The 144179-nt window shown below is 48.5% G+C and overlaps 1 long non-coding RNA gene across 1 annotated transcript; it reads left to right on the forward strand.

Moving 5' to 3' along the window:
• Positions 1–7774: 7774 nt before the first annotated feature.
• Positions 7775–106296, forward strand: LOC146835363 (uncharacterized). Its single transcript, XR_014960426.1, has 3 exons — positions 7775–7872; positions 7972–8057; positions 106170–106296. It is a non-coding gene; the product is annotated as an uncharacterized LOC146835363 (long non-coding RNA).
• Positions 106297–144179: the final 37883 nt, after the last annotated feature.

Genomic DNA, 144179 nt, shown 5'->3' on the forward strand with positions numbered 1-144179 from the left:
TGGTGCTTCCAGGAGGTTGGTCATACCCTTGAGTTTCAGAGGCTTCCTTCTTACCTTGGCCCATGATATTCCTCTTGCAGGACACTTAGGCCAGAACAAGACTTGGGACAGACTTGTCCCTCACTTTCACTGACCTCACATGTCAGAAGATACCAAGGAGTTTTGTCGCTCCTGTGTCACCTGCCAAGCAAGTGGCAAATCAGGTGGCACCACAAAGGCCCCCCTCATACCACTACCTGTGGTGGGGGTCCCCTTTGAGAGAGTGGGGATAGACATTGTTGGACCAATGGACCCCCAGACAGCATCTGGGCACAGATTCATACTGGTGATAGTGGACCATGCCACCAGGTACCCAGAAGCTATACCCCTGAGGACCACAACAGCCCCTGTTGTGGCAAGAGCCCTACTTGGAGTATTCTCCAGAGTAGGATTTCCAAAGGAGGTTATTTCTGACAGAGGTGCCAACTTCATGTCAGGATATTTGACTGCAATGTGGAAGGAGTGTGGTGTAAACTACAAATTCACTACCCCCTATCACCCACAATGCAATGGGCTTGTGGAAAGATTCAACAAGACCCTAAAGGGAATGATAAAAGGTTTACCAGACAAGCTTAGGCGAAGATGGGACATCCTTTTACCCTGCCTTCTGTTTGCTTACAGAGAGGTCCCACAAAAGGGGGTTGGCTACAGCCCTTTTGAGCTTTTGTTTGGGCAGCCTGTAAGGGGACCCCTATGTCTAGTAAGGAAAGGATGGGAGAGACCTCTCAGACAACCCAAGCTTGATATAGTGGACTATGTACTTGGCCTCCGCTCCAGGATGGCAGAGTATATGAAGAAGGCTTCTAAAAACCTTGAGGCAAGCCAAGAACTCCAAAAAGCTTGGCATAACCAAAAGGCTGTGCTGACTGTGTACCAGCCAGGACAGAAAGTGTGGGTGTTGGAGCCAGTGGCCCCAGCAGCACTCCAGGACAAATGGTCCGGACCCCACACTATTGTTGAACAAAAGGGAGAAGTCACCTACTTGGTGGACCTTGGGACTCCCAGAAGCCCCCACAGGGTGCTTCATGTCAACAGGTTAAAGGCATATGTTGACAGGGCAGACATGGGCTTACTCATGGCTACAGATGAGGGGCAGGATGAAGAGAGTGACCCTCTCCCAGACCTGCTGACTCAGAACCCTGATGATGGTTCAGTTGATGGTGTGGTCTTTTCTGACAGCCTCACTAACCATCAGCAACAGGACTGCAGTCAAGTTCTACAGGCCTATAGACATATGTTCTCTCTGACCCCAAGTCAGACTAACTGGTGCACCCATGAGGTGGACACTGGAAACAGTCTGCCTGTGAAGAGTAAAATCTACAGGCAACCTGACCATGTCAGGGACTGCATAAAGATTGAGGTACAAAAGATGTTGGAGCCATTGAACCTTCAGAGAGCCCTTGGGCTAGTCCTGTAGTTCTTGTGCCAAAACCTCACACCCAAGATGGTAAGAGAGAGATGAGGTTTTGCGTGGACTACAGAGGTCTCAATGCTGTCACTAGGACAGATGCCCACCCAATACCTAGGGCAGATGAGCTCATTGACAGATTGGCAGCTGCCAAGTTTTTGAGTACATTTGACCTGACAGCAGGCTACTGGCAAATCAGACTAGCTGAGAGTGCAAAGGCCAAAACTGCTTTCTCAACCCCAGGAGGACATTATCAATTTGTGGTAATGCCCTTTGGCTTGAAGAATGCACTTGCCACTTTCCAAAGGTTGGTGAATCAAGTCCTTACAGGCCTGGATGACTACTGTGCAGCTTATCTTGATGATATTGCTGTCTTTAGCTCCACCTGGGAGGATCACAAGGTCCACCTGAGGAATGTTTTAGAGGCCCTGCAAAAGGCAGGCCTCACTATCAAGGCCACTAAGTGCCAGATAGGGCAGAGCAAGGTTGTGTACCTGGGCCACCTAGTAGGTGGGGGTCAGGTTCAACCACTGGAGAGCAAGATCCAGACCATAAAGGACTGGACTCCTTAATTACCCAGACACAGGTCAGAGCTTTCTTGGGCCTGACTGGGTACTACAGAAAGTTTGTTAAGAACTATGGGTCCATTGTGACTAGGCCTGGGCAAAAATATCGTTCCGGTCGCGGAAATTGCGATAATTTGACATTTTTGCGTTCCGCGGAGAGCGCGAAGATGTCAAAAATTCCGGTTTCCGCAGCTTGGCGATAATTTGTTTCTTGCTCGCGCTGTAAAATGATACATTCTCGCGCGCGCGCGATCGCCTTACCTGAATCCCTGCGTTCGCCGACAAGTTTTCTTGATCCGGTCGCGTTCTCCATGAGATGTTGTATTGTTTTTAGCCATTTGCGCTGTCTCGCGACAGTTCGCGCCCGCAGTGACGTCATGCGTCGCGCGATCACGTCTTTCTTCTCGCGATCATGCACCGCGAGAACAACTCAAAACAAGATGGCCGCGCCCGCAAGCAGCCACATGGGTAAGTTGGCGACCCGCAACCATGCAGAAAATCGCGCGAACATGCCGGAAAAAAACTTCCGCATCTTCGCGATATTTCTGCTTGTTTGCGATAATTTTAAACATTCTCGCGATAATTTGCGAAGGTTAATTCCGCAAATTCCGCCCACCCCTAATTGTGACACCACTTAATGACTTGACCTCTAAGAAAATGCCAAAGAAAGTTCAGTGGACAGTAAGCTGTCAGAAGGCATTTGATGACCTGAAGCCGGCCATGTGCACTGCACCTATTCTGAAAAGTCCAGATTACTCCAAAGAGTTCATTGTCCAGACAGATGCTTCTGAGTTGGGTGCGGGAGCTGTTCTTTCACATCTGAATATAGATGGTCAAGACCAGCCCATTGCTTTTATTAGTAGAAGGCTGGCCCCTAGAGAGAAACGTTGGTCAGCTATTGAGAGGGAGGCCTTTGCTGTGGTTTGGGCCTTGAAGAAGCTGAGGCCATACTTGTTTGGCACTCACTTCAAGATTCAGACAGACCATAAGCCCCTCTTGTGGCTAAATCAGATGAAGGGTGAAAATCCCAAACTTCTTAGGTGGTCCATTTCCCTACAGGGGATGGACTTCACAGTGGAACATAAACCTGGGACTGACCATGCCAATGCAGATGGACTCTCCAGATATTACCACTTAGAACATGAAGACTCAACTGGTCAAGGTTAGTTTAATGTCCCTAAGTTTGGGGGGGGGGGGGTTGTGTAGGAGAGTAGGGTCTGCTTTCTATGTTCACCCCCACTTTTTGCTTTTGCTTTACTGGTTTTCGACTTAGATGTGGCTGTGGGCCTGCTAATCAGACCCACAGCCCAGCTGTTCTCTCTCTAAATTAATACTATGTACTTTAGGTGCATAACCCAATTGCTAAGGATCACCCTCTAGGGCCCTGTACAGTGTACCTTAGGTACCCAGGGCATGGGTGTACCCTAGGCCTACCAGGGGCTGCAGCATGTATTATGCCACCCCTGGCTGGCCTTCCATTATGACACAACTGGCTGATCACTCAGCTGGGGCTCGTGTAATCACCCCTTGCTTAGGTGTAGTATTCCTACACCTACCTTATATATAGACACATGGGTAACCTATCAGTCACTCCTATGGCAGGCCTTAACAATCCTGAAGGCACAGTGCTTGGTAACATGTGAGATGGTGCTCTAGCATGAGCTGAGCCTGTCTGCAGCTTTCGGAACCATGTCCTTTTAGCTGTTCTATGATATCGCCTACCATATACTCTTAAAGTGCCTTATAATCCTCGCGGTTATGGTAACTATGGTTTGGCTTTATCAAAACATGTCGTGTAAGGTGTCTAACACTTTGGAATACTACCCCCACACCATTTCTGGCGATGAGGATAGTATTCCTCCCTTCTAGAGGGAGAAGACATGTTGAGTACCTACTTACCCGGTTAAAGTTAACCAGAGCCCCAGCATCACAAAATGGATGCTGCTGCCGCGACACAAGTCTGACCTCCTGCTGCTGGGAGTGATCCCGGCAAGGGAGGCTTGGACAATTGGTTTGCTGCCTTGGGAGGTGCTAGCACCACCCCAGACAGGCCTTAGTGTATTGGGGCAGGGAGGGATGAATGAAACGAGACATTGCCTGGGGCACACAAGGTGTTCCATGCATAGTCCAGTTCAAACCGGTGCTGGGGCACTCCGGCCACAGTCCTGCCGCGAAACTGGACAAAGGGAAGGGGGTGTAACCACCCCCCTCCCAGGTCCCACCCATAAGGCGTGACCTAGCAGGTAACCCAGCCCCCCAGATTAGTATAAGAGTGGGAGCTGAGTCCCTAGGACTTTGGATTATCCTGATAACTGAAACTTGAACAGAAACTCTGGACCTTCGACATTCGACTACGGAAGAAGACTGAAGAATCTCCCTTGTGGCCAAGGAGTGGCCACCCTGTGCAAACAGGCACCATCAAGCGAACTGCCTTTTGCTTTGCCTAAGTTCTACGAGGAACCAACTGCAGACCCTGACCAGCGCCTGACCAGACTTCTCCGACCCTGATCCACATCCACAGCAACGCTGAGATCCGTGGAGGCGACGAGAGACGTGGGACCGGCTACCTGGGAAAATTGGCTACTTGCTTCCAGCGCAGCTTCTGAGGCATCCTCGAAGTTGTACTCTGGGGATTGAGAAGCCCCAACCCCGAGCACCACCTGCACCGAAGATCAGCCCTCCACACTCCACGAGTTCTGCGTGGGACCCTTCTGAATTTTCCTGGCCCTTGCTTCCCTGTGAAAGAGAAGCACCTCAGGCCTTCCTGGTCTGCAACAGAAGTGAATCCTCCATCCTGCGTGGGTTGCGCTTGCCAAGGCTTGTTGGGTCCCAACTCGACATCGACGCCGCCGACAGCAAGAGCCCTCGTGGGACAGCTTGTCTCCTGGTTCTGGTTGTCCTCGACACCTCCTGGTACCCGTGGCTGCTGCGACAAGCTTCACCTCTTCACCTGCATCTTCACAACCTCGCCTGGTTCCTTCCTGGTTCCTTTCCGGCTCCTGGCTGGTGACCTAGACTCTGTCCCCTTTTGCTTGCAGGTATCCTCCTTCTTGATTCCAATCTTGGGATCCACCGGACACTCTTCACTGACTGCCTGTCAGCATCTTTTCTTCGGGCATCCATAGGAGTCAACGACGAAACCCGACGCAAGTTCACACCTATGACCCGCAGCCCGTGGGCTAGGTAACTTGAGTACTCCGGTGTTCACAAGGGTATTGACTATCCAAGGGTCTAGTTTCCAAGTCTCTAACTCCTAGCTCCTTCTGAAGTGTCCTAAAACTCTTTAATTCTAAACTGTACTATTTCTATCGACTTTCTGCATTACGCGTGACTGTTTACACTCCGCACCTGAATCCCGTGGGCCTTCCACTGCCTAGTAACTGGTAGTATAGTGTAGCCCCAGCGATTCCCTAAGCCTAGGCCTAACCTGTGTTCGTGACCGTGGTTCTTATACCACCTACTTAGTATATGGTTTGCGTGGCCCCTAGGGCCTAACTGTATTAATTACCTGTGTGACTTAATGTATGCTTGAATAAGACTGTGTTGTACTTACCTCGAATCTCATAAAGAGTGCTGAGGGTATTGTGACTAGAATAAATACATTCTATTTTTTATATATCTGTTGTGGTGTCCTTTCATTTGGTATTCAAGGGGTTGCAAATGGTATAACAGCTGGCTTCACATGCCATACAGAGTTTAGCCTAAGACTGCTCTTGTCCATGCTACCACTAGGATAGCTGGTCTATAAGGTTGACTTTACAACCAATCACCATAAGGGTTGTTTGGACTGATATAAGGTGTACACTAGAACTAGTGACATCATACATCAGGCCAACTTCTCACACTGTGTCATGGCACTTCCTGTCAAGATACACATGTTTGCTGAACAGCTGTCAATATTGACAGAAGCAGTTACCAAAACTTTAACAAACTTTAACAAAAACTAATGACACCCACACCCAGGGATTTTGTTTCCTGAGTGCAGGAGGGATTTTTTTTTCCTGAGTGCAGGAGTCATTATTTGCTTTTTTCTGTCTCCCTAGCAGTAATAGACAGAAAAAAGGGCATCACACCATTCACCCTAAATAGGATGGGAGGCAAATGCCCCTTCGCTGACAGCCCCTACTGTGTTGGCCCAACAGAGGAAGCTTTCCATCAACTGAGCCATGGGTGGCTCTGTCAATGAATGGTGGTGGTCCTGCTACCCCTAAATAGGGCGGGTGGGCCATCAGTTTGGTGGACAGAGTAGTTCTGTCAGTCTTTAAATCTATCTGTACGAAATTGGAATTGTACAATATTACATCTTTCTGGAGCAAATAAGAATCATTGGGCAGATTTACTGATATTTCATGCAAGTCAAGACAGCAAGGCAACTTGCTGTGTTGCTTTGTGTGAAAGGGGAAGAGCAGAAATGTGCCATGTCTCCTAAGATATGGTGCACTTTTGCTCTCTCCTTGCGCTGGTGCACTGCCAACGAAGGCACACTTGTGCCATGCTGCAAGGGTGCGTGTGTTACAGGCAGGTTTGCTTAACACAGGCAAGAAAGGATACCTTCCTGCACAAAAGCCATCCTAAAAGGTGATTTCTTCCTTCTATGTGTGATGCAGAATACATCATGCTCTGTCAGTTAGGACATTATTCAGGTTTAAAAGTCTTTGTAAATTTGGGTTTGCATCAAAATACATTTGTGCATGCACAAGAACGCTCATACTCCACCCATGTACCACCTACCCAGCGCAACGTAACATAAGGCAGGGCACAGTAACGCAGCACACTGCCTTGCATTACTTTGGTTTTAGTAAACAATGCAAAGCCATGCAAATCGGCTGTGCACGGCTGAGTAAATGCCAATAAGGATTTTAAAGCAGGGCACGCTGCAAAGCGATGCAAAATCCTAGTAAATCGGACCTGACTGTCATGAATTTGTGCTGCCCAGTAATATTTTTATATGCAAGGACGGGTCTGCCCTGCTTTTTCATTTTTTGACTTAGTATTTTTTTATTGAAATCTTCAATATTTTGTTACAGAAAGTGAAACTGTCCCCTGTTCATTTGAACTGCTTTGGAAATGGGGCTGGAATATAGTTTTGCAGTCGATTAAATAAAACAAAAGATTTGTCAGGATTACAATTTTTCACATGGTTTACTAATACTTAAAAGGAAGAGGCAGCTGCGGACAGCGACCTAGAAGTTGTTCAACCTCTCCCCATCTGGGTGTTAAATGTAACTGAAACCAGTCCCGTAGCTTACTATGACATATACACCAAGCTAATAGTGCCCTAATATTAAGATACTTATTAATCCGTGCAGTTTTACAAAGCATTTCCTATTCTCTCCTATGTGTCACAGCTCTTTCCACAAGATATTTACTTACAAACGTTTATGCATACACAAAACTCAGTAACCCTGGAAGCTAAAACGGGGATGGGCACAGGGACAGGGGAGCATTAAATGCCAGATATTTCTTCATTATGGGTTATACTTGGACATATCACTGGGATATTAGATTTGTCAAATTTATTAAGGCTACGAATGATGGATTTGTGTGTTTTGAGGAAGGAATTATGGGGTCATTAGGATGGCTGTCCGCAATCCGATCGTATTTGGGGCAGACCGCGTATGAGGGGTCCATCCCACAGTGCAAATTAGGATGCGACCGCCATTTCCTGGTGCTACGCTCTGCAGCACCCTCTGCAAGCCAAAACAGACACCTCCTAATCACCCTCCCTCACCGTTAGTATTTTTTTACTATCCATGAACACCTGACCTTCACATCAGTGACCATAACGGTCCCTTGGATACCCGCGGTTTTACACTCGGCTTTTACTTTCGCCACACGCAGAATGCAAGCAAACTTAAGGTAAGCGACGCAAGCCTTTAAGAGCTAGTCACGAATCTAAGTTTAGTCACGATCTGTTATTGCAAACTCAAAGTAATTTATATCACGGTATGTTTATAGGAAAACAATTCCCAACACGATTGTGAGCACTTTTCTGGCGAAATACGAATGCTTTTTGAGAAATGAGGAAGACGATCATTAATCAGGTACATATACCTTTCCCTAAGTACGAGTGCACTTTAAAATCACTTTAAAATCACTGAATAAGGTTTTGTCGAGCACATGTTTGATCACTACCTTAAACGCTAGACAGCACGCAAGTATCGCTTTACACGCCAGAGAAATAGCACGTGAACATTCTTTTACGGCTGGATATTACCTCATAAGCCACACTGGCAAAAGACAGCACACATGAAGCGCTTTTTGAGTACACACATTTTTTCAAATATAACACATCGTAAACACAGCAGTCTACATTCGAGCTCTTTTTTCATAATCAATATGCCTAAGAATTCTCTTTACAAATAAATGGTAATGCACATCGCTGAATACACATAAAACAGATACCATTCTATAACCGACAGCACAGGCAGTTTTCTGTTCTCGCTTTTTTTAAAACATGTTTGACATGCTGATAATAGTTTAAAGTGTTTAGACAATTTTCCCCTGAAGAAGGGCAATGCTCGAAATGCATTGGGCTTATATTGATACTATGACATCAATAGTATGAAATCAATTTAAAACAATGGAAATATTGAATATGAGATTATCATTTTGAAAATTGTCAAATAAAGAAAAGAACGCATTGAAAAACATTTCGCAGAACTTTACTGAAACTCATTCACGAGTGCAAGGTTGGGGACGTTACTCCCAAGGGAAATACCGCATCGCCAATCATTGAACACCCTTGAGTTCAGAAGGGTTACCAACCCTGCACCACTCACCCAGGTGAACTACGATTAAAACAAGTCACATGATATACTCTAGGAGTGCATCATTCCACATTCCAACTGGAGAAACCTGAGGGCCGCCAGACCGAACTCCCCTTCGATGCCAAGAAAACTATCATGTGCTCCTGCGCTGGGGATGCGGACCCGTTGACCAACGTGCCCTCCCCTGCCCCTCAGCCAGCCCCGGAGGACGAGGTCAAATCCCTATTGTTAGATATGCGGTGCAGCCTGATCGACCTCGCGATTAAAATGGACTTAATGAACACGCGCATGAACTACATAGTCCTAAAGGTGGAAAAGTAGGTTGAACGACTCAAGGAGGCGGAGAGACGTATCTCGGTTACGGAAGACACCACCTCGCAGATGAACGGCCAAATGGCCCAGATGGATAAGCTATTAAAAATAATCGCGGCCAAGAACGAGGACTTAGAAGCTAGAAGCCGACGCAACAACATCCGCGTTACTGGAATTCCTGAGAGCACAAATATGGGCAGAATGGAAGACTTCCTTGAACGACTCCTACGCACCACTTTCGGAACAGACGCCTTCTCCGCTCAGTTCATAGTAGAACGGGCACACAGATCTCTCAGCCCACGCCAAGCTCCGGGAGCCACTCCGCGGCCAATAATTGCACACCTCCTAAATTACAGGGACCGGGATGCAGCATTGAGGCTGGCCAGAGATCACCAGAACTTACAATTTGAAGGCATTAGTTTCTCAATTTACCCCGATTTCACGATGGCGGTACAGGAGACCCGCCGTAAGTTTCTCCCGGCCAAGCAAAAACTCCGCAAGCTCCAGATTGAATATGCTCTGCTATATCCAGCCTGCCTGAGAATCACATATCGGGATAAACATCACTTCTTCACAACTGACCGCCAGGTGGACGACTTCCTTCGCCACGTCAAAAAAGATACCCAGACGAGGGTCTCCGGTGCGCCTCTCCCAGTCTCCATCGTTGAGTGCTGCCTAAACTTCATTTATCTGTACTTTTTGGTAGCCAATGGTCCTCCCCCCTTTTTTTTCCCTTAATGAGCTTCTTGGCCCAGCTGCAGTTTGTCCTCATGCTTCTGAGACATACCTGACTTGCCATCGCCCTGTCACTACTGCTGGGAGTTCTGGGGAGTGATATGAAGCAGTATGCGCTCTCACCAAGGCCTGCTCGTCTTGGACTACAGTGCCACTGCGTTCTCCTCTCAAACCACAGATAAGTGCTGATGCCCTACGCATAATGACTGTATCATCTCACTGTTGCATACTCTTGCCTTAATATTGCTTATGTTGGTGTGAACTGTATCTCCAATTGACGGTACCACTTTTCTCTCGTCCTGTATGACATTTGACAGTGGCTGGCGGTTGCTTGATCAATGTATCACGTTTGGCTAAATACCCTCCCCCCCTTGACCAACAGCATTGGGGGAGGCACTCGTTGCACACTGGCGTACCCCCACGTGGGAGCTCCCCTTAGATCACTCTTCTTTTGCATAATGACTACTTTCTTATTGCACTGTTGCAATGTGTTCGTTGTGTTGGGTGATGGTAGTGCTGCCGGCACGTTTGGGGTGCCGCTGTGGGTGGGGAGAGGGTAGGGGGATTTTGCTCTCTGTTTGTATTGTTCTTTACACCAATTGACAGGCACAGACTTTGTACTGCGGCACACATGGTATGGTACCCTACACAGGCCACTTCTTAACCTTGATAACATAGCCTTCCACGCCACAACACACTGAGCCCCTACGTCTCAATCTAATCTCCTGGAACATTAGAGCCATCCGGGATCCTCGGAAATGCAGAAAAGTCCTTTCCTACCTTGACTGGCATCATGTGCACATAGCGGTTCTGCAAGAAACCCACCTCGACCCTTCCCGCCCTCCCACGTTCACTTGTAAGTGGGCCATGACACGCGTCTTCTCCTCATACTCCACATAATCCCGGGGGTGGCGATCCTGGTTAAACACAACTCACCCTTCGTTCTGGGGGGCACACAGCAAGATCATATGGGCCTTAGTTGTTTACTCTGGGGTACACTTGGGACTCAATCAGTCACTATAGTGTATTACTACGGCTCTAACGTAGACGATCCGGATTTTTACACCATGCTGTGGGGACGTATTCTGCAAATTGGCTCCACTCACATTATTTCGGGGGGAGATTTTAACTCTGCTTTCAATCCGGCAATGGACAGATCTAACCCCCTCCCCATTCACTACACCAAAACACAAGCAGCTATACAGGGAATACTCACAGCCATGAACTCACTGATGCCTGGTGCCACCTTCACCCCGGGGACAGGGAGGGTACCCATTACACTGCTCTCCATGCCCCATGGGCCAGACTGGACTACTGGGTGGTTTCTCGCGGTGCTGTTTCATGGATTGAACGTGCCACCCACCTCGCCAGAATCTACTCAGACCATGCGCCAGTGCTCATGACTATTGCCCCTCCCGATCTGTGATCTGACCCTCGACTGTGGCGTCTTGCTCCAGAGACCTTGCTTGACACAGTCTTCAGGGCGGAGATTGGAGAGGAAATTACCTCCTTCTTCTGGACCAATATTGATTCAGTCTCTTCGGTGGGGACGGTGTGAGAGGCTTTCAAGGTCACAATACACAGGATTTGTATTGCCAAAAGCTTTGGGGTCCTACGCGATCTGTGCCGTACCCTTCATAAACTAGAGAGCGAACTAAAACAGTTAGAGGCTGAACTCTGGGGACCTAACTCGAACCAGCGCCTTTCCATATTTCGAGATAAACTAACGGAATATAAAGAAACGGTGGAATCTGAGGGGCGCTTCCGCGGAAAATACTTTACAGCGCTTAAATATGGCGAAGGCGATCGCCCAGTCAGGCAGCTAGCGCAATCAATTCGACGCCTTAAATTCGCCAATTATGTTCTTGAGATTAAAGATTCGGAGGGTGTACAGCACAGGGACAACCAGGACATTTCTGCGCACCTTTACTGATTTCTACACCACGTTATATAGTACATGTAGGGCTGAGCCCCCTGATTTTACCCCCTTCCTGCAAGATATCACTCTGGGTTGGCTAGGCAACTCACAGCGGGAGTTCCTTGCGGCTCCCTTTGAAAATTATTAAATTCACGAGGCAATAATGCAAATAAAATGTGGAAAGGCCCCAGGCTCTGATGGCCTCCCTGCAGATTTTTATAAAGCTTATATCGCCCAGCTACTTCCCATTCTAAAAATCGTCTTTAATGAAGCACTGGAACTGGGTTGCCTTCCCCCCTCCATGAGGCTGGCATTGATATCGTCCACCCTTAAACCTGGCAAGGCGGCAGATTGCTGCGACTCATATAGACCTTTATCCATAATTAACACTGACACCAAAATCCTTGCAAAACTTCTTGCTAATCGTCTCAGCCTATTAATGGACAAGCTGGTACTCCCCGACCAAGCTGGTTTTGTCCCAGGCCGGTCGACCTCACATAAACTCCGCACACTTTGCTCCACTCTCCATACAATAGACCCGGAGGTACCCCTAGTCGCTGTATTCCTCGACGCAACAAAAGCGTTCGACTCGGTGGAATGGGACTATCTCTTTGTAATTTTACAGAACATGGGCTTTCCGCAGGGGTTTATTTCCTGGGTTCGCCTTCTCTATACCGAGTCTGTAGCCAAGGTCCTTATCAATGGTCATTCCTCACCTCCCATCCCAATCTCTCGCGGGACGCGGCAGGAATGCCCACTGTCCCCACTTCTGTTCGCTCTGGCGATCGAACCACTTGCAGCTAAAGTCAGACAATACCATCAGGATAAGGCCCTTCGTTGCCCACTCCAACATATCCTGATTTCTCTGTATGCGGATGATATCACGCTGTACGTCAGGGAACCCCAGATGAACCTTAATCCGCTGCTCCGAGAGATTGTGAGATTTGGAGGTTTATCTGGGATCCATATCAATTGGTCCAAGTCTTAACTATTCCCCCTCACCTCCTCTGTTACAGAGTTTGCTCCAAACTTTCCAATTGATTGGTGCCCTGACGAGGTTAAATACCTTGGCATCTGGATATCCGCAAATCATGACGAATTGATGCGCCTCAACTACGGCCATGCCCTCGATGGATACGGGACAGTGTTACACGTTGGATTGCTCTCCCGCTGTCCATTGCAGGCCGCATATTCTTAATTAAAATGGTCATCCTTCCTAAACTCCTTTATTTATTCACAAACATACCTTATAACCTGGGTAGAGTTTTTTTTTAGATGCTCCAGACAGAACTCATTCGCCTCACTTGGGGTGGTAAACAGCCCAGAGTACAGTGGGCCACCCTCACCCATCCCTACGCACAAGAGGGGGTTCGACGTACCAATTTTGAGCTTTACTATGTCTGCGCACAAGCCCATTACTCGCATTTCTGGTTTCATTCCCCAGATACATGCCTCAAGTAGCGGCAGAACAATGGCTATCAGATCCCATTCCATTAAACAGAGCTATTTTCACTGCCGGCGCAAGCCGTGCGGATGTTCAGCCCGCGATTACCACCACGTTAAGGCATAGCAACATATTGTTACACAAACTCGAGCCCATATGATGTACTCACTACTACTTCCCTTATCATACCACCCACAAATGCCAGTATTGCAGGAGGGAATATTTAAGAAAACGCTTGCCAAACATGGGATTAAGACTTGGGGGGACCTCTATCTCCAGGGAAAATTCAGAACCTCGCAACAACTCTTCTCCACAATACCCCCCTCCCCCATGGACCTTTTTTTATATACCCGTTTGAGGCAGGGTTTCAAAGCACATACTCCTTCGTTCCCCCAGAGCCACCTGAAGGCGCTACGCTTCGCCTTATCTTGACTGGCGATACGGCGCATCACCTAGTTTCCTCCGTCTACCACTCTCTGTACACCACTCAGTGCACTTCACAAAATTCCTCCAAGGATAAATGGTCTGTAGAATTGGCGCTCGTTATAACAGAGGAGCAGTGGACTTATTGCTGCAGGCAAACGGAGCACAGCACGTCCAGTAGCCGCCTCCGGATCCTTCACTATAAATACTTACACTGCACATATTATACACCAGCGAAACTTTATCGCTTCCAGCTGCGTGATGATGACAAATGCGATCGTTGCGGGGCTACGGGGGCTGACTTCCTGCACTTGGCATGGGACTGTGCTGTTGTACAGGATATTATCTCTAGGTCTTGGAGGCCCTGGAACAGATGACACTGCTACACCTCCCACACACTCTCCTTTTTGCTCTCATTGGTTACACTGCAACTATAGTGGTAAAACACAGAAAATGTGTTTCATTCAGACTCCTCCTCGCCAAACAGCGTATTGCATGTCGTTGGGGCCGGGGTCGGGCACCCAAGTTTAAGGACTGGATCTGGGATATGGTCTTCTGGCAGGATCAAATGTACGTGTTCGCCGAACTGCTCGAGACAACTGGGGTCCCCTCACAACATATCTGCTCACACACCCTGTTGCTGACCTTGATGACACGCAGCCAGTCCCGGCGGCACCCACCTGAACCCCTCAGACCTTTTTCAGGTTGCTGTGTGACCCTCCCCCCCTCCTTTGAATTTGACTTATGATTGAATGCTGCTGCTGTGTGTACTATTTGGATGTCTCTTCTAATGTTGCCGCTAATGCCTCAATGTACGGATCATTCAATTACCGTGTTTCACTGGCCCTCAGATTAGCTTTGCTAGTTTACTGTACCTGTTTCATCTGTACACTTGCAATGATACCCAGTCTGTACTTCTGTCTGCCTGCTTCGTATCTCTGAAAAAGTATAAATAAAGTTTTTTTTTTTAAAAGCTGCAAGGTGTGGTTTAGGTTTTACCATATTCAGGGCATTTCCCTAGTCCTGCTTGGACCACTGTTTTGAAGTCTACAGCGGGTAGCAGGATGTTCAGCTGGTATTATGCGGTCTTTGTAATTATATTTATGAAAGGTAAAAAGTTTCATGTTTTGTCACAGGTGAACTCAAGAGATCTGATCCATCTGATGATTTTAAGTTTGCAATTGAATCTGATAAGTGAATCAAGCCTACATTGGACATGGATTGAGGTCTGTGGTGGCAAAATGTGGGTAAAAATTCACCTGACTCCCACTATATGTACATTGAATAGAATTCAGTGGCGACTCCTCCGTTAAGGTGGAAGTGCATCGTCCCACTGCTTTTAAGCAGTGTAAATAAAGGGAACATACACTGATGATAACAAAGTTATTATCATTTTGTTTCTGTGCTGCTTTGTGGGCGGGCAGTCGGCGGGGCTGCTCTGCTCTCAGGGCAGGGGAGGAGGGGTTTGCCCACTCCAAGTGGCAGATTTACAAGCCCCTTGCGACACTTTTGTGACGCAGTGGTGGCGTAAAACATGCGGCCACTTACAATGTTACGCATCTAGGGAGATGCGTCACGTTGTAAAGCCCTGCGTCACATTATACCTGCGTCAGGCATAATGCATGCAGGGTGGGCGTTCCCACGCAGGAAAGCCTTGTAAAAGGAACGCAGTGAAATCTACAAGATTTCACTGCATCACTTCTAGGACGCCACTGCATTGAAACCTTACACCTGCATGATGCAGGCGTAAGGAGTGATGCAGTGTAGTGAGAATAGGCCTCAAAATGCAATTCTGGAGTTGTGCCGTGCTTGCAACACAACTCCAGCAATGCGTGATGTTTGTGCCAACAGATGTGTCAGAATTTCTGACGCACCTGTCAATCCTTGCGCCACGGTGTGCCGTATTGTAAATATGGCGCATCCATGGTGGCGCAAGGGTATCGCAGGCTGGCACAGGGAAACTAACGCATCTCTACAGATGCGTCAGTTTCTTGTAAATCTGCCCCCAAGTGCGCAGTGACTGTTTGTCTGGCCCTCTGGTGCCGGCCAAAATAGTCATGCGCACTTCACATGTTCTCAATGCAGGCTGCATTACGGCCTGCATGGAGAACATGCCCAGGCCCCCATTCCCTGGCTAAGCGCAGGTCCATGGCGCTCAGGCCAATAACAACGCTGCATTGCAGCGTTGTGATTGGTCAGGGGAGCCTGGGTGCTTCCTGGTTCCTGTTAGGTACCAGTGGAGTCGGGACACAGAGGAGAGACACAGCGGCGACGCCAATGCTCCACCTCGCTACCCCAGATTGGTGCCGGCGGCCACTGATAGAATTTAGAACTATTTTTGAAGTATGTTTTTGCACAATTTGAGATGTGCAACTTAGGGTTGGTTTGGTCTTGTCGTCTTGAGCTGAGTTTGAACTTGTACGACATGGATAGCTTTAGGTTTCGGACAGGTCTCAAAATCTGGCAAAACTGACTACAGGTTCAGTAAGAATAGGTGGCTCTCACAATGCACAAAGGCGCAGTACAACAAGTGGTCACTAGGGGGCCATAATAATCTCCGTCAGGAACCACGCTTTATATACACAGTGAGTTCAGTACCAGAGGCTGACACTAGGAGCCAGTGAAGTCCAGCACGGAGTATTCTGGTCACTATGAACCAGAAATATCTGTTTCTAATGATTTAAAATTGCCGGTGACGCTGCTTGTTTGCTGTGTAAGTGCCTGCTCTCTAGCGTCAAGAAGCCTTGCATCTCCCGCTGATTTAACAAGGCTCTTGTTAGTCCTTACCCATAGCGCCTTGAACTGCGTTTGAGAAAAGTCACGTATTAAACAATTTTACTTCCCGACGTTTTTGCTAACTGTTTAGGTCTCGCCTGCGTTGCAGCGCATGCGCTGCTCTCTGGCGAGACATTTTGTGAGAGCAGGATTTCAGAAAAGGGCTTTAAGACCCGCCCTTCATTTACATTGGCTGGCATCACTGTTTATGCTAAACGGTGGCCTGCCATTGGAAATGAGGGTTTTTTGTGGATGCTCTTTCGCCTCTGATCCGACTGGGTTGCCTGTTTGCTGCTGTCGCAAAGCACTTTCTTATCTTTATGGGGCCATTAGAAACACATAGCCTCATACAGACAAGAGAATGATGCTTGTTTTAACTGTAACTTGTGTTTGCATCACGCTTTCACTTTCACTTAAAGTGAAAGCGCAATGCTATAATAAACACACTGCTGTGTGCGTAATGGCAACAGCTTGTTTTTAATCTTCCTCTCGAGAATGGGTGCTGGTGACGACCTGGGGCTCAGGCCATCTCAACAAGGGCAGGGCTAGAGGAGGTGGCATGAAGACCCTGTCACTGGGGTGTGCTCAAATCCTGTTGCTCTCGGGACCAGCATGGCGCGGGAGGGGCCTTATGGGACGAGAACAGGCACTCCTGGTCCAGGGTCTCTTCGTCAGATTGGGCTGCAGTGGCAGTGGGTGGGTCCCGGTGTCACTGCTCCTGCTGCACTAGCTTTAGCATCACCCGTGTCTGTTTCGTGCATTGAGTCTGCGTATCACTGTGTGGCTTGGGTCAGTTTGTCTTTAGCAGACCCAGAAAATGTCTGAATTCCGACCTCACGTTACATCGCATGAACGAGTGTAATTTGCAGGTCAGTGTTTGGGGAGTTGAGGGCAGGAAGTGGGTTTCGCCCTCCAGAGCCCACCACCAATAACGTTGTTTGCTAAATGAGTCCGAAGGATTAATTTACTTTACACTTTTCCTCTGTATGTTTGCAAGCGATCCGTGGGTTGTTTCTCACATCAAACTCTCAATCCTACTGCAGTACTTCTGGGGTTGTTGAAGTACATAGGAGCTGTGCTTCTCCACATCAGCCAATCATGTACAAGAAAGGTGCCTTTCAATTGGCCAGATGGGCTGCTAATGAAGAGCAGGGCGGCCTAACAGACGTTGGTGGCTGAGTGGACAAGTGCATCCACTTCAGGGATGTGTGGTTAACCGTATTGTGACTTGTCCGAACCCTAGCAGGCCCAGTCAGACTTTCATCCTTCTGAGGTCGATAACACTAGTACTGACAGCTGAGAGCCCCCTCCTGACCACTGACTGGCCTGGGGTCTGTCATCTGTGTCTCCATTGCCCAGCCTCCTTCGTAGGCCCAGACGCTGCTCATGTAGCGAGGAAAGCTGGCCTTACCAGCGTGCAAACCAATCCATAGTATGTGGCTTGTAAATCCAATTCCAGCCTTTTCTCCATGTGTTTTGCACCTCTGGCCAGTCTCTTGCAACGTCTGGGACTCCCTCTGGGGTCTGCGCCCAAGCAGGCACAATATTACTTGGCTAATCGTAAAGCTTTGTGAGAAAACTCACTTAAATATTAAAAAGGGGGGGTTAAAATACACCTGTATAACATCCTAAATTGTGAACGATCTTGTCCCTCTCCCACCCCCTTCTTCCCAGAGCCGCAGCGACCGGTAGTGTATTCCGGTGCGTTCCTGGGAGGCTGCGAGCTAGCTGGCTGGGTTGGGATGACATGGCTGCCACTTTCCAGGCTTGAAAGCGACTCATCAACAGGTCTGAAAATTGTTCTATAACGTGCACTGTTTAGGCTCTTTTTTTTCCAAAAGTGTTTGATATCTCATTCCCCAAAGCCCTTAGAGGCCCAGGCTTGCGTCCATCACTCCTTTGCATAGGCCCGTGCGGGGCTGATGTGAACTTGTTTCTCGGGTCTGCTTTTAGTTCCCAGTCCGGCTCCGACACTACCCAGGTCTCCTCAACCTGAAAAGGGCCGTTTTAAGGAAGGGAATTTGTCGCGCCTGACGGCTAGGGCTCCTGCATCCGCTAAAGCACGGCTGAATTCTGGGATGGTAACAGAAGAGGTCGGCATCTACTGTTCCCACTCCGAGTCCCGAATGCAGTCGAGCTTTAGTTGGTGCAGTACTCGTAGTGCCCAGGTGTGACATCCACCCATCCTTATACAGCCATGCACGTATTCTCAACACAAATAGGGCATGGGATTATAGCATGCGTGCTGCTCACCAGTGGTGAGAAAAAAGTTCTTAACCAGCATCTCCAACAGTAGTCAATAGTTGTTCTAGAATGCGGCTCTATTTCAAGAAGGCTGCTTGGGGTTTGAGTTATGACGTAGTTCACTGGATGGCCCCTTTAAGTCATCCACAACAGGATGGCTAACTTCATGTCAAGAACCAACCACATATGTAATGCCTGCGCACCCCTTCTTCTGACAGCACAAACTTCACAAAGGCACCTTTGTATCTTCTGGTGTTTGCTCGGTTCTATTGTAGTTGAGTACTTCAATTCCAGAATCCCGCGTAAGAGGGCCGCATTTAATAGCTCAGGGTATGTGCTACCTACACTTCTGTTCTGCCTGCACACCTCACGTGTTTACATCAGACTGCAGCAGCAACACGCCACGGACAGATGCCGCTTCTAGATCACACATTGCAATCTCTTTACTGTGACCACGCATCGAGCTCCACTGCGTTCTCATTAGGTGTGCGCTGTATAAATTCCACACTCGTACAACCACTGTACAGAATGAAGGCAAATACTCCCCCCGACCACCCTCCAAAAAAAATAATAATAATCATGCCCCTGTGTTCGTTCAACCATGGATCAACAAAAGCGTGGGGGCTAGCTGTCCGAGCCACTGCCGATGGGGACGGTCTGATCTGCAGTGAGTTTCCAGCGCCATCGAGGGAGCCCAGGGCTTGAATGCTTCAGCTGCAGAGCACAGTGCGTCACGTGCAGGTTATCACATGCGGCAGTTAAAGTAAGGGTGATCGAAGGGTTAATGCACCTGCTTATGTGTTGTGCTGGCTGCAGGTCGCAGGCTCTCAAACAACGGTCGGTGGCAGGGGATTGTGTGCAACCCCCAGATGACGTATTTAATGAGAGATTGTATTTTCAAATTCGGAAGTAACGTTGGGTATTTTACTATTTATTACGCGCGCTCCCTGCCTGCCAACCCATTGTCTACAGAAGAAAAGCGCTGTAAAAGCCATCAGTTTGACCTTGTGCATAGTGATTTCTTAGATTCACGAAGACACAGCACAAGTGCTACATGTCAACAGAAGCAACAAGCATTTACAATGTAATAGGTCTCGCAATTACATGATTTTGAGCTATTGACATTGTAAATGGGGCATATTTACAAGGCGGCGATGGAAAATTATCACTGCTTTGGCGTCCGTTTTCGGCCGAAAAGCGGCGACAATTTTATCGCCTAATTAGCAAGCTCACGCTAATGTGTGAAACCTTGCATTCGCGCACGAATTCTTAACGCCCAGCTTTGCATCACTAATGAGATGCAAAGTGGGCGTTCCTGACCTGACATGAAAGGAGAAATGTCGCTAAGCGACATTTCTCTTATTATCAAGCCCCACGCTATGAAGCATAGCGGCAAGATAAGTAGTGATAACCCCTGTTATCGCTACTTTCCTTACGCCTGCTTCAGGACTGACTTAGCCATGATATCCTATGGAAGGTGGATATCATGGCTAAGTTTGTGAGGCCCTATCAGCAAGCTAACGCCTAACTTAGTGAGATTATCGCTGGGTTTCCAGCGATAATCTCACTTTAGGCAGTTAGCGCTAGGATTTGTATCGCTTTTGAGATAAGCGTTGCTAATAGCACGCTCTCTCAGCGATAAAAATCCACTTCAGCTGGCGATAATTATCCTAGCGCTAGGTGCGCTTAGCGATAATTATCGCCGGATGTTGCTGATATGCCCCAATGTCTTTTAAAAAATGTAAATGCATTGTTATTTACAATGACAAAATCAACACCTATTGCATTGCATAGCGGGTGTCCTGTGAAGAGGGCGCCGCACTTATTAAAATTTTAAAAAATGACAATGCTTTTTATTTATGTTTTAAAAACAAAAACATAAAAAAGGCATTGCCTTTTACAATAGCAGTAGCTCAAACTCGCATAAATGCGAGCTCTATTGCATTGCAAATGCATGTTCAAATATACTAGAGATAGCAACGCCACATGAACGCAGAGCTTGCTAGCTCTTCTGTCTTACTTTACTATCAAGTGGATCTCAACCAGATCCTCCAAAAATTACAATAACATGAGTTGATTATTATTTATTTTTCTGGATCTACCCATCAAGCCCTCAGTCAGCCGGTCGAGCCAGCCTGCCACACCGGCCAGCCTAGCTTCCCGTCCCGGCCAACTCACTCGGCCTACTAGCCCAGGGCATACTAGGCACGGCTTATCTTTTCAGCCGCCCCGGGCTGTCCAGCTCCGCCCTCCCTCCAGCAGCCAACCAGCCCAGCCGAACTGCGGGGACCAGCCCGCAGTCAGCCATTAGCCGGTCAGCCATGAGCCGGTCGGACCTAGGAGGGGTTTGCCAGACAGGGGGTCGACTTAGCCTTCCAGCCAAGCCGTTCGGGCTCGCCGTTCCACCGAGGTCGTCATCCTGACCGTGAGTCCTGGCTGACCTGCACAATAGTCCAGCCAAGCCCGCCGACCAACGTAAAACAAGCATTTGCAATGCAATAGGTCTCGCATTTATACGAGTTTGAGCTATTGGCATTGTAAATGACAATGCCTTTTATTTATGTTTTAAAAACCCACACATAAATAAAAGGCATTGCCATTTACAGTGCCAATAGCTCAAACTCTTAACAGCTGCGAGACCTATTGCATTGCAAATGCTTATTGTTTCAGTGTACAGCTTCACTATGTCTCCCCTAATCCACCATTCATTAAAAAAAAAAATAATGTCCGGGCATAGTTACCGCTGTCATCTGCAGCAGCCTTGTGATTGCTGCTTTATCAGAAGACATTTTCGACATCTGTATTGAATAAATGTTGGCTTTTTGCGATTGGACTTCCAAGAAGCCCTCCAGCGCTGTTTAATTCCTTCAGCATTGAGCTGCCAACACGTTCCAGGCTCCCCCCAGGCCCTGGCAGCACACAGCTCAGATCACATGCTCCTGGACGGGGATGGGTGACTTTCCCCCAGCCTGGCGAGGAGGCAGCGTTGCATCTTCCCTTCATTTGCTCAAATAATCAATATCAGCTGGGGCATGGCTCCAGCTCAGCATAGATTTTATTTTCTATGGGAACGAACCCGAATTGATTAGGATTTTCCATAGTTTCAAAAATGTAAATTCGCATCTGTGTTTTTGCACTTAATTCAAAATTAGAACCAGGCACGTTATGTCAGTCCGTTGCTAGGTAACGAGAGAGAATCAGGCCGTGGATTAGCGCGAGGGTAACAAGCCTTTCCTCGTTTTATTTTTAAGAATCAACGTTTATTCATTTTCAATATAGAGAATAACTCCAAGCAATTGGGGGTGCTACCAATCTGTGAAAGCAACAGCAGCTCGTGCCTCTAACCAAGAAATTGCTGAACTTCTTCCGCTTCACCATCAAGGCTACTCCAGTGCTTGAGATGGAAACATGAAACCGAGATGGAAGCGACGGAACACCGGTACTCTCCCTCTCAAAATAACAAGTTTAAAGTAAACAAGCGCGCACTGAAGCTGACGGAGTGGGAGGGGGAGTGGGGGCGGGCACGCAGGCTGCCAAATGGTGCGATGAATCACGGCTAAAGTGAAAGCAAACAAGTGGTTGCAGGACTCCAAATGGTGCGCGCGCCCGGACGGGTCACATGCACTGTAGTTGGAGGCCTGCAAAGCCACTGTTTGCACTTCCAAAACGCGCTTACTATAAGTCTCGCCAGAGCCAGCGCTAAAGCGCTGGTCAGGCGAGACCTAAAAATCACCATCCAGCCAATCTGCTAATCAGCCCACTTCACAGCGAGCCGCCCAGCAGTCCAGCTACTGAAAAAGGAACGCGACCGATCTCCCTCTAGGGACCACTAAATGAACTACACTTGATCAGAACCAAAAGAACAAACAGTTGTTAGACCGCAAATGAGTGCAAAACTTCCAAACTTTTCTGTTTTCTTTACTATCATGTGGATCTCTACAAGATCTTCCAAAAATTGGGTTTTAGCCAATCGATTATTATTGCCACTCGGAGTGCAATAACTACCGAAGCATCAACCTATCCTACTTATACACCATAATACGTTACAATATTTTTTCTGGTTCCTCATATTACATGAAAATAACGCCGACTAAACAAATTACTGACATGAATAAATGTAATAATAAATTACCAAAACATGTTTACACATAAACATATTTCTGATTCTTAATGCTTAAAAAGGCTGTTTTTACTCATTACAACGAAAGTGATTGTGGCTCTGCGGTGGCTTCTGGGAATGCAAATTACCCCCAAAAAACAGCTGGTTGTTGTCAGGCAGCCTGCCCTCTAGTAACAATAGATGGTACTGCGCTGTGTTAGTGGTGAAATGCCCACAAAGGCAGTCTGCAGCATCGTAGGATTACCAAGAGTGAGATGTCACTGATGTGCGCGCGAAGCTGGGATTCGCAGCCCGAGGCGCTAGGGAAAGGATCGACGCGCTCCTGGTCCAAGGAGCGGGAGGTGCAAGGCTCCTTCTAGCCGCTAGAGGTCAGGATCGAGGTGCAAGGCTCCTTCTAGCCGCTAGAGGTCAGGCTCGACGCGCTCCTCGTCCAAGGAGCGGGAGGTGCAAGGCTCCTTCTAGCCGCAAGAGGTCAGGCTCGTCCAGAGCGAGCAAGCAGTGATTGCCGCACCTGGCGGCAGGCAGACTCGGGGTACATCCTGCAGACTCCGAACCCCGTCGAGACCTGGAGGTCGCGTTCGCATTTGAAATGCGGGAGAAGCGTGTGTTCCCAGAATGCCTTGTGGTGCCGGTCTCTTAGAGGCTGCTGCAAGAAGGGCTGTTTGGGGGCTAAATGTGGCCCCCTGGTGTAGATGATGCGCTGCTCCCTGGTGTAGTGAAGCGCTGGTTTATTAGATACGACGGGGCAGATTTACAAGCCCCTTGCCACACTTTAGCGCCGCCATTGCGTCACTTTTGTTACACAGCGGCGGTATAAACAATGCACCACGTTACGACACATTTACAACGTGACACATCTAGGGAGATGCGTCACGTTGTAAAGCCCCGCGCCACATTATACCTGCATCAGGTATAATGTATGCAGGGTGGGCGTTTCGATGCAAGAAAGCCTCGTAAAAGTGAGGCAGTGAAATCCGCAAGATTTAAATGCACCACTTCTAGGACTCAACTGTGTCAAAACCTACGCCTGCTTGAAGCAGGCGTAAGGAATGACGCAACTCAATAGGTACAGGCCTTCCTGAGCATTGCTGGTGTTGCATCGTGCTTGCGACACAACTCCAGGAATGCGCGACCATTGCGCCAACAGATGCTTGATGCATCGGTCAATCCTTGCGCCGCATTGTATATGTGGCGCATCCATTGAGGCGCAAGGTTTTTTTTGCGTGACACAAGTAAACTGACGCATCTCTGCTATGATGCAGGGACGCATCAGTTTCTTGTAAATCTGTCCCTCTATGAGTATAAATCAGTGCCGGGACCACACTGCATAATAATAAGAAACTCTTGTGCACGCTCAAATGCCCAATGCAGCTTTTATACAAAAGAGCCCAGCTGTGTGTTTGTCAAAGAGATTGTGGGGCAGATTTACAGGCCCCTTGCAACACTTTTGCGCCGCTGTTGCGTCACTTTTGTGACTCAGCGGCGCGTAAAAAATGTGGCCAATTTACAACTAGGTAGATGCGTCACGTTGTAAAGCCCTGCGTGTCATTATACCTGAGTCAGGTATAATTTATGCAAGGTGGGCGTTCCCACGCAAGAAAGCCTTGTAAAAGGGACTCAGTGAAATCTACAAGATTTCACGATGTCACTTCTAGGACGCCGCTGCCTCAAAACCTTAAGCCTGTTTGAAGCAGGCTTAATAGGCCTAAAAATTCATTGCTGGAGTTGTGTCGTGCTTGTGACACGACTCCAGCAATGCGTGACTTTTGCCCCAACAGATGCGTCAGAATTTCTGACGCATCTGTCAATCCTTGCGCCACGGTGCGCCATATTGTAAATACGGCGCATCCATAGTGGCGCAAGGGTTTCTCAGGGTGGCGCAGGGAAAATGACGCATCTCTACAGATGCGTCACTTTCTTGTAAATCTGCCCCTGTGTTTCCGGAACTTAGCAGCCAGAGCGTTTGTAACCCTCTGTGGCGCCTCGGATCAACTTACTTTCTTAGGGAGGTGGCTTATCTGTGCGGGGGAAGCGGCTGCCTGTAGTGTGTGCCTACACAGATGGTGAGACCACTATTGAATGTGACTTCACTCCTCGGGGATGGAGACCTCTGCAGTTGGTGACTCCACTGCACAGAGGGAATCATCAGAGGGCACTGCACAGAGAGGAAGCTCTTGGGCTGCTATGTGCGACACAAGCAATGAGAAGTTAACTTGTGTCTGCAGTGACTTGCCAGCAGAAGAGAGTAGCCCCGTACAATGTGACCCCCATTTCTCTCTTCCTCTCAGTCCCCTCCCATCCTCCCTTCCCCTTGCTTTCTCTCCTTTTCTTCCGCTGCGCTTTATATTTATTTTCCTCTCTACTCTCTCCACTCTCTGTCAGCCCTCTTTATGTATTCTTCCTGTCCCGAACTACTTCGAGTATTTCTTGTAATGTTGTTTGGAATTTCCCATCCTTCTTCTATAAGACCCCTTTCCCCCCATCAGTGGACTACCTGCATAGGGCACAGCACCCGGCCTTCCTTTCCTGGTTGGGCTTCCTTGCAGGTGGCTGTTTCCTCTTATGCCAGGGTCATCTTTGTTCCTCCAAAACGGGCTTGTGTGCATGCAGTTCAGAATTGTATTAATTCATATATGTTCTTTTTAAGGGCATTAACCTGAAACGACAATTGCTGTGTATAACTGCTTTTCAAAGCTTCGATGTTGTGGTTTTAATTGGAATTGTCGTTGTGCTCATGTTCTTTTGCTTCTTCCTTGACCCACACCCTGCGGCAATCTAGGCAAGCACCAGACACCCCCCTTCTCTCTTCTCTCTCCTACTTTTTCTCTCTCCTTCTCTTCCTCTCCTCCATTTCCCCTACTTTGTTTTTGTCTGAGCCCTCACCTCTTTCTCACTTATGTTTCTTTTACTTCTTTTTCTTTGTTTTCTCGCCATTTCTTCCTTTCCTTCCTTTTACTTCATTTCTGTCTCCTCTTTTTCCTTTTTCTCTCCATGTACAACGTCTCTCCATTCTCACTCTCTCTCTTCACTGCTTCCTGACCGCCTCTGCCCCAAACTCCTTTTTCCACCCAAAAAGAAGTTGACTTACTGTTGACTGAATTATTGAGCCCAAGGCGGGGCGCGAGGGAGGCGTGGCTTAAATTGCTGAGGACCTCCGCTTTAGAGAACGGTCACTGTCTTTTTCAGCCTTAAGCATGACCGTACTTCTCCACTGGGGCCTCCTGCTTTGCTTTAAAAAAAATAATGCAGTTTTTGTAGGCCAGAGAGCCCACTAGATCCCATGTCTCGTGGCCCTTAAGGTTCTCGAAGGCAGACTGACGCCTGTAGTTGTGGGGTTGCCTGTCAGGGTATCTCCATGGGAAGGAGGCATACAGCTGTCTCTTGGCCTGAGGTATATGAATGGAGTAGCTGCTTCAGAGGATTATTCCCTACGGTTGAGTTTTCTGAAATGGGATGAGTCTGTAAGTCTTTCAACAAACCTGTGTGAATTAGAATTATTTTGTCGGGTTTCCTGGCAGGATGGCCTGCAGGGAGCTGACGGAGCTTATTTTGGCAGTTCTGCCTTCTACTGGAATGAATCTTGTGTTCTTCCAAAGTCGGTGATTCTCTGAGTCTCAACATTGCAGTGTTTTTGCAACTCTTTTGCCTCTTCTGTTTTTAGGTCGGGCCTGGGCAGTGCATGCGCTGCTCTGTAAAGCATGATGTATTCTGGTATGGACTTGAAGCTCCGCCCATATTTCACATTGGCTTGTGTCATTGTCCTTTGTAAACTCTGGCTCTTCTTGTTCAATAGCCTTAGTAGTCCCGCCTTAGTACCACTTTGTCTCATCTTGTAACCCCCCATAAGGACTGGCCCTCTTCCATGTGTTGTTACTCAGGAGGCTTTAATTACAGCCTCCGAGCACTAGGGGGCATATTATCAAGGCCAGGCGATAATTATCGCTCAGCGCTCTTAGCGCGAGAATAATTATCGCTGGCCAACTCTGAATTTTATCGCGGAGCTAGCGTGCTATCAGCAACGCTTATCTCCAAAGCAATAAAATTCCGAGCGTAAGCTGCCAACTGTGCGATTATTGCTGGAAATACAGTGATAATCGCACAGGGTTTGGCGATAGCTTGCTGATAGGGCAAGACATACTTAGCCATGATATCCACCTTCCATAGGAAGTCAGTTTCAAAGCAGACGTAAGGAAAGTAGCGATTACTTGCTGCTATGCTTCTTAGCGTGAGGCTTGATAATAGGAGAAATGTCACTTAGCGACATTTCTCCCGTTATTCTGGGGAGGTACGCCCACTTTGCATCTCATTAGAGATGCAAAGCTGGGCGTTAGGGGAAAGGGCGAAGAAGCATGGATTCACGCGTTAGCGTGTCCTTGCTAATAGGGCGTTCAAAGTATCACCGCTTTTCATCCCTTGTCTCCCTTGTCTTCAATGAAGCTCTCAACATTCCAATATTCTAAAGTGCATTAGTCAGGCATTATAGCGTCCCCTGGGACAACACTGTGACGAGGCGCGCCGCTCATGAGGCAGCACCAATCTGCACTAAAATTGTCTTCCTGATATGAATGTGCCACTGCTCCGCTGCCTCTCAAATCTTTGCCCTGTGTCAGAGCAGAAATAATCATTGACAGAGCTGAGCATTTACAATAATCGAAACATAGGCAGGACAGGGCTGTACAGATCAATTATCAGTTCGCTGCCCAGCCTGCCTCCGAATCTTCTGTGGGCATAGCAGCCAGCATGTGGGTGATCCCTCGGCTGGCGCCCTGCCTGCAATTTTCCTGCAAAGGCACCACCCCGTTGGTGGCCAGCAGCGACACATACTTTACAGACTGGCCCCAGGTAGATACACTGTTGGGTGGCAGCCTTCTTTTTCCTTGCAGTACCCACCATCAGCAGAGAAGTGGTGCTTCTTGTACCGTCTGACCCCGTTACAGTGTTGTGAGGAGGGCTGTGGTGCAGGATGTTGTTTTTCAGCCTGCTGAGCCAATGGCCTCCTAAGACCCCAAGCCAGCCTGGTCACATATTGCCAGAGATTATTGTCTAAAAGTAAGCTGACCATATTTGGAGAAGCAAAAACTGGGACAGGCCAGATATGAAAGTAGGACTAATGCCTTTAGTCTTACGACTATATCTGGCCCGTCCCGGCTTTGCGTGGCCTTGTAAATATGGGCCTATATCTATATTTATATGCTGAATCTCCTGCTAACACAGCCGTGCAGCAAGAATTGCCCGCACTCCAGATAAGTCCAACTTTTCATTTATTGCTGACCTGTTTCAACCAAAACGGTCTTTCTCAAAGCATTATATATATATATATATATATATATATTCAGTGAAAAAACCATAGGTTTCAGACATGGTATAGTTAGGAATTAGCATTTAAAAAACCTTAGAAATTCACTGAAAAAAACCATAGGTTTCAGGGCTGTTATAGTTAGCTGGACATTTCACTCGTACAAAACCATTGAAACTCCTCAGTTATAGTTAATTGTACTCACTATAACTTGCGCACCCGCAAACCACTGCTGATGATGTCACATATTACATCATTCATGACATGGTCAGTGACATCAGAATTACTTTTCAGGATCAGTACTGGGCTTAAAGATAGAGCACTGAGGTCTCTCCATGTTCACGGGAGTACTATTAAGCAGGAACAGGGGTGGGAGCACACCGCTTCACCTCCCAGCAAGGTTCGCCCCTGGCATTGTGGTAAATGCAGTTTCAGTTACTTGCCTGCTTCAAAAGTGTTCGAGTGTTTCGCCACAGTTGGCGCAGATAGTGCTGATCTCTAGACAGGTGTTTCTGTTCTTTAACCATCATCAGTAGAGATTACAGTCTTTCAAATGTGGAATTTTCAGAGTAGGCTGCCAACATCTTTCTCAGGTCAGGTACCTCTCACAGGCATGCGGGTGCTTCATCCACGAGCTCGTCAGCTCAATGACTCACGGGAGTAGTATTAAGCAGGAACAGGGGTGGGAGCACACCGCTTCACCTCCCAGCAAGGATCTTTCCTGCCATGTGGTAAATGCCGTTTCAGTTACTTGCTTGCTTCAAGAGTGTTCGAGTGTTTCACCACAGTTGGCGCAGATAGTGCTGATCTCTAGACACGTGTTTCTGGTTCTATAACCGCCATCAGTAGAGATTACAGTCTTTGAAATTTGGGGTTTGCTGAGTAGGTTGCCAACATCTTTCTCAGGTCAGGTACCTCTCACAGGCATGCAAGTGCTTCATCCATGAGCTCGTCAGCTCAATGATTCACAGGAGTACTATTAAACAGGAACAGGGGTGGGAGCACACCGCTTCACCTGCCAGCAAGGTTTGCCCCTGGCATTGTGGTAAATGCAGTTTCAGTTACTTGCGTGCTTCAAGTGTGTTCGACTGTTTCGCCACAATTGGCGCAGATAGTGCTGATCTCTAGACACGTGTTTCTGGTTCTTTAACCATCATCAGCAGAGATTACAGTCTTTGAAATTTGGGGTTTGATGTGTAGGCTGCCAACATCTTTCTCAGGTCAGCTACCTCTCAAAGGCGTGCGGTGCTTCATCTACGAGCTCGTCAGTTCAATGACTCACGGGAGTACTATTAAGTAGGAACAGGGGTGGGAGCACACCGCTTCACCTCCCAGCAATGTTCGCCCCATGCCATGTGGTAAATGCAGTTTCAGTTACTTGCTTGCTTCAAGAGTGTTCGAGTGTTTCGCAACAGTTGGCGCAGATAGTGCTGATCTCTAGACAAGTGTTTCTGGTTCTTTAACCATCAACAGTTGAGATTATAGTCTTTCAAATGTGGGGTTTGCTGAGTAGGCTGCCAACATCTTTCTCAGGTCAGGTACCCCTCACAGGCCTGCGGGTGCTTCATCCACGAGCTTGTCAGTTCATTGACTCACACGAGTACTATTAAACAGGAACAGGGGTGGGAGCACACCGCTTCACCTCCCAGCCACGTTCGCCCCTGGTATTGTGGTAAATGCAGTTTCAGTTATTTGCTTGCTTCAAGAGTGTTCGAGTGTTTCGGCACAGTTGGCGCAGATAGTGCTGATCTCTAGACACGTGTTTCTGGTTCTTTAACCGTCATCAGTAGAGATTACAGTCTTTCAAATGTGGGGTTTGTGGAGTATGCTGCCAACATCTTTCTCAGGTCATGTTCCTCTCAGAGGCATGCGGGTGCTTCATCCACGAGCTCGTCAGCTCAATGACTCACAGGAGTACTATTTAAGAGGAAGAGGGGTGGGAGCACACCACTTCAACGCCCAGCAAGGTTCGCCCCTGGCATTGTGGTAAATGGAGTTTCAGTTACTTGCTTGCTTTAAGATTGTTTGAGTGTTTTGCCACAGTTGGCACAGATAGTACTGCTCTAGACACGTGTTTCTGGTTCTTTAACCGTCATCAGTAGAGATTACAGTCTTTCAAATGTGGGGTTTGCTGAGTAGGCTGCCAACATCTTTCTCAGGTCAGGTACCTCTCACAGGCCAGGCATGTGGGTGCTTGATCCACAAACTCTTCAGCTCAATGACTCACGGGAGTACAATTAAACAGGGACAGGGGTGGGAGCACACCGCTTCACCTCCCAGCAAGGTTCGCCCCTGGTATTGTGGTAAATGCAGTTTCAGTTACTTGCTTGCTTCAAGAGTGTTCGAGTGTTTCACCACAGTTGGCGCAGATAGTGCTGATCTCTAGACACGTGTTTCTGGTTCCCTAACCGTCATCAGTAGAGATTACACTCTTTCAAATGTGGGGTTTGCTGAGTAGGCTGCCAACATCTTTTTCAGGTGAGGTACCTCTCACAGGCATGGGGGTGCTTCATCCACGAGCTCGGCAGCTCAATGACTCACGGGAGTACTATTAAACAGGCACAGGTGTGGGAGCACACCGCTTCACCTCCCAGTAAGGTTCACCCCTGGTATTGTGGTAAATGCCGTTTCAGTTACTTGCTTGCTTCAAGAGTGTTCGAGTGTTTCACCACAGTTGGCGCAGATAGTGCTGATCTCTAGACACGTGTTTCTGGTTCCCTAACCGTCATCAGTAGAGATTACACTCTTTCAAATGTGGGGTTTGCTGAGTAGGCTGCCAACATCTTTCTCAGGTCAGGTACCTCTCACAGGCATGCGGGTGCTTCATCCACAAGCTCGTCAGCTCAATGACTCACATGAGTGCTATTAAAGAGGAACAGGGGTGGGAGCACACCGCTTCACCTCCCTGCAAGGTTCGCCCCTGACATTGTGGTAAATGTAGTTTCAGTTACATGCTTGCTTTAAGAGTGTTCGAGTGTTTTGTCACAGTTGGCGCAGATAGTGCTGATCTCTAGACACGTGGTTCTGGTTCTTTAACCGTCATCAGTAGAGAATACAATCTTTCAAATGGGGGTTTGATGAGTAGGCTGCCAACCACTTTCTCAGGTCAGGTTCCTCTCACAGGCATGCGGGTGCTTCATCCACGAGCTCATCAGCTCAATGACTCACGGGAGTACTATTAAACAGGAGCAGGGGTGGGAGCACACCGCTTCACCTTCCAGCTAGGTTCGCCCCTGGCATTGTGATAAATGCAGTTTCAGTTACTTGCTTGCTTCAAGAGTGTTCGAGTGTTTCGCCATAGTTGGCGCAGATAGTGCTGATATCTAGACACGTGTTTCTGGTTCTTTAACCGTCATCAGTAGAGATTACAGTCTTTCAAATTTGGGGTTTGCTGAGTAGGCTGCCAACATTACTCTCAGGTCAGGTACCTCTCAGAGGCATGTGGGTGCTTCATCCATGAGCTCTTCAGCTCAATGACTCACGGGAGAACTATGAAAGAGGAACAGGGGTGGGAGCAAACGGCTTCACCTCCCAGCAAGGTCCGCCCCTGACATTGTGGTAAATGCAGTTTCAGTTACTTGCTTGCTTCAAGAGTGTTCGAGTGTTTCACCACAATTGGCGCAGATAGTGCTGATCTCTAGACACGTGTTTCTGGTTTTTTAACCGTCATCAGTAGAGATTACAGTCTTTGAAATTTAGGGTTTGCTGAGTAGGCTGCCAACATCTTTGCCAGGTCAGGTACCTCTCACAGGCATGCGGGTGCTTCATGCATGAGCCTGTCAGCTCAATGACTCACGGGAATACTATTAAACAGGAACAGGGGTGGGAGCACACCGCTTCACCTCCCAGCAAGGTTCACCCCTGGCATTGTGGTAAATGCAGTTTCAGTTACTTGCTTGCTTCAAGAGTGTTCGAGTGTTTCGCCACAGTTGGCGCAGATAGTGCTGATCTCTAGACACGTGTCTCTGGTTCTTTAACCGTCATCAGTAGAGATTACAGTCTTTCAAATGTGGGGTTTGCTGAGTAGGCTGCCAACATCTTTCTCAGGTCAGGTACCTCTCACAGGCATGCGGGTGCTTCATCCACGAGCTCGTTGGCTCAATGACTTACGGGAGTACTATTAAACAGGAACAGGAGTGGGAGCACATGGCGTCACCTCCCAGCAAGGTTCGCCCCTAGCATTGTGGTAAATGCAGTTTCAGTTACTTGCTTGCTTCAAGAGTGTTCGAGTGTTTCGCCACAGTTGGCGCAGATAGTGCTGATCTCTAGACATGTGTTTCTGGTTCTTTAACCGTCATCAGTAGAGATTACAGTCTTTCAAAAGTGGGGTTTGCTGAGTATGCTGCCAACATCTTTCTCAGGTCAGGTTCCTCTCACAGGCATGCGGGTGCTTCATCCACGAGCTCGTCAGCTCAATGACTCACAGGAGTACTATTAAACAGGAGCAGGGGTGGGAGCACACCGCTTCACCTTCCAGCTAGGTTTGCCCCTGGCATTGTGATAAATGCAGTTTCAGTTACTTGCTTGCTTCAAGAGTGTTTGAGTGTTTCGTCACAGTTAGCGCAGATAATGCTGATATCTAGACACGTGTTTCTGGTTCTTTAACCGTCATCAGTAGAGATTACAGTCTTTCAAATTTGGGGTTTGCTGAGTAGGCTGCCAACATTACTCTCAGGTCAGGTACCTCTCACAGGCATGCGGTGCTTCATCTACGAGCTCGTCAGCTCAATGACTCACGGGAGAACTATTAAAGAGGAACAGGGGTGGGAGCAAACCGCTTCACCTCCCAGCAAGGTCCGCCCCTTGCATTGTGGTAAATGCAGTTTCAGTTACTTGCTTGCTTCAAGAGTGTTCGAGTGTTTCGCCACAGTTGGCGCAGATAGTGCTGATCTCTAGACATGTGTTTCTGGTTCTTTAACTGTCATCAGTAGAGATTACAGTCTTTCAAAAGTGGGGTTTGCTGAGTATGCTGCCAACATTACTCTCAGGTCAGGTACCTCTCACAGGCATGCGGTGCTTCATCTACGAGCTCGTCAGCTCAATGATTCACAGGAGTACTATTAAACAGGAACAGGGGTGGGAGCACACCGCTTCACCTGCCAGCAAGGTTCGCCCCTGGCATTGTGGTAAATGCAGTTTCAGTTACTTGCGTGCTTCAAGTGTGTTCGACTGTTTCGCCACAATTGGCGCAGATAGTGCTGATCTCTAGACACGTGTTTCTGGTTCTTTAACCGTCATCAGCAGAGATTACAGTCTTTGAAATTTGGGGTTTGATGTGTAGGCTGCCAACATCTTTCTCAGGTCAGCTACCTCTCAAAGGCGTGCGGTGCTTCATCTACGAGCTCGTCAGTTCAATGACTCACGGGAGTACTATTAAGTAGGAACAGGGGTGGGAGCACACCGCTTCACCTCCCAGCAATGTTCGCCCCATGCCATGTGGTAAATGCAGTTTCAGTTACTTGCTTGCTTCAAGAGTGTTCGAGTGTTTCGCAACAGTTGGCGCAGATAGTGCTGATCTCTAGACAAGTGTTTCTGGTTCTTTAACCATCAACAGTTGAGATTATAGTCTTTCAAATGTGGGGTTTGCTGAGTAGGCTGCCAACATCTTACTCATGTCAGGTACCTTTCACAGGCATGCGGGTGCTTCATCCACGAGCTCGTCACCTCAATGACTCACAGGAGTACTATTAAACAGGAACAGGGGTGGGAGCACACCGCTTCTCGTCCCAGCAAGGGTCGCCCCTGGCATTGTGGTAAATGCAGTTTGTTACTTGCTTGCTTCAAGAGTGTTCAAGTGTTTCGCCACTGTTAGCGCAGATAGTGCTGATCTCTAGACACGTGTTTCCGGTTATTTAACTGTCATCAGTAGAGATTACAGTCTTTCAAATGTGGGGTTTGCTGAGTAGGCTGCCAACATCTTTCTCAGGTCACGTACCTCTCACAGGCATGTGGGTACTTCAGCCACAAGCTCGTCAGCTCAATGACTCACAGGGGTACTTTTAAACAGGAACACGGGTGGGAGCACACAGCTTCACCTCCCAGCAAGGTTCGGCCCTGGTTCTTTAACCGTCATCAGTAGAGATTACAGTCTTTCAAATTTGGGGTTTGCTGAGTAGGCTGCCAACATCTTTCTCAGGTCAGGTACCCCTCACAGGCCTGCGGGTGCTTCATCCACGAGCTCGTCAGTTCATTGACTCACACGAGTACTATTAAACAGGAACAGGGGTGGGAGCACACCGCTTCACCTCCCAGCAAGGTTCGCCCCTGGTATTGTGGTAAATGCAGTTTCAGTTATTTGCTTGCTTCAAGAGTGTTCGAGTGTTTCGGCACAGTTGGCGCAGATAGTGCTGATCTCTAGACACGTGTTTCTGGTTCTTTAACCGTCATCAGTAGAGATTACAGTCTTTCAAATGTCGGGTTTGTGGAGTATGCTGCCAACATCTTTCTCAGGTCATGTTCCTCTCAGAGGCATGCGGGTGCTTCATCCACGAGCTCGTCAGCTCAATGACTCACAGGAGTACTATTTAAGAGGAAGAGGGGTGGGAGCACACGGCTTCACCTCCCAGCAAGGTTCGCCTCTGCAATGGTGGTAAATGCAGTTTGTTATTTGCTTGCTTCAAGAGTGTTCGAGTGTTTCGTCACAGTTGGCGCAGATAGTGCTGATCTCTAGACACGTGTCTCTGGTTCTTTAACCGTCATCAGTAGAGATTACAGTTTTTCAAATGTGGGGTTTGCTGAGTAGGCTGCCAACATCTTTCTCAGGTCAGGTACCTCTCACAGGCATGCGGGTGCTTCATCCACGAGCTCGTCAGCTCAATGACTCACAGGAGTACTATTAAACAGGAAAAGGGGTGGGAGCACACCACTTCACCTCCCAGCAAGGTTCGCACCTGGCATTGTGGGAAATGCAGTTTCAGTTACTTGCTTGTTTCAAGAGTATTAGAGTGTTTCGCCACAGTTGGCGCAGATAGTGCTGATCTCTAGACATGTCGTTCTGGTTCCTTAACCGTCATCAATAGAGATTACAGTCTTTCAAATGTGGAGTTTGCACAGTAGGCTGCCAACATCTTTCTCAGGTCGGTTACCTCTCACAGGCATGTGGGTGCTTCATCCACGAGCACGTCAGCTCAATGACTCACGGGAGTACTATTAAGCAGGAACAGGGGTTGGAGCATACCGCTTCACCTCCCAGCAAGGATCGCCCCTGCCATGTGGTAAATGCCGTTTCAGTTACTTGCTTGCTTCAAGAGTGTTCGAGTGATTCGCCACAGTTGGCGCAGATAGTGCTGATCTCTAGACACGTGTTTCTGGTTCTTTTACCGCCAACAGTTGAGATTACAGTCTTTCAAATGTGGGGTGTTAGAGTCGGGGATCTCTGGTTGGCGCAAGGTTGCCCTTGTGTCAAGCAGGAACCCTCTCCTCCACGTCAGGGCGCAGGATAACCCCTCGCGAATGACCCTTGCTCACCCTCTAGGTGCGTGGCGTGAGCAGCCAAGGCGATTCCTCAGGCGTTGTTGGTTAAGCACTTACAATCATACACACAGTAAATACATCAATCCCCCCAGAAACGGACACCAGACTTGGATATATAGAAAAATACGCTTCTTTATGTAAAAATAAGGATATATATCTCAGCAGACTTATTACAAGACCAATAACGTTTTCGCTATGCCACCAGGTTGTAAAGCAGGCAAATGTTCGTTGTTCGTAGCTTCAAATGGATACTTGGTAGTCTCTTGCAAATGTTACTTGTGGTTCCAGTACTCACAGGGATCGACTCCTGCGAACAGGGAAATAAGGCGTTGCGGGCCCCGAGCCCGATGCTGGAACTTCCTTAGTGATGTGGAGAGTCGGCACAGGTCGGTGCGACTCTCAGCTTAAGAAGTGTTCTTGGGTCCTCAATCAGCAGGTGTGGGCACGTAGGCAGGCGCGGCCAGCGACCCTTTAGCACGGCGGTGCAGGAGGGTCTCCACAGCGGGGGCGGCGCGGCCTGAGATGTCCGGGGATAGCGAAGCGGGGTCGCAGGGCACGGTCAGTGCAGCTGGATGACCCGGCGTAGATCACAGTCGTCGGACGGCTTCCGGCGGGAGGGGTGATAGCGCGGTCAGCGCGCTCCAGTAGCAGGCGGTGACAGGGATGCAGGCGGCCTGGCCCGGGGACAGAGAGTGGCTCGGGACGGAGCGGGGCTCTCACGGGTTTGAGGCAGGCGAGCTTCTGAGTGTCACGGCCCTAGGAGGGGCGATGAGGGGCGCAGTCTCTTTCCAGCGGGATGCACACACGGCTCGAATTGGAGGACGAGCAAAAGCACAGAGAACCCACTGTTCCAGGGGTTCAGTTCAGGGGGCAAGCTCAGATCAAGCCCTTGGAGAATGTTCAAGCACAAAGTAGCAAAGTCTTTTCAGTAAGTCTCTTCCTCTCCTTTCTCAGCAAGGCAAGCAGCAGGCCAGCTCCTCCAGCGTCTTCTTCTCCTTCTAGTCGGGCAGAGGTTCTTTGTGGTAAACAGGATTCTGATTTCTTAGGAGCCAGGCTCCTACTTTTATACCATGATTCTTTTGTTCTTTAGCACCAGGGGGCCTGGGCCTGGCTCAGTCCAGTTCTGGAGCACTTTGTTATGGTGACTCTGCTCTTTCCTTTCAGCAGCAGGGCAGAGACATCAGCCGCTCCACAGGGGGCGGCGCCGGCTTTGTGGTGGCAGAGCACAGGTCTATTCAAGAGTCAAGGTGTACTCCTCCCACCCATCCAGGTGTCACCTCTCTACCCACCACCTGGCAGCCAACCTGTCTCTGGGGATTCCCCAACCCTGCTCCTTACTGTTGCCAGGCAGAACACATACACACAGCAGAGGCGGACTGAGATGGTCAGGTCAGTAAATACTAACTTTCTAAAAGTAGTATTTACAAACCCAGGATATTAAAATAAACTTGACTACAAGAAGTATTTTATTATTCTGAGTTCAGGCATACTAAACTTGACATTCTACCATGCTCTCTGAGTCCACTGGGGTCACAGCGTTGGCGTGATCCCGGCAGCCCATTCTGGCCTATGGAGAGCAGGTAGCCTTCAATAGTGAAGAACGAAAAGGGCTGTAATTCACTACTAAGACATGCCACACACATCAGGGCATGTCCTACCTTATGCCTACAATGCACCCTGCCCGTCGGCCTACCAGAGGGGTGGCTAATATGTAGGTAAGGGAAGGTTTAGGGACTGGCAAGTGGGGGCACCTGCGCAGTCAGCGCGACGGTCCCGGACCGCGCACAGGGTCTGCGGTGGCAGACCCTAGACACACTTTACAAGGCCGCTTCCGTGGGTGGCGCAACCAGCGCTGCAAGCCCACCAGCAGCATTGGCATTCACAAGCCCTGGCACCCCTGGTGCACTTTACTGGGGACTGACAGTGAATCCAATAAACCAATCATGGACATCAATTACAGGTACACTTTACCTAGGGAGCACTTGCACTGCGGCACGGATTAGCCGTGGCACAGTGCCCTGAGCGGACAACACCAGCAAAACAATCGAGTCACACCATCAAAAAGTGGAAGGGAAACTCACGCCAAGGTGCCAGGTCTAACACGTGTCCCCTCCAGCTGAAATGTGGGGAGAACTACCCTTGCCCAGGGGGTTCCTCGTCACTAAGGCGGAAATACCTGGACAGACCGTCAGCGTTGGCGTGATCTGTACCAGGACGGTGTTCCACCGTAAAGTCCATACCCTGTAGGGAGATGGACCACCTCAACAGCTTCGGGTTCTCACCCCTCATTTGCATCAACCATCTGAGGGGCCTGTGGTCCGTCTGAACCCGGAAGTGAGACCCAAACAAGTAGGGTCTTAGCTTCTTCAGCGCCCAGACCACAGCAAATGCTTCTCGCTCAATTGCACTCCACCTACTTTCCCGTGGAAGTAACCTCCTACTGATGAAGGCTACGGGTTGGTCCCAGCCCTCCTCAGTCATCTGTGAGAGGACAGCCCCTACACCATGCTCTGAAGCGTCTGTCTGCACTAGGAATTCCTTGGAGAAGTCAGGGGCCAAGAGCACGGGCGCCGTGCACATGGCAGTCTTCAGGGTGTCGAAAGCTTTCTGACAGGTGTCAGTCCAAATCACGTTCCTGGGCTGCTTCTTGGAAGTCAGCTCTGTCAAGGGGGCAACAATCGTTCCATAGCCCTTGACAAACCTCCTGTAGTACCCAGTGAGCCCCAGGAAGGCCCTCACTGCGGTCTGCGTCTTGGGGGGTTCCCAAGCCAGGATGGTCTCAATTTTGGGTTGCAAGGGTGCCACCTTGCCACTCCCCACTTGGTGTCCCAAGTACACCACGGAACCCTGCCCGATCTGGCACTTGCTTGCCTTGATCGTGAGGCCTGCTCGGCGCAGAGCCATCAACACTTCCCAGAGGTGGCGCAGGTGTTCGGGCCAGGTGGCACTGAACACTGCGATGTCATCCAGGTAGGCGGCACTGAACGCATCCAGCCCAACCAGTACCTGGTTGACCAACCTCTGAAAGGTGGCAGGGGCATTCTTCATCCCAAATGGCATGACTCGGAACTGGAAGTGCCCATCTGGTGTAGAGAATGCGGACCTCTCTTTGGCCCCATCGGTCAAGGCGATCTGCCAGTACCCAGACGTTAAATCAAACGTGCTGAGGAACCGGGCAGCCCCCAGCCGATCAATGAGCTCATCAGCTCTGGGGATGGGGTGCGCGTCAGTCTTCGTTACTGAATTGAGTCCTCTGTAGTCCACACAGAACCGGAGTTCAGGTGTGGCTCCCGGCGCAGCAGCTTTGGGGACCAAGACCACGGGGCTGGACCAAGGACTGCTGGAGGACTCAACCACCCCTAGCGCAAGCATTTTGGAGACCTCCTCCTTAATGCAAGCTCTGACCCTGTCAGTTACCCTGTAAGCCTTGTGCTTTACAGGTAAGCTGTCTCCTGTGTCCACATCATGGACGCACCAATCTGTGACACCAGGAACCAGGGAGAATCGGTCGGAAAACTGTCCCAGCAAGTGGCGGCAATCTTCCTGTTGTTCGGGCGTCAGGGTGGGTGAGAGGTTAACTCCATCCACTGACCCATCTTTCTCAGAGGCCACTAAGAGGTCAGGAAGAGGCTCGGTCTCCTCTTCCATTCCATCATCAGTGGCCAGCAGCATGCCCACTTCGGTCCTCTCTAAGTGGGGCTTAAGGCGGTTAACATGTAGGACCCTCAAAGGGTTCCTGGGAGTCTGCATGTCCACCAAGTAGGTGATAGGACTTTTGCGCTCCACAACCTCAAATGGACCTGTCCACTTATCCTGAAGTGCACAAGGCTCCACTGGGGCCAAGACCCACACCTTTTGTCCAGGTTGAAGCTCTACCAGAGTGGCATTCCGGTCGTACCACCGCTTCATCTCCTCCTGGCTGGCTTCCAGATTTGCCTCAGCAAGTTGCCTGAAACGCTGAGTCTGGTTTCGGAAGGCCAGCATGTAACTATATACATTCTGGGGAGGTTTCCTGGGAGATTGCTCCCAGCCTTCCTTTACCAAACTCAGAGGTCCTCTTACCGGGTGACCATACAGAAGCTCAAAGGGGCTGAACCCTAGAGACTTCTGCGGCACCTCTCGGTAAGCGAAGAGCAGGCATGGCAAGAGGACGTCCCACTTACGCCTCATTGGACCGTCCAGGCCCATGATCATGCCTTTGAGGGTTCGGTTGAATCTCTCAACCAACCCATTTCCTTGGGGGTGGTAAGGAGTGGTGAACTTGTAAGTTACCCCACACTCCTTCCACAGGGATTTCATATATGTGGATATGAAATTGGTCCCCCTGTCGCTCACCACCTCTAGAGGGAATCCCACTCGGGAGAAAATCCCCATCAGTGCCCGTCCCACCACGGGGGCCGTCACTGTCCTCAGAGGGATGGCTTCAGGGTACCGGGTGGCATGGTCCACCAAGACCAGGATGAACCTGTTGCCCAGGGCTGTCTTGGGGTCCAGAGGCCCCACAATATCAATACCCACTCGTTGGAATGGCGTACCGACCACAGGGAAAGGTTGCAGAGGAGCCTTATGCTTCCCTCCGCTCTTACCACTTGCCTGGCAAGTCTGACAGGTTCTGCAGTAGGAATCGGAATTCTTATGCATTTGGGGCCAGTAAAAGTGGGTGACAAGCCTGTCATAGGTCTTGTCCATCCCCAAATGTCCTGCTAACGGCACATCGTGAGCCAGCCCCAGTAGGAAGGTTCTGAACTTCTGGGGTACCACCAGCACACGGGCTGACCCAGGTTCAGCAGCCTTAGGCTCGGAATACAGGAGGTCACTCTCCCAGTACACGTAGTGTGTTTTGGCCTGAACACCGTTGGCCTGGTCTGCAGCCTGTTGCCGCATACCCACGAGAGAAGGGCATTCTTTCTGCTCCCTGCAGAATTCCTCCCTGGAGGGACCTCCTTCTTGCTGCCAATGGGTCAGCTCAGGCAGATCTCCCAGTTCGGCAATCTGTTCCCCGGTAGGCTCCAGAGCATCCCCCTCAGGGTCTACTTCCTCCTGGGCCGTGGGAACTTCGGGGGCCGGTTTCCCGCGCCTCCTGCGCCTTCTCCCTAAGGCCGGTTCCTGGACCTCTCCCTCAGGTTCCAGGACCCTCTCAACACCCCTACTGGCTGCCATGGACCGGGTGGTCACGCACGCCCAGTCGGGTAGACCCACCATCCTCAGATGCGTGGTCTTCTCCACCTTTTCCCAAGGGGAACTCTCCAGGTCGTTCCCTAGCAGACAGTCTACAGGCATGTCAGTTCTCACAGCGACTTGTAGAGTACCAGAGACCTCCCCCCACTCAAAGGGAACTTGAGCCATTGGACAACGACTCTCTACGTTGTCAGCATTGACAACCCTACAGTAGGCATTGGGTACAATTTGCTCTTGAGACACCAGGTGTTGCCTCACCGAGGTCACGCTGGCTCCTGTATCTCTAAGAGCCTCAACCTTCTTTCCATTGATGGTCACCACTTGCCCATATTTCTTAGTGTTAGAGGGCAGGTAGGTTACAGGGACCATCTCACTGTCTCCTAGCGAGACTAGGGTCATCTGCCCGGGACCCCCACCCTCCTGGACTGCTACCTCCTCCCCAAAGTTAACACTAGCTACTTGCCGGGGTGGAGCACCAGTGGGTGCGGTCTTACCAAACAGGCGACACTTAGGATCAGAGGCAATGTGACCCGGGTCACCACACCTATAACAATTGAAGGGCCCCTTTGGAACAGGTCTACCTGTCGGGGCCCCGTTCTGCTGCGGGGGTGGGGGAGGCTGAGAACCCTTCTGCTGGTTCCCTTGGGAATTACTTTGGGGGCCTTTTTGGAACCCCTTCTGTTTACCCTTGTCCCCCCCACTCTTCTGCTGGGGACCCTGCCCCCCTTTGGCGGAGTCTCCCACTTGACCCTTGTGGACCCTGGTGCTGAGCCAGCGGTCCGCCTCCTCAGCAAGCTTCCTCGGGTTGGACAGCTTGCTATCTATCAGGTGCTGGCGTAGCTCAGGAAAACATTGACTGGACAAGTGCTCCCATGCAATTAAATCAAGCAGCCCTTGATAATCATTCACTTTGCTACCCTTCACCCAACCATCCAGCGCTCTGCAGAAAAAGGTCACATATTCCACATACGTACTCTCAGGGATCTTCTTGGTCTCCCTGAACCTCTGTCTATATAGCTCAGGAGTTAACCCATACCTGGTCATTAAAGCTTCCTTCATATGGGGGTATGAGTTCTGGACTTCTAAGGGCAAATCTAACAGTGTGTCCCGCCCTTCCGCAAGGAACCTTCCCCACAACCCCGCTCCCCAGTCTTTCTCAGGGACCCGGTGTGAGGACATGGCCACCTCGTAGGCTCTAAACCACTGCCCTATGTCATCCTTTCTAAAATACTCCTTTACTACATCTTTGGGGATGTACACCTTGGACTCTACCTGCGCTGGTGGAGTGCTGCCACCAGAAGGAGCGGTGTCCAAACTTTTCGCCTTCAGCTCCAACTCCTTCAATCTTATATCATGATCCATTTGGCGTTGTTGTGCCTCCAGGGCCAACTTCTGCTTTTCCATTTCCATTTGTCCGGCCAACTTTGCCATCTCCATTGCATGCGCCCTGTCGGCTGCTCTGTCTGCCAGCTCCTCTGGCGACCGGACTCTGCTGGGCTCCTCAAGGTTGTCGGGTGGAACGATGTCCCCCGCATTCCGTGGGTCTCTTGACTCCTTCCAGGCTCTCAACGCCTTGGTGTACTGGGTCTTCCTCTTGAATCCAGCATGGGGGACTCGGAATTTTACACTGTAGCCTTTCAATTGCTCCATCGAGTAGCCTTCCAGTCTCTCCCAATCCACCTCATCTATTCCAGAAATCACAGAGAGTGCTCTTCCAGCGGAGTGCGAGCCAGGCATGGTTGCAGCAATGGCAGATGTCTCAACAAAGTACAATAATTAAAAACCTGTGGCTGCGTTATTTGGTCTGCTCTCACTATCTGGTGATTAATAATTCACTGTATGCAAATTACAAGTGCAGATCCGAAATCCCCACCGCTGCCAACAATGTTAGAGTCGGGGATCTCTGGTTGGCGCAAGGTTGCCCTTGTGTCAAGCAGGAACCCTCTCCTCCACGTCAGGGCGCAGGATAACCCCTCGCGAATGACCCTTGCTCACCCTCTAGGTGCGTGGCGTGAGCAGCCAAGGCGATTCCTCAGGCGTTGTTGGTTAAGCACTTACAATCATACACACAGTAAATACATCAATCCCCCCAGAAACGGACACCAGACTTGGATATATAGAAAAATACGCTTCTTTATGTAAAAATAAGGATATATATCTCAGCAGACTTATTACAAGACCAATAACGTTTTCGCTATGCCACCAGGTTGTAAAGCAGACAAATGTTCGTTGTTCGTAGCTTCAAATGGATACTTGGTAGTCTCTTGCAAATGTTACTTGTGGTTCCAGTACTCACAGGGATCGACTCCTGCGAACGGGGAAATAAGGCGTTGCGGGCCCCGAGCCCGATGCTGGAACTTCCTTAGTGATGTGGAGAGTCGGCACAGGTCGGTGCGACTCTCAGCTTAAGAAGTGTTCTTGGGTCCTCAATCAGCAGGTGTGGGCACGTAGGCAGGCGCGGCCAGCGACCCTTTAGCACGGCGGTGCAGGAGGGTCTCCACAGCGGGGGCGGCGCGGCCTGAGATGTCCGGGGATAGCGAAGCGGGGTCGCAGGGCACGGTCAGTGCAGCTGGATGACCCGGTGTAGATCACAGTCGTCGGACGGCTTCCGGCGGGAGGGGTGATAGCGCGGTCAGCGCGCTCCAGTAGCAGGCGGTGACAGGGATGCAGGCGGCCTGGCCCGGGGACAGAGAGCGGCTCGGGACGGAGCGGGGCTCTCACGGGTTTGAGGCAGGCGAGCTTCTGAGTGTCACGGCCCTAGGAGGGGCGATGAGGGGCGCAGTCTCTTTCCAGCGGGATGCACACACGGCTCGAATTGGAGGACGAGCAAAAGCACAGAGAACCCACTGTTCCTGGGGTTCAGTTCAGGGGGCAAGCTCAGATCAAGCCCTTGGAGAATGTTCAAGCACAAAGTAGCAAAGTCTTTTCAGTAAGTCTCTTCCTCTCCTTTCTCAGCAAGGCAAGCAGCAGGCCAGCTCCTCCAGCGTGTTCTTCTCCTTCTAGTCGGGCAGAGGTTCTTTGTGGTAAACAGGATTCTGATTTCTTAGGAGCCAGGCTCCTACTTTTATACCATGATTCTTTTGTTCTTTAGCGCCAGGGGGCCTGGGCCTGGCTCAGTCCAGTTCTGGAGCACTTTGTTATGGTGACTCTGCTCTTTCCTTTCAGCAGCAGGGCAGAGACATCAGCCGCTCCACAGGGGGCGGCGCCGGCTTTGTGGTGGCAGAGCACAGGTCTATTCAAGAGTCAAGGTGTACTCCTCCCACCCATCCAGGTGTCACCTCTCTACCCACCACCTGGCAGCCAACCTGTCTCTGGGGATTCCCCAACCCTGCTCCTTACTGTTGCCAGGCAGAACACATACACACAGCAGAGGCGGACTGAGATGGTCAGGTCAGTAAATACTAACTTTCTAAAAGTAGTATTTACAAACCCAGGATATTAAAATAAACTTGACTACAAGAAGTATTTTATTATTCTGAGTTCAGGCATACTAAACTTGACACTTCTACCATGCTCTCTGAGTCCACTGGGGTCACAGCGTTGGCGTGATCCCGGCAGCCCATTCTGGCCTATGGAGAGCAGGTAGCCTTCAATAGTGAAGAACGAAAAGGGCTGTAATTCACTACTAAGACATGCCACACACATCAGGGCATATCCTACCTTATGCCTACAATGCACCCTGCCCGTCGGCCTACCAGAGGGGTGGCTAATATGTAGGTAAGGGAAGGTTTAGGGACTGGCAAGTGGGGGCACCTGCGCAGTCAGCGCGACGGTCCCGGACCGCGCACAGGGTCTGCGGTGGCAGACCCTAGACACACTTTACAAGGCCGCTTCCGTGGGTGGCGCAACCAGCGCTGCAAGCCCACCAGCAGCATTGGCATTCACAAGCCCTGGCGCCCCTGGTGCACTTTACTGGGGACTGACAGTGAATCCAATAAACCAATCATGGACATCAATTACAGGTACACTTTACCTAGGGAGCACTTGCACTGCGGCACGGATTAGCCGTGGCGCAGTGCCCTGAGCGGACAACACCAGCAAAACAATCGAGGCACACCATCAAAAAGTGGAAGGGAAACTCACGCCAAGGTGCCAGGTCTAACATGGGGTTTGCTGAGTAGGCTGCCAACATCTTTCTCAGGTCAGGTACCTTTCACAGGCATGCGGGTGCTGCATCCACGAGCTCGTCAGCTCAATGACTCATGGGAGTACAATTAAACAGGAACAGGGGCAGGAGCACACCGCTTCACCTCCCAGCAAGGTTCGCCCCTGGTATTGTGGCAAATGCAGTTTCAGTTACTTGCTTGCTTCAAGAGTGTTCGAGTGTTTCACCACAGTTGGCGCAGATAGTGCTGATCTCTAGACACGTGTCTCTGGTTCTTTAACTGTCATCAGTAGAGATTACAGTTTTTCAAATGTGGGGTTTGTGGAGTAGGCTGCCAACATCTTTCTCAGGTCAGGTACCTCTCACAGGCATGCGGGTGCTTCATCCACGAGCTCGTCGGCTCAATGACTCACAGGAGTACTATTAACAGGGACAGGAGTGGGAGCACATGGCGTCACCTCCCAGCAAGGTTCGCCCATGGCATTGTGGTAAATGCAGTTTCAGTTATTTGCTTGCTTCAAGAGTGTTCGATTGTTTCATCACAGTTGGCGCAGATAGTGCTGATCTGTAGACATGTGTTTCTGGTTCTTTAACCATCATCAGTAGATATAACAGTCTTTCAAATGTGGGGTTTGCTGAGTATGCTGCCAACATCTCTCTCAGGTCAGGTACATCTCACAGGCATGTGGTTGCTTCATTCACAAGCTCGTCAGCTCAATGAATCACGGGAGTACTATTTAACAGGAACAGGGGTGGGAGCACACGGCTTCACCTCCCAGCAAGGTTCGCCCCTAGCATTGTGGTAAAAGCAGTTTCAGTTACTTGCTTGCTTCAAGAGTGTTCGAGTTTTTCGCCACAGTTGGCGCAGATAGTGCTGATCTCTAGACACGTGTTTCTGGTTCTTTAACCGTCATCAGTAGAGATTACAGTCTTTCAAAAATGGGGTTTGCCGAGTATGCTGCCAACATCTTTCTCAGGTCAGGTACCTCTCACAGGCATGCGGGTGCTTCATCCACGAGCTCGTCAGCTCAATGACTCACAGGAGTGCTATTAAAGAGGAACAGGGGTGGGAGCACACCGCTTCACCTCCCTGCAAGGTTCGCCCCTGGCATTGTGGTAAATGTAGTTTCAGTTACATGCTTGCTTTAAGAGTGTTCGAGTGTTTCGTCACAGTTGGCGCAGATAGTGCTGATCTCTAGACACGTGGTTCTGGTTCTTTAACCGTCATCAGTAGAGATTACAATCTTTCAAATGTGGGGTTTTCTGAGTAGGCTGCCAACATCTTTCTCAGGTCAGGTTCCTCTCACAGGCATGCGGGTGCTTCATCAACTAGCTCGTCAGCTCAATGACTCACAGGAGTACTATTAAACAGGAGCAGGGGTGGGAGCACACCGCTTCACCTTCCAGCTAGGTTCACCCCTGGCATTGTGGTAAATGCAGTTTCAGTTACTTGCTTGCTTCAAGAGTGTTCGAGTGTTTCACCACAGTTGGCGCAGATAGTGCTGATCTCTAGACACGTGTTTCTGGTTCCCTAACCATCATCAGTAGAGATTACAGTCTTTCAAATGTGGGGTTTGCTGAGTATGCTGCCAACATCTTTCTCAGGTTTGGTTCCTCTCAGAGGCATACGGGTGCTTCATCCACGAGCTCGTCAGCTCAATGACTCACGGGAGTACAATTAAACAGGAACAGGGGCAGGAGCACACCGCTTCACCTCCCAGCAAGGTTCGCCCCTGGTATTGTGGTAAATGCAATTTCAGTTACTTGCTTGCTTCAAGAGTGTTCGAGTGTTTCACCACAGTTGGCGCAGATAGTGCTGATCTCTAGACACGTGTTTCTGGTTCCCTAACCATCATCAGTAGAGATTACAGTCTTTCAAATGTGGGGTTTGCTGAGTATGCTGCCAACATCTTTCTCAGGTTTGGTTCCTCTCAGAGGCACGCGGGTGCTTCATCCACGAGCTCGTCAGCTCAATGACTCACGGGCGTACTATTAAACAGGAGCAGGGGTGGGAGCACACCGCTTCACCTCCCAGCAAGGTTCACCCCTGGCATTGTGGTAAATGCAGTTTCAGTTACTTGCTTGCTTCAAGAGTGTTCGAGTGTTTCGCCACAGTTGGCGGAGATAGACACGTGTCTCTGGTTCTTTAACCGTCATCAGTAGAGATTACAGTCTTTCAAATGTGGGGTTTGCTGAGTAGGCTGCCAACATCTCTCTCAGGTCAAGTACCTCTCACAGGCATGTGGTTGCTTCATCCACAAGCTTGTCAGCTCAATGACTTACGGGAGTACTATTAAACAGGAACAGGGGTGGGAGCACACGGCTTCACCTCCCAGCAAGGTTCGCCCCTAGCATTGTGGTAAATGCAGTTTCAGTTACTTGCTTGCTTCAAGAGTGTTCGAGTGTTTCGCCATAGTTGGCGCAGATAGTGCTGATCTCTAGACATGTGTTTCTGGTTCTTTAACCGTAATCAGTAGAGATTACAGTCTTTCAAAAGTGGGGTTTGCTGAGTATGCTGCCAACATCTTTCTCAGGTCAGGTACCTCTCACAGGCATGCGGGTGCTTCATCCACAAGCTCGTCAGCTCAATGACTCACAGGAGTGCTATTAAAGAGGAACAGGGGTGGGAGCACACCGCTTCACCTCCCTGCAAGGTTCGCCCCTGACATTGTGGTAAATGTAGTTTCAGTTACATGCTTGCTTTAAGAGTGTTCGAGTGTTTTGTCACAGTTGGCGCAGATAGTGCTGATCTCTAGACACGTGGTTCTGGTTCTTTAACCGTCATCAGTAGAGAATACAATCTTTCAAATGGGGGTTTGATGAGTAGGCTGCCAACATCTTTCTCAGGTCAGGTTCCTCTCACAGGCATGCGGGTGCTTCATCCACGAGCTCGTCAGCTCGATGACTCACAGGAGTACTATTAAACAGGAGCAGGGGTGGGAGCACACCGCTTCACCTTCCAGCTAGGTTCGCCCCTGGCATTGTGATAAATGCAGTTTCAGTTACTTGCTTGCTTCAAGAGTGTTTGAGTGTTTCGTCACAGATAGTGCAGATAGTGCTGATCTCTAGACACGTGTTTCTGGTTCTTTAACCGTCATCAGTAGAGATTACAGTCTTTCAAATGTGGGGTTTGCTGAGTATGCTGCCAACATCTTTCTCAGGTCAGGTTCCTCTCAGAGGCATACAGGTGCTTCATCCACGAGCTCGTCAGCTCAATGACTCACGGGAGTACAATTAAACAGGAACAGGGGCAGGAGCACACCGCTTCACCTCCCAGCAAGGTTCGCCCCTGGTATTGTGGTAAATGCAATTTCAGTTACTTGTTTGCTTCAAGAGTGTTCGAGTGTTTCAGCACAGTTGGCGCACATAGTGCTGATCTCTAGACACGTGTTTCTGGTTCCCTAACCATCATCAGTAGAGATTACAGTCTTTCAAATGTGGGGTTTGCTGAGTATGCTGCCAACATCTTTCTCAGGTTAGGTTCCTCTCAGAGGCACGCGGGTGCTTCATCCACGAGCTCGTCAGGTCAATGACTCACGGGCGTACTATTAAACAGGAGCAGGGGTGGGAGCACACCGCTTCACCTCCCAGCAAGGTTCACCCTGGCATTGTGGTAAATGCAGTTTCAGTTACTTGCTTGCTTCAAGAGTGTTCGAGTGTTTCGCCACAGTTGGCGCAGATAGTGCTGATCTCTAGACACATGTCTCTGGTTCTTTAACCGTCATCAGTAGAGATTACAGTCTTTCAAATGTGGGGTTTGCTGAGTAGGCTGCCAACATCTCTCTCAGGTCAGGTACCTCTCACAGGCATGTGGATGCTTCATCCACAAGCTCTTTGGCTCAATGACTTACGGGAGTATTATTAAACAGGAACAGGAGTGGGAGCACATGGCGTCACCTCCCAGCAAGGTTCGCCCCTGGCATTGTGGTAAATGCAGTTTCAGTTATTTGCTTACTTCAAGAATGTTCGATTGTTTCATCACAGTTGGCACAGATATTGCTGATCTCTAGACATGTGTTTCTGGTTCTTTAACCATCATCAGTAGATATAACAGTCTTTCAAATGTGGGGTTTGCTGAGTATGCTGCCAACATCTCTCTCAGGTCAGGTACCTCTCACAGGCATGTGGATGCTTCATCCACAAGCTTGTCAACTCAATGACTCACGGGAGTACTATTAAACAGGATCAGGGGTGGGAGCACACGGCTTCACCTCCCAGCAAGGTTCGCCCCTAGCATTGTGGTAAATGCAGTTTCAGTTACTTGCTTGCTTCAAGTGTGTTCGAGTGTTTCGCCACAGTTGGCGCATATAGTGCTGATTTCTAGACATGTGTTTCTGGTTCTTTAACCGTCATCAGTAGAGATTACAGTCTTTCAAAAGTGGGGTTTGCTGAGTATGCTGCCAACATCTTTCTCAGGTCAGGTACCTCTCACAGGCATGCGGGTGCTTCATCCACAAGCTCGTCAGCTCAATGACTCACATGAGTGCTATTAAAGAGGAACAGGGGTGGGAGCACACCGCTTCACCTCCCTGCAAGGTTCACCCCTGACATTGTGGTAAATGTAGTTTCAGTTACATGCTTGCTTTAAGAGTGTTCAAGTGTTTTGTCACAGTTGGCGCAGATAGTGCTGATCTCTAGACACGTGGTTCTGGTTCTTTAACCGTCATCAGTAGAGAATACAATCTTTCAAATGGGGGTTTGATGAGTAGGCTGCCAACCACTTTCTCAGGTCAGGTTCCTCTCACAGGCATGCGGGTGCTTCATCCACCAGCTCATCAGCTCAATGACTCACAGGAGTACTATTAAACAGGAGCAGGGGTGGGAGCACACCGCTTCACCTTCCAGCTAGGTTCGCCCCTGGCATTGTGATAAATGCAGTTTCAGTTACTTGCTTGCTTCAAGAGTGTTTGAGTGTTTCGTCACAGATAGTGCAGATAGTGCTGATCTCTAGACACGTGTTTCTGGTTCTTTAACCGTCATCAGTAGAGATTACAGTCTTTCAAATGTGGGGTTTGCTGAGTATGCTGCCAACATCTTTCTCAGGTCAGGTTCCTCTCAGAGGCATACAGGTGCTTCATCCACGAGCTCGTCAGCTCAATGACTCACGGGAGTACAATTAAACAGGAACAGGGGCAGGAGCACACCGCTTCACCTCCCAGCAAGGTTCGCCCCTGGTATTGTGGTAAATGCAATTTCAGTTACTTGTTTGCTTCAAGAGTGTTCGAGTGTTTCAGCACAGTTGGCGCACATAGTGCTGATCTCTAGACACGTGTTTCTGGTTCCCTAACCATCATCAGTAGAGATTACAGTCTTTCAAATGTGGGGTTTGCTGAGTATGCTGCCAACATCTTTCTCAGGTTAGGTTCCTCTCAGAGGCACGCGGGTGCTTCATCCACGAGCTCGTCAGGTCAATGACTCACGGGCGTACTATTAAACAGGAGCAGGGGTGGGAGCACACTGCTTCACCTCCCAGCAAGGTTCACCCCTGGCATTGTGGTAAATGCAGTTTCAGTTACTTGCTTGCTTCAAGAGTGTTCGAGTGTTTCGCCACAGTTGGCGCAGATAGTGCTGATCTCTAGACACGTGTCTCTGGTTCTTTAACCGTCATCAGTAGAGATTACAGTCTTTCAAATGTGGGGTTTGCTGAGTAGGCTGCCAACATCTCTCTCAGGTCAGGTACCTCTCACAGGCATGTGGATGCTTCATCCACAAGCTCTTTGGCTCAATGACTTACGGGAGTACTATTAAACAGGAACAGGAGTGGGAGCACATGGCGTCACCTCCCAGCAAGGTTCGCCCCTGGCATTGTGGTAAATGCAGTTTCAGTTATTTGCTTACTTCAAGAATGTTCGATTGTTTCATCACAGTTGGCACAGATATTGCTGATCTCTAGACATGTGTTTCTGGTTCTTTAACCATCATCAGTAGATATAACAGTCTTTCAAATGTGGGGTTTGCTGAGTATGCTGCCAACATCTCTCTCAGGTCAGGTACCTCTCACAGGCATGTGGATGCTTCATCCACAAGCTTGTCAACTCAATGACTCACGGGAGTACTATTAAACAGGATCAGGGGTGGGAGCACACGGCTTCACCTCCCAGCAAGGTTCGCCCCTAGCATTGTGGTAAATGCAGTTTCAGTTACTTGCTTGCTTCAAGTGTGTTCGAGTATTTCGCCACAGTTGGCGCATATAGTGCTGATTTCTAGACATGTGTTTCTGGTTCTTTAACCGTCATCAGTAGAGATTACAGTCTTTCAAAAGTGGGGTTTGCTGAGTATGCTGCCAACATCTTTCTCAGGTCAGGTACCTCTCACAGGCATGCGGGTGCTTCATCCACAAGCTCGTCAGCTCAATGACTCACATGAGTGCTATTAAAGAGGAACAGGGGTGGGAGCACACCGCTTCACCTCCCTGCAAGGTTCGCCCCTGACATTGTGGTAAATGTAGTTTCAGTTACATGCTTGCTTTAAGAGTGTTCAAGTGTTTTGTCACAGTTGGCGCAGATAGTGCTGATCTCTAGACACGTGGTTCTGGTTCTTTAACCGTCATCAGTAGAGAATACAATCTTTCAAATGGGGGTTTGATGAGTAGGCTGCCAACCACTTTCTCAGGTCAGGTTCCTCTCACAGGCATGCGGGTGCTTCATCCACCAGCTCATCAGCTCAATGACTCACAGGAGTACTATTAAACAGGAGCAGGGGTGGGAGCACACCGCTTCACCTTCCAGCTAGGTTCGCCCCTGGCATTGTGATAAATGCAGTTTCAGTTACTTGCTTGCTTCAAGAGTGTTTGAGTGTTTCGTCACAGTTAGTGCAGATAGTGCTGATCTCTAGACACGTGTTTCTGGTTCTTTAACCGTCATCAGTAGAGATTACAGTCTTTCAAATGTGGGGTTTGCTGAGTATGCTGCCAACATCTTTCTCAGGTCAGGTTCCTCTCAGAGGCATACAGGTGCTTCATCCACGAGCTCGTCAGCTCAATGACTCACGGGAGTACAATTAAACAGGAACAGGGGCAGGAGCACACCGCTTCACCTCCCAGCAAGGTTCGCCCCTGGTATTGTGGTAAATGCAATTTCAGTTACTTGTTTGCTTCAAGAGTGTTCGAGTGTTTCAGCACAGTTGGCGCACATAGTGCTGATCTCTAGACACGTGTTTCTGGTTCCCTAACCATCATCAGTAGAGATTACAGTCTTTCAAATGTGGGGTTTGCTGAGTATGCTGCCAACATCTTTCTCAGGTTAGGTTCCTCTCAGAGGCACGCGGGTGCTTCATCCACGAGCTCGTCAGGTCAATGACTCACGGGCGTACTATTAAACAGGAGCAGGGGTGGGAGCACACCGCTTCACCTCCCAGCAAGGTTCACCCCTGGCATTGTGGTAAATGCAGTTTCAGTTACTTGCTTGCTTCAAGAGTGTTCGAGTGTTTCGCCACAGTTGGCGCAGATAGTGCTGATCTCTAGACACGTGTCTCTGGTTCTTTAACCGTCATCAGTAGAGATTACAGTCTTTCAAATGTGGGGTTTGCTGAGTAGGCTGCCAACATCTCTCTCAGGTCAGGTACCTCTCACAGGCATGTGGATGCTTCATCCACAAGCTCTTTGGCTCAATGACTTACGGGAGTACTATTAAACAGGAACAGGAGTGGGAGCACATGGCGTCACCTCCCAGCAAGGTTCGCCCCTGGCATTGTGGTAAATGCAGTTTCAGTTATTTGCTTGCTTCAAGAATGTTCGATTGTTTCATCACAGTTGGCACAGATAGTGCTGATCTCTCGACATGTGTTTCTGGTTCTTTAACCATCATCAGTAGATATAACAGTCTTTCAAATGTGGGGTTTGCAGAGTATGCTGCCAACATCTCTCTCAGGTCAGGTACCTCTCACAGGCATGTGGATGCTTCATCCACAAGCTTGTCAGCTCAATGACTCACGGGAGTACTATTAAACAGGATCAGGGGTGGGAGCACACGGCTTCACCTCCCAGCAAGGTTCGCCCCTAGCATTGTGGTAAATGCAGTTTCAGTTACTTGCTTGCTTCAAGTGTGTTCGAGTGTTTCGCCACAGTTGGCGCATATAGTGCTGATCTCTAGACATGTGTTTCTGGTTCTTTAACCGTCATCAGTAGAGATTACAGTCTTTCAAATGTGGGGTTTGCTGAGTATGCTGCCAACATCTTTCTCAGGTCAGGTACCTCTCACAGGCATGCGGGTGCTTCATCCACAAGCTCGTCAGCTCAATGACTCACATGAGTGCTATTAAAGAGGAACAGGGGTGGGAGCACACCGCTTCACCTCCCTGCAAGGTTCGCCCCTGGCATTGTGATAAATGCAGTTTCAGTTACTTGCTTGCTTTAAGAGTGTTTGAGTGTTTCGTCACAGTTAGCGCAGATATTGCTGATATCTAGACACGTGTTTCTGGTTCTTTAACCGTCATCAGTAGAGATTACAGTCTTTCAAATTTGGGGTTTGCTGAGTAGGCTGCCAACATTACTCTCAGGTCAGGTACCTCTCAGAGGCATGTGGGTGCTTCATCCATGAGCTCGTCAGCTCAATGACTCACGGGAGAACTATTAAAGAGGAACAGGGGTGGGAGCAAACGGCTTCACCTCCCAGCAAGGTCCGCCCCTGACATTGTGGTAAATGCAGTTTCAGTTACTTGCTTGCTTCAAGAGTGTTCGAGTGTTTCGTCACAATTGGCGCAGATAGTGCTGATCTCTAGACACGTGTTTCTGGTTTTTTAACCGTCATCAGTAGAGATTACAGTCTTTGAAATTTAGGGTTTGCTGAATAGGCTGCCAACATCTTTGCCAGGTCAGGTACCTCTCACAGGCATGCGGGTGCTTCATGCATGAGCCTGTCAGCTCAATGACTCACGGGAGTACTATTAAACAGGAACAGGGGTGGGAGCACACCGCTTCACCTCCCAGCAAGGTTCACCCCTGGCATTGTGGTAAATGCAGTTTCAGTTACTTGCTTGCTTCAAGAGTGTTCGAGTGTTTCGCCACAGTTGGCGCAGATAGTGCTGATCTCTAGACACGTGTCTCTGGTTCTTTAACCGTCATCAGTAGAGATTACAGTCTTTCAAATGTGGGGTTTGCTGAGTAGGCTGCCAACATCTTTCTCAGGTCAGGTACCTCTCACAGGCATGCGGGTGCTTCATCCACGAGCTCGTTGGCTCAATGACTTACGGGAGTACTATTAAACAGGAACAGGAGTGGGAGCACATGGCGTCACCTCCCAGCAAGGTTCGCCCCTAGCATTGTGGTAAATGCAGTTTCAGTTACTTGCTTGCTTCAAGAGTGTTCGAGTGTTTCGCCACAGTTGGCGCAGATAGTGCTGATCTCTAGACATGTGTTTCTGGTTCTTTAACCGTCATCAGTAGAGATTACAGTCTTTCAAAAGTGGGGTTTGCTGAGTATGCTGCCAACATCTTTCTCAGGTCAGGTTCCTCTCACAGGCATGCGGGTGCTTCATCCACGAGCTCGTCAGCTCAATGACTCACAGGAGTACTATTAAACAGGAGCAGGGGTGGGAGCACACCGCTTCACCTTCCAGCTAGGTTCGCCCCTGGCATTGTGATAAATGCAGTTTCAGTTACTTGCTTGCTTCAAGAGTGTTTGAGTGTTTCGTCACAGTTAGCGCAGATAATGCTGATATCTAGACACGTGTTTCTGGTTCTTTAACCGTCATCAGTAGAGATTACAGTCTTTCAAATTTGGGGTTTGCTGAGTAGGCTGCCAACATTACTCTCAGGTCAGGTACCTCTCAGAGGCATGCGGTGCTTCATCTACGAGCTCGTCAGCTCAATGACTCACGGGAGAACTATTAAAGAGGAACAGGGGTGGGAGCAAACCGCTTCACCTCCCAGCAAGGTCCGCCCCTTGCATTGTGGTAAATGCAGTTTCAGTTACTTGCTTGCTTCAAGAGTGTTCGAGTGTTTCGCCACAGTTGACGCAGATAGTGCTGATCTCTAGACATGTGTTTCTGGTTCTTTAACTGTCATCAGTAGAGATTACAGTCTTTCAAGAGTGGGGTTTGCTGAGTATGCTGCCAACATCTTTCTCAGATCAGGTACCTCTCACAGGCATGCGGGTGCTTCATCCACGAGCTCGTCAGCTCAATGACTCACAGGAGAACTATTAAAGAGGAACAGGGGTGGGAGCACACCGCTTCACCTCCCTGCAAGGTTCGCCCCTGACATTGTGATAAATACAGTTTCAGTTACTTGCTTGCTTCAAGAGTGTTCGAGTGTTTCGCCACAATTGGCGCAGATAGTGCTGATCTCTAGACACGTGGTTCTGGTTTTTTAACCGTCATCAGTAGAGATTACAGTCTTTGAAATTTGGGGTTTGCTGAGTAGGCTGCCAACATCTTTGCCAGGTCAGGTACCTCTCACAGGCATGCGGGTGCTTCATGCATGAGCTTGTCAGCTCAATGACTCACGGGAGTACTATTAAACAGGAACAGGGGTGGGAGCACACCGCTTCACCTCCCAGGAAGGTTCGCCCCTGGCATTGTGGTAAATGCAGTTTCAGTTCTTTGCTTGCTTCAAGAGTGTTCGAGTGTTTCGCCACAGTTGGCGCAGATAGTGCTGATCTCTAGACACGTGTCTCTGGTTCGTTAACCGTCATCAGTAGGGATTACAGTCTTTGAAATTTAGGGTTTGCTGAGTAGGCTGCCAACATCTTTGCCAGGTCCGGTACCTCTCAGAGGCATGCGGGTGCTTCATGCATGAGCTTGTCAGCTCAATGACTCACGGGAGTACTATTAAACAGGAACAGGGGTGGGAGCACACCGCTTCACCTCCCAGGAAGGTTCGCCCCTGGCATTGTGGTAAATGCAGTTTCAGTTCTTTGCTTGCTTCAAGAGTGTTCGAGTGTTTCGCCACAGTTGGCGCAGATAGTGCTGATCTCTAGACACGTGTCTCTGGTACGTTAACCGTCATCAGTAGAGATTACAGTCTTTCAAATGTGGGGTTTGCTGAGTAGGCTGCCGACATCTTTCTCAGGTCAGGTACCTCTCACAGGCATGCGTGTGCTTCATCCACAAGCTCGTCAGCTCAATGACTCACTGGAGTACTATTAAACAGGGACAGGGGTGTTAGCACACCCCTTCAACGCCCAGCAAGGTTCGCCCCTGGCATTGTGGTAAATGCACTTTCAGTTACTTGCTTGCTTTAAGAGTGTTTGAGTGTTTTGCCACAGTTGGCGCAGATAGTACTGATCTCTAGACATGTGTTTCTGGTTCTTTAACCGTCATCAGTAGAGATTACAGTCTTTCAAATGTGGGGTTTGCTGAGTAGGCTGCCCACATCTTTCTCAGGTCAGGTTCCTCTCACAGGCATGCGGGTGCTTCATCCACGAGCTCGTCAGCTCAATGACTCACAGGAGTACTATTAAACAGGAGCAGGGGTGGGAGCACACCGCTTCACCTTCCAACTAGGTTCGCCCCCGGCATTGTGATAAATGCAGTTTCAGTTACTTGCTTGCTTCAAGAGTGTTTGAGTGTTTCGTCACAGTTAGCGCAGATAGTGCTGATATCTGGACACGTGTTTCTGGTTCTTTAACCGTCATCAGTAGAGATTACAGTCTTTCAAATGTGGGGTTTGCTGAGTATGCTGCCAACATCTTTCTCAGGTCAGGTTCCTCTCAGAGGCATACGGGTGCTTCATCCACGAGCTCGTCAGCTCAATGACTCACGGGAGTACAATTAAACAGGAACAAGGGCAGGAGCACACCGCTTCACCTCCCAGCAAGGTTCGCCCCTGGTATTGTGGTAAATGCAATTTCAGTTACTTGCTTGCTTGAAGAGTGTTTGAGTGTTTCACCACAGTTGGCGCAGATAGTGCTGATCTCTAGACACGTGTTTCTGGTTCCCTAACCATCATCAGTAGAGATTACAGTCTTTCAAATGTGGGGTTTGCTGAGTATGCTGCCAACATCTTTCTCAGGTCAGGTTCCTCTCAGAGGCACGCGGGTGCTTCATCCACGAGCTCGTCAGCTCAATGACTCACGGGCGTACTATTAAACAGGAGCAGGGGTGGGAGCACACCGCTTCACCTCCCAGCAAGGTTCACCCATGGCATTGTGGTAAATGCAGTTTCAGTTACTTGCTTGCTTCAAGAGTGTTCGAGTGTTTCACCACAGTTGGCGCAGATAGTGCTGATCTCTAGACACGTGTCTCTGGTTCTTTAACCGTCATCAGTAGAGATTACAGTCTTTCAAATGTGGGGTTTGCTGAGTAGGCTGCCAACATCTTTCTCAGGTCAGGTACCTCTCACAGGCATGCGGGTGCTTCATCCACGAGCTCGTTGGCTCATGACTTACGGGAGTACTATTAAACAGGAACAGGAGTGGGAGCACATGGCGTCACCTCCCAGCAACGTTCGCCCCTGGCATTGTGGTAAATGCAGTTTCAGTAATTTGCTTGCTTCAAGAGTGTTGGCTTGTTTCATCACAGTTGGCACAGATAGTGCTGATCTCTAGACATGTGTTTCTAGTTCTTTAACCATCATCAGTAGATATAACAGTCTTTCAAATGTGGGGTTTGCTGAGTATGCTGCCAACATCTCTCTCAGGTCAGGTACCTCTCACAGGCATGTGGTTGCTTCATCCACAAGCTTGTCAGCTCAATGACTCACGGGAGTACTATTAAACAGGAACAGGGGTGGGAGCACACGGCTTCACCTCCCTCAAGGTTCGCCCCTAGCATTGTGATAAATGCAGTTTCAGTTACTTGCTTGCTTCAAGAGTGTTCGAGTGTTTCGCCACAGTTGGCGCAGATAGTGCTGATCTCTAGACATGTGTTTCTGGTTCTTTAACTGTCATCAGTAGAGATTACAGTCTTTCAAAAGTGGGGTTTGCTGAGTATGCTGCCAACATCTTTATCAGGTCAGGTACCTCTCACAGGCATGCGGGTGCTTCATCCACGAGCTCATCAGCTCAATGACTCACAGGAGTGCTATTAAAGAGGAACAGGGGTGGGAGCACACCGCTTCACCTCCCTGCAAGTTCGCCCCTGACATTGTGGTAAATGTAGTTTCAGTTACATGCTTGCTTTAAGAGTGTTTGAGTGTTTCGTCACAGTTGGCGCAGATAGTGCTTATCTCTAGACACGTGGTTCTGGTTCTTTAACCGTCATCAGTAGAGATTACAATCTTTTAAATGGGGGTTTGATGAGTAGGCTGCCAACATCTTTCTCAGGTCAGGTTCCTCTCAAAGGCATGCGGGTGCTTCATCCACGAGCTCGTCAGCTCAATGACTCACAGGAGCACTATTAAACAGGAGCAGGGGTGGGAGCACACCCCTTCACCTTCCAGCTAGGTTCGCCCCTGGCATTGTGATAAATGCAGTTTCAGTTACTTGCTTGCTTCAAGAGTGTTTGAGTGTTTCGTCACAGTTAGCGCAGATAGTGCTGATATCTAGGCACGTGTTTCTGGTTCTTTAACCGTCATCAGTAGAGATTACAGTCTTTCAAATTTGGGGTTTGCTGAGTAGGCTGCCAACATTACTCTCAGGTCAGGTACCTCTCACAGGCATGTGGCTGCTTCATCCATGAGCTCGTCAGCTCAATGACTCACGGTAGAACTATTAAAGAGGAACAGGGGTGGGAGCAAACCGCTTCACCTCCCAGCAAGGTCCGCCCCTGGCATTGTGGTAAATGCAGTTTCAGTTACTTGCTTGCTTCAAGAGTGTTCGAGTGTTTCGCCACAATTGGCGCATATAGTGCTGATCTTTAGACAGGTGTTTCTGTTTTTTTTAACCGTCATCAGTAGAGATTACAGTCTTTGAAATTTAGGGTTTGCTGAGTAGGCTGCCAACATCGTTGCCAGGTCAGGTACCTCTCACAGGCATGCGGGTGCTTCATGCATGAGCTTGTCAGCTCAATGACTCACGGGAGTACTATTAAACAGGAACAGGGGTGGGAGCACACCGCTTCACCTCCCAGGAAGGTTCGCCCCTGGCATTGTGGTAAATGCAGTTTCAGTTATTTGCTTGCTTCAAGAGTGGTCGAGTGTTTCGCCACAGTTGGCGCAGATAGTGCTGATCTCCAGCGGCGTAGCTAGGGGGGTGCGGTGGGGGCGGTCCGCCCCAGGCGGCACCATTTTGGAGGCGGCGGCCGCGTAGCACTGGTGGCCCGTTCCGGCAGCCTTTATAATTTATTTGGGGACACTCACTGACTGACACTACTGTCAGTCATTACAGAAGTGTCCCCAAATAAATTATAAAGGCCGCCGCAACGGGCTATCAGTGCTGCGCGCGCGGCCCCGTTTGCAGTGCACCTGCTACTTGCAACTAATGCCTGCAGCGTGCAGCGCACGCACGCACGCCACGCCACGACTACCTAGAATAGTCCCGTCGCACGCAGAATTAACTTCTGCAAGGTTGACTGCGCCGGGCGTGCTTGCGAAGACGGGACATTTAAAACCAGCAGAAAGCTTCCTCCGCCGCAAGAGCACTGTTTGTGGAATGTGAGGGGAGCTTCATATGCAAGAAACCGAAAGGTGAGCAGTTTACCTTGCAAATGAGCGACGGTATTAGCAGGCATAAAACGTAAAAGTGCAACAAAACTCACTTTCTTTCCATTTCTTGCAAGACTGGGTTAATCTTAAACTTCAGTATTATCAGGTTCGGGGGGTGAGGTAACTGTTTGATGGTGTGCTTAGAAGCAAGTCGACTTTTAGTCGGGAGATATTTACATGTGGTCGAGATTTTGTCAGTCTTCGTTTCTGAGCCTATAATTTTGCAGTCAATGTGCTTAGGTCTGGCCTAGAGACACCTAATGTTATCCCAAACGTAATGAAAAAATAAATACAGGGCTTTTGGTTCCCCCAATTCATCCATTGGTCTGTTCATACTGTCAGTCAGATTTACTTCCGCCCACCGTGGTATGGGCTCAATGCGTCAGTCAACTTGATTCCTTTGGCGATGTGCACTGTGAGTGACAGCACTTTATCTGCTCGTATGTGCTTAGCCGCCTGAAAAGGATGGCACTTTAGTATCAGGGGAGGTATGTCAAGGCTGCTGAGACACTGCTTCATTTTCACTTTTTAACACATTTGGCAATTTATTTTTGGATATTGCAAATGTTTAGAAAAAAAGACATTAAAACAAATGTTCATGCTTTTCAAGGCCTGGTCTATTTTCTTTGCCAATCCTGGTTTCATCAGGTTCTCAGAAGCTACACTGGGCCGTTCAAGGACCTGTGACGACTTATTGATCTGTTTCCCCATGATGGTTTTAAGCTGTGCTCATGCTATGTATCTGCATTGCAACATCTCATCGCACCTTATTGTTGGTTATTCTGGAATGGGAATAGAGTGTGACAGAATTACAAATGAGGGGGTGCATTCGAATACTGGTATCAGAGCTGTCCTGCAATTAATTGTAGTGGGACGTGTGTGACACTCAAGGAGGGGTTGGTCGTGATCTGCCCGATGTTACCCCTGCACACCAGGATTGCTTTGGTTTAGCGCATGGTGATGTGCGCAGGTTAGGGAAAAGCTAAAAACGGATGCCTCTGGCACTTGGATGGTTAGCAAAGCAGTCCGTGTCCTGTCATTTGTCCGTCTCAACATACCTGTCAACAAGGAGGCGGCCTTATGCCCTGACCGCAGAGCTGATGATGCACCACAAAAAGTCTTCCTGCACAGACTGTGCTGCTCAGGGCCAGCTTTAGCGCTGGTGGCATCCGGTCAATGAAATGATCTTCTACAGCTGGAAACTGTTTCGCACCAACTTATGTTGCATCTGAGCTAGAAACGTTTTATGTAGAGATCTGCAATTTATATAGCAGATGGCGGATTATGTGGAAAGTGCAGCAAATCCATATTTTTGTGGAATAATTCTAGGACGCAGAGTCTAATAATTCCAGAGGCACCTCTGGCATAAGGTTTCTCCTCTCTCTCATAGTGAGACGTCACATGACATCACAGTCCCAAAATACTCATTGAAGGGGGGGGGGGGTTATTAAGGTCTGCCTTTTCAATGGCAAATGGGGCACTATTAAGTTGAAACTCCCTTGGACAGGGAGTGTACTAAAAACAAAATCACCTCCCCTTGCCTCTTGTTGGCCAGCGCACTTCAGCTGAGCGTCTTAATTTGCCATCAGAAAGAAATGCTGTAAACTCATCCTAGGAGGGCATGTGAGACATCCGCAGGGGACACTACCACCGCAATCTATAAAGCAGGACGCTCTGAAATAACCATTGTTTAAAATAATGAAATATAACTAAATAAAGTTGGTCAAAAGAATCTTGCTAGGGCGATGAAGACGTGACAACAGTCACCAACCACTGTCTTCATTACAGTGACTGCCCGATACCATGAAAAATTGGACATCAACATGAACCCTAAGGACACCAGTGGCGCAACACAAAATGATGGGGTACCCCTCCAGATTGTGATAAGGGGCCCCAAGTCCCCAATATCTCATAAGTATTCATAGGCTTTGGGCTGAATGGGGGCCCCCTAAAAGGTTTGGGGCCACCCTGCGCCACAGAGGATTGTGTTTTGCCCCTGAAGGAGACCTCTGATTTGCAGAGATGTGCAGCTTCTGAACTAAAGCTTAGAGCAGGTGCGGCCAATGCAGCTCCAGATTCCTGCCATATTTTCAAAGGAACTTATATGTAAATGAGTCCTATTTAGATTTGCGGCATGTAAATGTATACCATGCACATAATCTGAAACTGTATCATGCATCAAGCCATGCTGGCCCAGCCGCCTATTGATGGCCACCGCTGACTTAGATCATCTTGCAGTGAACATCCTGCAGCACCCCATTGTTCCCGCTCTACATTAATATAACCCTGGTGTCAAACAAATTGAGTAGAGGAATTTTTTTTTTTTTAAACATTACCCTACTACACTGGAAGCTAATATATACTGTAGCCCTTATATAGTGTATTCAACTGTGTAGCCTTGGACCGTGTCCTGTAACTTGCATGATCGAGGTAACTATTAGCAGCGATCCTACGTGTCAATTGGACTTCTTTCAAGTGCTCGCCGTCTTTTTCCCCAGCAACACCCCCCCACCCCCCCCCCCGGGGGCGGCAACTTGAGGGATAGCCCCGGGCGCCACAAGCTCTAGCTACGCCTCTGCTGATCTCTAGACACGTGTCTCTGGTTCGTTAACCGTCATCAGTAGAGATTACAGTCTTTCAAATGTGGGGTTTGCTGAGTAGGCTGCCGATATCTTTCTCAGGTCAGGTACCTCTCACAGGCATGCGGGTGCTTCATCCACAAGCTCGCCAGCTCAATGACTCACGGGAGTACTAATAAAGAGGGGCAGGGGTGTTAGCACACCCCTTCAACGCCCAGCAAGGTTCGCCCCTGGCATTGTGGTAAATGCAGTTTCAGTTACTTGCTTGCTTTAAGAGTGTTTGAGTGTTTTGCCACAGTTGGCGCAGATAGTACTGATCTCTAGACACATGTTTCTGGTTCTTTAACCGTCCTCAGTAGAGATTCCAGTCTTTCAAATGTGGGGTTTGCTGAGTAGGCTGCCAACATCTTTCTCAGGTCAGGTACCTCTCACAGGCCAGGCATGTGGGTGCTTCATCCACAAACTCTTCAGCTCAATGACTCACGGGAGTACAATTAAACAGGAACAGGGGCAGGAGCACACCGCTTCACCTCCCAGCAAGGTTCACCCCTGGTATTGTGGTAAATGCAATTTCAGTTACTTGCTTGCTTGAAGAGTGTTTGAGTGTTTCACCACAGTTGGCGCAGATAGTGCTGATCTCTAGACACGTGTTTCTGGTTCCCTAACCATCATCAGTAGAGATTACAGTCTTTCAAATGTGGGGTTTGCTGAGTATGCTGCCAACATCTTTCTCAGGTCAGGTTCCTCTCAGAGGCACGCGGGTGCTTCATCCACGAGCTCGTCAGCTCAATGACTCACGGGCGTACTATTAAACAGGAGCAGGGGTGGGAGCACACCGCTTCACCTCCCAGCAAGGTTCACCCATGGCATTGTGGTAAATGCAGTTTCAGTTACTTGCTTGCTTCAAGAGTGTTCGAGTGTTTCGCCACAGTTGGCGCAGATAGTGCTGATCTCTAGACACGTGTCTCTGGTTCTTTAACCGTCATCAGTAGAGATTACAGTCTTTCAAATGTGGGGTTTGCTGAGTAGGCTGCCAACATCTTTCTCAGGTCAGGTACCTCTCACAGGCATGCGGGTGCTTCATCCACGAGCTCGTTGGCTCATGACTTACGGGAGTACTATTAAACAGGAACAGGAGTGGGAGCACATGGCGTCACCTCCCAGCAACGTTCGCCCCTGGCATTGTGGTAAATGCAGTTTCAGTAATTTGCTTGCTTCAAGAGTGTTGGCTTGTTTCATCACAGTTGGCACAGATAGTGCTGATCTCTAGACATGTGTTTCTAGTTCTTTAACCATCATCAGTAGATATAACAGTCTTTCAAATGTGGGGTTTGCTGAGTATGCTGCCAACATCTCTCTCAGGTCAGGTACCTCTCACAGGCATGTGGTTGCTTCATCCACAAGCTTGTCAGCTCAATGACTCACGGGAGTACTATTAAACAGGAACAGGGGTGGGAGCACACGGCTTCACCTCCCTCAAGGTTCGCCCCTAGCATTGTGATAAATGCAGTTTCAGTTACTTGCTTGCTTCAAGAGTGTTCGAGTGTTTCGCCACAGTTGGCGCAGATAGTGCTGATCTCTAGACATGTGTTTCTGGTTCTTTAACTGTCATCAGTAGAGATTACAGTCTTTCAAAAGTGGGGTTTGCTGAGTATGCTGCCAACATCTTTATCAGGTCAGGTACCTCTCACAGGCATGCGGGTGCTTCATCCACGAGCTCATCAGCTCAATGACTCACAGGAGTGCTATTAAAGAGGAACAGGGGTGGGAGCACACCGCTTCACCTCCCTGCAAGTTCGCCCCTGACATTGTGGTAAATGTAGTTTCAGTTACATGCTTGCTTTAAGAGTGTTTGAGTGTTTCGTCACAGTTGGCGCAGATAGTGCTTATCTCTAGACACGTGGTTCTGGTTCTTTAACCGTCATCAGTAGAGATTACAATCTTTTAAATGGGGGTTTGATGAGTAGGCTGCCAACATCTTTCTCAGGTCAGGTTCCTCTCAAAGGCATGCGGGTGCTTCATCCACGAGCTCGTCAGCTCAATGACTCACAGGAGCACTATTAAACAGGAGCAGGGGTGGGAGTACACCCCTTCACCTTCCAGCTAGGTTCGCCCCTGGCATTGTGATAAATGCAGTTTCAGTTACTTGCTTGCTTCAAGAGTGTTTGAGTGTTTCGTCACAGTTAGCGCAGATAGTGCTGATATCTAGGCACGTGTTTCTGGTTCTTTAACCGTCATCAGTAGAGATTACAGTCTTTCAAATTTGGGGTTTGCTGAGTAGGCTGCCAACATTACTCTCAGGTCAGGTACCTCTCACAGGCATGTGGCTGCTTCATCCATGAGCTCGTCAGCTCAATGACTCACGGTAGAACTATTAAAGAGGAACAGGGGTGGGAGCAAACCGCTTCACCTCCCAGCAAGGTCCGCCCCTGGCATTGTGGTAAATGCAGTTTCAGTTACTTGCTTGCTTCAAGAGTGTTCGAGTGTTTCGCCACAATTGGCGCATATAGTGCTGATCTCTAGACAGGTGTTTCTGTTTTTTTTAACCGTCATCAGTAGAGATTACAGTCTTTGAAATTTAGGGTTTGCTGAGTAGGCTGCCAACATCGTTGCCAGATCAGGTACCTCTCACAGGCATGCGGGTGCTTCATGCATGAGCTTGTCAGCTCAATGACTCACGGGAGTACTATTAAACAGGAACAGGGGTGGGAGCACACCGCTTCACCTCCCAGGAAGGTTCGCCCCTGGCATTGTGGTAAATGCAGTTTCAGTTATTTGCTTGCTTCAAGAGTGGTCGAGTGTTTCGCCACAGTTGGCGCAGATAGTGCTGATCTCTAGACACGTGTCTCTGGTTCGTTAACCGTCATCAGTAGAGATTACAGTCTTTCAAATGTGGGGTTTGCTGAGTAGGCTGCCAACATCTTTCTCAGGTCAGGTACCTCTCACAGGCATGCGGGTGCTTCATCCACGAGCTCGTCAGCTCAATGACTCACAGGAGTACTATTAAACAGGAGCAGGGGTGGGAGCACACCGCTGCACCTTCCAGCTAGGTTCGCCCCTGGTATTGTGGTAAATGCAGTTTCAGGTACTTGCTTGCTTCAAGAGTGTTCGAGTGTTTCGCCACAGTTGGCGCAGATAGTGCTGATCTCTAGACACGTGTTTCTGGTATTTTAACCGTCATCAGTAGAGATTACAGTCTTTGAAATTTGGGGTTTGCTAAGTAGGCTGCCAACATCTTTCTCAGGTCAGGTACCTCTCACAGGCATGCGGGAGCTTCATCCACGAGCTCGTCAGCTCAATGACTCACGGGAGTACTATTAAACAGGGACAGGGGTGGGAGCACACGGCGTCACCTCCCAGCAAGGTTCGCCCCTGGCATTGTGGTAAATGCAGTTTCAGTTATTTGCTTGCTTCAAGAGTGGTCGAGTGTTTCGCCACAGTTGGCGCAGATAGTGCTGATCTCTAGACACGTGTCTCTGGTTCGTTAACCGTCATCAGTAGAGATTACAGTCTTTCAAATGTGGGGTTTGCTGAGTAGGCTGCCGACATCTTTCTTAGGTCAGGTACCTCTCACAGGCATGCGGGTGCTTCATCCACAAGCTCGTCAGCTCAATGACTCACGGGAGTACTATTAAACAGGGACAGGGGTGTTAGCACACCCCTTCAACGCCCAGCAAGGTTCGCCCCTGGCATTGTGGTAAATGCAATTTCAGTTACTTGCTTGCTTTAAGAGTGTTTGAGTGTTTTGCCACAGTTGGCGCAGATAGTACTGATCTCTAGACACGTGTTTCTGGTTCTTTAACCGTCATCAGTAGAGATTACAGTCTTTCAAATGTGGGGTTTGCTGAGTAGGCTGCCAACATCTTTCTCAGGTCAGGTACCTCTCACAGGCCAGGCATGTGGGTGCTTCATCCACAAACTCTTCAGCTCAATGACTCACAGGAGTACAATTAAACAGGAACAGGGGCAGGAGCACACCGCTTCACCTCCCAGCAAGGTTCACCCCTGGTATTGTGGTAAATGCAGCTTCAGTTACTTGCTTGCTTCAAGAGTGTTCGAGTGCTTCGCCACAGTTGGCGCAGATAGTACTGATCTCTAGACATGTGTTTCTGGTTTCCTAACCGTCATCAGTAGAGATTACAGTCTTTCAAATGTGGGGTTTGCTGAGTAGGCTGCCAACATCTTTCTCAGGTCAGGTTCCTCTCACAGGCATGCGGGTGCTTCATCCACGAGCTCGTCAGCTCAATGACTCACAGGAGTACTATTAAACAGGAGCAGGGGTGGGAGCACACCGCTTCACCTTCCAACTAGGTTCGCCCCCGGCATTGTGATAAATGCAGTTTCAGTTACTTGCTTGCTTCATGAGTGTTTGAGTGTTTCGTCACAGTTAGCGCAGATAGTGCTGATATCTGGACACGTGTTTCTGGTTCTTTAACCGTCATCAGTAGAGATTACAGTCTTTCAAATGTGGGGTTTGCTGAGTAGGCTGCCAACATCTTTCTCAGGTCAGGTACCTCTCACAGGCATGCGGGTGCTTCATCCACGAGCTCGTTGGCTCATGACTTACGGGAGTACTATTAAACAGGAACAGGAGTGGGAGCACATGGCGTCACCTCCCAGCAACGTTCGCCCCTTGCATTGTGGTAAATGCAGTTTCAGTAATTTGCTTGCTTCAAGAGTGTTGGCTTGTTTCATCACAGTTGGCACAGATAGTGCTGATCTCTAGACATGTGTTTCTAGTTCTTTAACCATCATCAGTAGATATAACAGTCTTTCAAATGTGGGGTTTGCTGAGTATGCTGCCAACATCTCTCTCAGGTCAGGTACCTCTCACAGGCATGTGGTTGCTTCATCCACAAGCTTGTCAGCTCAATGACTCACGGGAGTACTATTAAACAGGAACAGGGGTGGGAGCACACGGCTTCACCTCCCTCAAGGTTCGCCCCTAGCATTGTGATAAATGCAGTTTCAGTTACTTGCTTGCTTCAAGATTGTTCGAGTGTTTCGCCACAGTTGGCGCAGATAGTGCTGATCTCTAGACATGTGTTTCTGGTTCTTTAACTGTCATCAGTAGAGATTACAGTCTTTCAAAAGTGGGGTTTGCTGAGTATGCTGCCAACATCTTTATCAGGTCAGGTACCTCTCACAGGCATGCGGGTGCTTCATCCACGAGCTCATCAGCTCAATGACTCACAGGAGTGCTATTAAAGAGGAACAGGGGAGGGAGCACACCGCTTCACCTCCCTGCAAGGTTCGCCCCTGACATTGTGGTAAATGTAGTTTCAGTTACATGCTTGCTTTAAGAGTGTTTGAGTGTTTCGTCACAGTTGGCGCAGATAGTGCTGATCTCTAGACACGTGGTTCTGGTTCTTTAACCGTCATCAGTAGAGATTACAATCTTTTAAATGGGGGTTTGATGAGTAGGCTGCCAACATCTTTCTCAGGTCAGGTTCCTCTCAAAGGCATGCGGGTGCTTCATCCACGAGCTCGTCAGCTCAATGACTCACAGGAGCACTATTAAACAGGAGCAGGGTTGTGAGCACACCCCTTCACCTTCCAGCTAGGTTCGCCCCTGGCATTGTGATAAATGCAGTTTCAGTTACTTGCTTGCTTCAAGAGTGTTTGAGTGTTTCGTCACAGTTAGCGCAGATAGTGCTGATATCTAGGCACGTGTTTCTGGTTCTTTAACCGTCATCAGTAGAGATTACAGTCTTTCAAATTTGGGGTTTGCTGAGTAGGCTGCCAACATTACTCTCAGGTCAGGTACCTCTCACAGGCATGTGGCTGCTTCATCCATGAGCTCGTCAGCTCAATGACTCACGGTAGAACTATTAAAGAGGAACAGGGGTGGGAGCAAACCGCTTCACCTCCCAGCAAGGTCCGCCCCTGGCATTGTGGTAAATGCAGTTTCAGTTACTTGCTTGCTTCAAGAGTGTTCGAGTGTTTCGCCACAATTGGCGCATATAGTGCTGATCTCTAGACACGTGTTTCTGTTTTTTTTAACCGTCATCAGTAGAGATTACAGTCTTTGAAATTTAGGGTTTGCTGAGTAGGCTGCCAACATCGTTGCCAGGTCAGGTACCTCTCACAGGCATGCGGGTGCTTCATGCATGAGCTTGTCAGCTCAATGACTCACGGGAGTACTATTAAACAGGAACAGGGGTGGGAGCACACCGCTTCACCTCCCAGGAAGGTTCGCCCCTGGCATTGTGGTAAATGCAGTTTCAGTTATTTGCTTGCTTCAAGAGTGGTCGAGTGTTTCGCCACAGTTGGCGCAGATAGTGCTGATCTCTAGACACGTGTCTCTGGTTCGTTAACCGTCATCAGTAGAGATTACAGTCTTTCAAATGTGGGGTTTGCTGAGTACGCTGCCGACATCTTTCTCAGGTCAGGTACCTCTCACAGGCATGCGGGTGCTTCATCCACAAGCTCGTCAGCTCAATGACTCACGGGAGTACTATTAAACAGGGGCAGGGGTGTTAGCACACCGCTTCACCTTCCAGCTAGGTTCGCCCCTGGTATTGTGGTAAATACAGTTTCAGTTACTTGCTTGCTTCAAGAGTGTTCGAGTGTTTCGCCACAGTTGGCGCAGATAGTGCTGATCTCTAGACATGTGTTTCTGGTTCTTTAACCATCATCAGTAGATATAACAGTCTTTCAAATGTGGGGTTTGCTGAGTATGCTGCCAACATCTCTCTCAGGTCAGGTACCTCTCACAGGCATGCGGGTGCTTCATCCATGAGCTCGTCAGCTCAATGACTCACGGGAGTACTATTAAACAGGATCAGGGGTGGGAGCACACGGCTTCACCTCCCAGCAAGGTTCGCCCCTAGCATTGTGGTAAATGCAGTTTCAGTTACTTGCTTGCTTCAAGTGTGTTCGAGTGTTTCGCCACAGTTGGCGCACATAGTGCTGATCTCTAGACATGCGGTTCTGGTTCTTTAACCGTCATCAGTAGAGATTACAATCTTTCAAAAGTGGGGTTTGCTGAGTATGCTGCCAACATCTTTCTCAGGTCAGGTACCTCTCACAGGCATGCGGGTGCTTCATCCACAAGCTCGTCAGCTCAATGACTCACAGGAGTGCTATTAAAGAGGAACAGGGGTGGGAGCACACCGCTTCACCTCCCTGCAAGGTTCGCCCCTGACATTGTGATAAATGCAGTTTCAGTTACTTGCTTGCTTCAAGAGTGTTTGAGTGTTTCGTCACAGTTAGCGCAGATAGTGCTGATATCTAGACACGTGTTTCTGGTTCTTTAACCGTCATCAGTAGAGATTACAGTCTTTCAAATTTGGGGTTTGCTGAGTAGGCTGCCAACATTACTCTCAGGTCAGGTACCTCTCAGAGGCATGTGGGTGCTTCATCCATGAGCTCGTCAGCTCAATGACTCACGGGAGAACTATTAAAGAGGAACAGGGGTGGGAGCAAACGGCTTCACCTCCCAGCAAGGTCCGCCCCTGACATTGTGGTAAATGCAGTTTCAGTTACTTGCTTGCTTCAAGAGTGTTCGAGTGTTTCGCCACAATTGGCGCAGATAGTGCTGATCTCTAGACACGTGTTTCTGGTTTTTTAACCGTCATCAGTAGAGATTACAGTCTTTGAAATTTAGGGTTTGCTGAATAGGCTGCCAACATCTTTGCCAGGTCAGGTACCTCTCACAGGCATGCGGGTGCTTCATGCATGAGCCTGTCAGCTCAATGACTCACGGGAGTACTATTAAACAGGAACAGGAGTGGGAGCACATGGCGTCACCTCCCAGCAAGGTTCGCCCCTAGCATTGTGGTAAATGCAGTTTCAGTTACTTGCTTTCTTCAAGAGTGTTCGAGTGTTTCGCCACAGTTGGCGCAGATAGTGCTGATCTCTAGACATGTGTTTCTGGTTCTTTAACCGTCATCAGTAGAGATTACAGTCTTTCAAAAGTGGGGTTTGCTGAGTATGCTGCCAACATCTTTCTCAGGTCAGGTTCCTCTCACAGGCATGCGGGTGCTTCATCCACGAGCTCGTCAGCTCAATGACTCACAGGAGTACTATTAAACAGGAGCAGGGGTGGGAGCACACCGCTTCACCTTCCAGCTAGGTTCGCCCCTGGCATTGTGATAAATGCAGTTTCAGTTACTTGCTTGCTTCAAGAGTGTTTGAGTGTTTCGTCACAGTTAGCGCAGATAATGCTGATATCTAGACACGTGTTTCTGGTTCTTTAACCGTCATCAGTAGAGATTACAGTCTTTCAAATTTAGGGTTTGCTGAGTAGGCTGCCAACATTACTCTCAGGTCAGGTACCTCTCAGAGGCATGCGGTGCTTCATCTACGAGCTCGTCAGCTCAATGACTCACGGGAGAACTATTAAAGAGGAACAGGGGTGGGAGCAAACCGCTTCACCTCCCAGCAAGGTCCGCCCCTTGCATTGTGGTAAATGCAGTTTCAGTTACTTGCTTGCTTCAAGAGTGTTCGAGTGTTTCGCCACAGTTGACGCAGATAGTGCTGATCTCTAGACATGTGTTTCTGGTTCTTTAACCGTCATCAGTAGAGATTACAGTCTTTCAAATGTGGGGTTTGCTGAGTAGGCTGCCCACATCTTTCTCAGGTCAGGTTCCTCTCACAGGCATGCAGGCGCTTCATCCACGAGCTCGTCAGCTCAATGACTCACAGGAGTACTATTAAACAGGAGCAGGGGTGGGAGCACACCGCTTCACCTTCCAACTAGGTTCGCCCCCGGCATTGTGATAAATGCAGTTTCAGTTACTTGCTTGCTTCAAGAGTGTTTGAGTGTTTCGTCACAGTTAGCACAGATAGTGCTGATATCTGGACACGTGTTTCTGGTTCTTTAACCGTCATCAGTAGAGATTACAGTCTTTCAAATGTGGGGTTTGCTGAGTATGCTGCCAACATCTTTCTCAGGTCAGGTTCCTCTCAGAGGCATACGGGTGCTTCATCCACGAGCTCGTCAGCTCAATGACTCACGGGAGTACAATTAAACAGGAACAGGGGCAGGAGCACACCACTTCACCTCCCAGCAAGGTTCGCCCCTGGTTTTGTGGTAAATGCAATTTCAGTTACTTGCTTGCTTGAAGAGTGTTTGAGTGTTTCACCACAGTTGGCGCAGATAGTGCTGATCTCTAGACACGTGTTTCTGGTTCCCTAACCATCATCAGTAGAGATTACAGTCTTTCAAATGTGGGGTTTGCTGAGTATGCTGCCAACATCTTTCTCAGGTCAGGTTCCTCTCAGAGGCACGCGGGTGCTTCATCCACGAGCTCGTCAGCTCAATGACTCACGGGCGTACTATTAAACAGGAGCAGGGGTGGGAGCACACCGCTTCACCTCCCAGCAAGGTTCACCCATGGCATTGTGGTAAATGCAGTTTCAGTTACTTGCTTGCTTCAAGAGTGTTCGAGTGTTTCGCCACAGTTGGCGCAGATAGTGCTGATCTCTAGACACGTGTCTCTGGTTCTTTAACCGTCATCAGTAGAGATTACAGTCTTTCAAATGTGGGGTTTGCTGAGTAGGCTGCCAACATCTTTCTCAGGTCAGGTACCTCTCACAGGCATGCGGGTGCTTCATCCACGAGCTCGTTGGCTCATGACTTACGGGAGTACTATTAAACAGGAACAGGAGTGGGAGCACATGGCGTCACCTCCCAGCAACGTTCGCCCCTGGCATTGTGGTAAATGCAGTTTCAGTAATTTTCTTGCTTCAAGAGTGTTGGCTTGTTTCATCACAGTTGGCACAGATAGTGCTGATCTCTAGACATGTGTTTCTAGTTCTTTAACCATCATCAGTAGATATAACAGTCTTTCAAATGTGGGGTTTGCTGAGTATGCTGCCAACATCTCTCTCAGGTCAGGTACCTCTCACAGGCATGTGGTTGCTTCATCCACAAGCTTGTCAGCTCAATGACTCACGGGAGTACTATTAAACAGGAACAGGGGTGGGAGCACACGGCTTCACCTCCCTCAAGGTTCGCCCCTAGCATTGTGATAAATGCAGTTTCAGTTACTTGCTTGCTTCAAGAGTGTTCGAGTGTTTCGCCACAGTTGGCGCAGATAGTGCTGATCTCTAGACATGTGTTTCTGGTTCTTTAACTGTCATCAGTAGAGATTACAGTCTTTCAAAAGTGGGGTTTGCTGAGTATGCTGCCAACATCTTTATCAGGTCAGGTACCTCTCACAGGCATGCGGGTGCTTCATCCACGAGCTCATCAGCTCAATGACTCACAGGAGTGCTATTAAAGAGGAACAGGGGTGGGAGCACACCGCTTCACCTCCCTGCAAGTTCGCCCCTGACATTGTGGTAAATGTAGTTTCAGTTACATGCTTGCTTTAAGAGTGTTTGAGTGTTTCGTCACAGTTGGCGCAGATAGTGCTTATCTCTAGACACGTGGTTCTGGTTCTTTAACCGTCATCAGTAGAGATTACAATCTTTTAAATGGGGGTTTGATGAGTAGTCTGCCAACATCTTTCTCAGGTCAGGTTCCTCTCAAAGGCATGCGGGTGCTTCATCCACGAGCTCGTCAGCTCAATGACTCACAGGAGCACTATTAAACAGGAGCAGGGGTGGGAGCACACCCCGTCACCTTCCAGCTAGGTTCGCCCCTGTCATTGTGATAAATGCAGATTCAGTTACTTGCTTGCTTCAAGAGTGTTTGAGTGTTTCGTCACAGTTAGCGCAGATAGTGCTGATATCTAGGCACGTGTTTCTGGTTCTTTAACCGTTATCAGTAGAGATTACAGTCTTTCAAATTTGGGGTTTGCTGAGTAGGCTGCCAACATTACTCTCAGGTCAGGTACCTCTCACAGGCATGTGGCTGCTTCATCCATGAGCTCGTCAGCTCAATGACTCACGGTAGAACTATTAAAGAGGAACAGGGGTGGGAGCAAACCGCTTCACCTCCCAGCAAGGTCGCCCCTGGCATTGTGGTAAATGCAGTTTCAGTTACTTGCTTGCTTCAAGAGTGTTCGAGTGTTTCGCCACAATTGGCGCATATAGTGCTGATCTCTAGACAGGTGTTTCTGTTTTTTTTAACCGTCATCAGTAGAGATTACAGTCTTTGAAATTTAGGGTTTGCTGAGTAGGCTGCCAACATCGTTGCCAGGTCAGGTACCTCTCACAGGCATGCGGGTGCTTCATGCATGAGCTTGTCAGCTCAATGACTCACGGGAGTACTATTAAACAGGAACAGGGGTGGGAGCACACCGCTTCACCTCCCAGGAAGGTTCGCCCCTGGCATTGTGGTAAATGCAGTTTCAGTTATTTGCTTGCTTCAAGAGTGGTCGAGTGTTTCGCCACAGTTGGCGCAGATAGTGCTGATCTCTAGACACGTGTCTCTGGTTCGTTAACCGTCATCAGTAGAGATTACAGTCTTTCAAATGTGGGGTTTGCTGAGTAGGCTGCCGACATCTTTCTCAGGTCAGGTACCTCTCACAGGCATGCGGGTGCTTCATCCACAAGCTCGTCAGCTCAATGACTCACGGGAGTACTAATAAAGAGGGGCAGGGGTGTTAGCACACCCCTTCAACGCCCAGCAAGGTTCGCCCCTGGCATTGTGGTAAATGCAGTTTCAGTTACTTGCTTGCTTTAAGAGTGTTTGAGTGTTTTGCCACAGTTGGCGCAGATAGTACTGATCTCTAGACACGTGTTTCTGGTTCTTTAACCGTCCTCAGTAGAGATTCCAGTCTTTCAAATGTGGGGTTTGCTGAGTAGGCTGCCAACATCTTTCTCAGGTCAGGTACCTCTCACAGGCCAGGCATTTGGGTGCTTCATCCACAAACTCTTCAGCTCAATGACTCACGGGAGTACAATTAAACAGGAACAGGGGCAGGAGCACACCGCTTCACCTCCCAGCAAGGTTCACCCCTGGTATTGTGGTAAATGCAGTTTCAGTTACTTGCTTGCTTCAAGAGTGTTCGAGTGTTTCGCCACAGTTGGCGCAGATAGTGCTGATCTCTAGACACGTGTTTCTGGTATTTTAACCGTCATCAGTAGAGATTACAGTCTTTGAAATTTGGGGTTTGCTAAGGAGGCTGCCAACATCTTTCTCAGGTCAGGTACCTCTCACAGGCATGCGGGAGCTTCATCCACGAGCTCGTCAGCTCAATGACTCACGGGAGTACTATTGCACAGGGACAGGGGTGGGAGCACACGGCGTCACCTCCCAGCAAGGTTCGCCCCTGGCATTGTGGTAAATGCAGTTTCAGTTATTTGCTTGCTTCAAGAGTGGTCGAGTGTTTCGCCACAGTTGGCGCAGATAGTGCTGATCTCTAGACACGTGTCTCTGGTTCGTTAACCGTCATCAGTAGAGATTACAGTCTTTCAAATGTGGGGTTTGCTGAGTAGGCTGCCGACATCTTTCTTAGGTCAGGTACCTCTCACAGGCATGCGGGTGCTTCATCCACAAGCTCGTCAGCTCAATGACTCACGGGAGTACTATTAAACAGGGACAGGGGTGTTAGCACACCCCTTCAACGCCCAGCAAGGTTCGCCCCTGGCATTGTGGTAAATGCAATTTCAGTTACTTGCTTGCTTTAAGAGTGTTTGAGTGTTTTGCCACAGTTGGCGCAGATAGTACTGATCTCTAGACACGTGTTTCTGGTTCTTTAACCGTCATCAGTAGAGATTACAGTCTTTCAAATGTGGGGTTTGCTGAGTAGGCTGCCAACATCTTTCTCAGTTCAGGTTCCTCTCACAGGCATGCGGGTGCTTCATCCACGAGCTCGTCAGCTCAATGACTCACAGGAGTACTATCAACAGGAGCAGGGGTGGGAGCACACCGCTTCACCTTCCAACTAGGTTCGCCCCCGGCATTGTGATAAATGCAGTTTCAGTTACTTGCTTGCTTCATGAGTGTTTGAGTGTTTCGTCACAGTTAGCGCAGATAGTGCTGATATCTGGACACGTGTTTCTGGTTCTTTAACCGTCATCAGTAGAGATTACAGTCTTTCAAATGTGGGGTTTGCTGAGTATGCTGCCAACATCTTTCTCAGGTCAGGTTCCTCTCAGAGGCATACGGGTGCTTCATCCACGAGCTCGTCAGCTCAATGACTCACGGGAGTACAATTAAACAGGAACAGGGGCAGGAGCACACCGCTTCACCTCCCAGCAAGGTTCGCCCCTGGTATTGTAGTAAATGCAATTTCAGTTACTTGCTTGCTTCAAGAGTGTTTGAGTGTTTCACCACAGTTGGCGCAGATAGTGCTGATCTCTAGACACGTGTTTCTGGTTCCCTAACCATCATCAGTAGAGATTACAGTCTTTCAAATGTGGGGTTTGCTGAGTATGCTGCCAACATCTTTCTCAGGTCAGGTTCCTCTCAGAGGCACGCGGGTGCTTCATCCACGAGCTCGTTAGCTCAATGACTCACGGGCGTACTATTAAACAGGAGCAGGGGTGGGAGCACACCGCTTCACCTCCCAGCAAGGTTCACCCATGGCATTGTGGTAAATGCAGTTTCAGTTACTTGCTTGCTTCAAGAGTGTTCGAGTGTTTCGCCACAGTTGGCGCAGATAGTGCTGATCTCTAGACACGTGTCTCTGGTTCTTTAACCGTCATCAGTAGAGATTACAGTCTTTCAAATGTGGGGTTTGCTGAGTAGGCTGCCAACATCTTTCTCAGGTCAGGTACCTCTCACAGGCATGCGGGTGCTTCATCCACGAGCTCGTTGGCTCATGACTTACGGGAGTACTATTAAACAGGAACAGGAGTGGGAGCACATGGCGTCACCTCCCAGCAACGTTCGCCCCTGGCATTGTGGTAAATGCAGTTTCAGTAATTTGCTTGCTTCAAGAGTGTTGGCTTGTTTCATCACAGTTGGCACAGATAGTGCTGATCTCTAGACATGTGTTTCTAGTTCTTTAACCATCATCAGTAGATATAACAGTCTTTCAAATGTGGGGTTTGCTGAGTATGCTGCCAACATCTCTCTCAGGTCAGGTACCTCTCACAGGCATGTGGTTGCTTCATCCACAAGCTTGTCAGCTCAATGACTCACGGGAGTACTATTAAACAGGAACAGGGGTGGGAGCACACGGCTTCACCTCCCTCAAGGTTCGCCCCTAGCATTGTGATAAATGCAGTTTCAGTTACTTGCTTGCTTCAAGAGTGTTCGAGTGTTTCGCCACAGTTGGCGCAGATAGTGCTGATCTCTAGACATGTGTTTCTGGTTCTTTAACTGTCATCAGTAGAGATTACAGTCTTTCAAAAGTGGGGTTTGCTGAGTATGCTGCCAACATCTTTATCAGGTCAGGTACCTCTCACAGGCATGCGGGTGCTTCATCCACGAGCTCATCAGCTCAATGACTCACAGGAGTGCTATTAAAGAGGAACAGGGGTGGGAGCACACCGCTTCACCTCCCTGCAAGGTTCGCCCCTGACATTGTGGTAAATGTAGTTTCAGTTACATGCTTGCTTTAAGAGTGTTTGAGTGTTTCGTCACATTTGGCGCAGATAGTGCTGATCTCTAGACACGTGGTTCTGGTTCTTTAACCGTCATCAGTAGAGATTACAATCTTTTAAATGGGGGTTTGATGAGTAGGCTGCCAACATCTTTCTCAGGTCAGGTTCCTCTCAAAGGCATGCGGGTGCTTCATCCACGAGCTCGTCAGCTCAATGACTCACAGGAGCACTATTAAACAGGAGCAGGGTTGTGAGCACACCCCTTCACCTTCCAGCTAGGTTCGCCCCTGGCATTGTGATAAATGCAGTTTCAGTTACTTGCTTGCTTCAAGAGTGTTTGAGTGTTTCGTCACAGTTAGCGCAGATAGTGCTGATATCTAGGCACGTGTTTCTGGTTCTTTAACCGTCATCAGTAGAGATTACAGTCTTTCAAATTTGGGGTTTGCTGAGTAGGCTGCCAACATTACTCTCAGGTCAGGTACCTCTCACAGGCATGTGGCTGCTTCATCCATGAGCTCGTCAGCTCAATGACTCACGGTAGAACTATTAAAGAGGAACAGGGGTGGGAGCAAACCGCTTCACCTCCCAGCAAGGTCCGCCCCTGGCATTGTGGTAAATGCAGTTTTAGTTACTTGCTTGCTTCAAGAGTGTTCGAGTGTTTCGCCACAATTGGCGCATATAGTGCTGATCTCTAGACACGTGTTTCTGTTTTTTTTAACCGTCATCAGTAGAGATTACAGTCTTTGAAATTTAGGGTTTGCTGAGTAGGCTGCCAACATCGTTGCCAGGTCAGGTACCTCTCACAGGCATGCGGGTGCTTCATGCATGAGCTTGTCAGCTCAATGACTCACGGGAGTACTATTAAACAGGAACAGGGGTGGGAGCACACCGCTTCACCTCCCAGGAAGGTTCGCCCCTGGCATTGTGGTAAATGCAGTTTCAGTTATTTGCTTGCTTCAAGAGTGGTCGAGTGTTTCGCCACAGTTGGCGCAGATAGTGCTGATCTCTAGACACGTGTCTCTGGTTCGTTAACCGTCATCAGTAGAGATTACAGTCTTTCAAATGTGGGGTTTGCTGAGTAGGCTGCCGACATCTTTCTCAGGTCAGGTACCTCCCACAGGCATGCGGGTGCTTCATCCACAAGCTCGTCAGCTCAATGACTCACGGGAGTACTATTAAACAGGGGCAGGGGTGTTAGCACACCGCTTCACCTTCCAGCTAGGTTCGCCCCTGGTATTGTGGTAAATGCAGTTTCAGTTACTTGCTTGCTTCAAGAGTGTTCGAGTGTTTCGCCACAGTTGGCGCAGATAGTGCTGATCTCTAGACACGTGTTTCTGGTATTTTAATCGTCATCAGTAGAGATTACAGTCTTTGAAATTTGGGGTTTGCTAAGTAGGCTGCCAACATCTTTCTCAGGTCAGGTACCTCTCACAGGCATGCGGGAGCTTCATCCACGAGCTCGTCAGCTCAATGACTCACGGGAGTACTATTAAACAGGGACAGGGGTGGGAGCACACGGCGTCACCTCCCAGCAAGGTTCGCCCCTGGCATTGTGGTAAATGCAGTTTCAGTTATTTGCTTGCTTCAAGAGTGGTCGAGTGTTTCGCCACAGTAGGCGCAGATAGTACTGATCTCTAGACACATGTTTCTGGTTCTTTAACCGTCCTCAGTAGAGATTACAGTCTTTCAAATGTGGGGTTTGCTGAGTAGGCTGCCAACATCTTTCTCAGGTCAGGTACCTCTCACAGGCATGTGGGTGCTTCATCCACAAACTCTTCAGCTCAATGACTCACGGGAGTACAATTAAACAGGAACAGGGGCAGGAGCACACCGCTTCACCTCCCAGCAAGGTTCACCCCTGGTATTGTGGTAAATGCAGTTTCAGTTACTTGCTTGCTTCAAGAGTGTTCGAGTGTTTCACCACAGTTGAGGCAGATAGTGCTGATCTCTAGACACGTGTTTCTGGTTCCCTAACCGCCATCAGTAGAGATTACAGTCTTTCAAATGTGGGGTTTGCTGAGTAGGCTGCCAACATCTTTCTCAGGTCAGGTACCTCTCACAGGCATGTGGTTGCTTCATCCACAAGCTCGTCAGCTCAATGACTCACAGGAGTACTATTAAACAGGAGCAGGGGTGGGAGCACACCGCTTCACCTTCCAGCTAGGTTCGCCCCTGGCATTGTGTTAAATGCAGTTTCAGTTACTTACTTGCTTCAAGAGTGTTCGAGTGTTTCACCACAGTTGGTGCAGATAGTGCTGATCTCTAGACACGTGTTTCTGGTTCTTTAACCGTCATCAGTACAGATTACAGTCTTTCAAATGTGGGGTTTGCTGAGTATGCTGCCAACATCTTTCTCAGGTCAGGTTCCTCTCAGAGGCACGCGGGTGCTTCATCCACGAGCTCGTCAGCTCAATGACTCACGGGCGTACTATTAAACAGGAGCAGGGGTGGGAGCACACCGCTTCACCTCCCAGCAAGGTTCTCCACTGGCATTGTGTTAAATGCAGTTTCAGTTACTTACTTTCTTCAAGAGTGTTCGAGTGTTTCACCACAGTTGGCGCAGATAGTGCTGATCTCTAGACACGTGTTTCTGGTTCTTTAACCGTCATCAGTACAGATTACAGGCTTTCAAATGTGGGGTTTGCTGAGTAGGCTGCCAACATCTTTCTCAGGTCAGGTACCTGTCACAGGCATCCGGGTGCTTCATCCATGAGCTCGTCAGCTCAATGACTCACAGGAGTACTTTTAAACAGGAACAGGGGTGGGAGCACGCCGCTTCACCTCCCAGCAAGGTTAGCCCCTTGCATTGTGTTAAATGCAGTTTCAGTTACTTGCTTGCTTCAAGAGTGTTCGAGTGTTTCGCCACAGTTGGCGCAGATAGTGCTGATCTCTAGACACATGTTTCTGGTTCTTTAACCGTCATCAGTTGAGATTACAGTCTTTGAAATTTAGGGTTTGCTGAGGAGGCTGCCAACATCTTTCTCAGGTCAGGAACCTCTCACAGGCATGCGGGTGCTTCATCCACGAGCTCGTCAGCTCAATGACTGACGGGAGTACTATTAAACAGGAACAGGGGCGGGAGCACACCGCTTCACCTCCCAGCAAGGTTCGCCCCTGGTATTGTGGTAAATGCAGTTTCAGTTACTTGCTTGCTTCAAGAGTGTTCGAGTGTTTTACCACAGTTGGCGCAGATAGTGCTGATCTCTAGACACGTGTTTCTGGTTCTTTAACCGAAATCAGTAGAGATTACAGTCTTTCAAATATGGGGTTTGCTGAGTAGGCTGCCAACATCTTTCTCTGGTCAGGTTCCTCTCAGAGGCATGCGGGTGCTTCATCCACGCGCTTGTCAGCTCAAGGACTCACGGGAGAACTATTAATCAGGGACAGAGGTGGGAGCACACCACTTCACCTCCCAGCAAGGTTCGCACCTGGCATTGCGGTAAATGCAGTTTCAGTTACCTGCTTGCTTCAAGAGTATTCGAGTGTTTCGCTACAGTTAGCGCAGATAGTGCTTATCTCTAGACATGTGTTTCTGGTTCTTTAACCGTCATCAGTAGAGATTACAGTCTGTCAAATTTGGGGTTTTCTGAGTAGGCTGCCAACACCTTTCTCAGGTCAGGTACCCCTCACAGGCATGTGGGTGCGTCATCCTCCAGCTCGTCAGCTCAATGACTCACGGGAGTACTATTAAACAGGAACAGGGGTGGGAGCACACGGCTTCACCTCCCAGCAAGGTTCGCCCCTGGCATTGTGGTAAATGCAGTTTCAGTTACTTGCTTGCTTCAAGAGTGTTCGAGTGTTTCGCCACAGTTGGCGCAGATAGTGCTGATCTCTAGACATGTGTTTCTGGTTCTTTAACCGTCATCATTGGAGATGACAGATTTTCAAATGTGGGGTTTGCTGAGAATGCTGCCAACATCTTTCTCAGGTCAGGTACCTCTCACAGGCATGCGGGTGCGTCATCCACGAGCTCGTCAGCTCAATGACTCACGGGAGTACTATTAAAGAGGAAGAGGGATGGGAGCACACCACTTCACCTCCCAGCAAGGTTCGCCCCTGGTTTTGTGGTAAATGCAATTTCAGTTACTTGCTTGCTTGAAGAGTGTTTGAGTGTTTCACCACAGTTGGCGCAGATAGTGCTGATCTCTAGACACGTGTTTCTGGTTCCCTAACCATCATCAGTAGAGATTACAGTCTTTCAAATGTGGGGTTTGCTGAGTATGCTGCCAACATCTTTCTCAGGTCAGGTTCCTCTCAGAGGCACGCGGGTGCTTCATCCACGAGCTCGTCAGCTCAATGACTCACGGGCGTACTATTAAACAGGAGCAGGGGTGGGAGCACACCGCTTCACCTCCCAGCAAGGTTCACCCATGGCATTGTGGTAAATGCAGTTTCAGTTACTTGCTTGCTTCAAGAGTGTTCGAGTGTTTCGCCACAGTTGGCGCAGATAGTGCTGATCTCTAGACACGTGTCTCTGGTTCTTTAACTGTCATCAGTAGAGATTACAGTCTTTCAAATGTGGGGTTTGCTGAGTAGGCTGCCAACATCTTTCTCAGGTCAGGTACCTCTCACAGGCATGCGGGTGCTTCATCCACGAGCTCGTTGGCTCATGACTTACGGGAGTACTATTAAACAGGAACAGGAGTGGGAGCACATGGCGTCACCTCCCAGCAACGTTCGCCCCTGGCATTGTGGTAAATGCAGTTTCAGTAATTTGCTTGCTTCAAGAGTGTTGGCTTGTTTCATCACAGTTGGCACAGATAGTGCTGATCTCTAGACATGTGTTTCTAGTTCTTTAACCATCATCAGTAGATATAACAGTCTTTCAAATGTGGGGTTTGCTGAGTATGCTGCCAACATCTCTCTCAGGTCAGGTACCTCTCACAGGCATGTGGTTGCTTCATCCACAAGCTTGTCAGCTCAATGACTCACGGGAGTACTATTAAACAGGAACAGGGGTGGGAGCACACGGCTTCACCTCCCTCAAGGTTCGCCCCTAGCATTGTGATAAATGCAGTTTCAGTTACTTGCTTGCTTCAAGAGTGTTCGAGTGTTTCGCCACAGTTGGCGCAGATAGTGCTGATCTCTAGACATGTGTTTCTGGTTCTTTAACTGTCATCAGTAGAGATTACAGTCTTTCAAAAGTGGGGTTTGCTGAGTATGCTGCCAACATCTTTATCAGGTCAGGTACCTCTCACAGGCATGCGGGTGCTTCATCCACGAGCTCATCAGCTCAATGACTCACAGGAGTGCTATTAAAGAGGAACAGGGGTGGGAGCACACCGCTTCACCTCCCTGCAAGGTTCGCCCCTGACATTGTGGTAAATGTAGTTTCAGTTACATGCTTGCTTTAAGAGTGTTTGAGTGTTTCGTCACAGTTGGCGCAGATAGTGCTTATCTCTAGACACGTGGTTCTGGTTCTTTAACCGTCATCAGTAGAGATTACAATCTTTTAAATGGGGGTTTGATGAGCAGTCTGCCAACATCTTTCTCAGGTCAGGTTCCTCTCAAAGGCATGCGGGTGCTTCATCCACGAGCTCGTCAGCTCAATGACTCACAGGAGCACTATTAAACAGGAGCAGGGTTGTGAGCACACCCCTTCACCTTCCAGCTAGGTTCGCCCCTGGCATTGTGATAAATGCAGTTTCAGTTACTTGCTTGCTTCAAGAGTGTTTGAGTGTTTCGTCACAGTTAGCGCAGATAGTGCTGATATCTAGGCACGTGTTTCTGGTTCTTTAACCGTTATCAGTAGAGATTACAGTCTTTCAAATTTGGGGTTTGCTGAGTAGGCTGCCAACATTACTCTCAGGTCAGGTACCTCTCACAGGCATGTGGCTGCTTCATCCATGAGCTCGTCAGCTCAATGACTCACGGTAGAACTATTAAAGAGGAACAGGGGTGGGAGCAAACCGCTTCACCTCCCAGCAAGGTCCGCCCCTGGCATTGTGGTAAATGCAGTTTCAGTTACTTGCTTGCTTCAAGAGTGTTCGAGTGTTTCGCCACAATTGGCGCATATAGTGCTGATCTCTAGACACGTGTTTCTGTTTTTTTTAACCGTCATCAGTAGAGATTACAGTCTTTGAAATTTAGGGTTTGCTGAGTAGGCTGCCAACATCGTTGCCAGGTCAGGTACCTCTCACAGGCATGCGGGTGCTTCATCCACAAGCTCGTCAGCTCAATGACTCACGGGAGTACTATTAAACAGGGGCAGGGGTGTTAGCACACCGCTTCACCTTCCAGCTAGGTTCGCCCCTGGTATTGTGGTAAATGCAGTTTCAGTTACTTGCTTGCTTCAAGAGTGTTCGAGTGTTTCGCCACAGTTGGCGCAGATAGTGCTGATCTCTAGACACGTGTTTCTGGTATTATAATCGTCATCAGTAGAGATTACAGTCTTTGAAATTTGGGGTTTGCTAAGTAGGCTGCCAACATCTTTCTCAGGTCAGGTACCTCTCACAGGCATGCGGGAGCTTCATCCACGAGCTCGTCAGCTCAATGACTCACGGGAGTACTATTAAACAGGGACAGGGGTGGGAGCACACGGCGTCACCTCCCAGCAAGGTTCGCCCCTGGCATTGTGGTAAATGCAGTTTCAGTTATTTGCTTGCTTCAAGAGTGGTCGAGTGTTTCGCCACAGTAGGCGCAGATAGTACTGATCTCTAGACACATGTTTCTGGTTCTTTAACCGTCCTCAGTAGAGATTACAGTCTTTCAAATGTGGGGTTTGCTGAGTAGGCTGCCAACATCTTTCTCAGGTCAGGTACCTCTCACAGGCATGTGGGTGCTTCATCCACAAACTCTTCAGCTCAATGACTCACGGGAGTACAATTAAACAGGAACAGGGGCAGGAGCACACCGCTTCACCTCCCAGCAAGGTTCACCCCTCGTATTGTGGTAAATGCAGTTTCAGTTACTTGCTTGCTTCAAGAGTGTTCGAGTGTTTCACCACAGTTGAGGCAGATAGTGCTGATCTCTAGACACGTGTTTCTGGTTCCCTAACCGCCATCAGTAGAGATTACAGTCTTTCAAATGTGGGGTTTGCTGAGTAGGCTGCCAACATCTTTCTCAGGTCAGGTACCTCTCACAGGCATGTGGTTGCTTCATCCACAAGCTCGTCAGCTCAATGACTCACAGGAGTACTATTAAACAGGAGCAGGGGTGGGAGCACACCGCTTCACCTTCCAGCTAGGTTCGCCCCTGGCATTGTGTTAAATGCAGTTTCAGTTACTTACTTGCTTCAAGAGTGTTCGAGTGTTTCACCACAGTTGGCGCAGATAGTGCTGATCTCTAGACACGTGTTTCTGGTTCTTTAACCGTCATCAGTACAGATTACAGGCTTTCAAATGTGGGGTTTGCTGAGTAGGCTGCCAACATCTTTCTCAGGTCAGGTACCTGTCACAGGCATCCGGGTGCTTCATCCATGAGCTCGTCAGCTCAATGACTCACAGGAGTACTTTTAAACAGGAACAGGGGTGGGAGCACGCCGCTTCACCTCCCAGCAAGGTTAGCCCCTTGCATTGTGTTAAATGCAGTTTCAGTTACTTGCTTGCTTCAAGAGTGTTCGAGTGTTTCGCCACAGTTGGCGCAGATAGTGCTGATCTCTAGACACATGTTTCTGGTTCTTTAACCGTCATCAGTTGAGATTACAGTCTTTGAAATTTAGGGTTTGCTGAGGAGGCTGCCAACATCTTTCTCAGGTCAGGAACCTCTCACAGGCATGCGGGTGCTTCATCCACGAGCTCGTCAGCTCAATGACTGACGGGAGTACTATTAAACAGGAACAGGGGCGGGAGCACACCGCTTCACCTCCCAGCAAGGTTCGCCCCTGGTATTGTGGTAAATGCAGTTTCAGTTACTTGCTTGCTTCAAGAGTGTTCGAGTGTTTTACCACAGTTGGCGCAGATAGTGCTGATCTCTAGACACGTGTTTCTGGTTCTTTAACCGAAATCAGTAGAGATTACAGTCTTTCAAATATGGGGTTTGCTGAGTAGGCTGCCAACATCTTTCTCTGGTCAGGTTCCTCTCAGAGGCATGCGGGTGCTTCATCCACGCGCTTGTCAGCTCAAGGACTCACGGGAGAACTATTAATCAGGGACAGAGGTGGGAGCACACCACTTCACCTCCCAGCAAGGTTCGCACCTGGCATTGCGGTAAATGCAGTTTCAGTTACCTGCTTGCTTCAAGAGTATTCGAGTGTTTCGCTACAGTTAGCGCAGATAGTGCTTATCTCTAGACATGTGTTTCTGGTTCTTTAACCGTCATCAGTAGAGATTACAGTCTGTCAAATTTGGGGTTTTCTGAGTAGGCTGCCAACACCTTTCTCAGGTCAGGTACCCCTCACAGGCATGTGGGTGCGTCATCCTCCAGCTCGTCAGCTCAATGACTCACGGGAGTACTATTAAACAGGAACAGGGGTGGGAGCACACGGCTTCACCTCCCAGCAAGGTTCGCCCCTGGCATTGTGGTAAATGCAGTTTCAGTTACTTGCTTGCTTCAAGAGTGTTCGAGTGTTTCGCCACAGTTGGCGCAGATAGTGCTGATCTCTAGACATGTGTTTCTGGTTCTTTAACCGTCATCATTGGAGATGACAGATTTTCAAATGTGGGGTTTGCTGAGAATGCTGCCAACATCTTTCTCAGGTCAGGTACCTCTCACAGGCATGCGGGTGCGTCATCCACGAGCTCGTCAGCTCAATGACTCACGGGAGTACTATTAAAGAGGAAGAGGGATGGGAGCACACCGCTTCAACGCCCAGCAAGGTTCGCCCCTGGCATTGTGGTAAATGGACTTTCAGTTACTTGCTTGCTTCAAGAGTGTTCGAGTGTTTCGCCACAGTTGGCGCAGATAGTACTGATCTGTAGACACGTGTTTCTGGTTCTTTAACCGTCAACAGTAGAGATTACAGCCTTTCAAATGTGGGGTTTGCTGAGTAGGCTGCCAACATCTTTCTCAGGTCAGGTTCCTCTCACAGGCATGTGGGTGCTTCATCCACGAGCTCGTCAGCTCAATGACTCACGGGAGTACTATTAAACAGGAGCAGGGGGGGAGCACACCGTTTCACCTCCCAGCAAGGTTAGCACCTGGCATTGTGATAAATGCAGTTACATGCTTGCTTCAAGAGTGTTTGAGTGTTGCGCCACAGTTAGCGCAGATAGTGCTGATATCTAGACACTTGTTTCTGGTTCCTTAACCGTCATCAGTAGAGATTACAGTCTTTCAAATTTGGGGTTTGCTGAGTAGGCTGCCAACATCTTTGTCAGGTCAGGTACCTCTCACAGGCATGCGAGTGCTTCATGCATGAGCTTGTCAGCTCAATGACTCACGGGAGTACTATTAAACAGGAACAGGGGTGGGAGCACACCGCTTCACCTCCCAGCAAGGTTCGCCCCTGGCATTGTGGTAAATGCAGTTTCAGTTACTTGCTTGCTTCAAGAGTGTTCGAGTGTTTCGCCACAGTTGGCGCAGATAGTGCTGATCTCTAGACACGTGTTTCTGGTTTTTTAACCGTCATCAGTAGAGATTACAATCTTTAAATTTGGAGTTTGCTGAGTAGGCTGCCAACATCTTTGTCAGGTCAGGTACCTCTCACAGGCATGCGGGTGCTTCATGCATGAGCTTGTCAGCTCAATGACTCACGGGAAGACTATTAAACAGGAACAGGGGTGGGAGCACGCCGCTTCACCTCCCAGGAAGGTTCGCCCCTGGCATTGTGGTAAATGCAGTTTCAGTTACTTGCTTGCTTCAAGAGTGTTCGAGTGTTTCGTCACAGTTGGCGCAGATAGTGCTGATCTCTAGACACGTGGTTCTGGTTCTTTAACCGTCATCAGTAGAGATTTCAATCTTTCAAATGGGGGTTTGATGAGTAGGCTGCCTACATCTTTCTCAGGTCAGGTACCTCTCACAGGCATGCGGGTGCTTAATCCACGAGCTTGTCAGCTCAATGACTCACGGGAGAACTATTAATCAGGAACAGGGGCGGGAGCACACCGTTTCACCTCCCTGCAAGCTTGGCCCCTGGCATTGTGGTAAATGCAGTTTCAATTACTTGCTTGGTTCAAGAGTGTTTGAGTGTTTCGCCACAGTTGGCGCAGATAGTGCTGATCTCTAGACACGTGGTTCTCGTTCTTTAACCGTCACCAGTAGAGATTACAGTCTTTCAAATGTGGGGTTTGCTGAGTATGCTGCCAACATCTTTCTCAGGTCATGTTCCTCTCACAGGCATGCGAGTGCTTCATCCACGAGCTCGTCAGCTCAATGACTCACAGGAGTACTATTAAAGAGTAAGAGGGGTGGGAGCAGACCGCTTCAACGCCCAGCAAGGTTCGCCCCTGGCATTGTAGAAAATGCAGTTTCAGTTACTTGCTTGCTTTAAGAGTGTTTGAGTGTTTCGCCACAGTTGGCGCAGATAGTACTGATCTCTAGACACGTGTTTCTGGTTCTTTAACCGTCATCAGTAGAGATTACAGTCTTTAAAATGTGGGGTTAGCTGAGTAGGCTGCCAACATCTTTCTCAGGTCATGTTCCTCTCACAGGCATGCGAGTGCTTCATCCACGAGCTCGTCAGCTCAATGACTCACAGGAGTACTATTAAAGAGTAAGAGGGGTGGGAGCACACCGCTTCACCTCCCAGAAAGGTTCGCCCCTGGTATTGTGGTAAATGCAGTTTCAGTTACTTGCTTGCTTCAAGAGTGTTTGAGTGTTTCACCACAGTTGGCGCAGATAGTGCTGATCTCTAGACATGTGTTTCTGGTTCTTTAACCGTCATCAGTAGAGATTACAGTCTTTCAAATGTGGGGTTTGCTGAGTAGGCTGCCAACATCTTTCTCAGGTAAGGTTCCTCTCAGAGGCATGCGGGTGCTTCATCCACAAGCTCGTCAGCTCAATGACTCACGGGAGTACTATTAAACAGGAGCAGGGGTGGGAGCACACCGCTTCACCTCCCAGCAAGTTTCGCCCCTCCCATTGTGGTAAATGCAGTTTCAGTTACTTGCTTGCTTCAAGAGTGTTCGAGTGTTTCGTCACAGTTGGCGCAGATAGTGGTGATCTCTAGATATGTGTTTCTGGTTTTTTAACCGTCATCAGTAGAGATTATAGTCTTTGTAATTTGGGGTTTGCTGAGTAGGCTGCCAACATCTTCATCAGGTCAGGTACCTCTCACAGGCATGCGGGTGCTTCATGCATGAGCTTGTCAGCTCAATGACACACAGGAGTACTATTAAACAGGAACAGGGGTGGGAGCACACCGCTTCACCTCCCAGGAAGGATCGCCCCTGGCATTGTGGTAAATGCAGTTTCAGTTATTTGCTTGCTTCAAGAGTGTTCGATTGTTTCACCACAGTTTGTGCAGATAGTGCTGATCTCTAGACACGTGTCTCTGGTTCTTTAACCATCATCAGTAGAGATTACAGTCTTTCAAATGTGGGGTTTGCTGAGTAGGCTGCCAACATCTTTCTCAGGTCAGGTACCTCGCACAGGCATGCGGGTGCTTCATCCACGAGCTAGTCAGCTCAATGACTCACAGGAGTACTTTTAAACAGGAACAGGGGTGGGAGCACACCGCTTCACCTCCCAGCAAGGTTAGCCCCTTGCATTGTGGTAAGTGCAGTTTCACTTACTTGCTTGCTTCAAGAGTGTTCGAGTGTTTCGCCACAGTTGGCGCAGATAGTGCTGATCTCTAGACACATGTTTCTGGTTCTTTAACCGTCATCAGTTGAGATTACAGTCTTTGAAATTTAGGGTTTGCTGAGGAGGCTGCCAACATCTTTCTCAGGTCAGGTACCTCTCACAGGCATGCGGGTGCGTCATCCTCCAGCTCGTCAGCTCAATGACTGACGGGAGTACTATTAAACAGGAACAGGGGCAGGAGCACACCGCTTCACCTCCCAGCAAGGTTCGCCCCTGGTATTGTGGTAAATGCAGTTTCACTTACTTGCTTGCTTCAAGAGTGTTTGAGTGTTTTACCACAGTTGGCGCAGATAGTGCTGATCTCTAGACACGTGTTTCTGGTTCTTTAACCGTCATCAGTAGAGATTACAGTCTGTCAAATTTGGGGTTTTCTGAGTAGGCTGCCAACACCTTTCTCAGGTCAGGGACCCCTCACAGGCATGTGGGTGCGTGATCCTCCAGCTCGTCAGCTCAATGACTCATGGGAGTACTATTAAACAGGAACAGGGGTGGGAGCACACGGCTTCACCGCCCAGCAAGGTTCGCCCCTAGCATTGTGGTAAATGCAGTTTCAGTTACTTGCTTGCTTCAAGAGTGTTCGAGTGTTTCGCCACAGTTGGCGCAGATAGTGCTTATCTCTAGACATGTGTTTCTGGTTCTTTAACCGTCATCATTGGAGATGACAGATTTTCAAATGTGGGGTTTGCTGAGAATGCTGCCAACATCTTTCTCCGGTCAGGTACCTCTCACAGGCATGCGGGTGCGTCATCCACGAGCTCGTCAGCTCAATGACTCACGGGAGTACTAGTTAAAGAGGAAGAGGGATGGGAGCACACCGCTTCAACGCCCAGCAAGGTTCGCCCCTGGCATTGTGGTAAATGCAGTTTCAGTTACTTGCTTGCTTTAAGAGTGTTTGAGTGTTTCGTCACAGTTGGCGCAGATAGTGCTGATCTCTAGAAACGTGGTTCTAGTTCTTTAACCGTCATCAGTAGAGATTACAATCTTTCAAATGGGGGTTTGATGAATAAGCTGCCTACATCTTTCTCAGGTCAGGTACCTCTCACAGGCATGCGGGTGCTTCATCCACGAGCTTGTCAGCTCAATGACTCACGGGAGAACTATTAATCAGGAACAGGGGTGGGAGAACAGCGCTTCACCTCCCTGCAAGCTTCGCCCCTGGCATTGTGGTAAATGGAGTTCCAGTTACTTGCTTGCTTCAAGAGTGTTCGAGTGTTTCACCACAGTTGGCGCAGATAGTACTGATCTGTAGACACGTGTTTCTGGTTCTTTAACCGTCAACTGTAGAGATTACAGTCTTTCAAATGTGGGGTTTGCTGAGTAGGCTGCCAACATCTTTCTCAGGTCAGGTACCTCTCACAGGCCAGGCATGCGGGTGCTTCATCCACAAACTCTTCAGCTCAATGACTCACGGGAGTGCAATTAAAAAGGAACAGGGGCAGGAGCACACCGCTTCACCTCCCAGCAAGGTTTGCCCCTGGCATTGTGTTAAATGCAGTTTCAGTTACTTACTTACTTCAAGAGTGTTTGAGTGTTTCACCACAGTTGGCGCAGATAGTGCTGATCTCTAGACACGTGTTTCTGGTTCTTTAACCGTCATCAGTACAGATTACAGTCTTTCAAATGTGGGGTTTGTGGAGTAGGCTGCCAACATCTTTCTCAGGTCAGGTTCCTCTCAAAGGCATGCGGGTGCTTCATCCACGAGCTCGTCAGCTCAATGACTCACGGGAGTACTATTAAACAGGAGCAGGGGGGGAGCACACCGTTTCACCTCCCAGCAAGGTTAGCACCTGGCATTGTGATAAATGCAGTTTCAGTTACTTGCTTGCTTCAAGAGTGTTTGAGTGTTGCGCCACAGTTAGCGCAGATAGTGCTCATATCTAGACACGTGTTTCTGGTTCCTTAACCGTCATCAGTAGAGATTACAGTTTTTGAAATTTGGGGTTTGCTGAGTAGGCTGCCAACATCTTTGTCAGGTCAGGTACCTCTCACAGGCATGCGTGTGCTTCATGCATGAGCTTGTCAGCTCAATGACTCACAGGAGTACTATTAAACAGGAACAGGGGTGGGAGCACACCGCTTCACCTCCCAGCAAGGTTCGCCCCTGGCATTGTGGTAAATGCAGTTTCAGTTACTTGCTTGCTTCAAGAGTGTTCGAGTGTTTCGTCACAGTTGGCGCAGATAGTGCTGATCTCTAGACACGTGGTTCTGGTTCTTTAACCGTCATCAGTAGAGATTTCAATCTTTCAAATGGGGGTTTGATGAGTAGCCTGCCTACATCTTTCTCAGGTCAGCTACCTCTCACAGGCATGCGGGTGCTTAATCCACGAGCTTGTCAGCTCAATGACTCACGGGAGAACTATTAATCAGGAACAGGGGCGGGAGCACACCGTTTCACCTCCCTGCAACCTTCGCCCCTGGCATTGTGGTAAATGTAGTTTCAATTACTTGCTTGGTTCAAGAGTGTTTGAGTGTTTCGCCACAGTTGGCGCAGATAGTGCTGATCTCTAGACACGTGGTTCTGGTTCTTTAACCATCATCAGTAGAGATTACAGTCTTTCAAATGTGGGGTTTGCTGAGTATGCTGCCAACATCTTTCTCAGGTCATGTTCCTCTCACAGGCATGCGAGTGCTTCATCCACGAGCTCGTCAGCTCAATGACTCACAGGAGTACTATTAAAGAGTAAGAGGGGTGGGAGCAGACCGCTTCAACGCCCAGCAAGGTTCGCCCCTGGCATTGTAGAAAATGCAGTTTCAGTTACTTGCTTGCTTCAAGAGTGTTCGAGTGTTTCGCCACAGTTGGCGCAGATAGCACTGATCTCTAGACACGTGTTTCTGGTTCTTTAACCATCATCAGTAGAGATTACAGTCTTTCAAATGTGGGGTTAGCTGAGTATGCTGCCAACATCTTTCTCAGGCCATGTTCCTCTCACAGGCATGCGAGTGCTTCATCCACGAGCTCGTCAGCTCAATGACTCACAGGAGTACTATTAAAGAGTAAGAGGGGTGGGAGCACACCGCTTCACCTCCCAGGAAGGTTCGCCCCTGGTATTGTGGTAAATGCAGTTTCAGTTACTTGCTTGCTTCAAGAGTGTTCGAGTGTTTCGTCACAGTTGGCGCAGATAGTGGTGATCTCTAGATATGTGTTTCTGGTTTTTTAACCGTCATCAGTAGAGATTATAGTCTTTGTAATTTGGGGTTTGCTGAGTAGGCTGCCAACATCTTTATCAGGTCAGGTACCTCTCACAGGCATGCGGGTGCTTCATGCATGAGCTTGTCAGCTCAATGACACACAGGAGTACTATTAAACAGGAACAGGGGTGGGAGCATACTGCTTCACCTCCCAGCAAGTTTCGCCCCTGGCATTGTGGTAAATGCAGTTTCAGTTATTTGCTTGCTTCAAGTTTTGCCACAGTTGGCGCAGATAGTGGTGATCTCTAGATATGTGTTTCTGGTTCTTTAACCATCATCAGTAGAGATTACAGTCTTTCAAATGTGGGGTTTGTTGAGTAGGCTGCCAACATCTTTCTCAGGTCAGGTACCTCGCACAGGCATGCGGGTGCTTCATCCACGAGCTAGTCAGCTCAATGACTCACGGGAGTATTATTAAACAGGGACAGGGGTGGGAGCACATGGCGTCACCTCCCAGCAAGGTTTGCCCCTGGCATTGTGGTAAATGCTGCTTCAGTTATTTGCTTGCTTCAAGAGTGTTCGATTGTTTCACCACAGTTGGTGCAGATAGTGCTGATCTCCAGACATGTGTTTCTGGTTCTTTAACCATCATCAGTAGAGATTACAGTCTTTCCAATGTGGGGTTTGCTGAGTAGGCTGCCAACATCTTTCTCAGGTCAGGTACCTTTCACAGGCATGTGGGTGCTTCATCCACGAGCTCGTCAGTTCAATGACTCACGCGAGTACTATTATACAGGAACAGGGGTGGGAGCACACGGCGTCACCTCCCAGCAAGGTTCCCCCCTGGCATTGTGGTAAATGCAGCTTCAGTTACTTGCTTGCTTCAAGAGTATTCCAGTGTTTCGCCACAGTTAGCGCAGATAGTGCTGATCTCTAGACATGTGTTTCTGGCTCTTTAACCGTCATCAGTAGAGATTACAGTCTTTCAAAAGTGGGGTTTGATGAGTAGGCTGCCTACATCTTTCTCAGGTCAGGTACCTCTCACAGGCATGCGGGTGCTTCATCCACGAGCTTGTCAGCTCAATGACTCACGGGAGAATTAATAATCAGGAACAGCGGTGGGAGCACACCGCTTCACCTCCCTGCAAGCTTGGCTCTGGCATTGTGGTAAATGCAGTTTCAGTTACTTGCTTGCTTCAAGAGTGTTCGAGTGTATCGCAACAGTTGGCGCAGATAGTGCTGATCTCTAGACACGTGTTTCTAGTTCTTTAACCATCATCAGTGGATTACAGTCTTTGAAATTTGGGGTTTGCTGAGTAGGCTGCCAACATCTTTCTCAGGTCAGGTACCTGTCACAGGCATCCGGGTGCTTCATGCATGAGCTCGTCAGCTCAATGACTCACAGGAGTACTTTTAAACAGGAACAGGGGTGGGAGCACACCGCTTCACCTCCCAGCAAGGTTAGCCCCTTGCATTGTGGTAAGTGCAGTTTCACTTACTTGCTTGCTTCAAGAGTGTTCGAGTGTTTCGCCACAGTTGGCGCAGATAGTGCTGATCTCTAGACACATGTTTCTGGTTCTTTAACCGTCATCAGTTGAGATTACAGTCTTTGAAATTTAGGGTTTGCTGAGGAGGCTGCCAACATCTTTCTCAGGTCAGGAACCTCTCACAGGCATGCGGGTGCTTCATCCACGAGCTCGTCAGCTCAATGACTGACGGGAGTACTATTAAACAGGAACAGGGGCAGGAGCACACCGCTTCACCTCCCAGCAAGGTTCGCCCCTGGTATTGTGGTAAATGCAGTTTGTTACTTGCTTGCTTCAAGAGTGTTTGAGTGTTTTACCACAGTTGGCGCAGATAGTGCTGATCTCTAGACACGTGTTTCTGGTTCTTTAACCGTCATCAGTAGAGATTACAGTCTTTCAAATATGGGGTTTGCTGAGTAGGCTGCCAACATCTTTCTCTGGTCAGGTTCCTCTCAGAGGCATGCGGGTGCTTCATCCACACGCTTGTCAGCTCAAGGACTCACGGGAGAACTATTAATCAGGAACAGAGGTGGGAGCACACCACTTCACCTCCCAGCAAGGTTCGCACCTGGCATTGCGGTAAATGCAGTTTCAGTTACCTGCTTGCTTCAAGAGTATTCGAGTGTTTCGCCACAGTTAGCGCAGATAGTGCTTATCTCTAGACATGTGTTTCTGGTTCTTTAACCGTCATCAGTAGAGATTACAGTCTGTCAAATTTGGGGTTTTCTGAGTAGGCTGCCAACACCTTTCTCAGGTCAGGTACCCCTCACAGGCATGTGGGTGCGTCATCCTCCAGCTCGTCAGCTCAATGACTTATGGGAGTACTATTAAACAGGAATAGGGGTGGGAGCACACGGCTTCACCTCCCAGCAAGGTTCGCCCCTAGCATTGTGGTAAATGCAGTTTCAGTTACTTGCTTGCTTCAAGAGTGTTTGATTGTTTCGCCACAGTTGGCGCAGATAGTGCTGATCTCTAGACATGTGTTTCTGGTTCTTTAACCGTCATCATTGGAGATGACAGATTTTCAAATGTAGGGTTGGCTGAGAATGCTGCCAACATCTTTCTCTGGTCAGGTACCTCTCACAGGCATGCGGGTGCGTCATCCACGAGCTCGTCAGCTCAATGACTCACGGGAGTACTAATAAAGAGGAAGAGGGATGGGAGCACACCGCTTCAACGCCCAGCAAGGTTCGCCCCTGGCATTGTGGTAAATGCAGTTTCAGTTACTTGCTTGCTTTAAGAGTGTTTGAGTGTTTCGTCACAGTTGGCGCAGATAGTGCTGATCTCTAGAAACGTGGTTCTAGTTCTTTAACCGTCATCAGTAGAGATTACAATCTTTCAAATGGGGGTTTGATGAATAAGCTGCCTACATCTTTCTCAGGTCAGGTACCTCTCACAGGCATGCGGGTGCTTCATCCACGAACTTGTCAGCTCAATGACTCACGGGAGAACTATTAATCAGGAACAGGGGTGGGAGAACAGCGCTTCACCCCCTGCAAGCTTCGCCCCTGGCATTGTGGTAAATGGAGTTTCAGTTACTTGCTTGCTTCAAGAGTGTTCGAGTGTTTCGCCACAGTTGGCGCAGATAGTACTGATCTGTAGACACATGTTTCTGGTTCTTTAACCGTCATCAGTAGAGATTACAGTCTTTCAAATGTGGGGTTTGCTGAGTAGGCTGCCAACATCTTTCTCAGGTCAGGTACCTCTCACAGGCCAGGCATGCGGGTGCTGCATCCACAAACTCTTCAGCACAATGACTCACAGGAGTACAATTAAACAGGAACAGGGGCAGGAGCACACCGCTTCACCTCCCAGCAAGGTTCGCCCCTGGTATTGTGGTAAATGCAGTTTCAGTTACTTGCTTGCTTCAAGAGTGTTTGAGTGTTTCACCACAGTTGGCGCAGATAGTGCTGATCTCTAGACATGTGTTTCTGGTTCTTTAACCATCAACAGTAGAGATTACAGTCATCCAAATGTGGGGTTTGCTGAGTAGGCTGCCAACATCTTTCTCAGGTAAGGTTCCTCTCAGAGGCATGCCTGTGCTTCATCCACGAGCTCGTCAGCTCAATGACTCACGGGAGTACTATTAAATAGGAGCAGGGGTGGGAGCACACCGCTTCACCTCCCAGCAAGGTTCGCCCCTGGCATTGTGGTAAATGCAGTTTCAGTTACTTGCTTGCTTCAAGAGTGTTCGAGTGTTTCGTCACAGTTGGCGCAGATAGTGCTGATCTCTAGATATGTGTTTCTGGTTTTTTAACCGTCATCAGTAGAGATTATAGTCTTTGTAATTTGGGGTTTGCTGAGTAGGCTGCTAACATCTTTATCAGGTCAGGTACCTCTCGCAGGCATGCGGGTGCTTCATGCATGAGCTTGTCAGCTCAATGACACACAGGAGTACTATTAAACAGGAACAGGGGTGGGAGCACACCGCTTCACCTACCAGGAAGGTTCGCCCCTGGCATTGTGGTAAATGCAGTTTCAGTTATTTGCTTGCTTCAAGTTTTGCCACAGTTGGCGCAGATAGTGCTGATCTCTAGACACGTGTCTCTGGTTCTTTAACCATCATCAGTAGAGATTACAGTCTTTCAAATGTGGGGTTTGCTGAGTAGGCTGCCAACATCTTTCTCAGGTCAGGTACCTCGCACAGGCATGCGGGTGCTTCATCCACGAGCTAGTCAGCTCAATGACTCACGGGAGTATTATTAAACAGGGACAGGGGTGGGAGCACATGGCGTCACCTCCCAGCAAGGTTTGCCCCTGGCATTGTGGTAAATGCTGCTTCAGTTATTTGCTTGCTTCAAGAGTGTTCGATTGTTTCACCACAGTTTGTGCAGATAGTGCTGATCTCTAGACATGTGTTTCTGGTTCTTTAACCATCATCAGTAGAGATTACAGTCTTTCAAATGTGGGGTTTGCTGAGTAGGCTGCCAACATCTTTCTCAGGTCAGGTACCTTTTACAGGCATGTGGGTGCTTCATCCACGAGCTCGTCAGTTCAATGACTCACGCGAGTACTATTATACAGGAACAGGGGTGAGAGCACACGGCGTCACCTCCCAGCAAGGTTCCCCCCTGGCATTGTGGTAAATGCAGCTTCAGTTACTTGCTTGCTTCAAGAGTATTCGAGTGTTTCGCCACAGTTAGCGCAGATAGTGCTGATCTCTAGACACATGTTTCTGGTTCTTTAACCATCATCAGTAGAGATAACAGTCTTTCAAATGTGGGGTTTGCTGAGTATGCTGCCATCATCTCGCTCAGGTCAGGTACCTCTCAGAGGCATGTAGTTGCTTCATCCACGAGCTCGTCAGCTCAATGACTCACTGGAGTACTTTTAAACAGGAACAGGGGTGGGAGCACATGGCTTCACCTCCCAGCAAGGTTCGCCCCTAGCATTATGGTAAATGCAGTTTCAGTTACTTGTTTGCTTCAAGAGTGTTCGAGTGTATCGCCACAGTTGGCGCAGATAGTGCTGATCTCTAGACACGTGGTTCTGGTTCTTTAATCGTCATCAGTAGAGATTTCAATCTTTCAAATGGGGGTTTGATGAGTAGGCTGCCTACATCTTTCTCAGGTCAGGTACCTCTCACAGGCATGCGGGTGCTTCATCCACGAGCTTGTCAGCTCAATGACTCACGGGAGAACTATTAATCAGGAACAGGGGCGGGAGCACACCGCTTCACCTCCCTGCAAGGTTCGCCCATTGGCATTGTGGTAAATGCAGTTTCAATTACTTGCTTGGTTCAAGAGTGTTTGAGTGTTTCGCCACAGTTGCCGCAGATAGTGCTGATCTCTAGACACGTGGTTCTGGTTCTTTAACCGTCATCAGTAGAGATTACAGTCTTTCAAATGTGGGGTTTGCTGAGTATGCTGCCAACATCTTTCTCAGGTCATGTTCCTCTCACAGGCATGCGAGTGCTTCATCCACGAGCTCGTCAGCTCAATGACTCACAGGAGTACTATTAAAGAGTAAGAGGGGTGGGAGCAGACCGCTTCAACGCCCAGCAAGGTTCGCACCTGGCATTGTAGAAAATGCAGTTTCAGTTACTTGCTTGCTTTAAGAGTGTTTGAGTGTTTCGCCTCAGTTGGCGCAGATAGTACTGATCTCTAGACACGTGTTTCTGGTTCTTTAACCGTCATCAGTAGAGATTACAGTCTTTTAAATGTGGGGTTAGCTGAGTAGGCTGCCAACATCTTTCTCAGGTCAGGTACCTCTCACAGGCCAGGCATGCGGGTGCTTCATCCACAAACTCTTCAGCACAATGACTCACAGGAGTACAATTAAACAGGAACAGGGGCAGGAGCACACCGCTTCACCTCCCAGCAAGGTTCGCCCCTGGTATTGTGGTAAACGCAGTTTCAGTTACTTGCTTGCTTCAAGAGTGTTTGAGTGTTTCACCACAGTTGGCGCAGATAGTGCTGATCTCTAGACATGTGTTTCTGGTTCTTTAACCATCATCAGTAGAGATTACAGTCTTTCAAATGTGGGGTTTGCTGAGTAGGCTGCCAACATCTTTCTCAGGTAAGGTTCCTCTCAGAGGCATGCCTGTGCTTCATCCACGAGCTCGTCAGCTCAATGACTCACGGGAGTACTATTAAATAGGAGCAGGGGTGGGAGCACACCGCTTCACCTCCCAGCAAGGTTCGCCCCTGGCATTGTGGTAAATGCAGTTTCAGTTACTTGCTTGCTTCAAGAGTGTTCGAGTGTTTCGTCACAGTTGGCGCAGATAGTGCTGATCTCTAGATATGTGTTTCTGGTTTTTTAACCGTCATCAGTAGAGATTATAGTCTTTGTAATTTGGGGTTTGCTGAGTAGGCTGCCAACATCTTTATCAGGTCAGGTACCTCTCGCAGGCATGCGGGTGCTTCATGCATGAGCTTGTCAGCTCAATGACACACAGGAGTACTATTAAACAGGAACAGGGGTGGGAGCACACCGCTTCACCTCCCAGGAAGGTTCGCCCCTGGCATTGTGGTAAATGCAGTTTCAGTTATTTGCTTGCTTCAAGTTTTGCCACAGTTGGCGCATATAGTGCTGATCTCTAGACACGTGTCTCTGGTTCTTTAACCATCATCAGTAGAGATTACAGTCTTTCAAATGTGGGGTTTGCTGAGTAGGCTGCCAACATCTTTCTCAGGTCAGGTTCCTCTCACAGGCATGCGGGTGCTTCATCCACGAGCTAGTCAGCTCAATGACTCACGGGAGTATTATTAAACAGGGACAGGGGTGGGAGCACACCGCTTCACCTCCCAGGAAGGTTTGCCCCTGGCATTGTGGTAAATGCTGCTTCAGTTATTTGCTTGCTTCAAGAGTGTTCGATTGTTTCACCACAGTTTGTGCAGATAGTGCTGATCTCTAGATATGTGTTTCTGGTTCTTTAACCATCATCAGTAGAGATTACAGTCTTTCAAATGTGGGGTTTGCTGAGTAGGCTGCCAACATCTTTCTCAGGTCAGGTACCTCGCACAGGCATGCGGGTGCTTCATCCACGAGCTAGTCAGCTCAATGACTCACGGGAGTATTATTAAACAGGGACAGGGGTGGGAGCACATGGCGTCACCTCCCAGCAAGGTTTGCCCCTGGCATTGTGGTAAATGCTGCTTCAGTTATTTGCTTGCTTCAGAGTGTTCGATTGTTTCACCACAGTTTGTGCAGATAGTGCTGATCTCTAGACATGTGTTTCTGGTTCTTTAACCATCATCAGTAGAGATTACAGTCTTTCAAATGTGGGGTTTGCTGAGTAGGCTGCCAACATCTTTCTCAGGTCAGGTACCTTTCACAGGCATGTGGGTGCTTCATCCACGAGCTCTTCAGTTCAATGACTCACGCGAGTACTATTATACAGGAACAGGGGTGGGAGCACACGGCGTCACCTCCCAGCAAGGTTCCCCCCTGGCATTGTGGTAAATGCAGCTTCAATTACTTGCTTGCTTCAAGAGTATTCGAGTGTTTCGCCACAGTTAGCGCAGATAGTGCTGATCTCTAGACACATGTTTCTGGTTCTTTAACCATCATCAGTAGAGATAACAGTCTTTCAAATGTGGGGTTTGCTGAGTATGCTGCCACCATCTCTCTCAGGTCAGGTGCCTCTCAGAGGCATGTAGTTGCTTCATCCACGAGCTCGTCAGCTCAATGACTCACTGGAGTACTTTTAAACAGGAACAGGGGTGGGAGCACATGGCTTCACCTCCCAGCAAGGTTCGCCCCTAGCATTATGGTAAATGCAGTTTCAGTTACTTGTTTGCTTCAAGAGTGTTCGAGTGTATCGCCACAGTTGGCGCAGATAGTGCTGATCTCTAGACATGTGTTTCTGGCTCTTTAACAGTCATCAGTAGAGATTACAGTCTTTCAAAAGTGGGGTTTGATGAGTAGGCTGCCTACATCTTTCTCAGGTCAGGTACCTCTCACAGGCATGCGGGTGCTTCATCCACGAGCTTGTCAGCTCAATGACTCACGGGAGAACTATTTATCAGGAACAGCGGCGGGAGCACACCGCTTCACCTCCCTGCAAGCTGTGCCCCTGGAATTGTGGTAAATGCAGTTTCAGTTACTTGCTTGCTTCAAGAGTGTTCAAGTGTTTCGCAACAGTTGGTGCAGATAGTGCTGATCTCTAGACACGTGTTTCTAGTTCTTTAACCATCATCAGTGGATTACAGTCTTTGAAATTTGGGGTTTGCTGAGTAGGCTGCCAACATCTTTCTCAGGTCAGGTACCTTTCACAGGCATCCGGGTGCTTCATCCATGAGCTCGTCAGCTCAATGACTCACAGGAGTACTTTTAAACAGGAACAGGGGTGGGAGCACACCGCTTCACCTCCCAGCAAGGTTAGCCCCTTGCATTGTGGTAAGTGCAGTTTCACTTACTTGCTTGCTTCAAGAGTGTTCGAGTGTTTCGCCACAGTTGGCGCAGATAGTGCTGATCTCTAGACACATGTTTCTGGTTCTTTAACCGTCATCAGTTGAGATTACAGTCTTTGAAATTTAGGGTTTGCTGAGGAGGCTGCCAACATCTTTCTCAGGTCAGGTACCTCTCACAGGCATGTGGGTGCTTCATCCACGAGCTCGTCAGCTCAATGACTGACGGGAGTACTATTAAACAGGAACAGGGGCAGGAGCACACCGCTTCACCTCCCAGCAAGGTTCGCACCTGGCATAGCGGTAAATGCAGTTTCAGTTACCTGCTTGCTTCAAGAGTATTCGAGTGTTTCGCCACAGTTAGCGCAGATAGTGCTTATCTCTAGACATGTGTTTCTGGTTCTTTAACCGTCATCAGTAGAGATTACAGTCTGTCAAATTTGGGGTTTTCTGAGTAGGCTGCCAACACCTTTCTCAGGTCAGGTACCCCTCACAGGCATGTGGGTGCGTCATCCTCCAGCTCGTCAGCTCAATGACTCACGGGAGTACTATTAAACAGGAACAGGGGTGGGAGCACACGGCTTTACCTCCCAGCAAGGTTCGCCCCTAGCATTGTGGTAAATGCAGTTTCAGTTACTTGCTTGCTTCAAGAGTGTTCGAGTGTTTCGCCACAGTTGGCGCAGATAGTGCTGATCTCTAGACATGTGTTTCTGGTTCTTTAACCGTCATCATTGGAGATGACAGATTTTCAAATGTGAGGTTTGCTGAGAATGCTGCCAACATCTTTCTCAGGTCAGGTACCTCTCACAGGCATGCGGGTGCGTCCTCCACGAGCTCGTCAGCTCAATGACTCACGGGAGTACTATTAAAGAGCAAGAGGGATGGGAGCACACCGCTTCAACGCCAAGCAAGGTTCGCCCCTGGCATTGTGGTAAATGCAGTTTCAGTTACTTGCTTGCTTTAAGAGTGTTTGAGTGTTTCGTCACAGTTGGCGTAGATAGTGCTGATCTCTAGACACGTGGTTCTAGTTCTTTAACAGTCATCAGTAGAGATTACAGTCTTTCAAATATGGGGTTTGCTGAGTAGGCTGCCAACATCTTTCTCAGGTGAGGTTCCTCTCAGAGGCATGCGGGTGCTTCATCCATGAGCTCGTCAGCTCAATGACTCACGGGAGTACTATTATACAGGAACAGGGGTGGGAGCACACCGCTTCACCTCCCAGCAAGGTTCGCCCCTGGCATTGTGGCAAATGCAGTTTCAGTTACTTGCTTGCTTCAAGAGTGTTCAAGTGTTTCGCCACAGTTGGCGCAGATAGTGCTGATCTCTAGACACGTGTTTCTGGTTTTTTAACCGTCATCAGTAGAGATTACAGTCTTTAAATTTGGAGTTTGCTGAGGAGGCTGCCAACATCTTTGTCAGGTCAGGTACCTCTCACAGGCATGCGGGTGCTTCATGCATGAGCTTGTCAGCTCAATGACTCATGGGAGGACCATTAAACAGGAACAGGGGTGGGAGCACGCCGCTTCACCTCCCAGGAAGGTTCGCCCCTGGCATTGTGGTAAATGCAGTTTCAGTTACTTGCTTGCTTCAAGAGTGTTCGAGTGTTTCGTCACAGTTGGCGCAGATAGTGCTGATCTCTAGACACGTGGTTCTGGTTCTTTAACCGTCATCAGTAGAGATTTCAATCTTTCAAATGGGGGTTTGATGAGTAGGCTGCCTACATCTTTCTCAGGTCAGGTACCTCTCACAGGCATGCGGGTGCTTCATCCACGAGCTTGACAGCTCAATGACTCACGGGAGAACTATTAATCAGGAACAGGGGCGGGAGCACACCGCTTCACCTCCCTGCAAGCTTCGCCCCTGGCATTGTGGTAAATGGAGTTTCAGTTACTTGCTTGCTTCAAGAGTGTTCGAGTGTTTCGCCACAGTTGGCGCAGATAGTACTGATCTGTAGACACGTGTTTCTGGTTCTTTAACCGTCATCAGTAGAGATTACAGTCTTTAAAATGTGGGGTTTGCTGAGTAGGTTGCCAACATCTTTCTCAGGTCAGGTACCTCTCACAGGCCAGGCATGCGGGTGCTTCATCCACAAACTCTTCAGCTCAATGACTCACGGGAGTGCAATTAAAAAGGAACAGGGGCAGGAGCACACCGCTTCACCTCCCAGCAAGGTTTGCCCCTGGCATTGTGGTAAATGCAGTTTCAGTTACTTACTTGCTTCAAGAGTGTTCGAGTGTTTCACCACAGTTGGCGAAGATAGTGCTGATCTCTAGACACGTGTTTCTGGTTCTTTAACCGTCATCAGTACAGATTACAGTCTTTCAAATGTGGGGTTTGCTGAGTAGGCTGCCAACATCTTTCTCAGGTCAGGTTCCTCTCACAGGCATGCGGGTGCTTCATCCACGAGCTCGTCAGCTCAATGACTCACGGGAGTACTATTAAACAGGAGCAGGGGGGGAGCACACCGTTTCACCTCCCAGCAAGGTTAGCACCTGGCATTGTGATAAATGCAGTTTCAGTTACTTGCTTGCTTCAAGAGTGTTTGAGTGTTACGCCACAATTAGCGCAGATAGTGCTGATATCTAGACACGTGTTTCTGGTTCCTTAACCGTCATCAGTAGAGATTTCAGTCTTTCAAATGTGGGGTTTGCTGAGTAGGCTGCCAACATCTTTGTCAGGTCAGTTACCTCTCACAGGCATGCGGGTGCTTCATGCATGAGCTTGTCAGCTCAATGACTCACGGGAGTACTATTAAACAGGAACAGGGGTGGGAGCACACCGCTTCACCTCCCAGCAAGGTTTGCCCCTGGCATTGTGGTAAATGCAGTTTCAGTTACTTGCTTGCTTCAAGAGTGTTCGATTGTTTCGTCACAGTTGGCGCAGATAGTGCTGATCTCTAGACACGTGGTTCTGGTTCTTTAACCGTCATCAGTAGAGATTTCAATCTTTCAAATGGAGGTTTGATGAGTAGGCTGCCTACATCTTTCTCAGGTCAGGTACCTCTCACAGGCATGCGGGTGCTTCATCCACGAGCTTGTCAGCTCAATGACTCACGGGAGAACTATTAATCAGGAACAGGGGCGGTAGCACACCGCTTCACCTCCCTGCAAGCTTCGCCCCTGGCATTGTGGTAAATGCAGTTTCAATTACTTGCTTGCTTCAAGAGTGTTCGAGTGTTTCGCCACAGTTGGCGCAGATAGTGCTGATCTCTAGACACATGGTTCTGGTTTTTAAACCGTCATCAGTAGAGATTACCGTCTTTGAAATGTGGGGTTTGCTGAGTAGGCTGCCAACATCTTTCTCATGTCAGGTACCTCTCACAGGCATGCGGGTGCTTCATCTACGAGCTTGTCAGCTCAATGACTCACAGGAGTACTTTTAAACAGGAACATGGGTGGGAGCACACCGCTTCACCTCCCATCAAGGTTCGCCACTGGCATTGTGGTAAATGCAGTTTCAGTTACTTGCTTGCTTCAAGAGTGTTCGAGTGTTTCGCCAAAGTTGGCGCAGATAGTGCTGATCTCTAGACACGTGTTTCTGCTTTTTTAACCGTCATCAGTAGAGATTACAGTCTTTAAATTTGGAGTTTGCTGAGTGGGCTGCCAACATCTTTGTCAGGTCAGGTACCTCTCAAAGGCATGCGGGTGCTTCATGCATGAGCTTGTCAGCTCAATGACTCACGGGAGAACTATTAATCAGGACCAGGGGCGGGAGCACACCGCTTCACCTCCCTGCAAGCTTCGCCCCTGGCATTGTGGTAAATGCAGTTTCAGTTATTTGCTTGCTTCAAGAGTGTTCGAGTGTTTCGCCACAGTTGGCACAGATAGTACTGATCTCTAGACACGTGTCTCTGGTTCTTTAACCGTCATCAGTAGAGATTACAGTCTTGCAAATGTGGGGTTTGCTGAGTAAGCTGCCAACATCTTTCTCAGGTCAGGTACTTCTCACAGGCATGCGGGTGTGTTGGAAGGCGGACCCCGAGGAGTCGGTGAGACCACCAAGGGGGGGGCCCTCCCACTGCACGAAGTAGCCGAGCGCTGCCGAGAAGCCTCCTGAGAGATCCTTCTCCTATCACGTACTAGCACAGTAACACCACCACACCGGACTCAAGGAGGTTGTCTCAAGACAAGCAATTCTTTATCATCAATAAAAGGTTACGAGTTCAATATTTACACGAAGGGATCGAGGGATCCACCAGAAGTCTCAATGTCTCTTGGGAAGGGTAGAGGTAGCGGGACAGTCTTTGGCAGGAATGTGGTACGAGGGTACCTGGGGCCCAGTTCTTATCCTCAAGCTGGAGGACCTCCGATCTCGGAGGGGTCGAGCCGCGACGGCGTCAGCAGGGCTCTGGCGTACAGTTCGTGGAGAGCCGCGATTCAATCAGCAGGGCTCTCAAGATGGTTTCTGCTCAGCTCGAGCCGCGACGTCGTCAGCAGGGCTCCGAGGAAGGTTTCAGCGAGGTTGGGCCGCGACAGCGTCAGCAGGGCTCCGATGTTCCAGGTGGCTTCAAAGTGTTCACAAGAAGGAGCCGCGACGCAGTCAGCAGGGCTCGTGATGGTTCCGACAAGAGTTCTCCTCCGTAGGGTCAGCCGCGATTCAATCAGCAGGGCTCTCGACTCCGGGATACAACTGCCGATCTGTGGCGGGGTCGCCCCAGATATAGGTCTGGAGCCCTTTGATGTCCGGACCCAGGCGCCCGGGGGGGCGGAGAGGCCGGGTGGAGGTGGCCAGACGCCCAGCAGGAGAGGCGCCAGGCCCAAGGGAGTTGCAGGGCGATCACACCTCGAGAGGGGAGGACAGTTGGGGGTCCCATCGATACTGTCCTCCGCAGGGGGCGATGAATGGTTCCTGCGGCACCCCCTGGCCAGTTCGTGGTGCCCCGATGTCGGGGCTTCGCTGGGGTCGAGGCCGGGTTGAGCGGGGTCGCGCTGGCTGGCGCACAGAGTCACGTGGATGCCAACAAGATGGCGGAGCCACGAGTGGCATGCGACCACATGCAGCTCCGGGTGAAGGGCCTTGGTGCCGTCCAGACGGGTGGCCCGTGACGGCCGGGGCGGGGGACGGCCACAATCCAGGGGGTTAAGGACCACGCCACGAGGCCGGGTCCAACAGGGTGCTTCATCCACGACTCACGGGAGTACTATTAAACAGGGACAGGGGTGGGAGCACACGGAGTCACCTCCCAGCAAGGTTCGCCCCTGGCATTGTGGTAAATGCAGTTTCAGTTATTTGCTTGTTTCAATAGTGTTCAAGTGTTTCACCACAGTTGACGCAGATAGTGCTGATCTCTAGACATGTGTTTCTGGTTCCTTAACCATCATCAGTAGAGATTACAGTCTTTCAAATGTGGGGTTTGCTGAGTAGGCTGCCAACATCTTTCTCAGGTCAGGTACCTTTCACAGACATGCGTGTGCTTCATCCACGAGCTTGTCAGCTCAATGACTCACAGGAGTGCTATTAAACAGGAACAGGGGTAGGAGCACACTGCTTCACCTCCCAGCAAGGTTCGCCCCTGGCATTGTAGTAAATGCAGTTTCAGTTACTTGCTTGCTTCAAGAGTGTTCGAGTGTTTCGTCACAGTTGGCGCAGATAGTGCTGATCTCTAGACACGTGGTTCTGGTTCTTTAACCGTCATCAGTAGAGATTGTAATCTTTCAAATGGGGGTTTGATGAGTAGGCTGCCTACATCGTTCTCAGGTCAGGTACCTCTCACAGGCATGCGGGTGCTTCATCCACGAGCTTGTTAGCTCAATGACTCACGGGAGTACTATTAAACAGGAACAGGGGCAGGAGCACACCGCTTCACCTCCAAACAAGGTTCGCCCCTGCCATGTGGTAAATGCAGTTTCAGTTACTTGCTTGCTTCAAGTGTGTTCGACTGTTTCGCCGCAGTTGGCGCAGATAGTGCTGTTCTCTAGAAACGTGTTTCTGGTTCTTTAACCGTCATCAGTAGAGATTACAGTCTTTGAAATTTGGGGTTTGATGAGTAGGCTGCCAACATCTTTCTCAGGTCAGCTACCTCTCAAAGGGATGCGGTGCTTAATCTACGAGCCTGTCAGCTCAATGACTCACGGGAGAACTAATAATCAGGAACACGGGTGGGAGCACACCACTTCACCTCCATGCAAGGTTCGCCCCTGGCATTGTGGTAAATGCAGTTTCAGTTAGTTGCTTGCTTCAAGAGTGTTTGAGTGTTTCGCCACAGTTGGCGCAGATAGTGCTGATCTCTCGACACGTGGTTCTGGTTCTTAAACTGTCATCAGTAGAGATTACCATCTTTGAAATGTGGGGTTTGTTGAGTAGGCTGCCAACATCTTTCTCATGTCAGGTACCTCTCACAGGCATTAATAAGAATAATTAATTAATAGTAATCATACTAATTGTTTGCTGTGTGAACTGACCAACATTACTAAAATAAGAAATACACGTGGGAATTGCATTTGCATGGCCTAATTAATACGTAAACTAATTTTCGTACGCATACCAATGATAGAAAATTAGAATATTGCATGTTATATGTTGTTTTCGTGATGTATTTGTAATTTGTGCTTTATAAAATAAGTATAACCAGCAAAGAGTGTTGCTTTCTGCTAGATAAATACACACACATAGAGGGTTTAGCGAGGGAATAACATTTTAATAGCCATTTCAATGTATCAATTACGTTTTTGTGTTTCTTTTGCTTAAGTTGACCATTCGGGCCTGCCACAAGATGGCTGACATCTCTATCTGACGATGACGAATATCTCTGGGTGAAGTGCGCATGCGTCGCCGCTAGCTACAGTGGCCTTTCTGCGACCCTAACCCGAGTGTACCCCTCAAGGACATTCCGGGCTACAAGCCAGCTGCTCTGAAAGAACACTAAAAGATACTTTTGACCGGAAAAATTATGAACTACATCTAAAGAAACATTTTCCGAATGGGAACCATGCTGAACAAAAATAATGGACCAATCGGAGACATTCTAAAATAATATTTGATACTTGTGGAATGTGATTTTACTATAAATTAGGATAGAATAGAGAGGATGTGGTCGTTTTTTCGATTTCCTGACGTTATGCTGACGGAGAGGACGGTGACACTGCAGGACAGTTTCCCTGATACTCTGATGGACTGATCAGATGCCCAACTTCTTGACGAACTGAATAATCGCTTTTATGGGCATAAAGAGACAAAAGATCTGAATTTGACTTAGAGGACGACATTTAGCCAGAATAGGTAAATATGATGATCATCAGCTCAAATAATTAATGACTTTTTCCTCATATTATTTAGATAAAATTTGAATCATTGATTACAATAACTGTGTTGGGTTATTATTTGAGAAAATGTATTAATGTAAAGAAATTATAGATTTAGAAATCACCTCAACCAGCAGCTAGTTGATACATGGCCTATCCATGGAAGGGAATGGTGATGTTCAGGTCTTAATGAGGGAAAGAAGGTTAGGTGGATCTATCACTCATTGGAGACAAACAGGTATTTTCCTTTCATTACAGCACACCGCTTCAACTCCCAGCAAGGTTCGGCCCTGGCATTGTGGTAAATGCAGTTTCAGTTACTTGCTTGCTTCAAGAGTGTTCGAGTGTTTCGCCACAGTTAGCACAGATAGTGCTGATCTCTAGACACATGTTTCTGGTTCTTTAACCGTCATCAGTTGAGATTACAGTCTTTGAAATTTGGGGTTTGCTGAGTAGGCTGCCAATATCTTTGTCAGGTCAGGTACCTCTCACAGGCATGCAGGTGCTTCATCCACAAGCATGTCAGCTCAATGACTGACGGGAGTACTATTAAGCAGGAACAGGGGTGGGAGCACACCGCTTCACCTCCCAGCAATGTTCGCCCCTGGCATTGTGGTAAATGCAGTTTCGGTTACTTGCTTGCTTCAAGAGTGTTCAAGTGTTTCGCCACAGTTGGCGCGGATAGTGCTTATCTCTAGACACGTGTTTCTGGTTCTTTAACCGTCATCAGTTGAGATTACAGTCTTTCCAATGTGGGGTTTGCTGAGTAGGCTGCCAACATCTTTCTCAGGTCAGTTACCTCTCACAGGCATGCTGGTGCTTCATCCACAAGCTCATCAGCTCAATTACTCACAGGAGTACTATTAAACTATTAGGGGTGGGAGGCAATGATATCCTATGGAAGGAAATTCAAGTTACTGGTAAGTGCGGTTAGAATTACTTTTCAGGATCAGTACTGGGCTCAAAGATGCAGCACTGAGGTCTGTCCTGATAACAGGTGAGTAAATCGGAATTCGTAGTTCGGCTGATTTTAGAGGAATATTTGTAAGTTTAAAAAATCGATACTTGGAAACTTTTTCAGCAAAAAGCAAGCAATGATATCCTATGGAAGGAAATTCAAGTTACTGGTAAGTACGGTTAGAATTACTTTCCAGGATCAGTACTGTGCTCAAAGATAAAGCACTGAGGGCTCTCATGATAACAGGCGAGTAAATGGGAATTCGTAGTTCGGTTGATTTTAGATGAATATTTTAAAGTTCCAAAACTCCACACTTAGAAGAATTTCCAAGTGAAACCAGTCAATGTTAGCCTATGGAAGGAAATTCAAGTTACTGGTAAGTACGGTTAGAATTACTTTTCAGGATCAGTACTGGGCTCAAAGATGCAGCACTGAGGTCTCTCCTGATAACAGGTGAGTAAATCGGAATTCGTAGTTCGGCTGATTTTACTTTGGTCCAGGATATATAGAGCCACTTTCCTACACCATTCCCTTCCTTCACCACTGTGCAAGCACGCCCTGTGGCGCGTTTTAAGTTGGGGAAATAATTCCCCTTCAATCCTAAGAATCCGTAGAGTCCAACTAGCCCACTAGGTACACATTAGCTGTTCTTGCAAACTTGGAAACTCAGGAAGAAATTAACCAAAATATTCCACAGGTGCATGACTCTCTGTTTACCAACTTAAAAACCTATTTTATTAAACAAGGAAAGTCTAAGAGACACGTTGCCCTTAAATCTGCTAAATGGTACAACAAGGCATGTAGAGTAGCCTATAAAAATCTGTCTAAAGCGGCGATAATTTTCGATCGCCGCCTTCTAAATATGCCCCATATTTACTTGCATTTCACGCAACACAGGGCAGCAAGCAAAGTTGCTGTGCTGCGTTGCATGAGAGGGAGACAGCAGTAATGAGACATTGATAGTGCATTTCTGCTGTCTTCTAGCGCTTGTGCACTGTGTGCAGCCTAGCGCTAAAGCAGGCACCCTGGCACTGCAGTGCCAGGGTGTCTGTGTTAATGGTAGGATTGTTTTTGTGCAAGAAGAGATACCCTCTGGCACAAAAACTATCCTTAGAAACAGTTTCCTCATTCTATTTGCGCTCCACAATGCAGCATACATCGAAAAAGGAAGTAACAGGTAAAGCTATTTCTCCTTGTTACACGTAGCATTTTGGCGCAATCCCAAGTTTACTCACCTTAGTAAATCTTGGATTGTATCAAAATGAAGGGTTGGTGCATGACAACACCCATGCTCCATTCATTGAACGCCTCCCAGATGCAAAGTAACACAACACGCTGCCTTTGTTACTTTGTATTTACTAAACCATGCAAAACAACAGTGGCGTTGTGTGGTATAGTAATTGGCAAAAATATTTTTGCGTCGGGCTGCACCATAAAAGTATTGTAATCTCGAAGCAAAATCTTAGCAAATTTACCCCCAAGTGATTTGCCCAGAATCATAGAATGTTTAGCTGACACCGAGACTCGCACCTGGTTCACTAGTCTCAAAGTCAGCAGCTGTAGCTTTAATAGCACATCTTCCCATTTTTGTGGAGGAAAAAGTAAAAGATTAGAAAAGGATCTAGGGGCAGATTTACTAACACTGTCCACCGTGGATGTGCCACTTTTATGCACAGCCACCACGCAAAATGGTATTTCAGATTTACACCACCTTACAAATATGAGGTGCGTGGCTTTGCGTGGGATTTTCCCCAAAAAGTAATGCAAGGCAGCACATACCACTGTCTTGCGTTACTTTGCATTATGGAGGCGTTCCATGGGTGGTGCATGGGCTTTCCAGTGCATCCTCCCATGGATTTCGGCGCATCCCAGATTTACAAAGACTTGCAAACCTGGGAATGCGTCAAAATGCTGCTCCTTCCTGAACCAGAGGTAACGGAGAGAAATAACTGTATGTCTCCTTGTTCCTTCCTCTATCTACGCGTGCTGCATTCTGCAGCACGCACAGAAAGAGGAAACTGCCTTTAAGGATTGTTTTTGTGCAGGAAGGAATACCTGCCTTTACACCTCTGGCAAGCTCTAAAGAATTTTCTTTCACGATACATATGTACAATCCCTTTGTTGATCCTTAGCACATCAAATTATTTTTTTTAAGTTATTGTGCTTCCGTCCGAGGAGGCAGGGCCACCATTAGCTCTGGTGGCCCCCGGTGCAACAATTTTTGGGGTGTCCCCCTCATGACTTCCTCCTCGGATTCCCTCACTACCAGCTGGCAAAAGTGCCCCTCATCTCTCCATAGCTCCTATCTCACATACATTTAATTTGTTTTAAAGCGCTGGTAAAGAATGGCTTTACTAATCCACTCAGCTCTCGACATAGAATACAGATCTGTTCTTTGCAGCAGGCATTTTAACCCTCTGCGCTACTTCATGGTGAGTCAAAACTGCCACTAGACAAAACTCCAATCTCTGCCTCTAACAGGAACATTATTTTCAAGGGTTATCTTGACTTTTTATTGCTGCCAGAAAGCTGGACACACAAGGAACTCTGCAGCAGGTGCTTTTACACAGTAAGGGGCCCATTAGGATGGCGGGCGGATCGCCCCCCGCCCGGGCTGGCGGTAGCCACCACTGACCCGACGGGGACGATCCACCCGCCATCGTTCCAAGAATGACCCCGACGGGAAGACCGTCTACCGCTATTTACGCCGGTTGACTCGTTGACCGGGCGGAAAAGTGCCTGCATATGGTGGCAATGTCTGCCAGACACCGCTATCCATATTAGGATGCATGCCTTTCCATGGCGGTGTCTCTGCCATGGAAAGGCATTCGGTCCTTGCCTTCGGGGGCCCGTTGCGGGCCCCCAGAGGGTTGGGGGTATGGTGGGTGCACATGGGGTACCCCCTACATTGGCATGGATAAGGTGGCAGGCACCGCGCGGTGCCTGTCACCTTGTGCATGCCAATGCACAACGTGCATCCACAGCATTGTGGCGGGCGGTGCTGATGAATACCGCCCACCACAATGCTGTGGATGGGGAATGCCACCGCCACGATGGTGGTAGCATCCTAATTTGCATGTCGGGACCACCGCAACTTCGATGGACGGTCCTGCATACCGTTATGGTGGCGGATGGACTTTGTCTTCCCGCCATCGTAATGTGCCCCTACGTTATTGCTAAACACAGTACCTGCCCCATCAGGTCAGTCCCCCAAACACCTCCAGGTCAGCACACAGTGCGGCTGCACCGGTCGCACCGCCTTAAAGCCAGAATCACAAAATAAAAAAGTGTGTGGAATCTGGAAAGGGAAACGTTACATTGAAACCTTAAATCAAAACAAATTTGTTCTAGGGGCTTATGCCACCCTCCTGGTACAAATAAAGGTTTGTTGTTGAACCAGGGCAGCCAATATTTTGTCTGTTGTACCTTGAGGCTAAAGACACAGGTATAAGGGGTGCTATAATCATACTGGAGTTTAGAAGGTGAATGAGCAATAAAGATGCCTTCAAATTTAGCTTTCATCTGGTAACATTTCCTGTGCTTCAAAGACAGAGGTCAAATAACAGGAAATAGCTTTTGGCAAGTGGCTATATACTCTTTTAATATGGAATTGGTGTTAACTTTCTCTAAATGTAAAGTGAAATGCTTTTGTAAAGTGAACTATGGGGCAATCTTGCAGGGGGCAGGAAGCATACATGGCAACTTTTTAAAGGAGGAAAGTGGGAGATTTAAAAACCAATATCCAAAGAATGTATTTTCTGCATTGACGTCTATTGAGGCAGAGGCAATCTCAGACGGGACACAGCAAAACTAAAGACATTTTTGGCTTAAAAAATTGGAGAATTGTGCCGGCATTGGGTCTATTGGCAGATATGAGTAGATGGCTTCTTGAGTAGGACTTTCCCTTCGAATGCTTTTAATCTTCCGGAAATATGGCTATAGTTATCGAGGTGTTGAGCACCTTCCTGCACAAAAACAATCCTCAAAGGCATATTCCTCTTTCCAGGTGTGTGCAGAATGGGGTTCACTTAGAAATAGAAAACCAGGAGAAGTAAATATGGTTCTCCTTGTTGTGCCTCTGGTGGGGTGGCGTACAATTCTGACACATTCCCAGGTCTACCACTGTCGGTAAATCTAGAAATGTGTAAGAATGCAACGGTGGGTGAGTGTGAACACCCACGCTCCACCCATGGAACGCCTTCCTGGCGCAGAGTCACGGAAGGCAGCGATTAGTGCTGCCTTGCGTTACTGTAGATTTATGAAGCCACGCTAGGTGCCCTTGCGTGGCTTGACACATCTCAAGCAGATTTTGCACCGCCCTTGCGTTCCCTTGCATGGCACAAGGGCGACGTAAGACCTTGATAAATTTGGGCCTAAATATCAGCTGTGTTTGTCTTTTGTGAGTAACAAAACCTTGGGGGCAGATTTACTATGGTTTCATGCCACGCAGGGCAGCAAGCAAAGTTGCTGCAGTGCGTGAAACAGAGAGAGCAGAAATGCACCATATCTACTAAGACATGGCGCCCTGCTGTTCCCTGTTTGTGATCCCGCACTGTGTGCTACCTAGCACTAACACGGGCAGCCTTGTGCCCTACTGCAAGGGTGCCTTTGTTACAAGCGGGATTGCTTTTTGTGCACAAGGGGGATCTTCCTGCACAAAACCAATCCTTAAAGGTATTTTCCCTTTCCTATGTGTGATGCAAAATGCATCTCACCTAGAAAAAGGAAGTAACAAGTAGTACTAAAGGTATTTCTATTTTTTGCTTCTGGGAGACTTACTATTGTGGTGCAATCTCAGGTTAACCGACCGTAGTAAATCTGTAATTGCATCAAAATATGTGAGTGGATGCATTGCAAGGCCCATGCTTTACCCAAGTAATGCCCAACCGATGCAAGGAAACGCAACGCAGTGCTATTTGTTTCGTTGCATTACTTTGTACTTACTAAACCATGCAAAGTCGCTTTGCTTGACTTAGAAAATCCCAAATACGGACTTACATTGCCTTGGGACGACTTGCGTCACGCAGGGACAACGCAGGTTCTTAGCAAACCTGGGCCTATATGTTCGGGAAGAGCTTTATTGTTACAAATACAATATACAAGTGTCCAGTTATTGTAATGTCGAAGCCCCGATGGACAAAAAGTGGAGACAGGGAGGTTGTTGAGTTGTTGAACCTAATGAACCTCCAATTAGCATCCCCAGGTCCCAGCTGGGGGCTTTTATATTGTGTGCTACATGACCAAAACAAACACACAGTACACACATGTAGAAATTACATCATCACACCTGTACTCTTGTCCGATGTTAATAGGGAGGCCAGGCCTTCTGATGTCTATGGGAGGGGCCATGATAACAGGGCTGATTTCACATACAAGGAATACTACTTCCAGGTCAGATTACATTGTTGTTCCTGTGGTCATAGCGGTAGAAACATGATTTATTTTTGTCTTTCCTTCATCCAATTACAGAATGTAGTCAGCAAGAGTCTCTTTGAAAGGGTTTGACCTGAGAGGGCCGAGCTGTTGACAAGTGAATGCAGGGCCAGACTGGCCGTAGCGGGTACTGGGCATTTCCATGGTGGCCCGCGAGGGTGCGGGTCCGTTTTGGACCCCTGGGGACCATTTTTGTTAGGGGGGGGCGGTTTTGCAGCATAGCTGGAATATCGCCCCCCTGTAACTGTTTTCCACGTGCATCCCTCCTCCTCCTACACGCGGCTTGCCCGACTCAGTTGCCAGGGCTGGTTTGCGTTCCCGGTCCGGCCCTGAATGAATGGCTTAATACTGGAAGCTGAAACAATATCTGAGGAATTTGTACATGCATTTAAGGAACAAGGCCAACAAGTCAATGATGTTCATGCAAATATTGTGGGATTTTATAAAACACAAACCTAAACTCTTTTCCTACAGATGGGTAGAGAAAAAGGGAAATGAAACCAACAAGGAGTTTGATGTGTTGCAAACTAGAATGTCAATGCTGGGGACATTGCAAAATGAAGGTATGGATGTGTCTAACGATTTTTGAGTCTTAAAAAATGATTACCAAATTGATTGGAAACAATAGGGAAAGAACAAACATTTAATATTACGTGTTTGGCATTCTGAGCAAAATGAAAAATGCACAAGGGTTTTCTTTAAAAAACTTTTCATAAAGGGAGAACATGACAACATTGTTAGATGCTGATGGACATCTGGGGGCAAATTTACTGCTATTTGGCGCAACGCAGCAAGGCAACTTGCTGCACTGCGTCAAATGGAGAGGGCAGGAATGCGCCATATCTACTATGACGTGGCACATTCATTTCTTTTTTTAAACTTGTTTTTATTGCAATTTTTCAAAAGAATATGCAACAATCCACTGCACATACAATGCAAAGCATATGGACTAATGGTTGACAGGTAAACGTCATATATTAAGGCAGTAATTTTGTAATCATCAACATCAAAACAACAATACAGGCTCACGCAGTAATGATATTTTCCATAAATCTGATCCGTAAGACCAGCCGGCCAACCCCACAAGTAATTTACCAGGATTGAAATTTCCGTCAGTGAGTTCAGGATGAAGTGTCGAATAAGAACGTCGTGGTTGCCAAATATTTTTAGGGTGGGAAGTGAGAGGTAACAGAGAGGCATACACATCACTAGTGGTGTCACAATATATTAAATCCCTCAGCCAGGAATTCACCAACGGTGGTGCGACTCCACGACATGGCGCGTTCCTGCTCTCTTTCTGGTCTGGCGCACTATGTGCAGCACAGCACCAACGCAGGCAGCCTTGCACCATGGTGAAAGGGTGCCTGCATTACAGCCAGGAGACCTCCCTGCACAAACACAATCCTTAGAGGCATTTTCCTCTTTCAAAGTGAACTGCAGAATGAAGCATACTTAACAAGAGGAAACAACGAGAAGAAATAAAGATATTTTTCCTTGTTATGCCTCGCCTGGAAAGGTGTACCCTTTTGATATATTCCCAGGTTTACTTGCTTTAGTAAATCTGGGAATGTGTCAAAAACATGGATTATAAAAACGTGCATCAGTGCGTAACAGCACCGTGACATCTGATGACTCACCGAGGTACTGCTGAAAACTTTCCAGATCCAGTCTGACACGTGGGGAATATTCAAAACGGGAGGAATCTGTGGCTATAAGTCTGTATCCAGTTCATTATTCTTTATTTCGGTTGGTGTACCATAAAAGAACATACACAGATATATACAAACTGTACAAAACAGATAAAAGGCTAAAAGTCATGATAAAAACAGTTATAAGTTAAAAAAAAACATTTGGGTTAAAACTGTGAGAAAGTCAGTCACTGAGGGGTCAACGTTTTTACTTTAAGAAATTTCATCCGTGCCCACCACATTGAACTTAAAAAAAACGGGATACAGCATAAGCAATTTGGAGATTGGTGTTGTATTTTAGGAGCCTGAATGCTTCTTTGCAATGTTCTGTACCAAGATTCCTACACAATTGGATCAACCATCTGTGTCTGATTTTATGATATCCCGGGCAAAAGAAGAATACATGAGTTCAGCCTCCTCTCCCGAACTGCAAGCTGGACACTCCAGAGTGGCACTACTGGACCATTTGTTAGTAAATGTGCGCAGGGGAAAAGAGCCATGCCGAAATTGCACGTATAGTTTCCTGGCTAGTGCCGGTTGTATTTCATCTAGGCATGGCTCTTTATGGTACATGTCTTTTACTGCCAGGAAATTTACAGTAAGGGATCCAGTAGTGGAGTTTTTGTGGAGCTTGGCAAGTTTACCCCCCCAATAGCTTCTAACTAGCTGTGTGTGCGTAACAGGCAGACTCCGGGTTGTACCATAGGTTGTCTCTGCCAATGGTACTGAGTGCTTCCCTGATGTGTGCAAACCAAGCCAGCTTACCTATGCCAGGGTGTCTAAAAGGTTCTAGGAGCTCAAACCTGTACTCGGCCAGTTCGGGCGTCACTTACAGGCGTCGCCAGAATAATAGGGGTCTGCACCCAGTTTCCTCTGCGATGGGTCTCACCCCTAGATCCAGACGCAGTGGTACAAGTGAGGAGCTCATCGGTACACTGAATAACTGCCTGAGAAAACTGTTCTCTGTTTTAATAATAGACCTGGAGTGACAGTACCCCCAGAGTTCGGCCCGTACAAGGCAGCGCTCCTGAGTTGGGTTTTATAGATCTCTATAACTGGACTTACAGGCTTGTGAATAGAGTTTCTATAAAACTTGGCCAGGCCACCAGCGGTCTGGGCCAGGTTAAGGCTGGACATGTCCGTTTGTGGGCCCCAGGCCATATTTTCGGTTAGAGTGTGGCCCAAGTAGTCAAAGACAGATACCCGCTCCAATCAGGTACCATTCATATGCGGGTTGGGGCGGGTTGATCTGCCGGGGTTGAAGACCATATATTTTGTCTATTCTATGTTGATCTCGAGCCCCCTGTGCCTACAGAACTCACAGAACCCATCTAGTATTCTCTGGATGCCCATGGGGGACTTAGAGAAGAGTAAGGTGTCGTTGGCAAACATCATTACCGTAATTGGCTTGTGTGCTAACTTGGGGGCATCTATGTCCTTCAGTACCCTCAATGCAACTACCAGTCCATTGATGTAGATACAGAACAAGGTAGGGGCGAGCACACAGCCCTTTCTAACTCCCCTGTTAATGGGAATTGGCAACGTGAGTTCCCCCTTCGTCCCATACCTGATTTGGGCATAGTTATCAGTATGTAGCCTTCTCAGTATGTTCGAAAGATAATGGGGTATTCCTAGTTCCTTCAGCACAACCCAGAGAGCATCTCTGGGGACCATGTCAAAGGCACGTTTAAGGTCCACAAAGACCAGATACAAGCTACCGCCTTCCAGATCCATTGATTTCCAATAGAGGAGTAGGAGCCTAAAAATCAGGTCTACAGTTGATGTTTTTTCTCTAAAACCAGCTTGCAAGGGACTCATGATCTTGTGTTCCTACAGCAAGGATTGCTGCTGATCTAGTAGGATCCTAGCAAAGACTTTTTGTGATACATTGATCAAACTGATCGGTATATAGTTAGTGGGTAATAGAGGAGATCCCTTTTTGTGTACAGGGAGGATCTCTGCTCCTGCCCAGGTAGCAGAAAGTGGCATCCCTAGCAAGATGGCATTATAGGCCACCCGTAGATAGGGACCCCAGATGTTGGGTTCGTCCCGAAAAAGATCCCCTGGTATCTTGTCCAGATCAGCTGCTTTACCAGGAGCTATTCTATTAAGGGCTTTGGTAACCTCTGCCAGATCTCTGTGCCAACTGGATTGGAATTCAAGGGTGGCAGGGTAGCTAAAGTCTGGCGACTGATCTCAACCTCATGTGAGGTGTAGGGAACCAGAATATGCTCTCTCCAGTGGTCAGCCGCTATGTTTGGCTATGTTGCTACTACCTGTACATACAATGTTCCAAAATGTTTTCAAGTCTTTTGCCACAATTTAGCCCATTCGCTGTGTGCGTCGGCCAACGGCCGTCGCGAGCACTACCTCCGTGGTGCTGCGCACATCCGTTTGCCGACGCGGCCCCGCCCACGCACGGAAACGCCCACACCGTGGCTAAATGGTTATGAATTTCCCATTGATCCATTTCCCATGCTATTTTAGCAACTCCAATGATGGTTTTATAGGAGGTCCTTGCTTTTTTTTACTTTGAAGTTACACTTGGATTTTATAGCCTTGATCAAGGCTTTCTTTGCCACCCGGCAGCTACCATTAAACCATGTCTGTTTTAGCTTCATCCAACACCCCGGGCACAAACATAAGTCTGTATCAAAATGTTTATTTTTGCCTCAATGATAGGCAACTGAAGTACTAGGGTCTCATTTACATGTTTTTGAAATAGGGCAGCACAGCAAGTCATTTCGCTGCACTGCCCTGCACCATATTTATGATATACGATGCATTCCTGTCCTTTCCCACTGTGCTGGTGCCATTTTGGCTGTCTTGCGCCAACACAGGCACACTTTCAGCATGGTGCAAAGGTGTCTGAATTGTTGGCAAAAATACAATCCATGGAGGCGTTTTCCTCTTTCTATGTGTGCTGCAAAATGCAGCACATATAGAAAGAGGAAAAAACAAGGCAAAATAAAGGTTTTTTTCCTCGTTACGCCTCCGCGGGGAGGTGTACAGTTGTGACGCATTTCAAGGTTTACAGATCTTTGTAAATCTGTGAATGTGTCAAAACCCTTTGGTGTTGCATAGGAAAACCCACCACAACCCCCATGAAACGTACCCCTGACGCAGTGTAAGACAACGCAGTGACTTGAGCAGCGTTGCCTTACACCATATCTACGGGCCACGAAAAGCCACGCAAAGTGGCTTTATGTGGCCTCCTGGATATGAGTCTGCATTCTGTGCTGCTGGAGCGTCACAAAAAGTGATGCACCGGTGGTGCAAGGGGCTTGTAAATAAGCCCCTTAGGGGACATGTACAAGGAAGTGGAGGAGCGTATTGTTAGCCTTCCTGGCTTGACGCCTCTCTCCGCCACTTCTGAAACACAAGGCTGCATCATATTTACAAGAATGTGGGGCAGCCTTGAGATGGAGCTAAGTTTACCAACTTAGCGCCAACGCAGGCACCCTTGCACCAGAGTGCAAGGGTGTCTGTGTGCAGGGGAGGATTGTTTATGTTTTTACCTGGTCTTAATTTTGGTGCTGCCTCCTATGTACACCACCTTTGTACATGGGGGGCAGCGTCAAAATCAATGGGTGTTGAGGTGGAATGCCCACAACACTCACTGCCCACCCCTTTCACGCTAAGCATAGCGTGAAAGGGGGCCTTATGTACAAGGCAGCATTAAGCCACTGCTAGAAATGGGATCTCTGGTTGGCTAAGGCTTGCGCCAAAGCCAGGCAGACACCACCACTCTAGTCAGGGCAAGGGAGATACACGCCAAAGATAACCCCTGCTCACCCCCTTGGTAGCTTGGCACGAGCAGTCAGGCTTATCCCGGTGGCAATGTGTAAAGCATTTGCGCACGCACACAGCAACAACATCCCAGGCAATCACAAAAGTAACTCCATACAAGGTTATATCAAAAATAGCCTTTGTATTCTCATAACACATTAGAATTGTAAACACATATTATACATGGTGCCTCCTGGCACTGGGTTATATTTACAAGGGATTATTTACACCTGACAGGGCCAACTGGACCACTGTCAGAACCATCACAAAGTGAACTTAGTAAATGTAGAATTAATCATACACATAGAACACAACCAGTAACCACTGGTAATCACTGTACTTAGCATCAACCTGTAACATAAACTACATTATGCACAGTATCACATCAGTCGTGAATCACATTCTGCGCAAACCTCACCAGCATAAACACATTATGCAATCATCTCAGAAGTCTAAACGCATTAGACAATAACCTCCTAAGTATAACTCACATTAGGAAATAATACCAGTGGAACATAATCTCACTAGCACAAACCATAATAGACAAAACAACCTCATAAGCAAAGAACACATTTAGAGGTATAGAACAGGGTGCGTAAATCATACTACAGGAATCACATTTCCTAGCACCACATAACTTACATTTAGCACATAGTATCCTAAAAAGACCATAGTAGAGGCAGCAATCACATTAGGGCCTGGCACCCTATTTACCTCCCAGTCCCCCTGGCCAACTGGCCGTCTCAATATGGGGGCTCAAATGCCCTGTGTCCAGAATGTCAGGGCTGCTGCCTAGCAGCTGAATCCAATTGCGCCACTGCGCAAGCCAGAACGGTGCAGCTGGCACTAAGTGCTGCGCAGCTGTGAAAGTACTGGGGCAGAGGAGTGTATCTCACTCCTACCTCAATTAGAACTTCCCCCCAAGGAATAAATGGCCTAAACGTTGCAGCTGCCCACTAATTGCTGGGCAGCTGTTAATAACAAATTAGGGCCTGGGCTCTCAATGTGCCCTTGGAATAAATGCAAAAGTGTTGCAGCTGCCCGCGCTAGTGCGGTGCAGCTGAGGACCAAGAAAAAGGGGCCCTGGTACATCTGTGCCTACGGGGCCTCACTGGGGCTTCTCTGAAATCATGCCCCCAAAGCATTGCGCGCTGGCTCCTAAAACAAAGGATGCCCCATGTTCGAGCAGCCCTTTGTCAAGCGGGGCTGCTCGGGAAAGAGGCACCGGCGTGGTGCCTCGACTTTGCTCCCCCCAACCAGCTCCACTCACCGGCTCTCCTGGTGGGGACTCCTCTTTGCGCAGGCAGCACTTCTCTTGCGGGGCTTCCCTGGACTCCTGGGAGCCCCGCGCTGCCGTTGGCGGCCTCGGACGCGTTTTCTCTGCACCTGGGCAGCGGGCGGGGCTCTCTCACTCCTGAGAGCCTCACTGGCGTCGGCTGCACCTCTCCTTCACCCGGGCCCCCTCCTGGGACCCGGGACTCCTCATGGACACTCGGGGAGGTGGGGTGGGTTCCCATCCTCTCCGCGCACCGAAGTCTTCACTCGCGTGGCTTCCCTTCCGTCTCGGAAGCCCCGCCCACCATCACACCACCTCGCCTGCCTTCCGGGTCACGCTGGGCAGCGGCCCGGATGAGAACTCTTTAGCGGCTCAGGGCCGCGGAGGAGATACGAGGGGTAGGCTCCCTCCAAAGTTTAAATCTAGAGCGGGGTGGGCACCCGCCCTTTAAATAAATATTTAAGCGGGGTGGACACCCGCAAAGCTCTCAAAGAATGCGGGGTGGGCGCCCGCCATTTTCAGCATCGATGGGGGAATCCCTACGCTGGGGGATTTCCTCTCTCTCTCTTTCTGCTGCCAGCGCGGCAAGTCGGAAACAGAAGCTCTCCTCAGGATAACCAGAGCGCCTTTTAGAAATAAAAATGAAACGCTCACAAGGTGCTAGATACAGAAAAGGTCCTAGAATCAAACGTAAAGCAGAGGGTCCCAAAAAGGTCTTCCAGGTCCAGGGGCAAGGCAGGGCCCAGGGAGGCAAGCCCTCATGGCAGCCCCCCGTGCACCAGCAGCAGCACACCAAGACTCAACACTTTCATGGGGTCACAGCCCCTATATTTATACTACTAAATCCCTTTGTGTCACAGCACAGAGCGTGGGGGATACCAGTTAGAACTGGTTTAGGGTAGCTTTGGAGAACTTTGTTTTGCTCAGCTCCTCTCTCCTTTGTCAGGTGGGGGCTCGGTGATTAGACGCACCACAGGGGGCGGAGCCAGCATTGTGGAGGGAAGGCACTGCCCTATTCAGGTCCCAGGTGCAACTCCTCCCTCCTATCTGCATGCAGATCAATCTATTCACCATTTGGCAGACTCACCCTGGCTCCTGGAATTCCCCAGCCCTCTCAGCTCCTGTCAATCACAAACCAGACAAGGAATTCACATCAGGCAGGCAGACACACAGTACACAGAAATGCCAACTTCTAAAAGTGGCATTTCTCCACCAGTCACCATAAATCTGCGCACAACATTGCGCAGCATTTATCCACATGAGTTCATACATACTAAACTCGCCCCTGTGCTCCTCTCATACCAGGAATTTCAATGGACACACATATCCCCCATGCTTTACTATGGGAGGCTAGGCCAATCTCACCACACGCACTCAGAGCATGCACGCACTTTACACTGGGCCGCAGTGCCAAAGTGCCCAGAGGCCTAAAATCACTACCATCATGTCAGAGCTTAAGGCAAAAAGTTCAGGGGTGAACCTGCCAAGAAGGGCCAAGTCCAACAGCCACGTTAAGTGGCTTAACGCTGCCTTGTGCAGAAGGCACAGCCCCTATTGCCACCACAACGTCTCTATAGATGCTGTTGTGGTGGCGATAGGGGATTGTACATATGCCCCTTAGTGCCTCATCCGCACCCATGTGACCAGTCAAGGTATGTGTCAGGAGATGTATCTACAACATTGGCATTGTTGAGGTCTTGAGATAGTGCATCATCAGTGTACCGAGGGGAGGCAAATCCATCATCATCAGAGTTCTGAGGGCCCGTATGTGCCTCCTGTTCTGGGTCAGAATCAGAGCTAAAAAGAGAATGGAGCCTCTGTCTGTACTTGTGTCGAGACAGCGATCTGGGAATGGACTCAGGTTGTATGACAACGTTTTGTGCTTTAGTAATTTGGTGGCGTGACACAAGTCTAGAGGGGGCCTACATTAGCTCAATGTCTGAGACTGGGGTGGGCGCCTGGGCCTGGATTTACAAATCCTCCTGCAATGCTGTGTTGTGTCAGAAAAAGTTGTGCTGCGCTACATAACTTTTTGCCGCATGAATGTGGCAGATTTTCCAGGAGCTGCACTATGACGTCAAGCTATGCATTGTAGCAGAGCGAGCCATAACACAACTTGCCCTGCATTCAGCAGATCAGACTTGCCACTTAAGGGGCATTTACATCGCTTTTCACTTTTAAAAACGATGAAAACCTCACACAACATTTCCCCTCACTCACCGTGGCGAAGCAGGAGGGTGCTACCACCCAGGAGGGTATTTTCAAAGAAGGGGGCCCTGTCCAGGAAGGTAGCAGAGAGAGGAAGTGAATTTCACTGAAGAGGAAAATGAGATTTTGTTTTCAGAAGTGACAAAGCAAGAGGAGAATCAGTTTGCCACCACCGAATGATCATTACCCAAGAAGAAAACTTTATGTAGAACTATAGTTGACAAAATGAGTACATTCGCACCAACACAGAGGACTGCTGTAGAATGCAAGAAGCGGTGGCATAAATACAAGCACAGGAAGAAGGAACAAATACCATTACATGTGCAGGCTGGAGGAGGACCAAGCACCCAGGAGGGTGTGACTCCAGTGGAGGAGCAGGTGGGAGCACTCCTTGCACCAGGGATGGTCAATGCAATCAGGGCACAGACACTGCCAGTCTGGAGACACTACCTGTGAGTCAGGGTAAGTGTGAATGAAAGAATATGTTTCTTATTTTTTTATTCACTAAAATAGAGATACGTCTGCCTAGTACCTGTTAGCATAATGAAGATTTTTGTAAAGTAATTTGCTCAAGTACCTGAAACATGTTTTGGTTGTAAGTTTCTAAGTAAGCTATATAAATCAAAAACGTAAACACCAACATGTATGTTTTTTGATTATGCCTATGGTTGCATGAGTGGCCATCTACCCCACTCTTGTATCCTGTCTTTTTTATACGTTTAGCTCATCATATGATTGATACCTGCTCCATGGTGGGCTCTGAGCACTTCCGATGATGGCTAGATAGCTTCAACTTTGCTTTTTTGTCTCTCTTTATTTTTTTAGGTATTGTAGACCCCACAGTCCTGAAATATGTCTCTAAAGGATGGCCGAGTCTGCAGTGTGCAGTGAACGACGACTTTCTTCACCTCCATTGTTGGTCCCTGAGATTTCGTTAATGGATTTTGCCCTGATACGTATGATCAATGAAGAGCAGGTACCTGTGTCCCTGGAGCTACAACATATTGAAATAGAATTAACCAGCTCACTACAATAGTCCCATAATATTGTACAAACCTCCAGAAGACACCCAAGACAAGCAATGCTCTTACAATTGACTCTCTTCATTCCATGTTAGACAAGCTATTGTTAAGAAAGTCAGATTCTGTTCTTTCACTAATGCTGGCGCGCAAATATTGACTTGAAGAACGTTACACAAACTTATATAGACTGCACAACTACTTAATTTATCAACTGCGTTACCACTGGTCTTATTGCCAATAGTTAAATATGGGAGAGATTTTCTCTAGAGCTACCAGAAATACAGACTAAATGTGTTCCTTGGACTGCATTGGCTTACCATCTCTTGGTCAATCAATCAATCAATCAATCATTCACTCCCTTGTAGAATGTGATTACTCACCCGTAAAGGTCTCAAGGCGTTCGGGAGGGGTTGGGGAAGAGAACTGCAGGATTGTTGAGGCGCTGTATTTCAGCTGAAGAGCCAGGTTTTGAGGTCCTTCCTAAATTGAGGCAGTAACAGTGATTACCTGAGGTGGAGAGGGAGTGTGTTCCACGTCTTTGCTGCGAGGTAGGTGAAGGATCTTCATCTGGCTGTGGTCTTGTGGATATGTGGGACAGTAGCCAGGGCCAGTTGGGCGAAGCGAGGGTCTCCGGTAAGTACGTGAAATGTAACGCAGAATTTGAGGTACGCAGGTCCTGCATCATGTAGGGCTTTGTAGGCATGTGTTAGGAGCTTGAAGTTGGTTCTTTTATTGACACGGATCCATTGAAGATCTCTTGAGTGGCTGGTGATGTGGCTGTGGTGGGGGGATGTTGAGGATGAGTCTGGCTGCGGCGTTCTGGATGTTCTGCAGTTTCTTGAGGAGTTTCTGGTTGATGCCGGCATAGAGTGCATTACCGTAGTTGATTCTGCTGCTTACGAGTGCGTGGGTGACTGTCTTTCTGGATTCGGTGGGGATCCATTGGAAGATCTTTTGGAACAGGCACAGCTTGTGGAAGCAGGATGATGAGACGAGACGGCATTGATCTGGCGACTCTTGGTGAGCGAGGAGTCGAGGATGATGCTGAGGTTTCGTTCGTGGTCTGTGGGTGTGGGGGGGTTACAAGTGCTGCGGGCCACCAGGAGTCATCCCAGGTGGAGAGGGTGGAGTTCATGATGAGGACTTCAGTCTTCTCTGAGTTGAGCTTGTGGCAGCTGTTCTACATCCAAGCGGTGATTGCCTTCATCCCGTTGTGAAAGTTGTTCTTGGTGACTGTTGGTTCGTTGGTGAGGGAGAGAATCAGCAGGGTGTCGTCAGCATAGGAGACAATGTTGAGTCCGTGGTTCCTGATGATGGCTGCGAGCAGGGCCTTGTAGATGTTGAAAAGAGTAGGGCTCAGGGAGGAGCTCTGAGGCACTCCACAGCTGATCTCTGCAGTTTCCGAGAGAAACGGTGGTAGTCTGGCTCTCTGTGTTCGGCCAATGAGGAAGAAGCGGATTCATTCCAGGGCTTTGTCGCGGATGCCGACATCATGAATTCTTATGCATATAGCAGGAGGAGACGGTATCGAAGGCGTCCCAAGTGGTCCAGGAGGATGAGGGCTGCAGTTTCGCCTCAGTCTAGATGGGTGCGGTGTGACATTGTCTGTGTGCAGAGTCCAGGTGTAGAAGCAGGGTGGTTAGAAGTCTTTTATGTTTCTGAGACTTCAGATCAGGAGGCCTGCCAGCTAGCCCCTGGAGTCACTCTTGAGTTAAAGTGATGCAGGCCCAGTCCTTCTCATCCAGGCAAGAGAGCAGCAGGCAGCAGGGAAGCACAGCAAGGCATTAGTTCAGCAAAACAGTAGTCCAGCAGAGTGGCAGTCCTTCAGCAGCACAGCAGTCCTTCAGCAGCACAGCAGTTCTTCTTTTGAGGAGAGTCTTCACAGGTCCAGACAAGTACTGAAGTTGTGGTGTCAGAGGTTCAGTACTTATGATCAGTTTGACATTTGAAGTGGGGGAGACTTTAAAGACAGGCCTTTGGAGTGCACAGAGGTCCTGCCCTTCATGCCCTAGCTCAAGACTCACTACAGGGGGTAATGCACCCCTTTGTGTGGGGACGGGACACAGCTTATTCAGTAGTAAGTGAGGATGTGCCCAGCTCCTCTCTCCCTTTCTGCCATGGATAACCCATTGAGAGACACCTAAGCTCCCAATGTGTGTGACTATCTAGGAGGAATATGCAAAGACTGTCTGTTACCCCACCCTAGACACGTGAACAGAGACAGGCAGCAGGCACCAAGAGCCACATGCATCAAAGTATGGAATTGTAATTCCTAAATACAGATTTTTAGGGAATCGCTATTTAGGAATCGCAATTCCTTATGCAAGTAGGAATTGCAAAAAAAATTGTGATTCACACAAATTCCTTAATAGCGACTCACAAATTGCAACTTGCTATTAAGGAATGCCTTCCCATTCATTCCTATGGGCCCATAGGAATGAATGGGAAGGCATTCGCAATTTGCGAGTTCCCAATAGGTACTCGCAAGTTGCGAATGCAATAAGAAGGATGCTAGGGGGCCTAACGGCCACCCTGCTGCACCCCCCAAAAAATGTTATGTGTTTACATGTGGCGCACACATATGTCTTAAGAGTGTATGTGTGCACCACATTGCACTTTGAAAAATGCACTTTTGTGCATTTGTCAAAGTTTTTGCAAAATACCATCAAAATGCAGTTGATGGTAATTAGCGTTTCTTAAATGCAAAGTTGCATTTAGGAAAGGCTTGATGCGTCCCAAATGGAGAATCACAATTTGCTATTCCCTAAAAGCATTCGGAATTTAGGTAATCCCAAAATTTGTGTTCACCTATGTTGCGAATGGGTTTTGGGTTGATGCATGCCAATTGGCTAAATACCGGTCGCAAAGGGGCCGATTCTGCGAAACAGCCCATTTGCGGCCGGTATTTACCTTGATGCATGTGCCCCTAAATGTCTAAAGTAACAAAAATGACAGCTTTCTAATAGTGACATTTACAGAATTCCAGTTTAAAATCCGACTTCACCATAGGATATTGTAGTGTAGTTCCTATTTCCCTTATAGGCTCTGCGCATTGGAATAATATACACTATAGTTCTGTGCATAGGACTGAGGTCAGTATGCTCCTATCGAGTATATTAAACTTAATTACTTGTGTGCCAGCTAAATCAGAGGTCACTAGAAACTTCTTGAATGAACAAGAAGGGTTTAGTTTCTGACAACCGCATAAACATGACAACTTTGTTTCCCTTAGAATCGGAACGTGTCTCAGAATCGTGGAAACAATAGATAACAGTTTCACTCAGTCAATCGTGCATGCTTAGTTTCTTCAGAGTTACACAGAAATAGGAAGATGGGCGTTTTTCAATAAAAGGATTTATTGAACAGTCTTGTTTCTCGTGTAAGAGATATGAGGTGTCACGATCGTTAGACAGTAAGCGAGATATAATATGCACAGTGTCAGCAGTAAGAAGAAATAAAACTGCAATGGCATTGTCTTTTAGCTATAACCTATATTCATATACATATATATAAATAACACAGGCCAAAAGTGGATACTCATCTGGTGCTTCTAAATAATTCTACCCCAGTGTACCTAACCTAAGTGGAGAACTATGTAGGAAGTAGGTGCTGGTTTAAGCTATAGTTGGTATATTATATGAGATGCCAAGAATTTCCTTAGGTTCTAACCAGCTCCATACCTTAGAATGAAAGAGGTGGGAATCTCTTTCCGGATCTCGAACTCTAACACCCCGCAAGGGGAGTCGGAACACTGGAAGCTCGAATCTCTGCGTGCAGGGAGGACAGCGTCTGTTTAGTGCGTCAGGCGGGGACTCAAACTCCTTCTGGACTTGCCGTGGCGAGCCGTATAGCTGAGCTGTGCCGTGCCGTGGTTTGCCAGGGCAAGTGAAGGTATATTTATACCTGGAAAGTGTCTAGGAATGCTAGCATTGACGTAAAGTCGGGCAGAGGAAGACATCATGAATGAACCCCTAAGGAATAGTAGTTCATGCATAATAGATGAGTTCTTGGAGAAATCAATAATCCAAGCAGGGAAAATCCCAACGGCTTAAGGGTCTGGTTTCTAAGAACTCATTGTGACATGGGATGGACGGATGTAGGTAGCCATGCCTGTATTTGGATTGCATGGCCAATGCCTAAATAAGGACTGGGATATTGTGTCTAAATAAGGGCAAGCCGAATTGTGCCTATATAAGGACATGATTCAGTAAACCTATATACAGGCATCTAAATTGACACAAAACAGTTAAGTAGGTGAATCCGCATTGACCCGGAATTATCCGGATCACTAAATTACGTGTATTCACGCGTGTTTGTAAATGATTTGTTGCTAACATGTCAGCTTGAATTGAACGCAGGATATTAGTGTGTTCCTGTGTCCAATCTTTTGGTTTGAAATCAGGTTTGATTAATTCGTAGAGAGGTTTAACCCTTTCTGCATAATTTAGAATGTAAGTTCTTCCAAAATTCAGGAAACCTAGAATCGACTGTAAATGTTTCAGCGTTTTTGGAAGTTGGAGCAGCGCACATTTCTCTAAAAAGTTTGCTGCCAGGCTTTTGCCTTCACTTGAAAGTTCATATCCTAGGAAAAGGACATTGAAATGGGCAATTCTTGATTTCTTAAAATTAAATTTGTAGCCCTCAGAGGCAAATCCCAGTATAATGGTATTTACCCGGTTCAAGTGCCTGTCCAGGTCATCATCTGTTAGATATGTCATCGACATATGACATAGCCTCATCATCATAAATTTGTAGTAACTCTGTTACTCTTGCTGAGAATAACCCCGGGCTGTTCTTGAACCCTTGTGGGAGTCGACAAAAGTGACGCTGAGTCCCCATTATTGAGAAAGCTGTCAAATACCTACTTTTAGGTGCTATGTTTTGACAAAAGAAACCATTTGATATGTCCAATGTGGTTTTATATTTTTTACGCACAATGTTATTCATTAATGCTGTACTGTGTGCATTTTGCACTGCAAATGTTTTAGAACAAGTGTTCAGGTGTCTGTAATCCAAAACTAGATGATATGTGTTGTCTGGTTTGGAAACAGGAAACAAAGGATTGTTCATTGATGAGGTGCATGTTTCAATCACCCCTTTGTATTTAAGTTGAGCTAAGATCTCCCTGACCTGTTTCTTAGCTTCTTGCTTAATTGGGTACTGCCTTTGTGCAGTTGGTTGAGTTTTTAATTGGATTTTACGGTGAGGTGAGTCCTCATTCCATCCTACATGATTTTTATATAATGCTGGGGCCTGGGCTACTGCCCATTTCCTGGCATAAGTATATTTTAAATGTACTGGAACATGCTTGGAGAAGGCTGGCATAATGATGTCTTCGCCATGTGGGCACTCCCTGACAAATTGTGGTGGCCAGTCTTGTTCTGCTAGAAGTATATCATCATAACCCCTTCAAAGTTTTTCCCAAAAGAGTCCTTTCACTTATCTTGGTGTGTCTCCCTCCATCCGGAGTGTTATTTCGTATAACTTTTGTGGAGAACTAACCCTGGTGTCTACAGTCTCAACTGCGATGTACCCATTCAAGTCCACTATCTCCAGAAGTTCCTTCAGGTTCTGGCCAGCTATTGTTACTTCTGCTGCACTGTCCAGCATTGTCTGAGCCCAAGCTACGATCTTGAGTTGTGTCCTCAGGATTTTCGGCATGTCTAATCTTCAGACCTGCTACCTTTTCCTTGGAGAATTGAGGTTTTGGTTTATTTTTCTGAACATGTTGATCGTCTCTGGACTTCACACGTTCCTCTTTTTGTTCTGACCGTTCTCTTCTTTCGGATGTCTGTGAAGATGTCTGAAAGGTACGAGAGGAACGTGTATCAGTATTTTGATACCTGTCAGGTTTTCTCAAATTATCCCTATTCCTGAGGTTATACCTCCTTTCAGAGGGCTCCTTTTGAGGAGACCTACCTCGGGATTGAGAATGTTTCTCTTTTGAATATTGTTTGTTATTTTCCCATTTCTTTTTAGAAGATGCTGGATTGTTTTTAGTAGTATCCTTCTCAGGATCTTCAGACAGTTGTGGTTTAAGTGTGTAATTCTATTAATTCTTGTATTTGATTAAGTAACTCCATGTCTGACATTGCTTCAATGTCAGGGTCAGATGTGTAGACGGCTAAAATCGGCCACGTTGCTCCTGGTCTACCTTGTGGACTGAGCCGGGTAATGTGATTGTGATGTTTTAGGGCACCTTTGAACCAGAGCAGATGCTCCTGGTATGTGAGTGTAATTTCAATATCCTCGAAGGGAATGTATTCCTCAGGTGGTTCATCTTCTTTGAAGAAGTGAAACACATGTGTTCCTGGATTTGATTCTGGGAATGTAATCCATGAATAGAATACCTCTGTCTGAAAAGATTCATGTGCCTTTATCACAAAAACTGCTCTACCACCCCTTGGTGTTAGGCCATGTTTTATAAGTTGTAGAGTAATGGCTCTCCTTAAGTTTGGTGGGATGTGTATAACATCCGCATCGCTTTCATTTAACCCTGTTTGATCAAAACCTGTTGTGGCTTGATCAGCCGTTTCTGGATCTGTCATTGTTTAATGAAAACTGTAGAACAAGTTTCAAGGAAACAAAGATAAGGTGCATAATATTTTGGAACACTGTATGCTTCAAAGTTGAACAAACCAAACAGCTAATACATAGGATTCTCGTCCTACTTAGCTATGGCGGATTTTATCCCTACCCACTCCAGACATCTTATGGAGTATTATGAGTAGGGGTCTCTGAGAAAAGCACGAATGAGTTACTTCAGTATCTAGCGTTAAATTAGTGCCTTACCAAACTGTTGGGCACCATGCAGTGTAGTTCCTATTTCCCTTATAGGCTCTGCGCATTGGAATAATATACACTATAGTTCTGTGCATAGGACTGAGGCCAGTATGCTCCTATCGAGTATTTTAAACTTAATAACTTGTGTGCCAGCTAAATCAGAGGTCACTAGAAACTTCTTGAATGAACAAGAAGGGATTAGTTTCTGACAACCGCATAAACATGACAACTTTGTTTCCCTTAGAATCGGAACGTGTCTCAGAATCGTGGAAACAATAGATAACAGTTTCACTCAGTCACTAGTGCATGCTTAGTTTCTTCAGAGTTACACAGAAATAGGAAGATGGGCGTTTTTCAACAAAAGGATTTATTGAACAGTCTTGTTTCTCATGTAAGAGATCTGAGGTGTCACGATCGTTAGACAGTAAGCGAGATATAATATGCACAGCGTCAGCAGTAAGAAGAAATAAAACTGCAATGGCATTGTCTTTTAGCTATGACCTATATTCATATACATATACATAAATAACACAGGCTAAAAGTGTATACTGATCTGGTGCTTCTAAATAATTATACCCCAGTGTACCTAACCTAAGTGTAGTACTAAGTAGGATGTAGGTGCTGGTTTAAGCTATAGTTGGTATATTATATGAGATGCCAAGAATTTCCTAGGTTCTAATCAGCTCCATACCTTAGAATGAAAGAGGTGGGAATCTCTTTCCGGATCTCGAACTCTAACACCCTGCAAGGGGAATCGGAACACTGGAAGCTGGAATCTCTGCGTGCAGGGAGGACTGTGTCAGTTCAGTGCGTCAGGCAGGGACTCAAACTCCTTCTGGACTTGCCGTGGAGAGCAGTATAGCCAAACTGTGCCGTGCCATGCTTTGCCAGGGCAAGTGAAGGTATACTTATACCTGGAAGGTGTCTAGGAATGTTAGCATTGACGTAAAGTCGGGAAGAGGAAGACGTCATGAATGAACCCCTAAGGAATAGTAGTTCATGCATAATAGATGAGTTGTTGAAGAAATCAATAATCCAAGCAGGGGAAATCCAAACGGCTTAAGGGTATGGTTTCTAGGAACTCGTTGTGACGTGGGATGGACGGATGTAGGTGACCATGCCTGTATTTGGATTGCATGGCCAACGTCTAAATAAGGACTGGGATATTATGCCTAAATAAGGGCAAGCCGAATTGTGCCTATATAAGGACATGATTCAGTAAACCTATGTACGGGCATTCTACAAAGAGCTGCAGTTCAACTAGTCGTTACTAGATGTCCCTCACGAGTCAAATGCAAAAGTATTGAAATTATTATTACATCAAGCTGCAGTTCCACTAGTCGTTACTAGATGTCCTTCACAAGTCAAATGCACAAGCTTCATGAAAGGGTTTCAATGCTTTTGCATTTGACTCGTGAGGGACATCTCGTAATGACTAGTGGAACTGCAGCTTGATATAATTATAATTTCAATGCTTTTGCATTTGACTTGTGAGGGACATCTAGTAAAGACTAGTTGAACTGCAGCTCTTTGTAGAATTATTTTATTAGATACTATAATATTCACTGCCCAATGCTAATCTCGTCCCATAATGCTTTGCAGGGCCTTTGGTTGGGATTGTATTTTTGCCCAGAACTGTGCTTGGGATGGTCCAAGGAGGAAGGGACCACCACTGAATCGTTCACCAGCATGACATGCTCTTTGTGTTGAAGGCATCTGCTTGGTCCTCCCCCTAGGTTAGGGGGGATCCCAAAATCATCACCTCTCTCATTGCCTAATATTTTCATTCATAGTTCACTTTTGTGAATTGGTTATATCCTTTTTAGCATGTAAATTGCTTTATCCAAGCATTTGTGGGTATTGTTGATATTGATGCTAGCTAGTAGTAGTGTAAACATAGTAGTGTAAACTATACACGGGCCACAACATCTCGACTACAGACTGTAAAAAATAATCCGCTTGATGTATTCACTCTCGAAGCAACAACTGAAACTTTATTAAAATGAACACTGAAATGAAATGAAGACACATGGCCGCTCCCTCAGGACAATCCATAGGTCACAGCCTGCAAGACAAAAAGACATGATGAGAAGGTGTGTCCTGCGCACATCAAAGGACATAGAGAGAGCGAACGAGAGAGAGAGAGGAACAGAGGGAGAGAGAGAGAAGATGAGAGAGAGAGAGAGAGAGAGAGAGAGAAGAAGAGAGCGAGAGAGAGAGAGAAGAGAGGGAGAGCAAGAAGGAGAGAGAGAGAGAGAGAAGAAGAGAGGGAGAGAGAGAGCGAGTGCCGCCCCTGCGCACCCAGGCCACACTGCTCACTTGCTGCCACCGGAGTGTCTCCAACCACTTGCCGGTATGTATAGCAGTACACCAGGTCACACATCTGAGTCAGAGCCATCAGCTGAAACAGAGTCCAGATACATGGCTGGCACAGTACACACACTTGCACAAGACAACACCGCCTGCCTGCCCATGCACACCCAGGCAGAGGAACTCCAACCCCTCCCGCCGCCCATCGGAGCATGCCCACCCATGCACACCCAGACCTCACTGCTCACCTTCCGCCACCGGCGTGTAGACAGGAGGTCCCACCACGTGCCACTACAAGCCACAAGAACGGGGCCCGCAGACATGGCACCCTCCACACCAAGCAGCCACGCTCCGCAGGCCACCAGATCTCACGTTTGGTGCTGGGTCTTGATTACTCCATAGCATAGGACATACCAGTGCACCCGGCACCATCGCAGGCGCCACACCCGCTCAGCCCAATGGGTGCCACTAACTCTGGGATCCCAGAAGCGACACCATGTGGTGGTAGGCCCGTGCTGCCCTCTGGCTCTGGCCTACACTGCGGTCCAGCAGGGCACACAAAACCTGAGCTGTCCGGACTTGCCGCTAACCCTGTGCCCAACAACTCATGGGCCCTTCATGATTGGAAACCTTGGAGCGTCCAACATACCGGCACCACCGGAAAAGGGGGATGTGACGCTGTCGACCCCTTATGTTGGCGGAGTCACATGGCATGTGATGCCTGTGCCAGATGGGTGTGGTGTGTGTGCAAACCACCCTCAGGGAGTGGCCGTGAAATGCTGACAACTAAACCAGTGAACTGCTCACCACCAGCGATTACGCCTGTGACCGGTAGCAATGAGGGCCCCCCCTCGGAACACAAGCGGAGTGGTCTGGCATGTCGTACACCAGAGCAACGCAGAACTTGCCACATTGAATCAGGAGCTCTTGGCATGGTTCAGGCCATGTCCGGACAAGGAAGGGATTGATGCGTGTGTCCCTGTTGTAGTGTTCACAGCACCCGGAACACAACAGGCAATGTGACACATTGTGACTGGCATCCCACTAGATGAGCATCACTGACGCAAAGGACATCACTGTCCCTACATTCATCCACACATTCACACATGAATGATGAAAGACATGACACAGCAGTGCGTCACTGGATGTTTATTGCACATCCAGTGCACTTATGCAGCTGGAGCAGTACAGGGCAATGCCAAGCACACTACACAATATGGGCCCGTGGATGGCCAGCCAGAGTCCATCCGGTGATGAGAAGTATTGCGGGCGAGGAAGGGTACAATCCGCAGTCTGGTCGCTGTGTCATTGGTTGTCAAACAGGATGTGGCAGTCCATGTCGCTATCCAAGGTGAGTGCATAGAAGTGTATCAGGGGTCAGTGGAAGGTCATGAGGCCATCTGTGGGACCAAGCAGAAACAGGCCAGGTTGTGAAAATGAATGCTAGCGCATAATCCTTCTGACCACAGTCCCATCCACGTCCTTGTCCTCAGATGTGTGCTCTGCCCCACCTGTGGCTGTTGCAGTACCGGCTGCGGCACTGTGTGCCACTGACACATCAGGTGCCGGAGTGGATACACCTCCCGCACTGTGAGGCACTGACACACCAGGGGGCGGAGATGTGGATGGTGTGGGGGCAGCAGCATTCATCGGCGCCACGCCTTGTGGCAGCCTTCGCATGATGAAGTACTGCAGGGCATGGTAGATCCCTTGAGCCGGGTCTGGTGGCTCAGTGGACTAATGCGTCTTTTTCAGGGGCCTGTGTTCGACCTCATGGTCACAGGTTTGAATCCCGGTGGGTCCACTCAGCCTTTCATCCATCTGAGGTCGATAAAATGAGTACCATTGAGTTGGGTAACAATGAACATCTGTTATTCAGCGCCAAGAGACCTCTGGTTGAACGTGCGCTTTACAAATACACATGTTATGTTATGTTATCCCTGCTACATTTCGATGGTGTGCAACGTTGGCTGCCATCCTTTCCCCCTCCATCCGCACAATGTCCTCCATGAGCCTCCGCATGTGTGCTAGCTCACGGCTTGCATCGCTGGAGCCACTCTGAGCGAACAGGTGTTCTTCTCTCCACATCATGACTCCAGTGATGTCATTCAGGGCTCGTTGGAGACCATGGGGTGGGCCTAGACACCCAGGGATGGCATCCAGTTTGTTAGCCATGAGGTCGAACCCCACCCGAACCTGCTCAGCCATCTCCCTCTGGCCCTCCAGCACATGGCGTTGGAAGGCCATGTGTTGTTCCTGGGGGTCTTGGGAGAGTGCCGGGGCTGTGGGTGCCTCCTGCTGGGTGGTTTGGGTGGTGGGTGGGGTCTCATCGATGTAGCTGGGCTGCCCTGCTCCTGGAGGTGAGTGGCGGATGAGGTCAATGATGTCTTGGATGGTCTGGTTGTCGATGCTGGTGTTATCCTCTTCGTCATCAGTGAAGAGTGGCTGGGAATGCTCTGCAGAAGGTGTTGACGATGCCCCTGCGATGTGAAGGGGAGATGGTATATTACAATGTGTCCACATGTATGCAGCGGCATGGTACATGTTGACATTCAGACAGCATGGCATTGCACATTGTGACAGTCTGTAGATCTGGGTGAGGACCCAAAGTCATTGTGGGTGTGCACTGTGCTCTGCTTGACTGTGCATATGTGCTTTTGTGCCCATCTCCACCCGTCCCCCCAGTACCTGGTGGTCACTCACCCTGTTGTGGTTGTGATGTGTCCTGTCGAGCAGTGTCCGGTCCCCTGACTCTGGCCACAGTCTCCACACTGATGAGTGTCGACACCAGCTACTCCATGTTATCCAGCTCCAGCTGTGGTGCTTGGCCCCCACCTCCAGTCTGCGTTGCTGCCTTCTGGTTGGCGGAGAGTTTCTCCTTGGTCTTCTGCTTGATGTCATTCCATCGCCTCTTGACCTCGTCCATTGTCCTCATATGCTCTCCAACGGCATTCACCTTGTCCACGATGTCCCGCCATATTCCAGTTTTGGTGCCCAATGACACGTTGGAGGTGACGAAGAGTTGTTGATGGTGTTCCATCACCTCTGTGACTATGATCCTGTTTGCCTGTGGACTGAACTTCGTCTTCCTCTTCTTCTTGTCCTTGCCCTTCCCTGTCCCCGAAGTCCTGGGCTACTGATCTAGGGTGCTTGTGGGGTTGCGCTCGTCCTCTGAGCCTGCTCCTGCTGCCTCCGTGGTGCTTGGGTGTTGGTCAGTTTGTGTTTGTCTGTTTTTTCTACTTTTATTGAGATTTTTCCCGCCTGCCAGGTGTGTGTTGCAGGCCTGGCGCTGCTTATCGCTGATTTCCTCATCGCGCTTTGGCCCATCGCGTGTTTTTTGGTGTTGTGGTTTGTGTTTTTATTTCCATCGAGGTGGTTGTATCGCGGACATTGTCTGCGGTTTCGGCTGACTATCGCATGCTACCACTTTGTTGTGAATTCCAATTTGTCACGGGGTTATTTTCCCGTGATGGGCTGCGATGCTGAAAGTTGCGTAATGCTACTCATGCGGTAGTTATCACACGTTCTTGTGAATATACCCCCAAATCTCTTGGGAGAATATTATGTTCCAGCACACTCTGTCCCAAAACCTCTTACTCTTCTTACATCAACCTTACATTCCAAAATTAGTTCCTGACCACACTCCTCAGAAAATCGTTACTGACTACTCATGCCGGTTTTCGATAAACCCATTATCACCACCACACTCGTCCTTAACACATCCTCCCCTACCTTATGGATCCCTTTCAGCACCAGGCTGGGTTTGTTCTGGGGCTACCTTAAGAAGTCCGACTCCTAGCTCTGGTAGGTGTAGGGGAGGGAGGTGGCAGAAGGATAAGGGTCGGGTGAGGTCAGGGCACCGTGGGAGTCAGCAGCTAGTCTACTGGCGGAGGACAGGCATGGCTCCTGAGCACGGAGCCACTGCTATTTGGTAATGGCATGGCGGGACTGCTGCATGCGCTCCACCGCCTCGCAGCCCTCAGGCTCCGCCTCTGACAAGTCAGTGCTAGTAGACCCTGCGCATCTTTCTCCTTCGCCACTCCTGCCTCTTTCTTAGTGGCGTGAAAGGCCTCTCTTGATTTGCTGTTCCGTTTCCTCCCTATACTACCTCACGGACCTAGCCTCTGCTGTGACCTCACCTGAAAGGCATGCTCTCAATCCCTGCAAGCTGCCTGGTATGCCTTGCTAGACTGTGGAGCTTCCACTTGCGGCGTGGAGCTGGAGCAGCCCTGTTGTGAAAACGTTGAAATGGCAGCTGACTATTTTAGGCTTTAACTGAAGTGCTGAATGTTGTTTTGGCAGGAATAAAAAGTCTGATAACACAGGAGCAGACCACTACGCACTTATAAATAGTGGTGGGTAAAATCTGCAAACTGGTGTAGGCAGAGTTTTTGCGAAACTCCGCCCTCCAAACGGAGTGAAGAGAGCCAAAAACTCTGTGAACTCTGCCGGCAGATCGGAGTTTGCCGCCCACACTTAGTTTATGCATGACTGATAAGCCGCATCGTCAGAAGCCCGGAGCGCTCCATTGTTTTCAATGGAAAGCCCAACATTCCAATGTTCTAATATGAATTTAGCCCTTCAATATGGTGCATAAGTTGCAGATTTTTGTGCTTTTGCATTTTTGTGCTTTGAGGCACTCTACCCTAGTGTACATATGCAAGTGTGACCAGGGGAAAATTGAAGCAATACAAACTTAGAGCTCTATTACGAGTGGGGCGGTCCATGGTCTTCTAGACTCATGGAGGCGCTGCAGTGGTGGTCTTCTCACCACCCTACTGCAATTAAGGTGGTCAGACCGCCATTGCCCCGCTGCAGCCACCAGGGAATCGCCATTCCTTGGTGATGTTGTGGCAGTCAGGAGGTCCCAATATGCTTGCCGGGACCGCTGTGGTCCGGCCAAGCATATTACGAGTTTCCTCTCCGCCATGGTTTTCATGGTGGCTCCTTCTCCATGAAACCCATGGCTGAGAGGAAACAAAGAGTCTCTGTGCCCTTGGGTGCATGCAGGGGGCGAAACATGGAGCCATTGAGCTTTTCCATTATTAAGTCATTGACAACCCAGCAATCACAGTTGTCAGGAAAAAAGCATTCGTACTCCTACCTGGGAGTTTATGTGCCCAGCAGTCACCCAAAAGAAGACTAAGGGCCAGATGTATCAAAGGATTGTGTTGCTCTTGCGTCGTGCAGGATGTCACAAAGGCCATGCAATCCTTTAGGTCCGTTTTACCAAACCCCGCAAGGCCACCTTGCATAGCCCTGTGTTGCTTGGTGAATCTAGAGTAATGCAGGGCAGCAGAAGTAACCACCTTGCATTACTCTGCAAGAGAAGACATTACATGAGTGGGAACATCAGTGTCCCCATGCGTCGACCCTGTATTATGGCACATTCCCAGATATACAAAGATTGGTAAACCTGGGAATGTGTTATCATGCTACGGCTTCCCGATAGAGGCCCAACGAGGAGAAATACATGTATTTCTCTTTGTTTACTCGTGCTAAGTGTGCTGCATCCTGCAGCACACTTAGAAAGAAGAACGTTGCTCCAAGGCAGCCATTACACAGGCACCCTTGCACATTGGCACAAGGGTTCCTGCGTTGGGCCACGGCAGCCACCAATGCACCAGTGCAAGGAGAGAGTAGGAATGAGGCATGGCAAATATGGTGCATTCCTGCTCTCTCCATTTGACACAGCGCAGCACGTTGTGTTGCTGCGTTGCGTCATAGTTTGATAAATCATGGACAAAGTTTTGATCTATTTCCATGGGTGTCCCAAGTATTAATGACTAAACGGCTGAGATATGAAACTAATACATTCTATCGCTAGTGCATCCATACACAATGTGAATGTGCAAATCTTGGACATCTTCAACTATTCAACATGTATGTTTTACTCAATCTTCCGAGGGTAGATCATGAGTAGATTCTGGCAACACACTTTTTTCAACAATCAATTTGTCAGACTGACTACCCAGCAATTGCCATTTGGGAAACTTTTTCATAAAATTCAGAAATAATCTGCTTTTGATGTTCTGAGGTGGCTTTGCTGATTCAAAGTAATGTATTGTATTGTAATTGCATTTACATAGTGCCTACTACCCCTTATGAGACGTCTAAACACTTTTTTCGGCGAGAAGCACGCTACTCCGGATCCCATGAAGAATTAGTATAGAGAAATATGAAATTAATTTGAATGGTGTTATTTGGATTGAGAAGGATAAGGAGGGATAGAAGAGGGAAAAGGTTTGCATTATATAGCGCTTGGCATATTGCTTGCGTGTTGCTCTGTTATTCTTTAAATCTCTCTGTATAAAATTGGAATTGTACAATATTACATCTTTCTTGGGGAAGTAAGAATCGTTAAGCAGATTTACTGATATTTCATGCAAGTCAAGACAGCAAGGCAACTTGCTGTGTTGCTTTGTGTGAAAGGGGAAGAGCAGAAATGTGCCACATCTCCTGAGATATGGTGCACTTTTGCTCTCTCCTTGTGCTGGTGCACTGCCAACGAAGGCACACTTGTGCCATGCTGCAAGGGTGCATGTGTTACAAGCAGGATTGTTTTAACACAGGCAAGAAAGGATACCTTCCTGCACAAAAGCCATCCTAAAAGGTGATTTCTTCCTTCCATGTGTGATGCAGAATACATCACGCTGTGTCAGTTAGGACATTATTCAGGTTTATAAGTCTTTTTAAATCTGGGTTTGCATCAAAATACATTTGTGCATGCACAGGAACGCCCATACTCCACCCATGGACCACCTACCCAGCGCAAAGTAACACAAGGCCGGACAAAGTAGCGCAGCACAATGCCTTGCATTACTTTGGTTTTAGTAAACCATGCAAATCGACTGCGCATGGCTGAGGAAATGCCAATGTGGATTTTGAAGCAGGGCTACGCTGCAAAGCGATGCAGAATCCTAGTAAATCGGGGCCTGACTGTCATGAGTTTGTGCTGCCCGTAATATTTTTCTATGCAAGGACGGGTCTGCCCTGCTTTTTCATTTTTCGACTTAGTTTTTTTCCTTGAAATCTTCATTTGCCAGAATTAAAATTTTCACATAGTTTAAAGGAAGAGGCAGTTGCGGACAGCGACCTAGAAGTTGTTCAACCTCTACCCATCTGGGTGTTAAATGTAACTGAAACAAGTCCCGTAGCTTACTATGACATATACACCCAGCTAACAGTGCCCTAATATTAAGATACTTAGGTGCCGATTACGATCCGGTAAAAACCGGGTACGAACCGTCGGTCGGAGCGTATTCTCCGTCCGACTCGTACCCGGTTGTAAAACATTACAAACATGGAATTACGATTCGCACGGAAACACCATTTCCTTACGAATCGTAAAAAACACCGACCGACGAAAATATGCATACGAATGTGATCCGGGAATGCTGCGACGTGACGTCGGGACGCTTCTAGGCAGCGTTTCATGACCCAGGAATTACGATTCGAACCGACAGCAGTCCGGACGGCAATATTTTCACGGCACCCAAAAAGTGCCGCAAAAGCGAAGTACGGCGCGAAACGACCAGAGTAGGTGGCCCGGTAAGCGCCGTACCCCCCCCCCAGCCCCCGCATGTACGCGCCGTAACCCCCCCTGCCCCCGCATGTACGCGCCGTACCCCCCCAGGCCCCGCATGTACGCGCCGTACCCCCCCTGCCCACGCATGTACGCACCGTACCCCCCCCAGCCCCCGCATGTACGCGCCATACCCCCCCCAGCCCCCGCATGTACGCGCCGTACCCCCCTGCCCACGCATGTACGCACCGTACCCCCCCCAGCCCCCACATGTACGCGCCGTACCCCCCCGCCCCCGCATGTACGCGCCGTACCCCCCCAGCCCCCGCATGTACGTGTCGAACCCCCCGTGTATGTACACCCGAGTACGTGTCGAACCCCCCGTGTATGTACACCCGAGTATGTGTCGAACTCCCCCGTGTATGTACACCCGAGTACGTGTCGAACCCCCCCGTGTATGTACACCTGAGTACGTGTCGAACCCCCCCGTGTATGTACACCCGAGTACGTTCGAGTCGTACCCCCCCGTGTATGTACACCGAGTACGTGTCGAACCCCCCCGTGTATGTACACCCGAGTACGTTCGAGTCGTACCCCCACCCGTGTATGTACAATGCTGATGGTTTTGATTTTAATCGTTTGCCTGCTTATGTTAGCCAAAGTACTGCATCTTAGCACACGAGGTTTATATAAAATTAACTCCTTAAACTTTACCGTGTCTTTGTTTACTCTTGTTGTGGACTGATATGAGAATAATTACGAACAGGTATTTCGGATTCCCACCATTCCTGAGAGTACTCTAAGTCGCTTGTTCTGGGTTGTCTATACATTGGGACCTCCGTGATAATACGGACAACGAATGGGACACTGATGCTGGTCGGATAGGGTTTCTGGGTTCTGAGGTGAGTTTTTGGAACACCACAATTCACTGAGGTCCTGGTTTCCTGCGCATAGTTCTGTGCATGAGCAGAATCCCTGCAACATGGCGCACCTAACGTTTGGTCTATTGATTTGAAACGCCTTAGTAGTGCTTATATTAGTCCACGACTCCCTCACTCTGGTTTCCGGACAACGGGAGTGACGGATCTTAACCTACCTATTACTAACCTGATAGGTTCATTCAAGCTTGATCATTAAAAAGGTTTCTGAACCCTTGTGCTACTGATTAAACTCGTTGTAGATCTTCTGTCTATGTCCATATGGCGGTCGAAATTGCTGCACATACCCGTACGCCTCTGCGACGTCATTTGACGCAGTATGAGGTGCCGGACGATGGGATGGCTGTTATTTTTGTGGTGAGCGCAGATGCGTCGTTTCCTTACGAGTTGTTTTACTCTTGGGTGACTTTGCCGGCGGTGAGGGAAGACGATAATACGTTTCACTCCTATACTCCCACACAGCTACCTGCAATCTATACGCCATATAGGACTCAAGAAATTCCTATTTCTGCCTGGCAGCATAGCATTTGGTTTAATGACGCCCTTCCCCATGCGGTTACTCCGGCTAGAATGGGCCCTTTGTCAATTGCAGGGGCCACATGGCTGGTGCTGGCCGGATTTACGCCTCATCCCCGCTACCTGACGGTAGGAGTGGCTGAGTTGTGTGTACTTCACACAGCCCTTATTATAGTGCATAGGGCTTTAGTGCAGTACGTGTCACGCAACGTGCAGGTGGGGGCACCTGCTGTTGTGGAACAACCAGCTGATCACCACGCAGTGGTTATTAGTCCTGTTATGGTTAATTCGGTAATGGGCAAGCGCCCCCAAAATAAGGACGAATTGCCTTATTGGCTTGCTGAGAAATTTGACCAACTGGAAGCGGTTTTTCCGCAAACTACTCCTGTTGAGAAACACAGGATACTCACCATTAGTTTGCCGAAGGACTTAGTCCCAGAAATGTCCGATTGTGAAAACTGGGGCAAGGTCTTTGCCGCAACATACTCGAAGTGCTTCGGCACTCCGTCTATGTCTGTGCTTCCCTCCGTCATTAAACGTGTTCAAGACAATCACGGTGCGGAGGCAGCTGTAGAATTAGGAATGCGGCTTGTCGGGGTGTTCGAGGTGGTTGCTTCCATGGTAATGGGCAACCTCAAAGGAGATGCTATGCAGTTCCAAGTGGCTAATAAATTAGACTGCGTGGACGAACTCGACAGGCCTAAGGTGTTCGCTAAGATTATTGCGGAAGCCTATAGAACAGTTGGCCGTAGTGCCTTAGGTGTTAAACCAACTGTAATAATTACTGATTTGATACAGCAAACTAAGGTGAGCTCGTCTGGTAAAGATGAACGCCCAAATTTTCCGAAACAAAATTGGCGAACAAAGAAACAGGGGAAGCAGCAACAGAAACAGGGATCTCGTCCTGCCTCACCGGTACAGTCGACTAGTGAACGCACATATGATCTGCGCGATCGCTCTAGTATCAAGTCTCCTGATAGATTTCAGGTTTCTGAACAACGTTCTCCTCGTTATTCACAGGAAACATCGGCTTCACAGTCCAGTGGCGGAGACCGTGGGAAAGGACGGGGTGCCCAACAAGGATGTGAGCAACCCCGTCAGACTGACGGTAAAGGCAAGCAGGACGAGTTTGCACGTCAACGACCCCCGTTTCAAAAGAAGAAGGTTGCTGCGCTAACAGCAAGGTATGCCACAGATAGTGCGGACGCAGCTTCGGAACCTGACATGGGCACTAACGCTGCTCGACAGCGCGGCGGAAGTTACAGTAGTGCAACAAGCACTGCGTCCATATCTGGAGGCGACAGCAACTGACACGTTCATTACTGTTGAAACTGCTAACACTAGAGTGGCTCCCCCTGACAGGCTATATGACATAGTCCTCTTAATTGAAGGTGACATACAACGCAAAATTCAAGGGATTTTTTGGGATAATCTGACCTCTTCTTATGACATTCTCCTAGCGGAGGCAGACTGGCCCCCAGCTTTCAATTTAGATGCTCCTAGAGGGGAGGAGGTAATCCTCCCGTCCTTTGTGCACACAGTGCCAAAGGACCACGCTAAAAAGTTTGCTGAGGAATGGGCTCTGGTGCTTGCACCGGCTTTGTATCGTACTCAGGTGGGCTGGGATAAATTGTCCCCCAGCCATGAAATTCCATTGCGGTCCATGCCCCAGCCACAACCCCAATATCCCATGCGTCGCCAAGCTAGACCTCACGTCGCTGCAATCCTTGAACAATTGGAATATCAGGGAGTTATTGAAACATGTGTGTCACCAATGAATAATCCTTTATTCACTGTGACGAAGCCTGATGGATCGTACCGCCTGGTTTTGGATTACCGGCATTTAAAGTCTCATTGCCGGACATGCGCGGTACAAAGTACTCACAGTTCGGCTCTCGTCGATAGTCTTGTGAGAAAAAGGTTTAAACCACACTTGACATTTCCAATGGCTTTTACAGCCATAACCTGTCCTCTATTAACAGTCAGTGGACAGCGTTTACTTCAGGCGGCAAACAAAAAACAGTTTAAAAGACTAGCCATGGGCTACAAAAACAGCCCTGGCGTCTCTTTTAGAGAGCATAGACCCGGATGCATACTCGTATGTCGATGATATCTATCTCACGGACGACGAGTTGTGGCCGCATCTGTGTCGCGTTGATCGCATTATAGTTATGTTTGCGTTTACTTAGATCACTGTGGTCCTTTTTCCTCTGATACTGCGTACAAGTACATCTTGGTTGCAGCGGATTCGTGCACACGTTTTCTCTGGGTATGGCCACAAAGGAGTGCTGATGCCCGTACTGTCATCAGGGATTTGCGTGTCTTTGTGGGAAGTTTTGCATGTGGTACCTTTCATTCTGATCAGGGCCCTGCGTTCGCCTCCAAGGCGTACAAAGAAGCCATGAGAAATTTGGGGGTCCAAGTCAAATTTTCGTCTCCCTACCGGCCTGAGGGTAATAGTGTGGTGGAGCGAATGAACCGTGACTTAAAGCAATCTTTGACAGCAAGGGTTTTAGGCACTGGCCGGAACTGGCTAGCCCATTTGTATAACGTCCAATGTGCACTTAATAATCTCCCTAGAAGGTCTCTGGGTGGGCGGACCCCATACATGATGCTCTTTGGCATAAGAATGTTGGTCCCGGACCTTGATTGTCTAGATATGGCGGCGGCCGCCGCACCCTTTGACGTAGATGATCACTGTGCTGTATTGCAGACTCTACAAGAAGCCAGAGACAGTCTCGCGAAGGAACATGTGCCCTCCACATCTGATGCTGCGCTTCAGATTCTGGTAGGTGGCTGGCTACCTCGAGTTGGGGATCTGGTCCGTGAGAAGATGGAGAACAAGAAGGAGTTCGGCCCCTCTTATCGTGCACCGGTTCCAGTGCTTGGCGTGCAGGGCACAAGAACAGTCATTTTACCTCCACTTCCTGGTCGCAAGGATAACAGGTACATCTCTATTGACAATGTCAAGCTACAGCGAGTGGCCGATTCTTCTTAGTATGACTCCAGCG

The sequence above is a fragment of the Triturus cristatus genome, chromosome 4_2 (genome assembly GCF_964204655.1).
Source record: "Triturus cristatus chromosome 4_2, aTriCri1.1, whole genome shotgun sequence".
Classification (NCBI taxonomy): domain Eukaryota; kingdom Metazoa; phylum Chordata; class Amphibia; order Caudata; family Salamandridae; genus Triturus; species Triturus cristatus.